Source organism: Peromyscus eremicus, chromosome X (genome assembly GCF_949786415.1).
Source record: "Peromyscus eremicus chromosome X, PerEre_H2_v1, whole genome shotgun sequence".
NCBI classification, from domain to species: Eukaryota; Metazoa; Chordata; class Mammalia; order Rodentia; family Cricetidae; genus Peromyscus; species Peromyscus eremicus.
Window position 1 is genome coordinate 4,987,655 of NC_081439.1, and position 144,179 is coordinate 5,131,833.

At 39.5% G+C, this 144,179-nt stretch overlaps 1 protein-coding gene across 1 annotated transcript; it reads left to right on the forward strand.

Moving 5' to 3' along the window:
* Positions 1 to 9,880: 9,880 nt before the first annotated feature.
* Positions 9,881 to 115,085, forward strand: Maob (monoamine oxidase B). Its single transcript, XM_059250538.1, has 15 exons — positions 9,881 to 10,040; positions 54,001 to 54,095; positions 55,565 to 55,702; positions 87,017 to 87,121; positions 87,989 to 88,080; positions 91,255 to 91,396; positions 92,885 to 93,034; positions 93,873 to 94,032; positions 97,123 to 97,219; positions 98,583 to 98,636; positions 103,740 to 103,797; positions 105,702 to 105,799; positions 111,956 to 112,067; positions 113,033 to 113,095; positions 114,186 to 115,085. Exons 1-15 carry the CDS (start codon positions 9,995 to 9,997, stop codon positions 114,336 to 114,338), a joined length of 1,563 nt encoding a protein of 520 aa, XP_059106521.1. The 5' UTR covers positions 9,881 to 9,994; the 3' UTR covers positions 114,339 to 115,085.
* The last annotated feature ends 29,094 nt before the right edge of the window (positions 115,086 to 144,179 follow it).

Sequence of the window (144,179 nt, forward strand, 5' to 3'; positions counted from 1 at the left end):
ATGGCCAGATGTCTATGAACAAGAGGATATAATATAAAGAACTTGTTTTGTCTTGTATTTCCCTTCTTTTCTCCTCCCCTTATTTCTTTTTTATTGTGTGTTTTGAGACAAGATCTTACACTCTAACTCAGGCTGGACTAGACCTCATGACCCTTATGATCCAGTTTTCTGAGTACTAGAATTTTAAACATGAGCCTCTATAGCTGACTTATTGTAATCTGACGTTTCTCTCCCACCCACCTGTTCTCAAATACCTGGCAGCCACTTCCCAAATTACCACACAGTGGCTTATATTAATTATACATACTCAACCAAAAGCTCAGGCTTATTATTTACTAGCTCTTACATTTTAAGTTAACCCATATTCCTTATTTATGCTCTGCCACGTAGTGGTACCTTTATTAGCACGACACCTTCATCTCTTGCTTCCTCTGCATCTGGCTGGTGATTCCTCTGACTCTGCCCTTTCCATCATCCTTAGTTTGGTCACCCTGCCTATACTTCCTGCCTGGCTACTGGCCAATCAGCATTTTATTAAACCAATTCAAGTGACAAATCTTTACAGTGTATAAGAGGTTTATTTCACAGCACTTATATAATTTTCTTTGTAAACAATAACACTTATTTTTAAATTAACAAATACTAGTTTTGTGTATTTATATATAGAGAACCATATGATATTTTTTGTTAGCTTAGCTTTGGTTTTGAAGTTTTTAAGAGACAAAGTCTCTCTTCCTAACCTGGGATGATCTTAATTTATTCTCCTGCTTCTGTTTCTCAACTGCTGGGGTCATGGGGTATGTACCACCATGCCTAGTTTAATGTGATGTTTTGGTCTATGTATATACTGGAGAAAAGTAAATATATTAGGATATTCATTAGGATATTCATTATTAGGATATTCATTATTTCATTACCTTATCTCTTTTGTGATGAGAATGTTAAAAATACAGTATTTTAGCAGTTTTCCAAGTGATAGGCAGCAAATCATGGGAGAAACATATTTACAAACTCAATGTGAGTTAACAACTAAATGTGTAAGGAACTCATATAACTAAAAAGTAAAAAAAAAAATGGGTAAAGGACTTGAATGTACATTTTTCTAAAAAATATACAAAATAGCAGCAAACACATAAAAAGGTGCACAGCATCAATAGTAATCAGAGAAATACACACCAAGGCTACAAGAAGGTATCATTTTATACTTCTGGCTATTAATTAAAAGGAAGTGAAATAAATATATCAAAGTGATGTCAGCACTCCTACATTGGTTGCAGCACTCTTTACAGTAGCCAGCTATGTAGTCCATCAATTGATGAATGAGTAAAGAAAATGTGTTATGTATCAACAAAGGAATACTATTCAATCACAAAAAGAAGAAACTGCTGTCATATGTGAAAAATAAGGATGAAACTGTTGGGCATTATGCTACATATATGGAAGAAACTGACCAGAGAAAAACAAACACTGTATGATCTCATTTATATGTGTAAACTAAAAATGTTGAATTTCTGCAAGCAGAGAGTGGAATGGCAATTACCAAGAATGAGGAGTTGGGAAGCAGGAGATGGTGACAAAACGGTACACACTTATAAGATGAATAGTTTTAAGGTAAATAATGTTAAGATAAATAAAATTATAAGACAAATAACTTCTAGGTATCTAAGGCACAGTATGGTGAGCATAATGAATAATATTGTATTGTTGTTGAGCCTGAGTGTCCTTATCAAGTACACACACAAAAAAAAAAATATGGTAACTTCATGCTGACTAATGTGCTAATTAAATTGTGGTGATTGTTTCACAATATATACCTCAAGCCTTATCACATCTTTGAATATATACAATATAATTTGTCAATATGCTTCAATAAGGATGAACACACACACACACACACACACACACACACACACACACACACACACACAGAGAGTTTTAATTAGGGCTTCTATTGCTGTGACAAAACACCATGACCAAAAAGCAAGTTGGGGAGGAAAGGGTTCATTTGGCTTACACTTCCAGATCATAGTCCTTCACTGGAAGAAATCAGGACAGGAACTCAAAGAAGATGGGAACCTGGAGGCAGGAGCTGATGCAGAGGCCACTGAAGGGTGCGGCCTACTAGCTTGTTTCCCATAGCTTCCTCAGCCTGCTTTCTTATAGAACCCAGGACCACCAGCCCAGGGGTGACCCACTCACCATGAGCTACACCTTCCTCCATTAATCACTAATTAATAAAACACCTTACAGCCTTATCTTATGGAGGCATTTTCTCAATTAAGATTCCCTCCTTTCAGAAAACTCTAGTCCATGTGTCAAATTGACGTAAGACTAACCAGCACACACATACACAAACACAAAAGTGTGTGTGTGTTTTATCTATACATATATAAGTTATATCTATACATATATACACACGTACACACACACATAACTTGAAGGCAGACTTTCACCTGCCTCTATTTTTGCTCCTCCTTTTTCAGAGTCTTTTTCAATATTTTAAGGTAAAGCTGTTCCTAGTTTTCAGAACTTCTGTGGAAAACCCATACAAAAAAAGTGGAAAAATTGTTGCAAGTAAGAAGAGATTTTAATAAATACACTTTAATAGAAAGAAATTAAAATGTCCCTTTCAAAGTAAAACAATATTACAAATTCCAAAAGAATATTCTATCAAGATTGACAGAAGGCCATATAAGATATTCAAGGACTCCAGGTTACTGTTTACTGCTTTTAATAACATAATCCAAAGGAAGGAGAGGGGTGGTTACTAAGGGGCATAATTTGTGTGTTACTATATTTTGAACACTAGATTAGATAATGCCATTTCTCTAATGTGCATGTTCCTTCCATAATACATCTGATTTTAATCATATGTATGCCAAATTATTCATAGGCATAAGATGTCAAATAGGGTATTCTCCCCCAAAGTTCACTTTGAGTACACAGTTTGATTATAACAAAGTCACCCAAAACTAGTTCAGGCCAGATTGACCTTTCTGATGTCTTTCTTACTGAAGTCAGAGGAGAATGTGATTGAATAAAATCTAAGTTTGATGTACATTAATAGGAGGAGAAAATTACTTCAATGTTTCAGACAGGAGTGTGATACAGCCTGATGCAGGTGTGTAAACTACAGGTTGCTAGGTACGTTGGTTGGAGAGAGGTGTGTATGCAGATGAGGGACCTAAGCTGCCAAGTGCATCATTAAAGAAGAGTGGTTTGCATAGAACAAGCCAAGTAGAGTTCTAGGTAGACAGACCGTTGGTTGCCTGCTTCAAAGTGCTCAGCCAATGCTGTCTTCTGAACATGATGTGGTTTGTACATTTGTGAAGTCACAATAGCTGTAGTTACCTGAACAAGATCAAACCAGTCAATATTCCAGCTCAGATGCGTGAGGACCTCAGGAGGCCCTACTCCTAGTTGAGGAGTTACTGAAGATGATGGCTGCCGAGGGACAGAGCATCTTTTTCATTAGGAATGTGGCTACTGGATGGTTACACACATCCTAGTGAATCGCCCCACACTCATGCACAAAAGGCAGCATTATGCACCATTTGGACTCATAAGTTTATAAAAATAAAGAGGATGTGAAGTTGGGAGAAGAATGTTTTGGGGTTGAAGGAGGGAGTGGGGGATGAGTCTGATCAGAATGAATTGTGTACATCTATGAAATTCTCAAATAATAAATAAATAAATAACCATGCTCACTCACTGAGCTCCTCCTGATTGTTTAATAACGTACTCTTCTCCTCTGTGCTCTATAGTTTTTGCCATGTCATCTGGTCTGATATCTCTCATTGTTTAGGACCCTATTTCTGATCTATAGAAATGTTCTTATTCTCAATATTAGTCATTGGAAAAAAGTTAACACTCATTTTGGACAATGATCAGCTGGCACTCGCAGTGCGCATGAGGTCTTGGTTTTCTTTCTTACCTTCTGTGACATGTCAGGGGCTGCCTTCTGGTTTTGTTGTTGTTGTTGTTGTTATTGTTGTTATTTGTTTGTTTGTTTGTCTTTGGAAGACTTGCAGCTTGGTGTCTCTACCCAACTGCATATATTCTGAGATTGGCCTTTCTGTGAAGTGTCCCTGAGTTCACATAGCCTGGGCTATGACAATAAAGTTGTAGGGGAAAGAGTTACAGTTGTGCTCTTCAGATAGAAAAAGTCATTTCCTATCCATTCTTAACATGTCTCAGTAAACCTATTCAATGCATCCAAAAGCTTTGGGCAGTTAAATCATCTGGCTTGTTCCCTGCTGACACCACCTTCACTCACTTCTTGACAAGTTTTCTGGCCCTGGTAGTTTTCCCTTTCTCATTTTTTGTTTGTTTGTATTTTGAGACAAGGTCTCATGTGGCCCAGGTTAGCCTTGAACCCCTTTTCCCTTTACCTCTACCTCCCAAATGCTAGGATTACAGGCCTATGCCACCATGTCCAAACTGCTTTGTCATCTTGAACCAGCCTATGGACTTTTGACTAAGGTCTAGCTTCTTGAGCCTTTCCTATTTATGAGCTCCATAATACATCATCCCATCTCATAAAAAATCCTTTGGAGCCCAAACAACACTCAGATTAGCATCCAAGATGAAGAGAGATACTCTATTAAATGCACTGAAGGTCTCACTACACTATACATTGAATATATTCAAGAAAGAGCCGCCCTGGCTGCAAGGGCTCGCTCCTTTCATCATTTTACCTTTCAATACATATTTGGAAAAAAAAAGATTATTGTAGTTGTTGGGGGAAAGAAACTGGTAAGCTCTAAAGAATCTAATTTTAAAATGAATTTTCTATCCCCTGTCAAGCTTCCAGCATTGGAAAAAAAGGGCAAAATGTACTACTTAGATAGTATCTGGTGCACTGTGTTCTACAGCGTCTGCCTCTTTATTGAAACCTCCTGTGGCATAAGAGACTCACTGAAATATCCCTTAATGAAAAGCTAGCCGGCAAGAAAGAAGTAATAACGACATTTTATCTCTTTGGCAGTCTTCTAATGAAAAAGAAATGAAAGCAAAGCGTGTTCATTTTAATTGATGAAAGAAACATGCATTTCATAAAGTTGAAAAGGCAAAGAAATCTTGCTAGGAGCAAACAGCACCCCTCTGCATGTCTTTGTGAGAGGTGTCAAGCATTGCTCAGATAGAACATAAATTAGCTTTCTGGTAATTATCCAGTTTTATATTTAGTCTTCCTAGGATTAGCATCATTTTTAATTTATGATGCTATATTCCTAATGATGGACACAATGTCTGATATCAAGTTGGTGTTCAATAAATTATTCTTGAATGGATGAATAAAAGATAACACCTCCTCTTCTGCGGTGATTTATTATCTAGCTGGGGACAGAAGACAGGAATACACACAGAAACAAATGATGCTTCCTATCATTTATTCTCTGTTAAATCGCTCACTGCTATGTTATTAATTTCATGCTGTTTGTGGATAGTCTTAAAGGTGGTAAGGATGTCTTTTGCATCAGCCTGTGTCCATTTCTTCAAATGCTTCATCGTTAGGCTTGTCTTCAAATTTAGAATTATTGTCTACTCTGCTGGGCATGCTTGTTATCTTCACCAGTTGGAGAACTTTTATTCATACCAGTAGGAATGTAATTTCCTCCTGCAGGGCCTCCATGATTGTCTGGCTAGGTTATCTTTCTGTGATGTGTGTCCTATAGTGACATTAGGAATGGCTTTGTGATGAGTGCCCCTGACTGTCTTTCCTGAGGAAAGCAAGAGAAAGCTTCTATCCTGTTTTCTTCCCTGGGGCTCAGCAGAGCAGGTATTCATTAAATGCTAACATAATAAATTGACACTATGTTAGCCTGACTTCTGTTGCTATAACAAAATAATCGAGGATGAGAAATTTGGAAAGGAAAAAACCATTGATTTTGGCTCACAGTCTGGAAGGCCAAGAACATGGAATTAGTAGATAGCTGGTTTCTGGTCAGGGCCCCAAGCATAGCAGAAAAGCAGATAGAGGCACATGATAAAGAGGAAGAGGAAGTGGCAGGCTCTCTTTATTTCTTTTTAACTTTCTTTTTATTTATTCTTTGTGTCTTTCACATCATGCACCTCCATTCCATTCATTTTCCTGTCCCTTTGTATATACTCTCTGCCCTTGCAACATCCCCACCCCCAAAATAAAATAAAATAAAATTTAAGAGAAAAAAGCCCAAAATACCAAAAGGAAAAATCAGTCTCATCATGGAAGCTGTAGTGTGACACAGTGAGTCACTCAGTAAACCTTTTGTCTATATATCTTTATTTGCAAGTGTTCATTGCAGAGTCATTATACTGGTTAGGGGCCTCTAGTTTCTGCTACACTATCAATGCTGGGCTCTCACTGGAACTCCTCTTGGATATTCTGTTGTTTTCCTGTGTCATGGAGATCCTGCAGCTTTGAGTCTGCAGGACCAAACCCTTCACTTGCTCTAACAGAACACAGATGGGGTGGATGTTGGGGTGCATCACCTTATGACCCTGGTTCTGGGCCTGGGTAGTTGCAGGGTTGGTCAGTCTGCCAGCTCTCCCCTGTCCTCAGCACCAGGGTGAGCTGTCCAACACTGCCCTGGCTAGTTCATCTCTTGCTTCGATGAGCAGGGGGTGGGACCAGCTCTCCTACTTTCAGATCCTCAGGGTCAGTTCTTCCACACCTACACCTTCAGAGTCAGCTCTACTTTGTTGTCCAGGTGTGGTGTAGGGGTGCTGCAGCTGATGAAGAGCAGGGACAGCTCTCCCGTTCTTATAACCTGAGGGCCAGCTCTCCCACCTGCCTCAGGTGTTGGTGGGAGGGGTGTGGTGGGGAGGGAATCTCTCCACCGCCGCCCATGCTGCCACATGACAAATGAGTAGTGGGGACAGCTCTCCTAGGCTCACAGCTTCAGGGATGGCTCACTCACACCTCTGCCAACAGGAATGGCTCTATTGTGGTGCTCAAGCAGAGTGCAGGGGGCAGGCTCTCTTTATACAACCTGTTTTTTATAATAACTTACTCTTCAGAACTATATTAATTTATTGATAAGGAGGAGTACCCATAGTTAGAGGTTTAAATGTCAAACCATCTCTCAATGACATCACCTTAGAGAATTAAGCTTCAATGTGTGGTCTAGTGGAAAGAAACCATGTTTAAACCATATCAGATACCTCCCATATGAATATTAAAGGTGCTCCTTGAGGTTGGTAAGGGGTTCTAGAGCCTTCGTCTAGAATTCATAGGGATGCAAAAGCCTTTATTAGTGCCCAAGAATATATATGATGGACCAGGAGCATAGTTATCATCTAGAGCTTGTTAGAAATGCACATCCTCTGATTTTCCCCACAATCCAGGATGTTCAGTGTGTGCATGTTCAAGTTTAGGAAGCACTGTTTTCATTGTCAATGAAGCAGAGAGAGAAGACAGACTAGAGGCATTATCTCACCCAGGGGACTGACGACTCTAAATAGTCCTGGATGACTTCTATGTGGGGACAAAAAGTAGCCTCAGAAACTCTTTAAGGACTACTGGTTCCCTGTTACCAAGGTCTGAGTGCTGATTCAACCCATTTATATCTTATAAAGTTCAAGGTGATGAGTTAGACTTGTTCAAAGGGAGCAGTTAGTTTCCTCCGGACACCATGGAACTCCTCTGGCTTTTCTTTTGGTCTCATTGTCAGGTGGATATAGGGAAGGTACAGTCTATCTTGGACTCAAAGCCTTAGCTGTTCAAGACTTTGCCTGAAACACTGCTGGAAAAAAGCAAAAGGAATTCCAGGCAGATCCTAGAAAGGTTTTCTCCATCTCCATCTGACATGTGACTCACTTGCAAGCTAAGGGGTACAGGTTATAAAAGCCCACAGCCTCAGGGCGCTATGAATAGAGGTGAATCCAGAAGGGAGTGATAAGGAAGAGGTCAGTGCAGGCTGGCTGCAAGATGAAACAAATCATCATTCTCTGTAGTAGAGCTATAGGTGAAGGTTCAGGGTTCAAGTGTCTGGAAACTTTAGAATCTAAGTATATTCTTTAGTTTCTCTTTGCTGTGGTGAGGTACCTGATAAGAAACAATACAGAGGAGCACAGGTTTATTTTGATTCACTGAGCAGATCCAGTCTATTATGGGAGAAGGCACGGTGGCAGGAGCTGCCATCTTGTGCATCTCGTCTAGTCAGGAAGCAGAGAGAGATGAATGCTGGTTGCTGCTCATCTATTTACTCTTATTTCCCTTTTTATTCAGCTTGGGTCCCGAGCCCATAGGACGGGTACCCATGTTAGGATTGGTCTTCCAATTAATCATCTTAGGAAACACTCTCACAGACACACCTGGAGATGTGTTTCCTGTATAACTCTAAAGCCTGTCAAGTTGACAATGAAAACGAACACACTAAGAACAAGACCTTTTCTGCCTCTAGTAAGTCTCAGCATCAGATGTGTTCAACTCTTTTCCTAGTCTGAGAGCAACTGAAGCACAACCCGCCTTAGTGACAAGTGAATTTGGGGAGTGAAGGAAGATGAAGTACAGGTTTGCCTTTGGTTCTTCTCAACTTGGCAGTTCACTAGAGCTAGCTCCTCTGAAGGGGGCAGTTCCACTACCTTGAACAGAAGCACATCACCCAAAAAGTTATCCATTTCTTCTTGCTTTTAGTTCTTAAGGGTGGCTTTTCTGCTGCTTAGGAGAAATATGGCCCTGTTTTGCCTAGGTCACCTCAGCTTAAGAATTTACAGCCCTGTTGAATGACTGCTGCATTTGCAAAGGCCAGAGTCCTCAGACACTCAACCTAAGGTCTCATAAAAATAACTCACCGTGCTCTACCGGGGAACCCTGAATCCCACTTGCCTATCCAAGGCCTCTCCCCTGCCATAAACAACTTTCTGGGAGCCAGCCTCTATGATTTACACCACAGATGCATTGCATTGTTCAATAAGCAGTTGGTTGCATTATTTCCCTAACGTAACCAGGAATTTTAGGGCTTTTCTGATGGTAGGCAAGGGCTTTACCCCTGACCTACCCTTCCCCTGACCTCCTGCAGATGACTTTTTCTATGCCTTGTAAAAGTAGGGAAAAAATCAGCGTCTTTAGGCTATGTGCCTCATCAAATGTTAGAGCAGCTTTTTGCAGTTAACTAAACAGTGGCACGGTGTGTGTGGTGGGGGGCGGGAGGAGGGAGGGACAGAGCAGATGATTGAAATGGAGATGGCTAGGGCTGGCAAAAATTCTATTTGGTCAGTAAGATGAGCCTTGGACTTTTCCTTCCTTTTATTGTTATTACTGGAAGTGGGCATATATTAATCAAACATATCTATGGGGTACGATGTGATTTTAATTTTTGTACATATATGGGTGTTTTGCTTGCGTGTATGAATACATCGTGCATGCCTGATGCCCACTGGAGACCAGAAAAGGGTGCGGGATCCCCTGGGACCGGGATTATAGATGGCTGTGGGTGTTGGGTATTGAACACGAGTCCTTTGTTAGAGTCATCTCTCGAGCCCTCCGAGGTGATATTTTAATACACAATTTTTCTTTCTAGAATATTACTTAGTATTTTGTCTGCTTTCTTCTTGTGTGAAATGGGTCATTGTGAATTTGAACGGGAATCTTGCACAATGAGTTTAATACAGTGCCTGGCACTTGAAAGGCTCTCAATCTTTGATTCTTCACCCTGATCAGAAGACATTCCAGCCCCTCAGTTGCATAGAGCAATCACGAGGCTGACTGGAAAACATTTGCAGAAGGCAACGGGGGTGTTGACTCAGGGGAAGGACTTTAAGGTTCCAGGTCACAGTCTCAGTAGAATTGTTGTCCCTCCTCAAGCCTGGGCTGTCCGGCAAGGGGCGGAGACGAGAGCTCCACCAGGCTTGCGCGTCCGCAGGCGGGCGGGGCTCAGAGTCCAGGCACCCAGCCAGCTTATAGCCCTTCTGCCCCGGCGCTAGTGTGAGGGGACAGTGCGCAGCGCAGCCGCAGGCAGAGATCCTGACACACTAGCAGCCTACGTGGGCGGCCCGGAACCTGGCGAGCACCATGAGCAACAAATGCGATGTGATCGTGGTGGGGGGCGGCATCTCAGGTCAGTCGCCGCCGCTGTGAACTCCTACTATGTTCTCAGACAAGTGGCTGGCTCAAGGGAGGCCAGCAAGGCAAAGGGGCGGGGGCTGACCCCAGAATCCCGACTGTTGGTGTACCTGAGGCTGGACCTGTAGGTGGAATTGAGCTACTGTCTGGCTGTGTCCTCCTTGGGGAATGGATTTAATGAATCTCTAGCCACAAGTGGGAGACTGGAAGCGTGCTGAGGGTTTGGTGTTAGACTTTGAACTTTTCCACCAAGAATGCTGCTAGACTTGCTGGAATTTTCCAACTGAGGGGAAAGGGGACTAGAAAGCTGGAGACACTTGTGGGTGTTGTGATACCCTCAAAGGTCAGAAATTGGTTCCAGACCTAGACATGTTACTTACTCAGAAAAAGGCAAGCAATGTGTTATTATCTTGTCATTGAGCAAGTGGTCTTGAAAAAGAAAAGGGGTTAGATCCTGTTGCCAAGCGTTTTTCAGACTTCCCTAATTCTCTGTGGTCCCCTGATTGCCATGAATCCAACAGAGCCAACAGTGTCTTCTTGGCAAATGCTTCTTTTAGCCCCACCCAACCTGGCATTCTCTCCTTGAGTATTGTAGGGTTACCAAGCTGCTACTAGGCTCAAGTCCAGCCCATATTTCATAAGAATGGGGACAAAGACTGCCCATCCATAGGGAGACTGTGCACAGCAAGGACAAGAAGCACAGAAGCCAGAGATGGCAATGGGGGGAGTGCTATGAGGAATGGGGCTCTCTAAGAAAGGCCAGGAAGACTCCATGGTATAAGGCCAGTGAAAATTAGCACTGTTCTCATCATGGGCAGTTTAACCCACACTTAGACTCCCAGAGGATCCTGTTATTGGAACAGTAATGACTGTGCTATCAAAATCTGTAGACAAATTGTTTAAAAATTTGCCTTTATTTGATCTTAAATGACCACACGGAGCAGGAGCTGGTCTTTCTTTCTGTCATGAGCATTGGACAGGGTGACCTGACTCTCTGGGAACCAGAGAGAGACCACAAGCATTAGATGTTGGGTGCTGATCTTGGCTCTGTGTTTTCATGGCAGCCCTCCTCACCTTTGGGTCAGAGCAGAGTGGTCTGTATAGCCAGCCATGTTGAACTTACCCATAGCAGGCAAAGCAGCCTGGAACTGCAGATGCATTGATGTGTGAGCACAATGTGCTGACGTGGCAAGAGTGGGCACACATTCAGCTTTCACGACAATGCTTTTAGTGTCTTCTCTCCAAGAGAAACTTGAACTTCAAAGCCTTTCTCATCTAGGTGCCGTAGAAAATGTTACTGCTCCAGACAGTCTTGCTCAACACTCTAGCTTGTGGGAAACTGAATCTTCTCTTTCCAGGCCACTAACTACAATCCTTTACTTAAAAAAAATGCCCTGGGAGATTTTCTATTTCTTCCCCATTGCTTTGGCCTTCCTGATTGATGCTTCAAACCTTCAACAGTATGCTTGGGTTGTAGTGATGCATACCTTTAATCTCAGAACTAGAGAGGCAGAGGCAAGCAGATCTCTGAGTTCGAGGCCTGGTCTGCAGAGCAAGTTCCAGGACGGCCAGAGCTACATACACAGAGAATCCCTGTCTCGAAAATCCAAGCAAACAAAAAACCAAAAGAACAGTATATTTATATTTTTAGTGTAGAGCAGAACCCACAGCTTTACCATACCATGCAAGGCCTCTTCCGTTGAGCTACATCCCCAGCCTCTCTGCTGCAAACCTTCAAACTCTCTGAAATTATTCATGTTAAACTTACATAGGAGAGGGGTATAAAGGTTTAACTGTTTTCACAAACCTTGATGAACCTCTGCATTAACTCTGATCAAAACAAAGGGATGATGAAAAATTTTTCCTTTGTCTGGAATTTTGTGTGGAATGGAGATTGTTCTGATGAAAGCAAGGGGTTCAAGGCCTAGACTTACCCAACTGCTATATGTGCTATTTGCAGATAACAGCTGCTGATCATAGTCAGATTACAAGACTATTGCAAAGGGCAAGTAAAAAATGTGGACAAGTAAAAAATGTGAGCTCTGGTCTTGAAACATCTAAAATATGGCACCCAGGCCACTGAAGGAGTCAAAATGGAAGACAGCTGCCCATGGTAGCACACATTCAAATTCTGTGTGATGGAAGGATGAAGCAAGAGGATAGGAGGACTGAAAGTTCAAGGCCAGCCTCCTGCAACATGACCCTTTCTTAAACAACAAACGATCTATCACTCTGAGAAGGGACTTGAGAGATCAAGAGAACAATCCAAGGAGACATGATTTCTTGTGGTCTGTGTTGCAGTAGGGTAACTGTAGAGACCAAAAAAATGCACCATATACTAAAACAAGAACTAGAAAGAAGAATTATTAATATTTTCATCAGAAAAATAATGAATGTTTGACCAGATAGAAATGCTTATCCTTATTTGAGTACTACACTGTGCAAAACTGTATCAAAACATCACCTAGTACCCCAGAAATATGTACCTTTGCTATGCTGGGAATGGAACACAGAACTCAAACATTTTAATTAAATGCTCTACCACTGAGTTACATCTCTAGTTCTGTATCATTTTTATCTATGAATTACATATTGATTTTGAAAAGACAGAGACTAGGAAGCTAGCTCAGTCAGTGTAGTATTTGCCGCACAAGCATGAGGACAGAGTTCAGTCCCCTCCCCCAGAAACCATGTAAAACACAGCTGACGAGAATGTGAGAGCTGGAAGATAGGGACTAGGTCTGTGGAATGTTATCTGTTGCAGAAGACACAGCAGTTGCAATCATGAACTCACAGCAGCTGCACGTGCACGCGCTGAGTTTGCAGAAGAATGGGCCCATCACCAGTCAGGTATGGATGGAGGAGAGGTTCATGGGGCCCACTGCTGGACTTTTTGCTATTGATAGATTCAGGGAGAGGTAAAACCATTAACTTCAGCTAAGTGCTCGCTGATAACCTCACCAGGCTCCAGTAGGTAGTTCAAATCCACTGGTCACACATAGAGCCCAGATTAAAATAAATGCATCTCGAAATAAAACCAAAGTCGTGAAAGGGACTGATATCAATGAACCAATGAGGTGGTGATTGATAGGAATAAGAGGGAGATAAGAGAGGATGGTGGTGAGAGAATGGTCAGAAAATTGCACGCGAGCACACGCGCGCATACACACACACACACACACACACACACACACACACACACACACACACACGAGACAAAATTTAGCAAGTAAAAAAAAAGCAGTAGATGGAGCTGGAGAGATTGTCTTTGCAGAGAACACAGGTTCTAGTCCCGGTATCTATATAGCCAATCACAACAGTCTATAAGTTCAATTTCAGGGGATCCAAAAACTTCTGGTCTGTGGGCTTCAGGTATGCACATGGTAGACATATATGCAGGCAAGCAGTCACACATAAAGTAAAAAAAATCTTTAAAATATTTATAAAAATCTAAACAGAACAGTTAGACATGAAGGTACATATTTGTAAGCCCAGGCCAGTGAGAAACCCTATCTTAAAAAAATACACAGACAGCACCTAAATGTTGACCTCTGGCTTACACACATACACACACACACACACACACACACACACACACACACACACACACGGGTGGGCGGGTACATGTACAATCACACATACATATACGTACACACACAACCACACACAGACATACGCATACCACACATACAGAGATACACACACATACAAACACACACACGAGGGAGCTGATGTCTGTGAAAGCAAGAGTCTGTTCTTTCATTTAAAAACATTTACTCTCATCTCACACAAAGGGAATTAATCTGAGTTCATTGATCCCAGAGCCTCACAAGTAAATGTGAAAGACAGCCATGAGCAATTAATAAAAATGACCTGTGGCAAGTGCTTTGGTAGACACACAAAATTCTAGAGAAGGTGATTGTAGAAAATATCAGAATCTGAGAGAATCTGTGAAAACTTCCCAAACAAGAGGAAAGAACTAGGCTTTAAAGAATGAAAATAAATTCATCAGTAGACTAGATGATAGCAGCATTTTAAACTAAAGGATAACTTGCATATGATCCTACATGTGAAAGGACCTGGTAGCATGTTCAGAAAACAGAATTTCAGAGGAGGCAGGAAGATTATAAGAGCTGAAGAGCCAGGAAATCTGCTGTAAGGTTGTGTCTCCTGGGAAGCTTCAGCCATGATTCCTCAACAATAAAGCTGCCTAATGAAGACCCGAACAACTACAACACCAATAGACATGCTAACACGAAAGGGGAAAATAATCTCATGGGGTCCCACCCCTTGACAAAAAAATATAAGCAACTAAGGAATGCTCATAGTGGGAGAAAATAGCCTTTCCCAGGGAAGAGCCTCCAAATGGGCTACCCACTACCAATTGGTCAGGCCTGAATAAACAAACTGAGCAAGTTGTGTTTATACATTTATGCATTTGAATGTATATGTATGTACATATATGTGTGTGCATATTATATATATATATATATATATATATATATATATATATATAGAGAGAGAGAGAGAGAGAGAGAGAGAGAGAGAGAGAGAGAGAGAGAGACATGGATTTGAAAAGGGATCAAGAAGGGATATGGGAGGTTTGGAGGGAAAGAGGAAGGGGGAAATGATGTAATTATATTTCAAAAATTAAAATTAAAACCTCCTAAGGAAAGAATTTCAGTGTGAAGAATGGGGAGAGGTCTGACAGAAACAAAACTAAAAAGGTCAGTTGGGGTCTTGACCCAGTGGCACAAGCCCATAATTCCAACGTTAAGTCGGGGTACACAGCAAAACTGATTTTAAATAAAATTTCCAAGCGGTTTTTTTTTTTTGTTTTTTTTTTTTTTTTTTTTTGGTTTTTCGAGACAGGATTTCTCTGTGTAGCTTTGCGCCTTTCCTGGAACTCACTTGGTAGCCCAGGCTGGTCTTGAACTCCAGAGAGAGATCTGCCTGGCTTTGCCTCCCGAGTGCTGGGATTAAAGGCGTGTGCCACCACCGCCCGGCTGCAAGCGGTTTTTTTAAAGATCATGAGATAAATTGTGGAGAGCCTTTTATGTTTTTATCGTCTTCTGTAGTGCACAGATGTGATCATTTTTAATTCCTACAAGATCTGTGTGAGATGCCTGGGAACGTGGAGAAAGTGCTGGCATAAAAAGAACTGAAAGGAACAGAAAGGCCGGCTTTGGGAGGAGAGTCAGGACAGCTGAAGAGGGAAGTGATAGCAATACATTTAGAAACAGAAATCCAGTAGCTGGAAACTGGAGGAGGAAATTGGTGCCACAGATGAGCATGACAGAGAGTTAAAGTCACTGCCATGGAAAAAATGACCCAAGCCAAGTGGAGACTAGACAATTTTAGACTCAGGAGGTGATTGACACAGTGGTTTATATTTCACAGTTTCCAAATTCCACTGTTTTTCACACTTTGCTAATGATTAAACTTGGGGCAATCTGATAATTCCCTGATAAGTTTTAAAGCTGTCAGCAAATTTTAATCACTTCCTTTAGGATAAACAGAGAGGCACACTGAGGGTATAGCTAGTTAATATATAACTTTCTTTTTGATGCTTAAAATTTTTTAATGTGTGATTGAGTAAACCTCTTTAGAAATGTCTGATTATAGGTGATTCCCTACCATAGAAGGAGCAGGTCATCCATTTCCCGAAATTTGACGGGGCAAACTGAATCTCCCACTTGGAGCTGGCAGGCAGCATAACAGTTTCAATTTTAATGTTTGGGTTGATGCAGCCATGGGAAATACCTTGCAAGTCTGGAGTGGATCCTACTCAGTCATCAAAATAAAAGCTAAGAAAGAGCAACTCAACACAGAAAAAAGAAACATTTTGCTAGGCTTGGGAAAGGAGAAGCAGGAAGCACATGCTTGAGATCCTTGGAGGAGCATGAACCAGCCTTATAAATCCAACATATGGAGGGTGAGTGATCTACATGGTTAGGAGAGTGAGCTGGCTACCTGCTGGTGAGACTAGCTTGGATAGGGAGTGTCGTTCATAGAGATCATGAGTTCAGGGACACTGTGGGTAGAGATGCCTTTGGGATTAACAGCCAAGCCACCCCTTCTTCTGTCGTGAAATGAAAAAAATGGCTAAATTCTCCTTAAGCCAAAATGTTCAAAAATATCTATAATTTCATAATGTGCTTGGAAATTTGTATATCCCAGTCAAGGAAAAACAGAAAGGCCATGGCAATATTCAGTATGCATCGATCATGTCGTACAAACCGCATGTGAGCCCTATTTCCTGCACTCACCTAAGTGATTTTGCATGATCTTCTCATCACTTGCTTCCACATTTCTTTATTTTTTCACTAGAAAAGAAGGCTTATCAATTGATAAAAATGAACAAAAATTTAAAAATAAATTAGAAATTATTCAGAATGTGTACTAGGAAATTAATCGTCAGTAAGCGGGGAAGGAAAAGACTGCTTCCATGAAAAACAAAGCAGGAGAAAGACTAGTTTTTTTTTTTTTATTAACAAAAATTCTTTTATTCGTTTTACATACCAAAGATCCCCCTCCTCCTTCCTCCCACCCCTCCAGCCTCCCCCTCCCAACCCACTCCCCCATTCCCTCCTGCAAGAAGGTAAGGTCTCCCATGGGGAGGTACATCCAGTAGAGGCAGGTACAAGCCCCTCCCCTGCCTCAAGGCTGTGTGAGGTGTCCCATCATAGGCACTGGGCTCCAAAAGCCTGCTCATGCACCAGGGATGGATTCTGATCCTACTGCCAGGGGGCCCCTTAAGCAGATCATGCTAAACAACTGTCTTGCTATGCAGAGGGCCTAGTCCAGTCCCATGCAGGCTCCACGGCTGTTGGTTTGGTCATCTCTATAGGTTTCCCCATCATGACCTTGATGCCCTTGCTCATAGAATCCCTCTTCCCTCTCTTCGACTGGACTCCCAGAGCTTGGCCTGGTATTTGTCTGTGGATCTCTGCATCTGGAGAAAGGCTATATGATGACATGGTATTCACCAATCAGATTACTGGGGTAAACCAGCTCAAGCACCCTCTCCACTCTCCCTAGTAGTCTAAGCTAGCGTCATCCTTGTGGATTCCTGGGAACTTCCCTAGCAACCGGTTTCTGTCTATCCCCATGATGTCACCCTCTATAATGGTATCTCTTTCATTGCTCTCCCACTCCATCCCTGTTCCAGGTCTACCATCCTGTTCCCTTATGTTCTCATCCTCCATCCCCTACCCTCCATTGCCCTAGTTTTAAAAGCAACCAAGAGTCCAAAGGGTCCAATTAGGGGAAAGGAAGGAAGCAGGGGAATGTGAGAGAAAGAATGGGATCAGGTATGCTTTATGCTGTATGCAGATGTCACAAGAACACACATTGCCTTTCCAGTTACTATTGTGAGTCACAACACCTTTTTTTTTTCTCTCTTTTTTTTTCTTTACCAATTTTTCAGAGGTTTAGAAAGAAGGTTTTTGATTTGCTTTGCTTTAATTTTGGGACAGAGAACCTTTTTCTTTTTCACTTTTCTAAAAACCACTGAATTCTATGTTATATACTCATCTGAGGGAAGGCAGCTAGAAGGAGCTGGAGGAAGGAAAGGAAGGGGGAAGTGATGTCATTCTATTTCAGTTAAAACATATTTTTAAAAGCACGTTCAACATGTAATTATTACAAAATAGAGCCCTCATCTTTGTACTGTAAAAATCATCACCACCATATGCAATGCAAATAGTGATATTCAAATACAACTTTTTTCTTTTACATACATATTTTTAATTTTGATTGTAATTTTAATCTTACAAATATATGGTGTGCTACATGATAATCTTTTAAATTTATACAGTCTGTAATGATCAAATCAGGGTACTTAATATTTTTTATCACCTTATTGAAATTTTTTCACTTACATGTGATAATTGAACATATTTATGGGGTACAGTGTGATATTTCAATAGATGTAGATAATATGTTATAATCAAATTGGAATAATTTGTGTCCCCACTTTCTGATCATTGTTTTTTGTTTGGAGACTTCTAGATGCTCTCTTCACAAGAAAGATAAATGGATTATAAAGTAGCTTCCGTTAGTGAGATGGCTGTACCTAATGTATCTGATATAAGCCAGAATTATCTTTTTTTTTAAGTTAATTGACATGTAACACCTGTACATATTTAGGAAATATTACCTGATAACTTCACACACACACACACACACACACACACACACACACACACACAATCAAATCAGAGTAACTAGCATTTTTTTTCTTTAAAATATGTATTGCTAGCCGGGCAATGGTGGCATGCGCCTTTAATCCCAGCACTCGGGAGGCAAAGTCAGGCGGATCTCTGTGTGTTTGAGGCCAATCTGGTCTATAGAGCGAGATCCAAGACAGGCACCAAAACTACACAGAGAAACCCTATCTCAAAAAATAAATAAATAAATAAATAAATAAATAAATAAATAAATAAATAAATAAATAAAATATGTATTGCTTTGCATTGGAGCCTTTGATTATCTCTTTTAGCACTTAGCAAAATATATAACAAATTGTGGCTGTGGATTGTAGCTCAGTAGTCGAGTGATTTCCCAACATGCACAGGGCCTTGAATACAATCCTCGGAACTTTAAAATAAAACAGTTTTAAAAACTACTGTATTCCATAGCCCACTGATAATGCTATAGAACATTTTAACTTACCTTGTATATGACTGTGTTCTGATACCTACTGTCTGACTGTATGACTTTACTCTGACCCTTCCCAGGCCCTAGTGATCACCATTTTACTCTCTTCTGTGAGATCAGCAGTTTGGCTTCCAAATATGAGTGAGGTCATGCACTGCTTATCTTTCTGTGCCTTGGTTATTTCTCTTCATGAAATCGCCAGTCCCTGAGAGCAGAAACGGGCACTTCTAAATGTAATAAGTACTTCTTTTTCAGGAGCCAGTCATTTTTCTGGAAGTGGCACACATAGGAAGTACCAATAGAATGTGTGCATAAATTCAAGCATTGGTAGAGACCTGCCCACTTCCAGCTTTATCCTGCCATAGCCCATCCTTCAACCTCCCCTCAAGGGGCTGGAGGAGCTCACTGGTTCCTCATCTGGAGAAAATTGTGAGGCCCTAGAAGCCTTCAGCATTGCCCCAGCCAGGCTGATGTTCTAACTCTGATGTAGTTCTTATTGTGACCCCTTGACTCCTGTCTTCATTATAATAAGAGGTAAATACATTAAGAACAAACAGTGTTATCCATTCAATACTCTTATTTAATAACAGTAAAAAGACGTGGTGTATTGAGCATTGTCTAAATGCTTGACTTTTCATGGCAGCTTCATTAGAACTCTAATGACAATACCTCCTTACACCTAGGGTATATTGGTAGGAGGAGCCTGTTAGTGGGCTATGTAGACAGAACCACATATCACTACAGACATAGTTTCTGGTCTTTGTACATCTTCAGAAGTCACCAGAATGGGCTTAAGACACAACTGAGCATTTGACAATGCCTGCAACATTCTCCCCCACTAGCTGGGCAATGAAGTCTGGGTTCCCTGCCATGCAGGGGCAGCAGCAGTGGCAGCAAGTTCAAGCATTGTGTCTTGCCTGGTCCTATCTAACAAGCTTTGCTACCTTTGGTAAAATAGTTAATCTTCCCCTGCCTTCATTTTCTCATCTGGAAAATGGAGAGAATAATAATATCTATATTATCTACTACATAAAGTAGTTGAGAAGAATAAAGAGAAAATGTATGTTAGGTGCTTGGAAAGGGGCTTAGCATCTGCAAAGTATACAATAGATGTTGACTATTCTTGTTAATCAGGCTCACAAGGTGACCACTTACTCAGTAGTAGATCAAGAAATTGGCTTGCAGTATTAGCTTGTGTCTACACACACACACACACACACACACACACACACACAGAGAGAGAGAGAGAGAGAGAGAGAGAGAGAGAGAGAGAGAGAGAGAGAGAGAGAGAGAGAGAGAGAGAGAGAGAAAGGACTATTATAAAGGGGAATTCTGCTTGCAAGCTTGCAAGCGCTGCTTATTTTGCTCACATATACAGATGGTATATGAAGCTAGTGATTGAATTTAAAGAAAAAGCTTAAACTCACTTTGAAAGACATATCTAAAACATAAATGTGTCCAATACTATAAACTCAAAACATAGTGCTATATGAAGACTTACGCTTGGTTTGATGCCTGCAGATATTGTTAGGATTGCCCCTGTTTTCTGTTGCAGTTCTACTCTCTGTGAACACCTCATTACCAGAGAGACAAAGTTCAGTCTTTTAACCTTTGTCCAGTGCAGCCATTTCTCTACAACAATCATTTTGTTGGACACGTGGTCTCACTTTGATGCTCAGGCTGTTCTTAATCTTGAGATGCTCTGGCCTCACCTTCCTGGACACTGGGATTACAGGTGTGTGTCACCATGTCCAGCTGTGGAATGATAATAATTAACTCTACTCTGGTATCATTCATTCACTCACATGGTTTCAAGTACACAAATTCTCAGAAGATTTTAATAGAGTGATTACCCTAATTACTTAATTACTTCAATTGTGTGATCTGCACACAATTTTTTTAAATATCACAGCATATAACTGAGGAACTCAGTTGTTCTAACAACTTCCATATTTTTGACAAAATAAAACTATAAGTGGACTCTGACTCTGATTTATCTGGTGAACTTGAAGAGATACTTTAGTTTCTAGATTCTTTCTCCAAGATGTTGGCCTCCAGTAGTGCTGACACAGTAAAGTACATATAATGACATTCCATTGTTGATAATATTGTCTCCAGATATCAATAGTGATAAATGATGTGTTACCACCCAAATTTAGTAAATTCATACATTCATTCCTATTAATATCCAAATTCACATATCTAGTGATTGATATGCCTTAAATTAGAATGTCTCCAACTGAAAAGAGTATATAAAATTGATGATATTAAATCATTACAGGTGACAAGATCAAAGTGAATGGTAGGTGCTAGCCAGGACCCAGGGTGAATGAAATGTATACAGTTGCATATGACCCTACGCACGAACCACCCAGAACTTCACCTTCAGCTTTAGGTTTGATGGACATGATACTTATAATCTTAGCAGTGTCCCATGTCTGTCTTTATTAATGTATCTCTTCTACTATGCTTTATTTAGATTATCTGTTCAGGGATGGGGTTGAAGCTCAGTCAGTAGAGTGCTTACCTATCATGAACAATACCCCCAGTTACATCCACAGTACTGCATTAACCAACCATGTTAATTCATGCCTTGTATTCTCAGTGCTCAGGACATGGAAACATAAAGATTGGAAGTTCAAAATCACTCTCAGTCACACAGTGAGTTTCAGGTCAGCCTGGGGTACATGAGACAATGTCTCAAAAGACAAAGATCTGATTAAGAAGTTGTGAATCTTCACCTGATTATGAACTGGTCAAAAGCAGGGACATGCTATGATTTGTCTTACCATTTCTAATCTTCCATAGCCCCCAGAAGTTGAGTTAAACCAATAGAATTCCTTGGAGAGGATTATGGGTCCTCCCAGGCTCTGAACATAGAGAAGGGTGAGAACCTGTGGAAGAAAGATGAGGACTAACCTAGATGTGAAGCCCAAGGGTTAGAGTAGTTTGAGACTTGACTTCAAATCCCAACTGGTTTTTTAAATATGCAACTTGGAAAAGCCAGTACTTGCTCAGTTTAAGGATCTTTCTCTGTAAGTGGGAGCTGGTCCATCAGTAAATATTGACTTTTCTGTTTTTACAAGTTACTGAGTAATACTTCACTGAAGGAACTCTGAAAACTTGAATGATTAAATATCTTGCTAGGTCCAAAATGCATGTCAGAACGAGCGTCTCTGTTTAGATGCACTGTGGACCTAAAGAACTGGTAGTATTGTCCCTCATCAGAATGCTTTGGAGATTTGTTCTGGTTATATGTGTGGCATCCCATTTTTCTTTTTAAGGGTTTGTTTAATTTTATTTTATGTGGATGAGTGTTTACTTACATGTATACATGTGCATCGTGTATGTGCCTGATATCTACAGATCCCAGAAGAGGGTATTGGATTTCCTAGACCTGGAGTTACAGATTGTTGTGAGGGGCCGTAAGGGTGCTGGGAATTGAACCTTGGACCTCTGCAAGAGCAGCAAATGCTCTTAACTGATGAGTTATCTCTCCAGCCCTGACTTTCCATTCTGTCGAGAGCTCACTAGGCTCTACATAAAACTAACTTATACTACAAGAGGAGTGTAAAGGGGTAAAATTTTTTCTTGATTTTGAACACCCAAGTGATAAACTTCCTTTGAGATAATGTTTTTTAGTGATTTCTGAATATAAAATCTTGAGATTTTTCCCTATTAGATAAGACCACCTCTCTCCCCGACACACACTTGTTTCATTTTGTGTTGTGTTAGGGATGAAACCTAAGTTCTTACATTTACTAAAAAAGTATTCCGCTGCAGAGCTACATCCCCAGCCTAAGAACACTAAATTTATTTATTTCTCTAAATGCTTTTTATTTTCATAAAATATTTTATTCATTTTAATAAATTTTTATTTTTTCACTTTTATTTATTTATTAGTAGCATGGTGTGTGTGTGTGTGTGTGTGTGTGTGTGTGTGTGTGTATGTGTGTGTAATGTATGGGTGGGTATTAGTGACATGGCGTGTGTGTAGGTCACAGGACAATTTTGTGGAGTGGTTCTTTCTTTCAACTGTTACATGAATGCAACTTACCAAATATTAGTCATCATACCATACACAGTGTCAATGGCATCTGCAGTGTTTAATGTTTAAGCCCTTGGTCTTGTGTCAATTTTTTCTCCCATCATTATTTTGCTCTGGCTTGCTCATCAGCAGCATTTCCCAGAATTGCACAATGACAAAGGTGTGCTGACAGGTCTTAGTTTTCTTTGCTCCTAGTCCCAACACCCTCACTCCTTTTCATTAATCTGTCCGACATTTCTAACAATTCTTTCATATTAAATGTCAAGTCATGGCTTCATCATTTGGAGGTGAGGCTGTTTTTTTTTCCTCCTAGGCTCTCAGTTGTGTTTCTATCTTAAATAGCATTTTGTTTTTAATTTTATCACACTTCTATCAGCTGTTCCCAGTTTTCTACATTACAGCAGCAAACCATTGAGAAGATTCTTAGTCATTTAACAAAAGTGTGAAATAAAATGTCAACAGCCAATTTAATGAATAACCAAAATACCCTCAGAAGTTTGAAGAAACAATGCCACTTAAATAAATGAAAGCTGCAGTTATCCCATCTTTGTGATTTATACTTTAACAAACATTTTTAGAGAGCTGGGAATATTTTTAATAATAGAAACTATAGAAATAATACATTTTTGTTGAAAAATCTGTAAATTTACAGAAAATTGCAAGAAGGAAATGAAAATCAGGTATAATTAAATCTCATAAAGCTACCTACTCTTACTATTTCAATTATATATGTTCTTCATGGAAACTATTTATTATATACTCATTATCCATTTTAAAACTAATAACATGTTATGAATGCTTATATATCTTTTTATTATTTATTTTATGCTTATTGAAAATTCATACAATAAAAATATACTGATTATAATTTTCCCTCCCCCTTTTCTTCCCACATCTTCCCTACCTCCCCACGCATCAAACTCCATGCCTTCTTTCTCTCTCTTTAGAGAAAACAAACAGAAAATAAAAACTAAAACAAACCACCATAACACAAACAAAACAAAACAAATCCAAAACAGCACACACACACACACACACACACACACACACACACACACACACACACACACACAGAGGCACATACAAACAAAACCCATAAAGACACAAAACTGGAAACCATAATATACAAGCAAAAGACCAGTATGATAAAAAGAAATGCCCAAATAAAACAGTATGACCAAAACTGTTATCTCCAAAAATACCATTTATTTCATTTTCTGTTGGCCATCTACTGCTGGGCATGGGGTTAACATACCCAGTGAGAGTCTGTTGGAGAAAACTAATTTTTCCTTTGAAACATTTTTTCTAATTGAAGTTGTCAATGAGAGATAGCTTAACTTCTGGGTTAGGGATGGGAGCTCCTGTCCACTTCCACTCTCAGTGCTGGGACCCCATCTGGCTTGAATGCTCCTCCTACCCAGCCCCAACACTCCAGCAGACTTGATTTCTTCTCTTTTCCTAAATCTTTCACAAGGAGAGAACTCCATAGACCATTTACATTGGCTTATCTACATCTTACATGTTCTTCCCTCAGATGCTAGTTTTTTTCTTATGTTTGTTTGTTTTTGTTGATACTGGACCTTACTATACAGCCCAGGGTTACCTGGAACTCACTTAGCCTAGGCTGGACTTGAGCTCATTAGGTAGTCCAAGATGGCCTCAAATTTGAGGTTTTCCTACCCTCCCACCTCTGAATTCTGGGATTCCATATGATCTTGATAACTTTATAAGAATATTTCATATTATTATATTATAACTTATTTAATGCACCATCTATTGAACACTAGTGGGTTTTTTCCAAATTTCTTCTCATTTAGACAAAGCTATCATATACACAAATTGTTGTGCATAATTCTATTTCTTTAGGAAATTCTCAGAAGTAAATTTTGGGAATCCTTTCAGTTCTTTTAGTATTTTTTAGTATTTCAAAACTCCCACTCCAGGCAAATTTCACCAATTTACTTTATTCATGAGCTTTTGTCAATTAAAAAGGGAGCCAACATTCTCCCTATTTGTGGTGCAGCACAAAGAAACCCATGATTCTTCATCAGTTCAGAACTGTAATGCATTGAAATTGTTGATAGTGGAAGTCATAAACAGATTTGTTTTTTTCAAATTTTAGTGAACTTTTCTGTCTATAAATGTTCAGTTAATACCTTATGTCTACAATGTCTTACTATGAAAATATATTTTTATATTTTTTTAAAATATCGGATACAGTTTATCCTGTTCTTCTAGAAGTCTGCCATCATTAATTAACTGATATGTTTTGTTATAGAAAAGAAAATAGCCTTATAAGCAATCATTTTCTGTGACTAATTATTTTGACACATCTAGATAAGATGGAAATACAGCTTTATCTACAGTCTGTTGTAACAGCTGATCAAACAGCTGTTTCATGGTTACATTTTAATTTCTTCTCCAGCTTACATTTGTATCCTATGATAGATTTTAGTTTACTTAAGAGAGATGTGAGATACAGCCAACTGAGAAATGACCCTTTTATGCTGTGCTAGGCAGTAACAATCAAACAGCCCTTGTTAAGCACCAATGATCAGCTCACATAAAGGTGTGCATTAAAATGAGTTGTTCTCATTTCACCAAATGTGTTTTCCTATGGTGTTGTTTCTGTGGGGGACAAAACTAAGCTTGCTCATTTGTTCATTGTTTGATTACTTTGTTTACTCAACAAACCTCTACTGAGTGCAGTATTTACCAAGCGTTGAGCTAGTGTAAGGAGATATGGATGGGCAATACCTTTGTGATGCACACTAAGCAGAGGGAGGCAAAGACACAGGGAAGTCCATGAAGGGTAGTGAGTTGAGAAAGACATGGTTATGTAGTTTAGAAGAGACATTGGCGGGGAAGAATGGCCTCTTTACTTTAAGGCCTCAGAGACACTGGAGGAAAAACTGTCAATATTTATTGAAGAGCTCCTCAGCTTATTCAAATATTGCTCTCTCATACATACCTTTAAGTAGCTAAAATGTAAATCTACAGTTATATACTTAGAATATTGGAATTTTTTTTTTTTTTTTTGGTTTTTCGAGACAGGGTTTCTCTGTGTAGCTTTGCGCCTTTCCTGGAACTCACTTGGTAGCCCAGGCTGGCCTCGAACTCACAGAGATCCTCCTGCCTCTGTTAAAATGACAGTGTAATGGATGCTTGTAGCGTGCTGTCAAAGATCCATACAGAACGGGCTGAGAATGTCAGCTGCTACTGGCCCACATTTGAAAATTTCTCTGGAAATTGCCCTTGGCTGGAGGAAATGGACTCTTGCATGAGTGAAGGCACCCTACAACCAATGTGGTGGTATAAAGGACTGGACTCCTTGTCTCAATCGAGGGGACTCTGAAGGGCCATTCAAGTACAGAGCTGCTCTCTGATTTCCCTGTTGTGATTATGTCTCAGTTGAATACTTCTCTCAGCAAAATGCCTCCTATCTTTGTACATGATGAGTTTTTGTAAGGCTTCTATATACAAACCCCTCTCTGAAGCTGTTTGTCCAGGGCCCTAATCTAGGCAGATAATGATTGAGAAGCATTCTTGATCTATACGTCATGAGACAGTCTTATCATGAAGCAGATTCAGCCAGTTTGAAGGTAGAGGCCATTAAATGATAAAGCCTTTTCTATAATGAATGAAAGAAGATGATAGGTCCCAGGGATAATACATAGCTTCTTTCTTTCTGGGTGACCTCTTTTTGACACCTTAGAATTCCCAGAGTAAGATGAAATGTGGATGCTGGTCCCTATACCATCTCAAATGTATTTCTGAGATTCTACTTCTCTCAGCATTTTGTGAGCTGTTTTAAAGTAGAGATTCAGGCCCTTTGTCATGGAAATGGTACAAATATGGATTTCTTCACTTATTAGAGAAATCTATGGTAGTGAGGTTAAGGAACAAATAATGAATCATACAATCATCATTTGTGAAGACTGGATACATAAGATCAAGGTCTGTCCATGTATCCTGGACCATGATATTGGGTCTAACTATGATCTTGGTTCCCGGGAAATAGTACTGTTGGTGCATATCTATTTCTTCCCCTTTTCCTACCACCATTTTCATGCAGCATCCTATCAGAATTCCCATGGGATCTGAAGGTACTGATTATAAAATGGATGGTATAATGAGAAGGAAGAAAATGAGGCTGTTAGAGAGATAGCTGGTTGAAATGGCAAGACTAACAGATTGCAGGTCTTTGGTTGAAGGAAGTTTATCTTTGAGGGATTTGAGCAAGTAAACTAGAAGAATGGAAAATCATTACTGTGTTGTAGGGTTTCCACAGACAACTTTTTAAATTTAATTTTTGAAAATGATTGTAACATTGGCAGACAGAGGGTGGGCTGGTGCTTGGGATTGAACCCAGGACCTCATATATTTTCTACCACTGAGCTACCCCCTCAGCCCTGTATTGTAACATTTTGAGACAGCATGCACTGAGACCAAGACACAGATCTCTGTTTGATTCAACAAATAATTTAAGAACCAGAAGAACAGTATCTTTAAAAAAATAAATTAGCTATTGGTTTTACAGCTGAACAGAGGAAAAGACTAACCAGTTATATGTTCACGGATGACTGCTGTTAGATTCAGAAATACAGCAATCATCCTCTTTTGTTTGGTAATTTTCTAAATAGTAGTGTGTATTTCAAGTGCCCATAGTCACTGGGAAGGATAACTCCTCTAATGGTAACACTGTGTAAATGATGAACAGTTAAGATGGAGAAGGGACCCAAAGCAAAGTGCTCAGAACTCTGAAGTATGGAGCAGCTGAGAGACAAGGACTTTACCTACAAGTTTGAAGATGATTAGAAAAAAATTCACCATTATTTAAAGTCCGTTAGAAAGAGCACTTGGTTCAACAAACTGTGCATGCATGCATGTGTACTTCTGAAGAGAGAGAGAGAGAGAGAGAGAGAGAGAGAGAGAGAGAGAGAGAGAGAGAGAACCAATCTTTTTCATGCCCCACCAAATGCAGCATCCTGGGACTAGACTATTAGCATTATACTGTCAAGTAATTTGAAGATTCTGATCTCAGATTGAAAACAAAAACTCAGACATTGCTTACATTGTTTATGGAGGTGTGAATAAAAGGAAATTGCAGAGTACTTTTTAATCCTATGCTTCAGACTCTTCAATTTATTCTACACTTAACCCTTAGGTAGCAATATGCTGTTCTCTCTATTTATCTGTCATTGTTCTTTAATTAGAAAACATTAGCTGAATGTCATCTTCATGATAGATGCCAGGAATGAACAACCAGGAAACAGTTCCAGCATAACACACACACACACACACACACACACACACACACACACACACACACACAATCATGTGAAATTGTGTTTCTTGTGCCTGTTATCACTGGTGCATGCACCAAAATGTTATTTTCAAATAGAAGACTCTTCTTGGTTCCATGAAGAATCTTACATCTGGACAAAGACAGCAGGCCGAAAATCACTTTGGTTTGGGAATCTGTCCTCTGCTAGCTTTTAATTTTTTTTATTTACCATGGGGTGATATTTCCAGCCTCAGATGGAGATAGACAGATTATCAAAGAAGTGGCCTTTGTGTTATGAGAAAGTGGCTGCACACAGGAGCAGTCAGCATTTGGTGGAGATCCTGTGGTCTTAATTGACGAACTGCCTGTTCCATTTTTCTCCCCTCATTCTCTTCTCTCTGATTTCATGGAAAATGTGTTCAAGGGGAAACTGAGCTGGGTGGAGATAAACCAGCTTGCTAACCCGCTATAGCTATATTGAACTTCTGTTGGACATGTCTGAGAAACAAAGGAAAGCACAAAACTATTGTAATGCCAGGTAGGTAAGTCAGGCAACAGCATTTTGTCTGCAGACAGAAAATTCCCTTGGACTCTGTGCTTTCTTTGTTCCTTTGTCTTAGTTTCTGAGGAAAAAATAATGAAAGGCTACTAAAACTGCCAAAGCCCTCCGTTTTTTCTCCTATTGTGCTCTTTGGAGGATATATTTCAGCCACAGATATCTCTTAAACCTGGCTTCCTTCCCTAAACCTGAATTCCTTTGAAATGGGCTTGTAGGCTTAAGATTGTTTGAGAGGAAATTTAAAACTAGTCTATAAAATGAAAAGCACTGGTGATTTTAAAATTTCCAGTGAATAGTTGTGTGCTTACAGATGCTTAAATACCTTTTATTATGATCTGAAAAAAGTAATGACTCAGACTTTAAACCAGTTTTCACAGTGTACTTTATACACAAAATAAGAGCACCTTTTTTTAACATTTTAAAAATAAAGTGGATGAAGACTTTAATGGCATTGAAAAATGATATTTGCAGGTAATTTTTAAAGTGAGAGTTTACTTAAGCTTGCTTCTAAAAAAAAATCACAGCTTCATGTAAAGAATAAACAAGATGCATGTGCAGGATGTAGTGTCACTGATGTCTGCATGGTATTTCTAAAGGACCTTAATCACATATAGTCTCTGTGTACATAAGAAAAGCAATATTAATTTCTCTCCACTAACAAATACATTTTTTGCTAGATGGTGGTATATGTTTTGTAAAAATAATTCATAAAGGAATTGTGGAAAGTCAGAAAAACATTCAGCGTGAAAACACAGATTGGGAACATCTATTTAGCTCACACAATTGTTGAGCTGAATATTGGTTTCTCTATCTTTGGTGTGTAAGGCCTGTGGCCCACACAATATAGGACTGTGTAGACTATATAAACTATTATTTAACTAATATTGTTTTCTAAACTGGTTCCCACAGTCTAAGAAAAAAACTTCCAGATTCTTATTCTCCATGTTCACTGCGCACTGAGAAATGATCACTTCTTGTCACCTCCATGATAACAGTTTCCTGCTTTCTTCTGTAATACCTAGATACCCTTTCATCTGCTTTGCCAGCTAGCTTTCTCGGCTTGCTCATTCCTACTTGCTTTGCTACTAGAATTTCCTGTTTAGGCATCAGGAATTACCTCCAGGCCAGTTTCCAAGCCAAGAACCTTGTTTTTTAGTTAATATCATAGGGCTGCCACAGCTCTGGGGAGAGCTGATTTCGCATTTGCATACACTGAAATACAGATTCTGGCTCTGTGGATCTGGTATTTGTCTGTGCCTGCTGGAACCTCTCTTAGCCATACTCAAAGTAGGCCAACAGATGGGCTTGATGCCCCCAGGGGCAGCTTGTTGCTTATGACTGACGTGATTGGATGTATAAGCAACACAGTGTGCCAGACTACAGATATTCCTCAGTAATAGAGTACTTGCCTAGCACACATGTGGCCCTCGGTTCCATCTTCAGCACCAAAACATCTAAACCTAGTATCCTTATCTCTTACACAGAATAACTCCGGCTTGTTTAACACTATCTTCCAGCTGCACACAGTAGCGACAAGCTCAATACTACCTCCTTTGTGGCTATTTTCCTTTGTTTCTCTTCCTCAGGCCCTTATTAAAGTTTCTGAAGGCCACCTTTCAAATTCATCAGTTCTTCTTAATCCCTTGTTTCAAGGTCTGTTTTGGTACTATCTCAGACAATTATTCTAGCTATGTTCTTCTCGTCTTCTTCTATTAGCTCTAAAGAGCACTTTTAATTTCACAGTATGCTTTAAACCTGTCAACTTCTTTCTCTCTCTCTAATGTCATTTTTGGATCTAGAGCTTCTGCTACATATTGCTGCGCTCCCCCCAGAGTCTTCTCATTGATGGACTATCAAAGTATACAGTGCAGTGGCCTCACATTTATATAAACCACCACCATCCATCTCCAGAACTCTTTCATCTTCTCAAACAGAAACTTGACCTATTAAACACAAACTTCTTATTACTTCCTCCAAACAGCCATTTACAACCATTATTCTTCATTTGATCTCTGAATCTGGCCATACATGGTCCTCATTAGGAGTAGAATTATACAGTATCTGTGTCTTTGTGTCCGGCTTTTTTCACTTAGCTCAGTGTCTTCAAGGTTCTTCCATCTAGTACATTATTACACTGAATAAGAACAATCTGTTTTTAATAGTAAAATGAGCAAACAAAAGAAACCCTGTTTAAGTTATGGAACCCAATTCTTTTCAGAAGAGAAGCAAACAAAATTATTCAAATAGGAATCTAATTACTTCACCTGTTGGTCCTTACCCCTTCCCAACCCACCTCAGCAGCTCACATTAACAAGGTAGCATGTAACCATCTACACTTTTCTTATTCTTTGGCTCTGAAATTATTCCATTCACCTCAAGTCCTTGAATAATACAGCTGTTCTCCTACATAGAATTCTTTGCTACCTTTATTCTTTCTCAAATAAAACTCAGATACCTTTTGATCATCCGTCTGAATTAAAGTCCACTTTGGGAGTCTCTTTATCTGACAGTTCTGTGCAAATTATATTGTGCCCCCAAAGTCCTGCTTTTCCATGACACCTTGTTCCACACATACTATTTTGTCTTCTCTATTGCAATTTTCAGGGGGAAGGGCAGTAGAGTGCCTGGTGCATAGCAGGTTACAAGTAAGTATCAGTTGGTTCATTGAGTCTTTTGTTTCTTGCAGTGCTGGACATGTAACCCAGAGTCTATGCGGGTTAGACAAACACTCTGTCACTGAGATACATCATGAGACTTTTTAAATCTGTTTTAGAGATAAAATTTAGCGCTTTGGTCTTTGAATTACATTTGAACTTTTTCTGTGCTTTCTTTTCTGAGTTACTTTAATATAGTAGAGTTACTAAAGATTAAAGAGTGTCTTCTAGTTTACAGTTGTTTTGCAACCACCAAGGGGGCTAAGAAGATTATATTTATAATCAAAGAAATATCCTCACTTTCCTCAGTCCTTTTGTCCCATTTTTAAAAACAAGGACATCCTCAGCGGTTGATGACAGTTATGGCTCCAAGATACCATAATAGAAGACATAACACCTTATCTGTATTTCTCAAACCCACAGAGCTCTAAACATTTAAAGTGTTCAGCAAAACCTGACCAGAATTGATGTGTCTTGTTTATGTAAGATTGAAGAGTGCAGGCTATTGCATGACGGCTGTCTCAGTTCTTGCTGAGACTATTTTATAGTAGGTATCTGTGTACTATGTTGTCTCTCAAATCTCAAATTCAGTTGTGAAATGCATTTAGCCCAAAAAGTTGTAGATCAAGGAAGTAATTTATATTATGTACTAAGAAGATGATGTACATTAGAAAATATGACACTAAACTCTAGAGGGTATACAGGGTTCTGTATGCACTAACCCTTGGCTGCATCTGTCAGCTCCAGTCCCTACTCTGTTTCCTTGAAGCCATCCACGGTGTTTCGGTTGGGGTGTTGTAGTTGCTCACTCATTACACTATGCTGGGAACTGGTAGGGCTGAGATCCCAGAATTTTCTGGTAAGAACCCTCGAGGATAGACAGTGGCTCCAGAAGTCCTGGTACCAAGGCCACCACATTTCTCATGAAGGCTAGTTAGTAGACTCGGTCATCTAGTAAAGCTATATTTCAGTTCTTCTGATGATTTAGGGATGCTCAGTGTTGTTAACCCAAACCAACAAAGTCTAACTTCGGTCTTTCTTTCTTTCTTTCTTTCTTTCTTTCTTTCTTTCTTTCTTTCTTTCTCTCTTTCTTTCTTTCTTTCTCTCTGATTTGGTTATACCCCAAACTACAGAACTATTCCTTTAGAGACTTGATGAACTATAATTTCATACTTCTTTGGTAAGGGAAGTTGTGGTTGTGAAAATTATTTGAGAAGAGAAAAAAAGAGGAACGCAAATCTTGGTTTGGGTTCTCCTAGAAGCAGACCCTGAGAAGGATCTGAGAGCCTTATTGGTGAACTGAATCCAACAGTACTAATAAGAAATGAAGCATGGAATAACTGTACAACAGGTGTGATTTCAAGCCTGGAGCTCAGTCCTGTCTGGGAGCTGGAGAGACTCTTTAGTTATCCCCACAGAGGTACTGAGGAGCTCCAGATTCAGTGGGTTCAGCAGTATGTATAGCCACCAAGAAAGCCCTCAAAGAGTAAGTAACAGTGACTCCAGGAAGTAGTGGTTGCCTATAAAAATGTATATTGAGGTAATTAAGAATGGGGCATCAAAACCTGCCACCACATCTTTTATTAAGATCTTCAAATGGTTGGATGTTAGGGATGCTCTACAACCCCAGCACTCAGGGAGTTGAGCAAGGATAGAGAGTTCAATACTACACAGTAAGTTCTGGGCCAGTCTGAAACCTGTGATCATTTTAACAAATAAAATAATAACCAATGCCAAATCAAAAAATAAATCATTGGATAACCTGAAAAATCAATGATAACAATAATAATCAACTATATTAAGTTCCAAAATTTCATCTTACTATTTTTCAATAATAGTTTTATTGAAGTTTGCCATACAGTTTACTCATCTAAAACATCAAATTAATTGGTGTTTAAACATGTTTCATAGGACTGTGTGATGATTGCAATCAATGTGAATTTTTTAAATATTTTTGTGTCTCAGAAGGTAACAAAAATGTTAGAAGTCATTTCCTCAACCTCTTACTTCTTACCCATCACTGCTACCCCCATCTCTAATAGCTAACTTATTTTCTGTCTCAATAGATTTGCCTATGCTGGGAATTTCATATGGATGGAAACATTCACTGCATGGTCTTTCATGCCTGGCTTCTTTCACTTTAGTAAAATGTTTTCAAAGTTAATCCATGTTTCAGTGTGTATCAATACTTTAGTCCACTTTAAGGATGAATGATATCCTATAGTATGACTAACCCATAATTTCTTTATTCATTAGTCAATGCACACCTAAGATCTTTCTACTTTCTGGCTATTACAGTGTTGCCATGAACATTTGTACACATTGAATGGACATGTTTTCATTTGTATTGGGTATGTGCCTAGGGTGAATTTCAAGGTCATTTGAAAACTTTCTATTTAAACTTTTGAAGGTCATTGTCATAAGATTAAACTGTGATCTATAATAGTTTACCAGATACCTTGCATTTGTAGGTATATTTATAAAGTAATTTGTATCAGCTGACTTCCAAAAGCTGGGTAGAGGTGCCTGGATTACTGGATTGTCTGTTTCTCCTGTATGTTTTTCTTAGATGGCTGGGGCTGAGGGAGTCTCACTAGGCAAGACTCTTAGGCATCTTGGCTTCCTCAGGCAGGATATTGCCCTGTGGTTGACCTTTTTCTGACCTTACTTAGCTTTCTAAAAGCTAAGTAGAGACACAGTGCCCATGAACCATGCCAAACCACACCTCTCCCATCCTTTTAAATCTGACTCTGGGACATCTTGAGTCTTGACCTAATAATCAAATTTAAACCTCCATTGTGTAGTTAAGCCCAAAATCCAAATAAAATCACACATTGGCAGAGGTAAACCCATTCATCAAAGCACTGTTTATCCATCTATTGTTTGAGGTGCTTATTTGCTGGATCATGCTCTGGGAAATAATGTGAAACAAGGTAAATTTCCAGGAATGAATTGCAAACTAAATAGAAAATTGGACATACTTTAGTTTTCCATTCATAATTGACATCCATGACACGAATGAAGGTAAAACATAATCATTACTAAAAATGATTATTCCCAGCAACATATTTATGGTGAATAATATTTTATGTCTATTTGTGCAAATACCATATATATGGATTTATATTTACAAAATAAATAGAATACCTCAACATTCACATGAAGACCAGGGTTAAAAATGTTCATAATTGCATGTATATTTAAGTGTATGCTTACAAATGCACAGAATGCATATATTTACATGAATAAATATTTACATTTTGGTTTTTTAATTTTTAATTTTATACACTGTATGAATATTTTATCTGCAAATATATATATACACCACAAATGGTGACCCTGGTATCTTCTGACACCAGAAGAGGACAACAGATCTCCCAGAACTGGAATTAGAGGTATGGTTGTGAGTTGTCATCTGGAAGATGGAAACCAAACCCAGGCTCTCTGCAAGCCAAGCCATCTCTCTAGCTCTCATATTACATGTTATATTTAACATACAGTAAACATTTTTCCTAGTCACGGCTTTCATGTGAATATTGAGACATTTCTGTCAGACCTTGAGCCCAGTTCAATCCCTTAACTAGTGAACAATACATTATATTCATCAGTTTAGAAAGCACAATGTAGATAGTGCTATTAGATTCCAAAGTTTACAGTGTAATCTAATAAAGACACATTGGTGGTATTAAACAAAAAGCAATTAAGGGAAATGACTTCCTGGCCTTGAAAAACCAATATGTATCTCTTTCTCCATTCTCTCACTGAAGTAAATTTCATAAAATAGCAAGTAGTTGAATGTATTTTAATTTAACTTGATATTCAGTTGACCTTTGGGGAAAATTGCTTTCAGTATACTTGCTTCCCTTTTCCTGAAAATATGGAAGGTTAATGTAAAGGAAGGTAGGCTGTGATTTATAGAGAAGTTTTGTAATTATGTGACTCTCAATGATTGATTTAGATCTCTAAAATGTATACATTTATAAAAGTTTTATTTATGTAAAAACATCCTGCTAAAAGTCTAGTAAATGAAGTTGTTCACATGGTATCATAACTACTGAGAGATTGGTGGACTGATGTTGTGTGTGTGTCGTGCTTATAATGGAACCCAGGACCTTACTTATCCTATGTTGATGCTCTACTACTGAGCCCCAGCCCCAGCTTTAGGGTGAATTACTTTTATGTGTTCATGTTAAATTTCTACTATTCAAAAACAACTAAATATACACATTTGGGTATATTTTCTCCTAGTCTTCATACATCTGTTTGCTTTGGCTTTCTATGTGTGTGTCACATGTTTATATTTATTTTAGACACAGTTTTCTATTTTTCCAGATAATACAAACTAAGCATAGTCTACATTATGAGAACCTTTACAAACATAATGTAAAGAACATCAAATAAAGCTTACCATGGCTTAATTACCTAATATTAAGCTATATGCCATTGTGCATTATTTGTGTATGTTTCTATTATAAATGACATTGTACTAAAGATATTCAGGAATAATTACTTTTGTATATTTGGTAGTCTTTCCTTAAATATTGAATCATAAAGTAATTATGTCTGGTGTTAAAATATTAAGAGTTTAAGACTTTTGACACATCCTGCTAAATTGCTTTTCTATGAGCTTTCCCATTTACTCCTCTGGCTTATTTGTTTCACTCTTAGGAGCTTTTAATATCATCTTTTTTATCTTTATCAAATTGAGAATGAAAGTGATATTCACAAATTGAGAGGTGAGAATGTTGCTTTTTCATTTTTAATTACTAGAAAACTCAAACATTTTTCTTGGCTCTATAAATAATTCAATTATATTTTCTGGGAGAATGACTTTTATTCACTCCTTTTCTTGACTTGTTTGCAATTGGAGCATGGGATAGAATCCATCCTTCATTTTGAATAAACCAGCTCTTATTTATCTTTCTGTACTAACAGGTAGCTAACATTCAAATTGTCTTAGTCAAGCCTTTGAGTTTCTTTTTCAACTTGCCAGAGCCTTAAACTTCATACACTTGTTTCTATGAGGCTTCTGACCACAGCTAATGTATTGCTTTCATATCCAGGTGTATGGACAATAGCCACAGGGTGATGCCTGATACTGCAATTAAAATGCCCTAATCTGATAAGTAGGATTCCTTGAATTTTTTGTGTAGTACTATTATATGTATAATTTATATTATGAGTCTACTACTTTTATATAATTTTGAAGGAAACTCAGTAGTTTCAAAAGCCACCTTTAGGACTAGTTACATGGGTCAATAGTTGACTTCTTGCCTAGCATATACGAAGCCCTGAGTCCCATCCCCAATGCTGCAGAAAGAAAAAGAACAAAACCTGACCTCACTAAGCTGATTTCCAATTCTCTGTATAGTTTTGCCAAGTCGACAAATGTGAAAATTGGTAAGTATTTATTGGTTTTGCAATTTTGTGTGGGAGTGGTGACACCACCATTTTCAGTTGGCAAAAGACTTGTTTCTTCATCTAGGAAGAATTTGTCAAGAACTGAAGGCTCCTGAGATCTGGATTACATCTGCCTTCAACAAGGTGGAATGGGGCTGCCTTCCCATTGTACATGCTTTCACATTTCAAGTTCCAATGCTAACTGATATGACAGTTTAGAACTGTGCCCAAAGCTTTAGAGTGCAAAGAGTTTGTTTAAAGTACTTAAAAATACAAGTATGTGCAGACATTTGTTTCTGTTCTTTGAGCAAGCAAAGGCTCTTCTCCTCCTAAAACCTTTGCAGTAATTGTTCCAACATGTTGTAACACACTTACCCTTGATATCATGTGTTGGGCATTAAAGACAAATCTTTCTTCTAAGGAAGAGTCATCCTTGACTCTGTACCAGTACTCCATTCTGTTTTATCCTTCACTAATTACTTATCTTTAGCAGTACTTCAAAGACAGGCATTCGTTTAGTTGGCTTATTGGTTATTAACTAAATAATTAGCTTATTAATTAGTCAACTTTTGTGTATATATGTGGTGTTTATATATGTTCATGTGGTTTGTGCATGTGTGTGGTTGTGCACGCATATATGTGTGCATGTCTTTGGAAGTCAGAGGTTGATGCCCAGTATCTTCCTTAGTTATGCTTCACTTTGTAGCTGGAGAGTTTTTTCTCCAGCTCCCGCCAAATCCCAGCAGTCCAACAGCCCACTTATAAAATAAACACATAGACACTTATATTATTTAAACTGTTTGGCCTAATGGCTCAGGCTTCTAGCTATCTAGTTTCCTCCTCAAGTCAACGCTTATCAAAGCAATAGAAAACAATCTAGGACAGCCAAACTGCCTCTCTGTAGTCCTCATTTTATAAATTTGAATTGGGAGAAGTAAATAAATTATTTGTTCAAGATTTCATAGTATGTAAGAGACAGGATGAATTTGAAACCTAATTCTTCCTATTTCCAAGTCAAGTGTTTTCTAAGGTATTAGACTCCTTGAAAATTCATAGGTATTTCTTGGGTATTTGCCATGCAATGATGCTAGGTTGTATATTGTGTCCTTTTCCACAACTACTTGATAAGTTAGGGGCAAACATTTTCACTCTTTAAATAGATCTGCAAGTTGAGGTCTAAAAATAGGTATTGACCCAAGTGCTGCCATGGCCTCAAGGCCCCAGGTGGACAGACACCACTATAATGAACAAATATGTGGTGGAGAGTTAGGAAAGATAGAAAAACAGACCGATGAATGTGCTAGGGAGAGAGGGGGAACTGGAGATATGATGGTGGTAATAAGTGTGAGAGAGGACTGAAGTCTACATGCTGTCATTGCTTAATAGGGTTGGCCGGATGGTGTGCAATAGCCTGGAGCTTAAGCAGGCACAAACTCAGTCCCTGAACCTGCCCCTGGCTGTAGGATCCCCCTGACTCTGGGTGACAACAGAGGATGTGGAAAGGTTCACTTTCTAGATTGGACCCCTTGAAGGACCACTGTGCCTGTCATGCTACAAGAGGCCATGTTGGTGGTGGTGGTCCATGTTGCTGCCCCAGGTCTAGACAAAGTCTGAGAACCATGTGGACATATGCAGTCTGTGCCACTGCCTGATGCCTTGGTGATACCCTCTGGCTTTGCTTCCTCAGGGAGCCATGCTGATGTGAGTGGCTTGTGTAACCACAGGAGGCCATGTTGAGGCTCATGGTCCAGGCAGACATTGAGGGCCATGAGTGGGTCAGTGATCTTGATCCAACCAAGGATCATGTTGATGTCCATGCCCCTGTTACCACCCAAGCCCACGCAGATGCCGGTGGTCAGGGCTGCCACCTGAAGGCCTGTTAATTACGATCAGGGTGCATGATATGACATTCCCAAATAATCAATAAAAATAATAGAAGAATAGATAATGATTTGATCACAAATCAGTAGAGGACACAGAATGTGAGATCTGTCTAATTTTTAAAAATATGCTAAAGTTTTCTTTTGGAAACAATGAGAAGTCACCTTAACATAATTAAGACCATTGGACTGGCAGGGGTTTGGGACCACCACTCAGAAGGACATCTAGATTTTCTGAGTGCACTTAGGGTTGTTTTGAATTTGAGCTAAGCAGATGTTCTAACATGAATGGCAAGTTGGATCTCAGCTCCAGACACCCCTGCAGTAATTTACCCAGACGGTCATGGATGTTTTCCCCTAGATCATTGTGGAAGTGTTCATTTTTGTCCCTCCTCTGATGCTGGGCCTGACAACTGAGAGTGAGAATTACCTTTTTTTCATAAAGCATACTAGTCTCTAAAAAAAAGAGTCAAACTTAATAAAAGCCCAATTAATTTCATCTGTGTTCCATTTGAGACCTTTTGTCTTCACAAACATTGCCAGATTGTTTTGGCTTTTTTTCTGTTAAATCTTTTATCAAACCACCAACTGGAAAGATTTCAACCTATCACCAGTCTGGTGGTATGAAATAACAGGAAATGCCTCTTTCCAAAACTAATTTTAGTTGAAAGTTTAAAATTTTACATCTCCCCCAGAGATACCTGTGAATTTAGAACATACACCACTTCAGCATGCCTCCTTTGGGGTCTGGTCTTTCTTCTTGCGGGTGAAGTACTCACTACTGCAGAAACACGGGGATCCAGAGACACTGTGCGCTGCTGAGAGCAAACTTAGGACTAGAGGAGGTGGCAGGTGAGCTGTGTTTGGGAGGTGAGGTGGGAATGCTAAACAGTACGTGGTATGGAAAGAAGCACACGTAGGTGGCTCAGTGTCACAAGACTACCAAGCATGAAAACCTGGTTTTCACTCAAGTACTACAGAAGAGACAAGAGAAGAGAGACATTGACAGGAGCTGGGTCATACTTTTTGGGTGCAATGGGATAAGGGTTACCAGCAAGACTCAACGATAAAGCCTGAGTTATAGGTTTGAACTCCTAAATAGATGACTGAGTCTATGTAAGAAATGAAGAAATTTGGAGAATATTGGATGCTATTTGATTGTTTACTGGTTTCAGCATATCTGTTGGTCCTTAACTTGTAAATATCCCCTAAACTAGACATTTTTTTAATGACTTGACAACGAGCTCCATGAAGGGACAGGAAGAATCATCATCTTTAAAGCCATGTAGGGAGTTGATTGGAATTAGTAAGGACTCTTGGAAATCATTTCCTCTGATGAAGCCACATTTCCAATAATGAGATGAGGCCCAGATGATAGCATAGAGCAATTCCAAAGCAGCACTCAGAAGGTCAAGTCTCTCACATGTTGGGGCTGCCTTTCCAGTGGCTGAGTAGTTCATTATAGCACTGTTGTTAAGGACACACCTTCTTAATCTTGCTTCATCTTCACGGCTGGTGTTTCACTGCTGTATCTTTCACACTTTACTTGCACTACCCTGCTACTCCTAAAACCTTTGTTATTTTCAAAACCTGACTTGGAATGCAAACTGAAGGAGCAGATCTCACCAGAACTTCTAATTTTATAACTTTGAGGCAAGGCCAGACAATTGGGGCTAGTACTTAGGAGTTGAGAAAATTGATGTGAAAGTAGCTTGCAAAGCACTGAGGGATGGGGAAGAAACTAGTCTTTGCACCCAGAGAGTATGTTTCCTTTCTCAAGAAGGCTGAGGACATTGTCAGGCAGGGAATCACTTCTGGGAAGTATTTTTAGACTGTTGCCTTGCTCAACTCTGAATTTATGTCAAGATATCCCAGAATGGGGAATGTTGAGGGACAGGGTAATCAGTGCTGACAGTGCATGCTGGTGACACTTTCTAGTTAGTGCTGACAGTGGATGCTGGTGACAGAGAAGGCCCTACATCCACTGGCCTAATTGCATTTTAAGACACTAGATCATGGGCATGTATGTTGCTCATAGTTGTAGAGTGTTCATACATTTAGTGCATACATGTGTACATACATGTACACACTAGTATGCAAGACACTGAGCATGAGTCTGTGCACTTTACAAGGTCTATACACTATTGTATTTTCCTTTTGTAGTTTTCTGAAATAGGGTCTCTTTCTGTAGCTGAGGCTGGCCTGCAACTCATTTTGTAGCCCAGGCCAGTCTCAAGTTTGTAGCTAAAATTTGTCTGTGTCCCACCTGGTCTGCAGCCACTCAGACCCAAGTAAACACACAGAGGCTTATATTAATTAAAACTGCTCAGCCTTTAGCTCAGGCCTACCACTGCCTGGCTCTTACACTTAAAACTCAGCCTATTTCTGTTAATCTATATGTCACCACATTTTCCGTGGCTTTACCTGTGTGCCATTACATGCTGTTTCCTGGATGATGGGCTGGTATCTCCTGACTCAGCCTTCCTCTTCCCAGAATTCTCCTTGTCTCTTTATCCCACCTATACTTCCTGCCTGGCTACTGGCCAATCAGTGTTTTATTAAATGCCAGCTCACCATCCAGGGAGCAGCATGTAATGGCACACAGGTAAAGCCATGGAAAACATGGTGACATACAGAAATGGGTTGAGTTTAAATGTAAGAGCTAGTCAGTAGTTAGCCTGAGCTAATGGCCAAGTAGTTATAATTAATACAAGCTTCTGAGTGATTATTTTATAAAAGGCTGTGGGACTGTGGGTGAGAGATTTGTCCCGACCATGGGCCAGGCGGGACACGGAAAAAAATTCCGCTACACAAATTCATAATCTGCCTGCCTCTGCCTCCTAAGGACTAGTATTACAGTTACCTTTTTTGAGTATACTGTGCTAATATGAGTCAATTTAAATTTCAAAAAGAAACCAGGCAGTGGTGATGCACACCTTTAATCTCAGTACTCGGGAGACAGAGGCAGGTGGATCTTTGTGAGTTTGAGGCCAGTCTGGTCTACAGAACAAGATCCAGGACAGGCACCAAAACTACACAGAGAAACTCTGTCTAGAAATAAATAAATAAATAAATAAATAAATAAATAAATAAATAAATAAATTTTAAAAAGGAAAAGGCTGGTAAAACGATTGAGCAGGTAAAGGTGCTTCCTGCCAAACCCCGAAGACAAGAGTTTAATCCCTAGAAAACCATATAATGGAAGGTGAGAACTGATTTCTGAAAGTTGTGCACACACACACACACACACACACACACACATTTTTTTAACCAAACAAAGAAGAACCTGAGCCAATGAGATGGTTCAGTGGGCAGAGGCACTTACCACCAAACGTGACTACCTGAGTTCAATCCCAGGGACCCACATGGCCGAGAAGGAGAGAACCCCCTTCTGTAGATTGTTCTTTGACACCCACACATGTGCTGTGGTAATCACATACCCACAAACTATACTACATAAACAGATGAATGAAAAAAAATTTTTGAAAAGAAGAAAATGCTTGGTATGTGATTCCTAGGCCCAGTGTTTTAGTGCTAGAATATATTCTCCTACTTCTTTTGATTTCTGTCTAAAAGTGATTGTTAAGGCCTCAAATGTCAGACTTTCCCATGCTTTCTTAATGGTTTATTCCCAGTCAAGTTCAAATTCTGGAGAGGTTTTCATTCCCCAGAGATCCAAAGTATTGGAGTTGGTATGATGGAGCCTCTTAGGTCGGAGTTTGTTATAGCTTTGTTAAGGCACTGAGGGGAGAAGAGGTTCTGACACCAGAGTGATTTGGGGTGAGTTAAACACTTACATAAATGTTTTTGAGAATTATTTAACTTGAGTAGAGTTTAATGAGAAATGCAGACCCAAGACATTCTACAAATGCCACAGAATTTGTAGCAAGCATAGAATGTATATAACCTTGGCCATAGCTCACTTGAAAATGTTTATTTCAAGAAGGCTCTAGTCCTCTCCTAGGTGCCAGATGGTTGTCTTGCCCTCATTACTATTTACTGACCTGTTCAGTGTTGAAGGGTAAAGCCCTCTCATTTTCTTATGTTCCTTATTAGGGATTCCAGTGCTAATCCTTAAACTTTGTTACTATGAGTCTCAACAGGTTTCTTATCTAACACTGGCACTGTTTAGGTCAGTGCTCCAAGCCATCCAAATCTTCCGAAACAGAACTTTTGCTAGGAATCCCCTCTGATCACCATCCCCTAACACCTCAACACTCCTGAAAACATAAAAAAAAAAAAGACAGCCTAGCCTGGCTAATTAGGACTTGCACCTTCGTGTTGTCCCGAAATAGGTAGTTATCAGTAAAGTTAACTTAATATGGATGATAAGGCTGCATGTGCACTTTAGTTTCCTAGCACTGCTGTACACAAAGGCACAAAAATGAGATGTCTTAAAAGAGCAGATTCAGATCAATGTGTTGACAGGGTTGGTTTCTCCTGAGACCTGTATTGGACTCTCTTTCCCTGTCCCTCCCTTACCTTCTGCTGTTTTTAAGACATTTTTGACACTTCTTGGCTTGCAGGGGCATCAGTCTGATCCTTGCCTTCATCTTTGTGTGGTATTCTTTGTACATGTCTTTGTGTGCAAATTTCCCATTTCAGTTTGCGTTAAAGTTTATCCTAATGACTTCAATTTAATTTGATAATTTCTATAAAGACTGCTTCAAATAAAGTTACATTTTGTGGTTCTAAGGGTACTGAATTTCAAGGTATGAGTTTGGGTGGAGAGGTGGAGGAAATACACCTGCTATTTGTAATTATTATTGTTGTTTTTACTCTTTGGCTCTTTGAGGGGCCCACCACCCACCTCCCAAATAAATTACACAGAGGCTTATTATTACTTGTAAATGCCTGGCCTTAGCTGGGTTTATTTCTAGCCGGCTTTTCTTAAATTATCCCATCTACCTTTTGCCTCTGGGCTTTTATCTTTCTCTTACTTCTGTATATCTTACTTTCACTCTTACTCCTTGCCTGGCTGTGTAGCTGGGTGGCTGGCCCCTGGAGTCCTCCTCTCCTCCTCCTCTTCTCATTCCTCAATCCTCTCTTCCAAGATTTCTCCTCCTATTTATTCTCTCTGCCTGTCAGCCCCGCCTATCCTTTCTCCTGTCTTGCTTTTGATCGTTCAGCTCTTTATTAGACCAATCACATATTTTAGACAGGCACAGTAACACAGCTTCACAGGGCTCTTTGAGGGTCTCACCACTCACCACTTCACAAATGCAACATAAAAGAATGCAACATATCTTTGCATCACTAAAACAAATGTTCCACAGCATAAACTAATGTAACGCATCTTAAAATAATATTCCACAACATGTAATGGTGTGCTACCCCAATTTACTCATCTGGTTGTCCTTTACCTAGCTCATGGCTCCTCAGGTGAGAGCAAATTTTCCTTTCCTGAGGGTTCCAGCAAAGGGTTTTGCCTCAAGCCTTCCAGAGTCCTGGACTCTCTGCTAACTGTGGCCAGCCTTTGTTGCATCATAAAGATGTAAAAGAAGGAAAAGGAACTCTTGCTCCTTTCTTCATAGGACACACTATTTTTCATTCCCATGTTACCATTTCTCATTTTTCCTGTAACTCAAGGTGCTTCTGTTTCCAAATATAAACATGCATTAGATAAAGATTGGAACATACTCTAAAATGTGTGTGCTTGGGCAATTTCTGTCTTCCTACACTCTGGCTCAGAAGCCCTCTCTCGTCTCCAGTGCCCAAGAGATGAGTACTGGAGAGAAAGAAAGTAGTTTTTATTCGGTCTGGAAAGAGAAAGATTAATGCCTTAATTACCATCTTCAATTTCTTTGAGGATGTGCTAAATATTTGTATGAGGATCAAGTTAAGGGCTAGCAACAAAGATCAGCATTTCCCCAGGATCCTGTGCTAGACTATTTGTCCTAGACATGAGATGGTGAACTCTTTACGACAGCATTATTTTATCTTGAGGTTGAAACATTTCAGTTTTAGATCAGTTTTACAGTCTCAGAACCAGATTATAAAAATAAGCAAGATCACACAAATACAATGTGAGCCAGGCGGTGGTGGTGCATGTATTTAATCCCAGCACTCGGGAGGCAGAGCCAGGAGGATCTTTGTGAGTTTGAAGCCAGCCTGGTCTACAGAGTGAGATCCAGGAAAGGCACAAAGCTACACAGAGAAACCCTGTCTCAAAAAACGAAAAAAAAAAAAATACAATGTGAAGGTCATTGTCTGAGAAGGGGGAAAGGAAGAGCAATAAAGATGGAGTCACTTACGGCAACTGTGAGAACATTATAAACCGTACTTGTGATGACCAATCTTCATTGTTAACTTGACTGCATTTAGAATTACCTAGGAGACTGGGTGTGTCTATGAAGCTATTTCCAGAGAAGAGTGACTGAGAGGAGAAAGACCCACTCTGAGTGCACATAGCACCATCCCATGAGTGCTAAAGACTAAATAAAGGGCAAAAACAATGAAAGTTAACAGAGCATGGCCAGTCTCCTTTTTGTACTCTAGTCAGCCAAGAAGTGAGCATCTCTCCTCTGCCACAAACTTCTATGATGTTCTGCCCAAAAACATGGGGCTCATTGACAGGTCCCTCTGAAACCATGAGCCAAAGCAAATATTTTTCTTGCCTAAGTTATTTCTGTTCAGTATTGTGGGCATTGTGACACAAAATTCTCTTTAATGTGATCTCGGGTAGTAACAGAATTACTAGGTAATCCAGTCTCAGGGACCCACCATCATATTATGTGGTTTGTCGTTAACTGAACGAGTATTATGTACCCTATAACTACACTTCATATTTACCCTTTCCCCTGCACTTTTACTTTTCCTGTTGAGTTTTGTCATTTTCTAGAGGCAAGACATGATTTAGACATGAACTCCTCCTCAGCATGTAGATGAAGGACAATGGTGTGGAGAGTATTTAGACTGTTGGAAGGAAGGAAGGAAGGAAGGAAGGAAGGAAGGAAGGAAGGAAGGAAGGAAGGAAGGGCTATTTTGTTACTGCAGTACTAGTGATGGAACCCAGGATGTCCTAAGTCCTAGGCAAGTGCTGTCTCATTGAAATACACCACAAATCAAGGAAGAAGATATTTGTCTTGACAGGAAGTTTTTTGACAAACGCATCACCAATTTTAGCCACATGATCCAAATGGACCAATTATTTTAGGTGTGTTTTCCAGAATATGTAATAAGAAATTTCTGTTCTTATAAAAACAGCATATACCCTCTATTCCCCCATATTATAAAGAAATGTTACATAAAAAGTACATAAATAGCAAATATGTATCCTAGTGGAGTTGCGTGATACATTAATTTAAGTCTCTGACAAATGCAGCTGAATAAAAGCTAATTTAAATTTTCCCCAGAATTTCCTTACTATGAAAAATTTTAAAGAATTATATAGCAAATGCTCATATGCCTAATGAACTAGATTCTGCAATGAATGTTTTTGCTGCATTTGCATTATGCATTGTGTCTATTCTGTTTCTCCATTCCTCTGTCCATATGAACCCCTCTTGTCTGTAGATGCATTTCAAAATAAATCATAGGTATGATATTTCACCCTTATTTTCATACATTTTTCCCTAAACAAAATTGTTTAAATCGTCCATTCTCATTCTCTAGGAGCACAAATATTATATGTTACATTCACATCTGTGGATGTCACCCAAATTTTAAGTTTTACAGAGCACATGCTTTGGGGTCATGGGGATACCACCTATATAATGAGATACCCTGTGTGATTGGATTTAATCACAGACAAGAAGGAGCCCCATCTAATCACATCATCCTGTGAGAAAATGAAGAGCTGTCCAAGAAGTAAGCACTTGCCCACGGTTATACAGTCAGAAAGTAGCCCATTGAGCCAAGAGCTTGTACTGCAGGAGAGTAGTAAGGTTTGCCTTCATTTCTAGTCAGTCCTCTTAAGCTTAATCCACAGGCAAAGGAACACAGTTATCCAGGCCCCTCAAAGTAGAGGGAGGGCCATGTGGCCCAAGAGTAACTTTGTTTCTTCCATTCACTCTTTATATCACACTCAGATTTCTTTCCTCTGGTCATGCTTATGTTTAATTATTTTCTAAAATTCTTAATTCATCATCTCATGTCTGATGAAGGGGAGAAGTAGACTTCTGACCTTCTTCATACCATTTGTGACAACCACTTATTTGAGAAATGATCTGAGTCTAAAAGTATGAGTATCAAGGAGTGTGACAGCTCTCCAGTATTGTATTCTGCCTTAAAGGTGCTTACAATTCTAAAAATTGTATTGGTAATCCATAGGAGGACCAGACTGTAGCCACAGAACTTTTGTCCTCAGGCCATCATCAAGGAAACTTCTTTTATGCTTAAAACTGTTTGAAGGCTAGGGATGCAGCCAGCATGTATGAGGCTTTGAGTCCCATCCTCAACACCACTACCTGAGTCACCACAATAATAAATAAAGCAAAAGGAGCCAAAAAGTGGTTCTCACTTTTTTGTTTGTGTGATATTGGGTCTTGCAAGCCTCAAACTCAAGATCCTCCTGCCTCAGTATCATGAGTGTTAGGATTGTGTGTGCCACCATACTCAGAGTAAAAACCAAACCAAACAAACAAACAAACAAACAAACAAACAAAAAGCCATAACTGTTTTCCAGAAGGATGTATTTATTCCTACACATTCTAATCTAATTCTGCAGAAGATTTGAAGCAGGTTAATTAAAAGCTATTGACTGGTTTTAAAGATAAATAATTCACATATACTTGAGAAAGAGAATCTGTAATTTCTGGGTGTGCTTCCTTTATTCTTGGAAGATAGTATGGAGGTAAAGTAGTAATACATTTTGTCTAGTGCAATTGTAAGGCACAAAAGATACTCAGCTGCTTTCAAACAACAAAGGGTAAAGACTAATGCTTCTTTATGAAACAAGACTCATTATGATGGCTGACATTTCCTAAAAATGCCATCATTTGCATATAAAATGTGATGAAGAAATCATTTTTATGGGTTTAGGTATATTCTGAAAGGTCTTTGCAGACAATCTCATTCGAGTATCTCGAAGCAGCTGCATCTGGAAAAAGGTTTCTATGGCAACTTGTGGGAGCTTGATGCTTTTTATCCCTTTCAAGGACATAAATCACTCCATGGCCTGAGGCTTCACTGAAGGTCTCCTGTATCATACCAGCCATTGCTCTTTGTTTTTGTGTTATGTATTTTGAATGTCTTGGAGAAAACAGGGCAAAGGTTGCTACCATTCCAAGAAGATTTAGAATCTGTCTTTTTATCTGTGTGTGAGCAGGGGGCGGGTAGAGAAGATGTGAATAACATCATTCTCGACTTTGTTTCTCAGTGGTAAACATATGTGTGTATGTATGGTCGGTGTTGTTTCAATATTGTCCCAAATTGTAATGGGTATCTTGCCAGGGAAGAGTCATTCTGAATAAAATACGAGGAACCATTTGGTCTAAGCTCTTCTCAATGTGTACTTCTTGCTCCAAATATATTTGGATCCCTCCCCAAGGAACATGTCCCAAAGCTTTGAATACTGGCAGACTACAGATGATTTTTTATCAAGATATTCTTTCCAAGATAGTTAATAAAAGAAACATTCTGATTTTAATTAAAATCTGCCTGTTTCAAGAATTCCACAGTGAAAGCCTTTTGTTATGGGAAGGACTATGGCTAATGGTGAACACATCGGACCTAGAAACAGAGCAATATTTCAGATCCAGCTCTGCCTTCACTGAGTGTTTAACTCGGAGCAAGTCTCCATTTCTTAATGTAAGAAATGGACACAATAATCCCGACCTTCTCGAAGGTCAAATGTGTGGGAGTGTTGGAAACTGCAGTACTGTACAAATATGAGGTGCTTATTATTATGATTTGACTGTCTCGTGTTCTTTTGCAAAAGGCCAGAGGTGTCTTACCATACTTGGTGTAACAAAAAGAAATGTTTCGATATATCTAAATATTTTAGTTTATTAGATCATGTGAAAAAGCTTAGATACTACAATACCCATTTATTACTGTATCTAAAAGTCATTTCTATTAAGAGTCATCTTTGTTTAAGGATATTAAATACAACCATTCAACAAACACATTTAAGCATCAACTGTGTCCTGGCACAGAGAGATAGCAACCATAGATAATCACCATCTTATCATCCTCCCGGAAATGAGCTTTCTAAGCTCCTGTGGTATCCTGGTGACACAGGGAAAGAGGAATGCTATCCAGCCCCCATTCTGTCAATCAAGCCATTTGCATCTTTGTGGATGTCATTCATTTCATAAAAGAAGAACTTTTAGAACTTTACCTGCCAGGAACATATACTTTTTAGTAATTTATTCAAAGGCAAGGAATAAGCTGTGCTCTTGCTTAGATGATGGGTGATATCAAAGGGACATTCACTGTGCTTCACTGTTAAATAACCTCTTCATGTTTCACTTTGTCGTGTGAGACTGGGACTTAAGAGTCAGCATGCTGAGATTGGAATGCCAGCTCCGCCACTTGCTAGCTGCATGAGCTCAGTGTGCTGCTCATCCTCTGTGTGCTTCACTTTCTACATTTGCCTACCATATTGGAGTAGAGAAGCTGGCTCTCAATCACTGCTTCAAATCTTACTTGTTTCAGCCATGGCTTCACCTACGTAGTGCCTTTATCTGACTTCTTCCTACACATGCCTCTTTCTCTTGAGGAATTTGACTTCTAATAGAGGATGTTTTTCTTCTTACTCCAGACCTTCTTTGGGGTATATTTGTGTTAAATAACTAAAAAACATTCTCTTTAGAGACATCAAAGAACTCCAGTTCTTTGATCAGGAGATTGTTTGGTTATTTCTAGAATTTCCTCATAAAACTATTGCTTTGCCCAGGCAGTGGTTGCATATGCCTTTAATCCCAACTCTCGGGAGGCAGAGTTCAAGGCCAGCCTGGTCTACAGACTGAGTTCCAGGACAGACAAGGCTACACAGAGGAACCCTATCTCGAACCACCTCACTTCCTCCAACCAGAGTCCCCCCCCCCAAAAAAAAAACCACACTGCTTTGTCAGAAGTGACTGAGGTGATGAGAGCTATTTGAATATTATTACTTTTATAAATCCTAAGGGAATGCCTATATCATGTGTCAGGGTTACAAGGTTAGAGGTACTTTGAGGCACTATGAATTTCATTGTCAATTTTGGTTACCAGGATTGTTGCACTCTCTCTCTTTTTTGGTAACTTTAGACTGGAAAAAGTCTTTATGTAATAATAAAGTACAGATGTTTTATATTACTTCCAAGTCAATTAATTTCCTATTTGAAGTGTAAAAGTTTGTTAAATATCACAGATTAATCTGAAAGGCATGAAACACATTGGCAAAACAAAGAACAAGGTAGATGGGGATTCTGATTTCACGATTCTTGCAGTTTCACAGTCTCCCTCAGAATCTAACTCAAGCTATTTTCTACAGCTTCAAACTGGAAACAGAAATGCTAATGATGCTGCATGCCACTGATTTGTAGGTCTTTAGAATAATTTCAGTATCTAATTATATCCACGATCATTGGTATGCTGAAAAATTTTTATCATAAGCTACTTGACCAGAGAAATGCAGTATTTTTTTATTTATTTGTTTTTAATTTTTTGAGACATGGTCTCACTGTGAGGTTGACCTTGAACTTGTGAACCTTCTGCCTCAGCCCTCAGATCACTGCGATTACAAGCCTGCCACTAGGCCTGGCAGAATGCAATCTTTCTGTAATTTCATAGCATTAGAAATATATTTCTATTATTTGTGTCTTAAGGGCCTGTGTAGACTACTTCTAAAAGAATCAAATATCTATTTTTGTGAAATATTAATTGACCCTGAATATTAAAGTCAAGTTTCATTAACCTTGTAGGAGTACACAGTGATGATAAGCTTGCTTTTGAATCCTTTTCAAAAGTCAAATATCTGTTAAGAAAGAAAACTTTTTTTGTGTGTGATTCTTAATATTTAGATAGAGAGCAGAATGTTTTCAGATAGTTTGTGAGGACTGGTATATCAAGTTATTATATTTTTAATTTTCCTTTTTTGGACCAAGAATGGTGGCTAAGAGGTGAGGTTTTGGTTTCAACTCTGCTTCTACAATTTACTAATTATGTAACCTGTCTGGCTGTTGAAATTGAGGATAAAAATATTTCTCAACCTTTGTGGAAAACATTGAACACAAAACTAAGTGCTCCATATTTTAGGTGGTAGCTGGTAATATGGATCCCTTAAAAATATTATTATATTATATTCAGAAGCTGCTTCATGTCTAATCAGGGCCAAGTATACTGTCTAGTGGTATCAGGACCAATATTGCTGCTAATTTATGAAAAGTTTTATCATACAATTTATTAAACATGGACATTTCCAGCCTTCTCAGAGAATGTACCATTTCTCATATTTTGTTTCAATGGCAAATGTTTGAAAGGTTCCAAACCCAACATGAAAAGGAACACATGAGAAATAATACATTTTGAGCCAGGAAACTCTGGAGAGCTAGCATTTGCTTATTGTTTGAGTAGTCAATCTCCTGGCTCTTTATCTGTCATCACTGTGTTATCCCTTGACAGGTACCTCTTCTTAACCATCTTAATCACATCCTGACTGGACTCTGACTGCTAAGTTTCCTAAGTACCCCCAATTCTCTCCTTCAAAAATTCAATGATCCCTTAAGCCATCCACTTTTGTGCTAGTTAAATAAACTTTTGTATTTTTAATTTTCTTTTTTTTTGTCAGTTGATGCTTAACAGACATTTTGAATGTTCCTCCCAAGAACTCTTAACATAAGTAAAATTAAATGCAAGGGATTTCCAAAAACATACTTACATGTTGTTTAAGAATGTTTTCGTCATTTTCTATTTATAATTATAATGCAGTACAGGTAGAGAGAACTCTATTGGTGGTTTGCTTTAATAATTTTAAGCTTTTCATCAGATACTATTGAGTAATTGTATTCACTAAAAGACAGTGGAATCTCATATGTGAGTGTCTGTGAGTAATGCTATATTTCCTTCTCTCTCTCTCTCTTTTTTTTTTTTTTTTTTTTTTTTGGTTTTTTCGAGACAGGGTTTCTCTGTGTAGCTTTGCGCCTTTCCTGGAACTCACTTGGTAGCCAAAGGCTGGCCTCGAACTCACGGAGATCTGCCTGTCTCTGCCTCCCGAGTGCTGGGATTAAAGGCGTGTGTCACCACCACCCGGCTATATTTCCTTCTCAATTCTTTTGTTTAAGCCTCGGCATGCTGCAGAGGTTTATGTGAACTCACTGAAAACAGCTGTTACTATGGCTGCATGTTGTTTGATGTCTTGGGCTGATGCTTGATAAGAAAAAGGTCTGCAATTCTGAATTTAAGTAGAAAGTGCTTATTTTTTTTTCCTGTTATGGGGGCAAAACTGGGAAATTGGAGTTAAAACTCCAAGCCCTGCATTCCTAAAACTGAGTCATGGGATGCTTCTGTGCTATAGGTTGGCTGCTTGTAGTATGGACTTTGGGACCTTACTCTGCCACCAACTGGAAGACTTGACCCTGCCTCTGGGGAAAGGGATGGAAAGATACATTAAGACAAACAATAAAATATTAATTCAGCGCCTCTGGAAAATGGGTTTCTTCTGTCAAAATCACTGCCAGATGCGGGCTGAAGCTTCGGCTAATTGTGATTCTTCATTCAGACTCAGATTATGTTCAATGAATTCTTAGCAAACCAAAACATTCAAGTGTGTCTTCAAAACATGTTGATCCTGATAAAGCAAAAACTATCCTTAAAAGTGGGGGATTCTCGCCGGGTGGTGGTGGTGCACGCCTTTAATCCCAGCACTCGGGAGGCAGAGCCAGGCGGATCTCTGTGAGTTCGAGGCCAGCCTGGGCTACCAAGTGAGTTCCAGGAAAGGCGCAAAGCTACACAGAGAAACCCTGTCTCGAAAAACCAAAAAAAAAAAAAAAAAAAAAAGTGGGGGATTCTCACTGTAACACACATTGAGAAATGTCATCAGAGGTGAGACTGGCCATGAGTCAAACACAGATGCTAGAAAGGAACTGGCTTTTTCATTTACTCTCTATGTATCTCAGACATAAAATGATGCTATCAAAGAACCTTAGCTCACTAGTTTGTTGGAATGCGCTTATTAAACCAATGTACTTTAAGTTCTCCCTTTTATCTTTTTAGCATTGCTGGGGATAGAACCTAGGGTTTCAGGTGAGCTAGGAAAGTACTCTACCACTAAACTACACTCCAGCATGAATCAATACAAGGAAACACAACAGTATTTAAATGTAGTGAGCATTAGGTGTGTTGCAGTAGTGGGGCCCAACATCACATAGTCATTATTTTTGGAAGGCAGTAAAGGAGGTGTGTACGGCACAGTAGCATTTTGACATTTCTTTGATTTTGTTTGGTCCCATGAAGCAAGTAAGTAAATTCAATTTACTGTAAGAGCATCTGTTCTTGGAGGCAGCTCTTGCTAAATTCTGTGAATGCTTTTATTTTGTATTTTTATATTCGGCAATGCTATGGATAGAAACCTTGGATTTCCCACATGCTAAGCAAATGACGTACCTCTGAATCGCAGCCATATCCCAAGAGTGATTTTAAAGATGCAGGGCCTTGTTTGTTTTCTACTGAGAGACAGAGCAGGGGTGGATTCAGATAGGAGGGGAGGTGGGGAGGAACTGGGAAGAGTAGAGGGAGAGGAAACCATAATCAGGATATAGTATGTGAAGAAAATCTATTTTCAGTAAAAGAAAAAACTTCTCTCTCAAAAGTCACCTCACAAAAAAGAGTGCAAGGATTTAAGAGCTAAAACATTAGACCATGTGTTAGACAAAAGACTATCCACAGGTACTCAATGAATAATTCTGACTAAATGAATAATTAAAGTACGTGGATGAGGTGATTTCATCCTTGATCAGGCATGATCAAGCATGTCCAATCAGGTATATCTGATCAGTGATCAGGTATATATGAAATTAAGATGTATAAAGGGTCAGTTTTTATGACCTTAGCTTTAAAATTTTTGTCAACTTCCAAAAGTCCATTTCCCAGTAAACCCAAGACCTGCTTATAGGTGCTGAAGACTGGCTCTCTCCCACATTGCTGCTTCTTAGAGTTAAACTTCCAATGGAGTATGTAGCTGCCATTGGACCTTTTTGGCTCCAGCATACGAATGTTCTTGATTGTGATCCTGTATTTGCATTAGCTTGTCTGACCTATAATTTAGTTGTTAAAATATGCATATTATTGATATAGTGACATGGAATGTTTATTTAGGTGAGATAGTCACTGCTAATGAAATTTATTTTATTCTTTCTAGAAGTACCACATGGTTTCCTAGATGGAGAATCTAAGCCACTATAGAAAATTCCTATCTATGCATTAGTTGTATTATAGTAAAGCTCATGTGAATGTGACTTTTCTTGTTGGTCAGTAGCATGAGAAGTGTGTCTGCAATCTTGTAGCAGATTTAATCATAATGCTTTCTTTTATATTTCTTCAGGTATGGCAGCAGCCAAATTTCTGCATGACTCTGGCCTCAGTGTGGTGGTTCTGGAGGCACGAGATCGTGTGGGAGGCAGGACTTACACAGTTAGGGTAAGACACTAATGATGGGGAAGAGAAACATGGGTCTGAAGCTGGGTTGTGTTTTTAGACTTTTATATTCCCTGAAAGTCTTCATTACTGATTTTCTAAGGGGGGAACACGATGCCAGAATTTTCCTTATAGCTCCTCTTTTTCTTTATCATCATCATCGTCATCATCATCATCATCATCATCATTATCATTTATGAGTGCTAAGGATGTTCCATCCAGGAACTTGCACATGCTAAGCACATGAGTAGCACTTCTAGCCCAAACTTCTTTTAATTTATCTCCTTTTCAACTCTTTCTTTCTTCTCTCTGCTTTAGTCTTCTCACTTCATATTTAACATCATAGAACTAGGAATGGGAAGGAGGAAAATGGAGAGGAAGATTGTTTTATAGTAGTAGCAAGAAAACTATCAGAAGTCTGGACTTCCCAACCCTAATTTGGAGGCTTCTCTAGAACTAACACAATCATTTCAATCATACAAACTAAATTTGGGGGTGCATGGGGAGACTCACTTTTAGTTAGTTATTTATTTATCTATTTTAATTTATTTTGTTTTTAAACATCAAATCAAAATTGTATTACACTTATGAAGTACAGTATGATACATATACAGTGTGGGTGATTAAATCAAGTTAATTAACTTATCTCACTCACTTGACATGTTTGTGACCACATACTCGAAATCTACTTTTAGTTCTTTTGAAATATACAGTGTATTATTAAGAACCAGTGTCATCCCACTACGCATTACAGCTCAAAACTTACTCATCCCATGCAACTGAAACTTGTATGCTTTGACCAGTAACTCCTCATTTCCTCTGTCCCTAACACCACACCCATAAAACCTCTAGTACCCACCATTTTATTCTTTACTTTTATGAGTTTAACTCATTTTAGATTCCACATATAAGTACGACTATATAAAACTTGCCTTTCTCTGATTTATTTCACTTAGCATAATGTCTTGCAGATGCATCTATGTTGTGCTAAATGACAGAATTTCTTTCTTTGTAAAATCTGAATAGTATTCCATTGTGTGTATCTATAGTATATTTTATTTGTCCACACAGAATAATATTCTTTTTAGCATGGCAAATGACTCCTTTGGGGGAAGGGGGCTAGACAGCAAATGATTAAATCAACACAGACAGTAATGCCATTTCTGGGGTCACTGATTTATAAATTCCTAGTTTGGCTGAGGTGTAGTCAGAGATATTGGGCTCTGTTGTGAGTGAGAGGTTCTGAAGTGTCTTGTCTTTTCAGTAGTCAATTTTCTTTTAAATTAAAGTTTGATTTAATGATTAAGTCACATGAATAAAGTAAAGAAGAGTTGAGAACAGATCTCAGTTTTCCACAACGCAACTCAAACGTATCTATAACCTGTTAAATGTTAATTACTTGTTTCAGAAATTTTTATTTTATAAATGTTTTTACAAACAGTCATCTTTATTTTTTTCTCATGGAAAAACAGAATAAAAATGTTAAATATGTGGACCTTGGAGGATCTTATGTTGGGCCAACCCAGAATCGTATCTTACGGTTGGCCAAAGAGCTAGGATTGGAGACCTACAAAGTGAATGAAGTTGAGCGTCTGATCCACCATGTGAAGGTAAGCCTAAAACATACATGGAAAGTTTTCAGTCACTCTGAGAATGGATTCATTATGATCAAAGATAAATTGGGTGGCAATTCTAAACTTATTTAGGAAAGCTGTTGACAAAGTCATACTTCCATTTGGTAAGCTATTTTATGAATTCAGTAGGGAAAAATAATTGTGATTAGCTTATTTAAAATCTCTATTTAAATACTGGTGGCACTTGCATGTTGTGTAAAAATCTGTTTATAGTTTTTCAAGTGCTTCCCTAGACTTTATATTACAAACACTATTTGTAATATGACTCATGGAATATTTTGATACTTTTACCTTTGCATCCTACATGTCAGTTGGTTATTCTCCTCTGGAAATTGATGTAAAAGTGGCTCAATAACCAAATCCCACCCATTTCATGGACTCTCCATTGATCCCCCTCCCCAAGATTTACCTTACAACATTGCATTGCTCTTTCCTAGGGTCATTTGCAACTCATGGTTTCCTCCTCCACACCTCTACTTATACACATCTCATGGCCTATGGGTCTTTTCTTCTTTTTCTCTGCGCTAACCAGGGTTAACACATACCTTGTCATCTTAATTTCCTTCAGTCCATCTGAACATCTGTGTGTAGCACACATTGCTGAGGGTTTGAGGAATGGACCAATGACATCCTACTAATCCACAGACAAAAGAGTCCCTGAGGATTTCACACTGACCACACCTCTCTGTGGATTCCAGTTCTCCCATCATGACTCTTCCTGTCTCACATCTCCCTGTTCTCCTGTTTTCCCAGAATCCTCACTTTATTCCCAAAGCCATTGATAATTTATACTAAGCAAAGAGTCATCTGTTCTAGATGTCACTGTGGAGTCCCATAGAAGAACTAGTAGGTTTTATTTGTGGCCTTTTTTTGTCATTTTGGTTTATTTGAGACAGGATGCAATTATGTAGCCAAGCCTTGCCTTGGACTCAAGATCCTTCTGTTTCTACATCTAGAGTTCAGAGATTAAAATTGTGAGCCACTCTGCCTGTTGTGGGAGAGGTTTTGAATTTCTTCCATTTCTCTTTTCCTCAGTTGCTCTCACAGGTGGAAGGAAGCAATAGAAACCTATTGCCACAGGGGAAAAAAGCCACTCCCTCAGAAAATGGAAGAAAGAGGAGCTTGGAAGTAGAGCACATGCTAAGCATGTATGAGAGGATAGGTGTGTAAGCACATGCTAAACACGTATGAGTGCCTAGGTTTGCAAGCACATGCTAAGCATTTATGAAGCCCTAGGTGCAAGAACACTAGCTAAGTGTGTATGAGGCCCTAGCTTTGGTCCCCAGGACCATCCAAAATTAAACCAAAACAAGAAGAAACTACTAACAGTTTTAATTTGTATAACATCGTAATGGCTTTATATTTGTGTGATATAATTAAAAAGCACAAATAACAGACTATACATTATGAATCATTTAGTAATATAGTAGTAAAGCAGCTACTTGATTTAGCATAATGCAATATGAAATGATTGACCTTCAAATTTTGTTTTATAAGCCTTTTCTTTTCTATATGAAAGTCACATGAATTGGAAATGAAAACACAACGTGGTGATAGTGTTCTTTGCTTTTTAAATGTGTTGTCAAATTGACCATTAAAAAATGTCTTCTTGCCGGGCGGTGGTGGCACATGCCTTTAATCCCAGCACTCGGGAGGCAGAGGCAGGCGGATGTCTGTGAGTTCGAGGCCTGGGTAGCCTGGGCTACCAAGTGAGTTCCAGGAAAGGCGCAAAGCTACACAGAGAAATCCTGTCTCGAAAAACCAAAAAAAAAAACAAACTTCTTTATTTTGCCTGCATGGCTTGCCGAAACTGACATATTGTGGCACCTAGATCTCTTAACTTTCTCCAGACAAAGGAGATGGTTAAAGCTTACATTTGCTGTTCTCTTTGCACGTTGCAGGTGCTCATTGCTTTAGAGCTGTGTCTAGGAGGCTTTGTTTAATTCTGGCAATCTTACAGCTGTATTAAGCCCCTAGGTTAAGAAAGAATGCTCCGAGTTCTCAATTGTGGACATGATGTTGCCCTTAAATCGTGGGGTTTTGTTTGTTTGTTTGTTTGTTTTTACAGTGGATGCTGAATGTGCTTCTTTCTTAGACTATTCTATTAACTTGTGCTCAGCCAAGAAAATATAAATAATGAAACAGTGTCCTTGACTTAAAACAGGGAAACACATACGCCAATGTGCTCTTTATAAAATTTAAAGTGACTGTTACTGTTTTTTTATTATTACAGAAGTAAAGCATGCCTGGTGTAAAAATATAATTAGAAAATATGAGTAGAGAAAAACACTTTTAAAAAAGAAATCCTCCATTATTTTTTCTTGAAAATAAAATCACTCTCAAATATTCTATTGCTTCCTAGATTTTCATAGTCCAGGATTGCTGTTTTCTGACCTCTGCTGGAGGAAATGGGAAATATCTGTGAATTTTTATAAAGTCAACATGCATATGCATAAATAGATGTTTGGTATACTAACTTAATTTCTAGTTAATTCTTACTAGTGTGAGAACAACTGAACCATTAATGACGCTGAAGCTCTGCAATGTGGGTAAGATGCCACATTGAACTCTCAGTGGTTATATCCCATGAAGAGCTACATGATGATAAAGTAACTAAGTAATTGGCCCCAAACTAAAACTTGTTTCCTACATTGCACCTTTCCTGTCCTTGGCCACATGACACTTTTCATACTTTTAACCTGTAAAAAAGTCTCTGATTGGCATGTCTATTTCTGAGATTCTTACCAGCACTTGATCTCCTCCTACATGCCAGCCAGTGGTTCAGAACCCTGTCTCTTCTCTTAGGAAAGGCAGCGCTTTGGAGTTTGAACATTTGCCTCTCTTACCTACTTTAATAATTATTGCCTCCAAGTGCAAACTGCAGCTTATGGGAATATATAGTATTTTCCATTTTTTTCCAGTGGACTTTCATGCGTTTCTTAGCTGGAACCCTAAGATTGTCAAATAGTATATGCTGTTTGCTATGTTGTCAGATCCTCTGTTTGAGTTAGCTTGTCAGAGGAGTATTTTGTTTGTTTGTTTTTAATTTCTTGCATGATTGTTAATGGAAGATTGTTTTATGTACAACCTTAATAATATTAGGCTAAAGAACCTGAATATGCCAACTGATAAATGTTTGTGTGCTTCCCATGCTTACATTGAATCCATGGCCTTATACATGTTAGATAAGTGTTGCAGTTTTGAGCTATATCCCAAGGTTTGCTGGCTGGCTGATACTGAAAATGATGAGATGGAACCACCTAGAAAAGATTGAAGTAGCTCACGATGGGCTGGCTATCCACATGAAAAGGTGTCTTTCCTCAAAAGAGGGTGACTCCTACAATCATGAATTACCTGGTAGTCAGAGGAGAAATGATCAGCTGATAGATGGGTCTCTTCTTGCTGTCTCCATAATAGGCACCCATAAACCCCTGGAGTGATGAATAGGCCTATGTACCATCTAGATCCATTCTCTCTAAACTGTATGTATCTATGGAGTGGCATTCTTTTATGAGATTTAATTATCAGTGAGAAAAGTGATTACTTCAGATCAAATTTATATAATTTATAAGGTGTTTTCACATATAGTATGTCATAATGAAACCCATTATTTGTACAATTAATATATGATAACAAAAATTAATGAAGTTAGTGATGCAGCCATTAGTTCTTAGCAATTATTGTTAAGAATCTACTGATATTATGATGCTAGTTTTTTTTTTTTTTGGCATAATCGCAGCATTTTAATCAAGACAGATCTCAACGCCGACAAATGGCATGTTGATGTTCTTGTTTTCTACCTAATGGAAATATTTTTTCTTTATTTTATTTTACATACCAATCACAGTTTCCCTTTCCTCCTCTCCTCCCATTCCCTCTCCCTACCTCCCTTCTACTGCCCCCCCCCCAATTACTCCTCCTCCCTCTCCATCCTAATGAGGTAAGGTCTCCCTTGGGAATCCACAAAGCATGGCATATCAAGTTGCAGCAGGACCAAACTATTCCCCCCTGCATCAAGGCTGAACAAGGCATCCCACCACCAGAGGGAACAGGTTCCAAAGAGCCAACTCATGCTGATGCTAATTTCTTATGGTATCATTTAGAAGATAGCAGACTAGAGATGGCTTAGAAATGACCATTTCCCTTTTAAAACATGATTTAAAAGAAAAATATAATTGAACTCTTTTTAGGGACACTTGCTTTGTTTTGTGCTTCTGCCCCATCCTCTATCATTGTGTATATGTTTTCACATGCACAAGCATAGACAGGTGATTGTTTTGTTGTTTGGTTATTGCTCTTTTGAATTTCTACTTTGAATATTTTGGAGACAATTCTGAGGCTATCAGTAAAGGAAATTTCTCTGCTTCAGAAGCTTCCATGTGTATGAGAATTGAAACTAAGTTTAAGTACCCAGGGAAACACCTTAGGACTGAAGGCTCATCTAACAAGTGATTGGTTGATGCAACGGTGTAATGTGACTTAACACTAAAAGCAAAACTTCATAGTGATGCTTGTTTCTAGCCTTCCACTACAGAGAGAAACTGAGCAAAAGGGCACTTTGGTCTTGACCAGCTTGCCTGTGGACAGAAGCAAAGTCCTTTTTGGGTCGTTCTGGTCAGCTTCAATTCTACAGAATCATGCGACTGAGGAGACCTCTCAGCTTTGGATTATCTGTTTGTTACTGTTATAACTACTGTTGCCTAAACAATCTGGGAGGACGGAACACTTGGCACAGCTCCTCAGTCTTGTTGACAACTCTGAAATCCATTTGAAAACCTGGTGCATGAAAATCACATAAAGACAGAAAGAGCAAAGTGTAGGTCTTCCCTTGTAGTAATTCCATTTCAGTGAACTCCCTCAACTGTCTCTTGGTACTGGAGAATAGCAAGAGAATTAGAATAGAAATGTTGAGAAGTAAAGTATGCAAATGATAGTTGCATTTAACTAATGAAAATTACCCTGTTGTGTAATAGGACCTCAGTATCACGCAGAAGTCAGTAGAGCAGAAGGGTCCTGTTTTCTCCGGGCCCTTAATTTCCTCCTCTTCATGAACATGTACCCAGTAACATTAAGCCTAGGAAACCTGGATCAAATACTAAAGTGAACATGGTTTTCTCCTGATGGCAGAAGTCTCCAGGAGCAAGTTAGATGTATCCTTTTATTTCACCCAGGAACAGCTTACCTTTTTTGTGAAATTTACACATGCCAAGTCAAGTCTATTGGCTCTAGTATTCTGTGTTGTTTGAGGTGGTCTTAATGAACCTTCTCTTTCTAGTCCAACCTGACTCCATTTAATGGCTTGTTCATGGAAACGAGTATGGCTTATCATCATGGGAGTTTTTTTTTCCCTAAGGAGAAAATGTGGGGAATAGTAATTTCCTCTGTAGCAAGTGGAACCCATTTGTCTATTGATCATTCTGAAGCATCTGCTGTTATTAATGGAAACTAAAAGGCTCATTTGTGTTTAGAAGAGAATACAGATCTTCAGCATGCATGAATTTGCTGATAATTATGTCTTTGGTGGTGGGAATTGGAGTAACACTGTGTTACATGAGATAAATTTCTTCTAGTCTCACAAGGTTCCCATTCAGAACTTAATCACAATTAGATCAATAAATATATTCTTTATGGACACACACATGTGTATAAGCTTAACAGTGACTATACTTGTGGAGAACACTGATTTACTTTTAAATTATGCTTGAGATGGAGTATAAATTATTTGAAGAAATTAGTGATGATAGTGCTGTTCCCTAAGGGAAGTAGAGGTGGAGCTTAAAGCTTGTGTAGAAGTTTACTCTATTTGTATCGGGTGATTGTGGAGTATGGACAAATGGTTCAGAGGAGTAGCACAGCTCTCTGAGAGACTGTGATTAATAAAGGCTTTGGCAGCCTGCAGTGCAAAGAAGTGACAGGAAGTATAAGATGGCCTCAAGTATGTTAACCTTTGCCAAGCACTTTGCACTAGCCGTCTATGGAAAGATTTAGAAATGGGTTCCCAGACCATCCACTATATGTATGACCTGTCTTTTTCATTTAGCTTTTGATGATACCATGTGAGGACCTAAAGGTTAAAGAGATTGGGTTCAACATACCAAAAAGTTTATTTTTTGCAGAATGGGAGAAAGGGATTTTTCTGCTATTTCCTTCTGATCCCTGGCACCCACTTTCTTTCCTACCAAACTTTTCATCCCACATACTGGAAAAATCATGTTCAATATCCTCCTTTCCAGTTATGCAAGAAGCCAAAGGAGAAAAGCAATCAGTAGTATTATCAATAGCTGTAATGCCTATGAACTATAACAATGACCAGAATGGCAAGATATCCCAAAAGGTACAGTAGTGACATTTATATTCTGAAGATAACCAACAGTTGTCTAATGGGACTTGAGGCCTGATCAATAAGGAATTAATGACTGATACTGTAAACTTAGCCCACTGCTCATGGTTGCTGATGCCATGGACATTAGAGGAGAACCTACTGCTGCCACTTTCCTAAATCTCTCTAATTTCTAAGTGTGTTCTAAATACTTATCCTTATACCCACAAATAAGTGGAGCTATCACCCCTCACCAAAGAAGCATCTTTTTGCAACAGATGGAGACGATTACAGAAAGCCACAGTTGGTCAAAATGCAGAGTTCAACCAGCTGGAAGTGCCCAGTCCCCATTGATACATCTACAATGAAATTCTTCTACTTACAACTCAGGAAACATCATGGAAGAGGGGACCAGGATGTCTGCCTTTAGATAGAATCTTCTACATATGACAGAGAAGCTGCATCCATGAAATCTCAACAATATGATTGTATAAACGAGATCTAAAAAATGACAGTACCAATTGACATGCTAATGTGGTTGGGGGAAATCTCGCAACTTGATGAAGAGCTATAGGCAGATAAAGCCTTCTGAGAAGGGGAGAAGCCGTTTTCTCTAGGGATAACCACCTGATAGGTTATCAAATCCCAACCAAGCCTTTCATTAAAACTTTCCACTAGAACTTTAGCTCATAATCTTTGAAACTTGATGGTGAGGTAATTTTAAGGTTCCTAAGCTTGGTTGTTTAATCTCTAAAGTTATACTACTGCCGGGAGCAAATGTACTCACTACCATTTAAGCTGATAATCCCTAACCATCTTTTCAGCTGTTTCTGTGAGGACTTCAAACATCACAAGTACTTGATCTGTTTTCCAAATTAGCCTAGCAACAGTTTTCTTCCTTATCTTCTTTTTTGTTTATATATTTTGTTTGAGACAAGTTCTCATTATGCATCACAGACTGACCTCAAACTCACCACCTTCCTGCCTCAACTACCTGGGGTGTTGGGATTATAGGCATGGGCCACCATGTCCACCTTCCAGTCAACAGTTCTCCCAGCGACTTTCTCTATCTTTCAATCAAGGGGCACCCTGTTTTCTTGCTGCTTGAAAGTTTTGTTCTAGTAGTGCTCCATTTCAAAACATTAGCAATTTGTCATTCAAAGTTTGCTCCAGAAATGGCTCAGCTGTGAAGAGATTGGTGTTAAGTACCTTAAATTAACTTAGATATGAAGAAAGAGAAGAATTGACTATGGTAACCCAGAATATAACTGGCATAAAAAGCCTTTATATTGCTAAAAATTGTGTGGTTAACAGTTAGAATGCAGGAAGGGGAGAAAGAAAGTGCCTTTAATCTTTCATAGGATGAAATCCATGGACACCAGCACTGAACTTATACTTCATAAAAACAAACACTGAAGTCTCTCAGTGAATTTCATGATGTTTTAACTTAATACTATAGACTCTCTCTGGCAATTACAAAATTCAAGTTCATCACTTCCTTTGTTCAGTTTTTGTCTCTTCCATTAAATTCAAAGGCATGTTTGTCATTTAAGGTTACAAATGAGGTTTAATTCTCAAGTTATTTCTCTGTCCTTTCCTGTCTTCTTCCTTTCTTCATTTTGTCTTTCATTTCTTTCCCTTAATCACCCATTTGTCTATCTATCTTGCTGTAGCAATCATCTACCTATTCCCCTACCCATCTTTCTGTCTTGTAGAGACTTGCTATAATCTTTATACGGCCTACAATGTCATACACTGAATTGCACGGTGTTTTGCAAACATAGATTTTTGTTATATGAGGGGATATATATGTTGCTTTCTTTATGTATCACTTTTCTTTTTAAAAAGACATCCAATCATGTTCATTTTAAAAAATGTTTTAGATACAGGCTTTGTGCCTCTCAACTATCTAGGCTGTATCCTTCTGGGTTACATATCCATTAACAATAACCAAGCTGCATCTAACCAGATTTAGTGTTTAGTGTTTACACAGTCTAGATCCCAAGGCTCTTATCTTGGTATTACTAGGCTACAGAACTTCTCTCTCTCTCTCTCTCTCTCTCTCTCTCTCTCTCTCTCTCTCTCTCTCTCTCTCTCTCTCTCTCATTTATGTCTCCCCCCATTGATATCATCACCGTAATAAATTACCACAAATAAACTTCTGGGTCATCTTGCCATGTCATTTCTGCCTTTGTGCCTTATTTCATCATGTGAAAAGATAACACTACTAGGTTCGAAAGAGAATGCATTTTGAGAGAAATCCCTGAGTAATACCGTCACAAGCAAAGCTACTGGGATACCCTGAAGAGTTTATGAACATTTTAATAAGGAGGATAATTGGTTTGATTTTCTTTGGAAAATGCACTTTTCCTTTCTTAAATATTTATTCTCTAAATGTGTGGTGTGCATGTACCTGTGTGTGCATATGTGAGTGCAGATGCCCACAGAATCCAGAAAAGGGTATCAGATCCTCTGGAGTTACCAGTGGTTGTCAGCTGCCTACTTAAGATGTTGGGAGCTAAACTACTCTGTAAGAGCAATATGTGATCTTAACCTCTGAAACATCTATCCAGCCTGGAAAACACATTTTTCTAATTCTTGCCATCAAGTATGAGACACCAGGTAGGATCAAGATTTCCAAATTCTCTTTACAAGTAAATCAGGTCAGTAAATTCATCCTAAAAATATTTTCCTGAGCTCCTTGGACACTGAACTGGAGGCTGATGCTTTAAATCCAGTCTCCCTTCCTCTGTTTGTTTCTTGGCTCGTGAGTAGTCTAGGAGATCAGGATTTGGCTGCAGCTAAACTCGTGTGTCCAGGCTCAACTGATCATAGAAAAGAAACAAAATGCCCATTTCTGGTTGTGTTAACTTCTCAATTTCTTTCCACTTTGCTCTAATTTATTTAGACTAGAATAGAATACGACTATGACTAGTTAGGTTGAGAACATTTCCTTAGGTTGCCAGGGGCAGTCATTGCTGATATTCTTATGGAGCTAAGCTCAGAGTACTAAAATACGTTCATTTTACTTTATTTTTGTCATATATAGAAAGATAGATAGAGATAGATATAAATATAGATAAATATTATATATAATGAGAAAACTCATAAAATAGTTCAAATCTGTCTTGTCCAGTCTAAATAAAATCTATTCATATAAATAATTTAAAATTTCCTAGAAATCATAATAACAGGTGAAAAGAAAAGATCACGTAGATTTTAATAATACATCTTAAATGGTGCTGGAGAGATTGTTCAGTGATTAAGAACACTGACTGACTTCCAGAGGAACCAGGTTCGATTCTCATCACCACACGATGGCTCAAAACTGTTTGTAACTCTCTTTCCACAAGATCTGAATTATTCTTCTGGCCTCTGTGGACACCAGGCAAGCATGTGGTACAAAGACATAAATGAAGGCAAAACACCAATACACATGTATTTTTTTTAATTTTTGAGATATAATTACAACATTTCTCCCTTCCCTTTCCTTCCTCAAACCCTCTCATAAATCCTCCCTACTCTTCTTCAAATTTATGGTCTCTTTTTTACTAATTGTTATTGTACTAAATATTAAAAAATAATAATACATCTTATTGCATCCAGTATATCTAAAATACATCAATTTATAATCTCAGCATTTTAATGTAATCAATATAAATCACCATTAATGCTATATTTTGCATTCTATTTTGTAACAACCTTTGTAAAAACTGATGTATAGTCAGTTTATTATATATACCCCTTGAATTAATCACATTTACATGCTCATCATATGGCTAGTGGCTACCGAATTAGAAAGCTGATACCTTAAGGGTTTAGTATAGCCCATGTGTTTTTTGAAAATATTCCTAATCCATCTTTAAAAATTAAAGCATCACTATAAATCCCAGTTCTCACAACATAGGCCTTATATTACATCACAAATTTACTTATGCTGCAGTTGCAAACATTGGGTATCACAGTGAACTTGGGAAGTAAAACAAAATGAAATGTCTTGTATGCCTGTTGCTTCTTCCTAAGAGCAAATTAGCATTGAATCACTCTGTGAAAACGCTCCTGCATGGACAGGTGATGGTATGTCCCTATGGTTTTGATGCATGTAAGCAACCTCGAATTTAATGAGGTTGAAGTAACCAGGAAGACAACTGTAAATTAAAGTTTTGAATGTTTCCCCAAACCTTGAAGGACTCAAGAAATTGAAGAGAAAAACTTTATGGTGAGCATAAGTAACTTTCACAAAAGGTCAATATCTTAATGAGTGTGATAGTTTGTCCCTGACTATGACCAACTGAGGAGAAAAGAGAACAGGCCCAAAGTGCTATCCATGGTGATTGTCTTAAATATGACCCTAGGAGAGGCCAATAAGTAAAGACTTTAGAGAAGGTGGGGCTTTGTCACCCATTTTCTCCTTCAGCATGCATGCTGCTTGCACAATCCTGAGTGAAAATGCTTCAGTGACATAGATCTCTGTACTGCTTGTACTGCTGACTTTTACTGTTTCCTCCTTTTTTAAGTTAGCAAGCGTTAAGGGCAGATGTCCAAGACACCTTCTTACCATGTGCAAACTAGAAAAAAATCACAGTCACTAACTACCTACAATATAGGCTACTGCGTAAAAACAAATGTATACTTAACAGTTGTTAAAGATTTGGTTCAAAATTAAATTTAATACATGCAATAACTGATGTCTTTTGAGGTTTTACTATTTTCAATGCACCACCTAAGCATTGTATATGCCTTAAATCACTAATATTTAAAGGTCTGATGGTTAGTATCAACCATCCTTTCCAATAAGGATGTTGAGGCACAAAGTATTTATGTGATCTAGTCCAGATCTCCAAGCTTAGGTAAGTGCTAGAATGGGGATTCAACCAAGATATTACAGCGCTCAGGGCCTTTGTCCCCTAAGGCTTCATGTATTAGAGACTTAGTCTTCAGTGCTGTGGTGTCAAGAGATGGAGGGATCTTTAAGGGATTATGCCTGGTAGCAGATTTATCATTACGTTATGTGAAAGCTGCTCTTTGAAGAGATTAAAGTAGTTCCCATGGGAACTTGATTAGTTCTCTTTGAGTACTGGTTGATCTAAAAAAGCAAGACTGGCACCCGAGAGTTTGCTCAACAGGTAATGCCAAGCCTGACGATCTGAGTTCCACCCCCCAAGAAAACATGGTAGAAGGAAGGAAATCACTTCTGCAAATTGACCTCCACACACTTGCCATTGCGGCACACACACATCACAAACACACAAACACACACACACACACACACACACACACACACACACACACACACACACGTAACAATGGACCCAAACTGGCTTCTCTTCTCTCTTTGCCCTCCTTTATCTCCCTGTGATAAGACCTTCTCACAGGCACTCTCGTCATGATGCCCTCTGTCATATGACGTGGTCATTTCAGGGGTCATGGCAGGTGCCTCAGTAGACCTGAGAAAATGTTTGCACAATATTCCTGAATATTCAAAACTATAAGATAAATCAACCTATTTTTCTTTGTAAAGTACCTTCAGGTGTTTCATTATAGCAACAGAAAACACACTAACACAATATTAAGCCATCACATTCCATACCTAATCCAGGAACTTAAAAAGTATCAAAGCTGCTCATTCCAGTGAGACTGATGGTACTGTGTGTCAAATGAGACAAACGCAGGAGTAGATAGATATACATGTATCTTATGTTTGTGTTGCTATTACATAGTATAAACATACTGTTGGAGGTTAGAGGAAGGATTGTTTTACGTATATTGTTCTTCAATAGAAGGGAGTTGATAAAACCATATATTTAAGAGCGATCTACGTGGAGTAGGTGTTTTGGTTGTTGAAGAATGCCACTGCGATACTGAATGGCATTGATGCTTTGGATTAGGGAGGATGTAAGTCCATCTAAAAACAACAGGTTGCTTTTAAGCTGCCTTTGCTCTTTTAAGGTCAGGATAGCTATGCTGCTTCTATTTTGAGGACCTCATATTTTTCCCTGCTTAGTTCCAGGCCTTTTTCCCAGAATCCTGTTGACATCTTCTCTATGTATCCAGGCTGGAGCTAAAGTTTCTTGACTACAGAACTCTGGGAGATAAACTAGTTGAAAAAAAAAGTTAGAAGTAGAATGATTAAATTCTATTTTTATCATAGCCTTAAAGAGCATAAATATTATGCCCCTATCAACCACCTGACTAGGCTCTATTGCAGCCACTCTTGCTAGTATTTTTTAAACAGACTTTTGCAGTGCAGTGCAGTCTGACCTCCAAATTCATAGTCCTCTTGCTTCAATCTGGAGGCTGATGTTGCAGGTGTAGATTACTGCATCCAGCTTGTCATTGTATTTAAGCTGTGACACTAAATTATATTCTGTTATTCACTCATTTTTAAAGATTAATATTTATTTCTCTATTTCTTTTGGATTTTTGTGACAGAGTCTCCTGGAATTCCCTATATAAACCAGGCTGGCCTCAAACTCATAGATATCTGCCTGTCAATGCTGGATTAAAGACATGTGTGCACCATCACACCCAGCACAAGATTAATATTTATTTTTAATTATGTGTGTGTGCCTGTACATGCGTATGTGTATATGCATGTGAGTACAGGTGCTCATGAAAGCCAGAAATGAGTGTTGGATCCCCTAGAGCTCGAATTGTAGACAGTTGAGTCATCCAATGTTGGTGCTGAAAACCAAACTTTGGTCTTTTGCAAGATCAGTGCACGCTCTTAACTGCTGAACCAAATCTCTGGCCCCTAGTTACTCCTTTTTAACACACAGTTTTACTAAATAGCCCAGGATGGCATTTAATTTGATATGTAGTCTGTATTGAGTGGTCTCAGATTTTTAATCTCTTGCTTCATCCTACCAAGTGTTGAGATTAAAGGTGCCCAGCTTCACTCTGCCTTCTTGTGTGCCAAGTTTATTCCATCTCCTGGATTTTGAACTCTGAAGCTACGTAAAGGTGGCTGCCCAGTCTTGCTCCTATGGAGAAGGAGATGACAGTCCCATGTCCCATTCCCTTTGAATCTGGGAGGACTCTGTTACTGTTTTGACCTGGAGGCCATGACAAAAGTCATACTGCTCCAATTTGGGCACGTCTTGGGAAACTGGCAGGTACACTTCTCTTGAGAGTACTTACTCTTAGAACCTTGAGTTATGGAAATCATGAGAAAAGTGCAAATAGTCTGAAAGTGCCAAGCTAGGGAGGCTACATGTGGGCATCCTAAGTACCTATTCCAGTTGAATACAGCCTTTGAGCCTTTTCTTTTATGGTACTAGAGTCAGGAATGAAGCTATCCTGTATGCCCAAGCTGAGCCAGCCTTCAAAAGACTCTAGCCACACCACTATCTGACACAGCTTCCTGAGCAACAACTAGACAGCTAGTCAACCCACATAGAAACTGTGAGAAATAATTAAATTGAGGTTGTAAAGCCAGTTAATTGTGGAGCTATTTCTCTACACAGAAATGAATTACCCAAACACAGTTGTTACTTCCTCCCCTTAGAAAGCCTTTCTCTGGTGATCCTAAGGAGGATCTTAATTGGTATTTTCTATCCTCAAGTTATCCCTTTTTTTGTTGTTTTTTTTCTTTTCTGTTTTTTTTTCTCTATGTAGTTTTGGTGCCTGTCCTAGATCTCACTCTGTAGACCAGGCTGGCCTTGAACTCACAGAGATCTGCCTGGCTCTACCTCCCAAGTGCTGAGATTAAAGGAGTGTGCCACCACCACCCAGCTATCCTTTGTTTTTTAATATAAATTTCCCCCACAGGTTCAGATGTTGAAAGTTTGCCCCCTAATTGATGATGCTATTTTGGCAAATAGTGGAAAACTTAGGAAGTTAAGTCAAAGTGAAGGAAGTAAGTTTCTAGGGGTGTACCATAGAAATCTAAACTTTGCTCCCTATCTTCCTGGACAATATGAGATGAACAGGTCACTTTTACAATGATGCTCTGTGTCACCACAGACCCAGTAGCAATGGAGCCAGCCAACCACAGACTAAAACCTCTGAAACTGTGAACCAAAACCACCTTCCCACCTTAAAACAGTTTCTGGTATTTGTCACAGTGACAAAATGCTGACTAATAGGTCCTCTCTCCTTAATTGTTTTGTCATTAAGTAACTTTTTAAAAGCTTGAGAAATGGCTCAGTTCTTAATAGCATTTGCTACTCTTGCAGAGGACTTGGTTAGGTGCTCCTTCATAACTACCTTTATTTCTACTTTCAAGGGATCTGTTGCCCTCTTCTGGCTTCTGTGGGCACTGCATGCACATGGTGCACATGCACATAAAAGTGGATAAAAACAACAGAAAAAGCTTAAAAGTTATACTATATACATATTTGTCTTTCACCTGCTCTCTCCTGGCACAAGTTCCAGTATGCATATAATGTGTGTGCATATGTCTGTATCCACATATATATTTTCTTTTATCCTTTTAGAAAAATATTAATTTATGTTTGTGTAGAGGGGTGTATATATGTTTATATGGGTGCACATGCCACAGTGTGCAGGTGGAGATAAGAGGGAGTTGCTGAAGTCAGTTCTTTCCTTCCATCAGTAGCCCCCAGAAATCAATTTCCAATCATCAGGCCTAATAAGGAAGTGCATTTACCCACTGAGCCTAACCTTCCCTTACATTTTTTAAACATTTATTTCATTATTATTTTTTGAGAATTTTATGCAAGAGTACTTTATTTACATAATTTCCAAACACACTCTCCCTCTCCAACTCTTCCTGTGCCCCACTACCCCTCTCAAATTCAGGATGTTTTCTTTAATTATTGTTGTTGTTGTTGTGTGTGTGTACATGTGTATCCATAAATAGAACCTGCTGATTTTGTTTAGCATTCCTCCTATGCACATATGTTTAGAGATGACCACTTGGAATTGGATAAATTATCAGAGGTCTTGTCCCTGGAAAGAATGATTCTCCCTCTTTTAGCAGCCATTAATTGTCTATAGCTCTTCATCTAGGAATGGGGCATTCTGAGATTTCTTCAATACATTTTGACATGTCAACTGATATTATCACTATGCAGGTTGTATTTAGGAAACTATGTTGTTAAGATTTCTTTATATATTTCTCCTTATATATGTTTTCATTTTATATATATATATATATATATATATATATCCTTTTGTATTTTCATGCAAATATTATCATTATTATTTTACCCATTGTTATACCTCCAGAACTTGTACCAGAAAATAATGCTTAGTAGGTTGAAATAATATGCATAAAACACAGAAGGCCTAAATTTAGATTTTGGGCTCACTACTTATTGGTTGTGTCATTTGAGGCAAAATTCTTTAAAATGAAGATAATAATAATACACTTCTGATAGAGTTATTAAGAGAGAGACAGAGAGATGAATTAAATGTAACAAACATCTTTGAGAAGGTTTCAGTACACAACATATGTTGAGCCAAGTATGATGATGTTGGCAGTAACACAAACGGTGAGGATGATGATATTGATAGCAATGGTGATGATGATATTAAGATGTTTGCTGCTATAGTTTGGATTTGAAGTGTTTACCAAAGGCATATATGCTAAAAACTAAGTCCTTAGCTTGGTGCTATTGGGAAGCGGTTGTGCTTATCAATTTCTCCTGTGACCAAATATCTGGAATAAAGCATAAACATAGGAAATATTTGTCTTGGCTCATGGCTTCAGTCCATGGCTGGCTGGCTGCATTGTTCTTAGGTTTTGATAAGGTAGAGTATCACTACAGAGAGCATGTGATACACTAAAGTGTTTCAATTCATGGTAGCCGGGAAACAGAGATAGTCAGAGAGGAAGAAGCTAGAGACAATATCTCCTCCTCTATCGTATATCCCAGTGAACTACTTCCTCCAACCAGCCTCACTCCCTAAGTTTCTGTGCAACCCAAGCAAGGCCATCAAATATCAGTGAATTAATCCATTGGTGAAGTGAGAGCTTTCATGTTCCAATAACTTTCCAAAGCCCCATCACTGAACATTGCTTCTTTGGAAACCAAGCCTTCAATGTATAAACATTGAGGAGTGGGCACTTCCTGTCCAAACCATACAGTAGGAGAGGCCTTAAGAGATTGGCATGTAGTAAGAGGTCTTTCAGACATTTGAGTGGGGCTTTGAAGGATATAGTTGGAGCCCAGCTTCTCCTTTTCTTTTCTTTCACTCCCCCTATAACCATTATGTGTTTGATTCTATTCTACCACACATTTCTGCCGTGATCGCTGTCTCAACACAGGTTTTATTGATCCTGGACTGAAATTTCCCAAACTATAATAAAAAGATTTTTTCTTTTTATAACTTGATTAACTTGGTGTTTTTTTTATAGTAAGATAGCACATTTACCTATCACAATCTTTGCTTCTCATACCCACTTTTTTCTTGCTGTGACCGCTCCTTTGAAACTGATATTTTAAAAGCATGAACATCAGTGAAAAGTGCTCCTTTAGCGAGTTTTTTAAACATCTTCCTGAAAATAATTTTTTCATATAAGCAAATATCTCTGAGATATTCTTTATATCAGTCCAGAGTTTCCCTCTAGGACACAGCATCATTTCTAGGCTTATCCAAGATAATTTCTCTGCAAATCTTCAGCATGATCTTTTAATCAGGACCTGTCCTGTGCTTTTCTTATTGTCTCAACAAATGACTGTCTCTTAAATAAACAAAATTTCCATACTAACAATGTGCATAGTAGCAAAGCTCCTATGGGTACCACACAGACAGACATTTCTTTTTGTGACCAATGCATACTTTAACATGTACATCTTATTTTCAGACATTAAGCTTCCTAGAGGGAATCTTATGACTCAGCAAAATGAATTGTCATTTTGGTTTGTACCTCTGCAGAAAGTCCACACTTCTCCTAAACAACTAACTTACGGATTCGAAAGTTTGTACAAGTATGAACTTTAATTAAAGACAGAATTTGGAGCTTGTAGAGCAATTCAGTGGAGAAGAAAATACATGTGGTACTTAGATAAATCTAATGATATGAATTTCTATCTCATGGGGATCTTTCTAGAGAGAAAGAAATGAATTGTGGAGTCACAGAACCATTAGACTCCCAGGGTTTCAGTAGATTCATCATGGACCCTAAAAATGTAATTTAATACTTCTTACAAGCTTCAACTCCAAGTCTATAAAGGATGATATCATGAAAATTAAATAGGACAACATATGAAATGACTGTAAATATCATGTATTTTCATATTTTTATCTTGTGTAGTAGACAAACTCATTAGGAAGTATTTCTGTTTGATAATGTACTCTTTAGATATACATTTTCCACTCTTAGAACATTACATATCCTCACACTTCAAAATGGTAGTCTGGTAACCCTAATGATTGACATCTGAAGAAAATTCTGTTTTAAGAAAACTCATTTTTCTGTCTCTCCCCGTTACTTCCTTTTTATTTTTATTGTACTAGGCTTTTTCCCAAGGTAAAGAAAGTGTTTCCATAGCCAGGCGGTGGTGGTGCACACCTTTAATCCCAGCACTTGGGAGGCAGAGGCAGGTGGATCTCTATGAGTTCGAGGCCTGCCTGGGCTACAGACTGAGTTCCAGGAAAGGGACAAAGCTACACGAAGAACCCTTGTCTCAAAAACAAAACAAAAAAAGCGTTTCCATTTTCTCATTACTCTATATATTTCAGGGACATCAAAAACATTTGGACAATGTCTTTTAAAGACACCCGTCACCCTGCACCTGCAAGCACAGTGAGGCTATAGTTAGACTAGGAACTGAAGCAGATTGTATGCTTTAGTTGAACTCTGCTGGTAGGCTGGAGTTGAGGGTTCAAGGCTGAAATTCCACAGAAAGTTGCTATTAATGCATCTGAGTGATCACTTACTCTGATGCAGGGTATTTAGTGAGCATTTGGTGATAGAGGTAATTATCAGCATGCTTAGTGGTGCTATAATGGTGGGAAGCTTTGAATTTTCTGCTACCAAATCATACGTGGGTTCATTTGATGGAATTGTTCTAGAGAGTCATGAAAGCTCAAGATGTGTATAGACAGGGATTTTGTGGTATTTGTTGAAGTCATAACTATAGTCTATATCTGTGGGAACCCGTTTTCAGATTCCTCGTGGCTTTACCCAGCAGGTCTGCATAGAGAGGATGATTTGGACCACAGGCATGAGTGCAGGTGTCTGAGATGGTCTGTACTTGGCTGTGCTGGGGGAGGAGGTCTTTTGCTCCACCCCTTGGCGTTTCTATAAATACCCTGAGGCAGAGACAGTCAGGGCTCATTGGAATAGGTTCCAGGCTCTCTCGAGGCTATCCTGTATTTTCTATCTGTTTGTCTCCACAATCTAAATCCTTCTATCTAATATTTCCTGCTGCTCCCACTCAAGAAAACTCTGGGGGAGCTGTGGGGTTGGTGGGTAAATGCCCCACATATATCCCTCTAAATATTTTATGTATATTAACTCATTAATCCAACTCCAGCCCTGGAGGTAGTTGTAATTATTTACATGTTACAGAATCCTCTATAAAGTGGAAAATGAGCAATGTAGAAAGTGTCAGGTATTTAACTTACCTAAATTTACAGAATTAGAGTTAATTGGTTTCTTGAACCAATATGCTCATACTCTAAATGGCAGTTTGAAAGAAAAGTGTAAGTGTAGTAATGTGGATATTGGTCAATATTTAAACGTTTGCTATGTATATACATCACTGTGCTAAAAGATGTGCTACTTTGTTAATTGTCCTCAGTAACATCATAATATAAATTCTATAGGCATCTACATTATGCAGAGAACCAGTTGTCTTATTGCATGCCAGTTTCACAGTTACCTACTGGAATGTTGACTGTCACAAGCTGTGCTCTGACCTCTGACAAAATGTATTCATAAGCCAAAATAGGTTGTTTATTTTAATTTTCAAAAATTGTGATGCTGGGGATGAAACAGAGGGCTTCACACATGCAATTCGAGTGCTTTACCATGGACCTACACAGCCCAGTCCCCCAGTTCATCTTTTTCAAGTGGCTTCTAGTGTTTGATTTTATAAAATAAAGATTTTTGGTGATTGTGATGAAGTTAAATCTCCCTTTATATGATAATGTTTTGTTTGATTTTTACTATCCTACAATAATATAATTGCCAGAAAAATCATTTCACACCTTAGTGAAAATTTCCAAACCAAAATATACATGTATGAGCCTGGAAGTTTATGTATTTAACAATGGCTATTTGAGTAAGCATTTTATTGATATTTTTGTCTGTGGAAACCCATATTAGGTTTATTAATTAAATTATAATATGAGCTGAGAAAAGTACCTTCTATGTAAATTATTTATGGGAAAAATCTTAAGAACTCCTTTACTAATACTAAAAGTTACTTTTCTTTAAACTTTGTACTTAAGCAAATGTAGCTAGTGGGGTATGCTTAAAAAATGCTTGAGGACCAGCAAGGTAGCTTAGTGGGTAAAAGTACTTGCTGCCAAGACCAAGGACCTGAGTTCTATTCCTGCAACCCACAAGTGATAAAATTGACTTTCAAAAGTTGTCCTCTGTCCTCTACATGTGCACTGTCACACACACACACACACACACACACACACACACACACACCACAATAAAAATATATGGAAGAAATTATTTCAGTATTTAAGCTTATTTATGCTTCATAGAAATTTGGAGATTGCAATTCTAAGGTCCTATCTCTAAACAAATAAAAATACTTATTAGTCATTATCACTTTTTAAAATTGTGTGTAAATTTGTGTGTGTGGATGTGGATATGTGCACATGAGTACAGGTACCTGCAGAAGCCATAGGAATCTGATGCCCGGGAGCTAGAGTGGCAAACTGTTGTGAGCAACCTGAGGTGGGTGCTGGGAACCAAACTCAGGCCCTTTTGAAGAGCAGTCAGTGCTCTTAACTCTGATCCATCACTCCAGATCCTGGAGACACATTTTAAAGATGATGAATGTACTCTTGCTTTTCCTGGCCAAACCTTTATTATATGAACATTAACGGCACTTTAAAATTATGATCTGTGATATTCAAATAAGCTTTGACTTGTAGGCTTTATATTTGATTATGGTCTGCAATCCTCCTTTTCAGTCTGTTCAGCTGTCTGAGTATGTTTGTCACAAATCTTGCCTTAGCTCCCGATTTTTAGCAAGTCTGGTGAGGATAACAGAGAAGAAACTGACATTTCCCCAACACTTGCTTTAAAGCATCCTTGTTCTCAAACAAGGTCCCATTAGGCCTGGTTCCAAAAGTATCTAATATGGTCTGAGCCACTCCACATCCATGGGAGGAGTCTTGTTAGGAAGGACTCTGGGGGGCAGCAGCTGCAAAGAGGAGGGAAAGCAAGCAGAAGTGGGTGGAAGAAGACGTCAGACTTGTGATGTGGCTGCAATGCAGACCTCAGCTGACCATGCAAGGAAGTCTGAGGATGGGAGGAGTCTTCAGAACTTTCCGGAGTGGTCCCAGAGGGAATGCCTTTGTACCTTCACATTCCCCAGTCATTGGAAGTGAGCTGCCCAAAGGATGCAACATTGCTTTGGGCAAAATGGATTTTCTGCAGCTGGGGAGAATCTCTGAAGGGAGATAAGGAGCAGGGTTGCCTACCAGATGCACTCCTGGAAGCTTCAGGAATGAGAGACACCCTGGACTAGCTCATTAAAGTAGCCTTGACTGAGCACTTGCAAAGTAAACTCCAATAGTTCCAGGCCAGATTTCATTTAGTAAGGACTTTGTCTACTCTGTTATCTGGCTTTGGAGTTAGAAGTGAAGGTGAATCCATGAAGCCTGACCAAGTATGTCATCATAATTGTCTTTCCATAAACCTGCCCTTCTGCCTAGACTTTAGAGCTCCTTGAGCCTATGGTACTATGTCCTACTTCATCTCCACATCTCCAGAATGTTGTGGTATGCTGATCTCAGTTGCCATTGATTGATTTTTGCCTGGTTCTTTGTTTTGTTTTGTTAGTTTTGATTCAATTTTAGAGACAGGGTTTCTCTGTGTAACAGCTCTGGCTGTCCTGGAACTCACTTGTAGACTAGGCTGGCCTCTAATTCACAGAGATCTGCCTGCCTCTGCCTCCCAAGTGCTGAAATTAAAAGCATGCACCACCACCACTCAGCAATTTTGCCTGTTTTTGAGTGTTATAAAAATGGAACTGTGTGTAATCTGTATTTCTGGTTTCCTTGTGACTTTTCTTATTTGCAGAAGTCCTGAGGATAGAACCTGGGGTTTCATGTGTGGTCCACAAGCCACAAGCACTCTCTCACAGTTATACATCTAGGCCATAGTAATGAATATGATCTGAACTCTAAGGGATCAAAAGTGAGGCTTAGTGGCCCACAGATGACCTTCAGGTATTAGATACAGAATAATCTCTCTCTCTCTCTCTCTCTCTCTCTCTCTCTCTCTCTCTCTCTCTCTCTCTCTCTCTCTCTTTTGTGTGTGTGTGTGTGTGTGTGTGTGTGTGTGTGTGTGTGTGTGTGTGTGTGTGTGTTCAGTGTCCTAGAGAGATTCCAAGGCCTTGAACAGACTTTCACTGGTACCCTTGTCGCAGAAAAGGCTAAGAGCCATTTCTGTAAGGTTTTATATTTCTTACTGTCTTTGATATTTTGATTGTACAGCCTTTTATTTGAGCCAAGACAGTCTAACACTGTTAATTTTCTGTCTCTGTTTTTGAAAAGTACATTATCCAGGGCTAGATTACTCTGCAAGATTGTTCATAATGGTGCATGTTGTGTAATATATTGGGGATACTAAAAACTACATGGTCTAAACAAAGGGATGATATTTATTAAAATATGTTAGATGCCTACGCCATCTGATCAAATAAACACTTAAGTCCCTACAAATAAAAAGAGTGAAAACGGTGCCACAGAAAAGTGGTTTGTAGCTGTGAATGTTATTCTGCTTTGAAACAGTCTCTCGGCATTGGCAATCTGTCCTGCTGGTTTGCTACGTGCTAGGATTGGAAGTGTCTGATTCAGGCATCAAAGGATGCAGAGTATCCTTGGGAACGCAATCTTATTCTCTGAAGTCAACAGTCTAATTTGAGACTCCTTCCTGTGGAGCTCAGACTTGCCTTCCTCAGCAGGTGTACTCAAAACAGACACTGAAGGCAAAGAAGACAAATGATAAGTTCTTTTGAGGGGTAGTTACAACTTGCAGCCTTCTGCTTTAAACATTGATTTTTTTTTTCAGAAGAAATTAAATTTGAGGGATGATGGTGTATGTCATAACCAAGAACTCCCACAGGGCAAGAAAGTACTTTTTCCATTGAGTCATACTCCCAGCCCTGATCAATTAATTGTGATTCTGTTTACAAAGCAGTCATGCTGCTGCCTTAGATGCTGCAGGATTCCTCACCTTCAGAATTACACTCAGCCAATCATTCATCTTCCACCCAACCATCCATTTCTTCAATACTTACCAATCATCAATTAAATCTATTATACTCTTGTGGGAGCATTATGGGAGGATACAGATTGTTAGTTCCTTTCCTTAAGTGACTGGAGACAGAAGAGAGACAACATCCAGACAATAGTATCAAAATACCATGAACAAGTACGGTAGGGACTTCAAATGAATATTCTGGGCAAATACTAGTTGGGGCAAGATGAGTTTTGGAGACTTCTTCATGAAACTGAATCTTAAGATCTGGGCCTGGCAAGTCTTTTGTATCTCCCACTGGATATTAGAACATACAGAATGTTAGCTGAAATGTGCCATGAAAGCATCCCACTAAGATCAGGGCAAATGCCTGACCAAGCACAAAGGCAGCCACTTTTTTTGAGAACCACCTTCTTCTGGCCACCTTGAAAATCAGTTTCATGAGCCTGGATTTGTTACAGAGAGCAAAGGGACATTTCTGTTGGAACAAAAGGAGAGAGTGGGGCTAGCTCCTTTCTGTGCCTTGACTACTTTACTCCATTCTTCCATCTCAGGATACGTGCGAAGACTCCGTCTGATTGGAGCACACTTCCTCAGTGTAGTCACAGAATTCCCCCATCTCAACATGCAAGTCTTAGCTCCCCTGGAAACAGCTTCTCTGACCACCTTATTTAAAATTGCAACCAACCCCAAGCTGCCAACACTTCCTGTTTGTCCTCTTTACTCTCTTTGTGTTTGTCGCATTTTCCCTTTCTAATCCACTACATGGTTTTCTTATTGTCCTTTAGTTCATTTATTTCCTTTGGACCTACTAGAATATAAACTTGTGAAAGAGAATAAATTTTTGTCTGCTGTATATCCAGTGCCTAGAACACTGCCAGGAACATGGGAAGTGCTTGTTGGATGAATAAAGAAGTTGGTGTGACAACCATTTGAGCATGAGCTGGACTAGACTTTTACTGGAAGAGGAAAAACAGCCATGGAAATGATCTGGCCAGTCATTCAACTGATCATTAGCTCCTGCCTGGCTTGCAAGAATCTGAAGTGATTCCTGGATTAAATGCCTCCAGAGACCTTCTATAAATCACCTGAGATGTTGCTCATAGAGCAGACACCTGAACTCTATAACTCTTATGAGCAATTTATCATATGTCAGTCATGCATCACGAAAACTTTTAAAATGAGTTTGAAGACTGGAGGTGCAGCTCAATGGTAGAGGTTTACCTGGCATGCCCTGGGCTCTGTCCACAGCACTAACATAGAAAAAGAACTCACAAATCATAGGTTAAATTCTGGTCCTACCACATCTAGACCATACACTCTTGGATGATTTACTAAGCCCATTCTTGGAACTGATCTCCGAAATGGAACATTCTATTTATATATTCTTATTTACTGAGTTGTTATAAAGATTAAACTAAATAATTTATTCAAAACTATTAGCTCATACCTATCAAGTTGTACTAAATAAGAGATTGAGAAGTTCATGATCAATCTCCTATTTAGTACATTGGTCTTTGAGTATGTGAATTAAAATCTTAGTTACGAGAACAACAAATAATTGTTTCATCTCTCTCTCTAGCTCAGTTTCCCTATCTCAAATGGGCAATATTTTGCCTGTCTCCTAAAGTCATTGTGAAGTATATAAAACTTGGGTAAAGTACAACCAAGAGGCCTGTACAGAGGAAGCCCTGTGTTAGCTATTGCCATGGTTATTCCTATAGTGCCTGACCTGCTTTTTGCAACTCCATCTTTCCCATCTCTCCCACTTGAGCAATGTCAGGCTTTTCATATGGTGGGATGCTGTTGGCAGATTTCAAAACCACATCGACCCCATGTGTTGATGCTATCAAAAGGGAATCTCAATGTCAGGTTGGGTGTTTATAAATATGAATGAGATCCACAAAGCCAGCATGTCGAGAGAGGAAGAAAAATATTTGTCCAAGTACAGTTTGCAGGTCTTACCCCGTGGGAAAGATTATATTTCTCTTCTCTCAACCTGAAACTATAGATCAAAAGGAAAGAAAGCTTAGTCCGATAAATGAGTATGTCCTAAGTATAGCCTAGTTGATATGTATAAAAGTAGCCACACTATAGAAAGACAAATAACCAACCTAGGCTCCCATGGCCAGGAAGGCAAGGTTCCCATGAGCATTTGAGGTGACATACTAAGAGAAAAAGGTCATCCTCCGGGAGATTGATCTAAGAACAAGGCCATCTATTCCTGCTGGTAGTGACTGACATTAGAATCAAGAACACGAAGGCAGTGGAAAGTCAATAGAAATGGGAGGCCTTGGTCTCCAGAACAAAGATAAGGGGAAAAAAGGACTGGTAGGGCCTTGATAGTGACACTACTGTTACCAAGCAAGCCTGCTTCTCTAAAGTAAAGGCTCCAGAAGGCAGAGTTCAGATGGTTTTCCAGAGCCTGGCAAATCTTTACAAGCTCCAAAATAAAGCTCATGAATATTAAATTGTTTTCTTGCTTTTATCAAGTTTGTCATAAAATTTGAACCTAAGTCTTCATGCCAGGAATTCAGACTCTCAGAATTAACACAAAGAATATTACTTTTAAAACATGGACATGGCTTTATGAGTAAGATAATGTTGCTTAAATGACAGTTTATCATGCTCACAAAACCCTTAGCCACAGCCGTTTAGTGTATACATATCCTTTGTACTGTGTAGAACCTTCAGTGCTCCCTGCCACCACAAGTGAAAGACAGATTGTGATTCTGATTCTAAAGTTAAGAGAACAAGAGTTTGGTATGTCTCCATGTACAACACTTGCCTAGTGTGCCTGAGGCTGGCAATTCCAACTCCAGCCCAACTACATACATACATACATACACACACACACACACACACACACACACACACACACACACACACACATCTATGCATACATACAATAAAATGAATGAACCTGGAGAGATACTTCAGCAGTTAAGAGCGCTTGCTGTTCTTGCAGAGGACACCCACATGGTGTCTCACAACTCTAAATCCACTTTCATGGGATCTGATGTCTTGTTCTGGCCTTTGTAGCCTTTCAGGCATGCACCTTGCATGCATACATACATACATACATACATACATACATACATACATACATACATACACACATAAAAACACTCATAAAATAAAAATAAGTAAGTCTTTACAAAAGAGAGAGAACTGAAGCTTGCAATTTTGACCCATTCGCCTTTAATTATAGAGCTATCACATTTCAGGGCTACTTTGAATCTGCTCTGTTAACCTCTTAAAAGCCATCTTGTATCTCTTCTCACACTTTTATATTTTTTTAAAAACTACTGAGAATCTCAACTAGTTTTTGTGGCTCTATCATTGCTATGTTAGAAATCAAAACAGAATTATCAATTTACTTATTAATCCACTTAAAGTCACCACAATAACTCTATTACAAACTATCATAGTTTATATATGTATATATATTTGTGTATACATACATATATGTATATATTTATGTATGTATACATATGTACATGTGGATTACATTGTGATAGGACTGGGTTACATCTTGATCAGTCATTGGCCAAAGGGGTTGCATGGACCCCCAAAACATCACAGGCTATTGACAAGGAAACTAGTTACTTTCCAAAACCTTATGCTGAAGACACCACTGATTTTTGTCATTCAACATGGAGATATTAAGCTGGTACCCAACCAGAAGCTTCTTCACTACTGAATAGGACCTATGGTGCTGTTATATACTGTTCACACTACCAGAATAGGAAAGTAATCATCATTATCACCAGCTACAAACCCTGAGACCTATAACAATGGCACAATGGCCTGCCTACAAGAAATATTGGTGTAAAAGTGTCACAAATAGGGGAGTAATAAGCTACTTTCTAAAATTATACTTCAGGAGTACTCCATGAGATGTAGCCCATACATGACCCTGCTGAAGTGGCCAAGAACCTGAGACTAGATAGGTCATGGGCCTTAGAGGAAAGCCTACTATTATTATTCTGCTAAGGGAAAATAACAATAAAATGACTCTTAATGACATATTGCTATCTACATATATCAATGCCTCGCTCAACCATCATGAGAGAAGCTTCTTGCAGAGGATTGTAATTAGTACAGAGACCTAGAATTCAACAGTGTGCAGAGAATGAGAGACTTTGTAGCACTCAGCCCTAAATGGGATGTTTTTAGTCAAAACCCTTCCCTCAAGGCTCAGGGATCTATGCAGAAGAGTATGAAGAACGAGTGTAAGACCTGGAGGTGATGGAGGACTCAGAGGAAACAGGGTCTTCCAGAAACAACAGGACTGATGCACTCAGCAAGACAGTGGGAACACACATAAGACCTGCACAGGTTCGAGCTAAGGAGATCTCAGTACTGACTGAGAGGGGAGAGTGGACACAGGTTCCCACCCCTAACCAAGAAACTATCTCCAATTAACATCTGCTTGCAAAGGAAAAAAAATCTGTTTTCTACAGTGGAGTGTCACTGGGATATCAACCACACTCCAGGGTAGGCCCTCAAATCTGTGTGGTTTTGGGTGGGTTTGGTTAGGTAATTTTTTGTCCTTTTCTGAGCTTTTTGTTTGCTTGTTTTTCGGTTTTGGTTTAGGGAATTTTATTGATAGAGAAAGAGATGGAGAGAGAAATAAAGTTGCGCAGTTAGGGAGGTTGGGAGGATCTAGAAGGAGTTGGAGGAGGGGATATAATATACTCTATATTGTATGAGAAAAAGTTAATAAGAATTTTTTAAAATGGAAAAATATAAGTGGATGGCATTTATTTACATTTTTACATAGCTTGTTTGCATCCAGCTCCAAGGAAAACAGCTGGATTCTTGTATCTGCACTAACATTTAATTCACTGAAACGTGTTGTTTGGGAAGAAATATATGAAGAAAAATTTCCCTCATGTGGATGTATGGTTGGAAAATGGAGACTCCCAATTACATCCTGCCTGTTTCAGGAACCCCGTGGGATCCTTTAAGCCCACTTTGACAATGGTTATTCTCCAAATATCATGAAAATTATCAAGAAAAGTATGATTGACAAAGTTTAATAAATGACATACAACATGTTTAGAATGTAAAATAGGCTGAAAACCATCAAGAAAGTAATTACTTAGATGCCTATCCTTCAACCATCAAATGTATAAGTGAATAAATAGATGAAATAAACATGTTGAAGTATCGATAAGCATGATTGGTTTTTGCTTGATGAAAATATAAATTATTACTTTGTTTTAACTTTACATCCTGTAATTCTAGGGTTCAAACCCAGTACATGATAGGCAAATATTCTACTACAGAGTTATACTGTGCACCATAAATATTTAATCTTCAAATTTTTCCTTGTCATCTAGAATTTTTACAATAGTGTGCATGTGTGTGTGTGTGTGTGTGTGTGTTAACTGTGCATGACATTTAAATCACATAGCTAATAATCTTTGCTATTCAGCCTTGCCTACTTCCTCACAATTTCCCACCTTCGCTGAAGTATCTTTGAAAGAACTTGGGGTGATTTTGGACTCCTACCATCTATTTTCCCACAAGTCTACTTCACTATTCTCCTTGGGGAGCCCAGAGGACAATGCACCTTTCTCTCAAATACCCTAATCCCTCAGGTACTCTGTGTCATAGTGCTTAATGTAGGGCACTTATTTAACTTTAATCATAGTGATTTTCGTATTAGTCAGCAGTCTATATATTGGCTCATTATTATTTCCTGACAATTGCCAGATAGTCCCCATTCTCTTTTCACATATACACATGCACATTGGTACACATGAGTATACACATGTACACACTTTTGACCTACACAACTACTATAAATTAAATTGAAAGTCCAGTAGCTTCCACATGTGACTTGTAATATTCCAAAGTAGTCATTTAAACTTATTTGTTCTTTGTTTTCTTAACCTATGATAGTTAAAAAAAAATTTACCATGCTACATCACAGGGCTATTTTGAGGATAAAATAAAAATGCTCTATGGAATTACACTTTGTAACTTGGGGCTTTGTGAGCTAGGACTTATTCTGATGTCTTTTCATGAATTCTTCAGAAGGACAGGCTGCCTTGTACAACGTTCAAAATAGTAACAATCGCAGAACTGTTTATACCATAGCCAAACCTGAGGTCCAAACTTCTTTCAGTGCCTCTGGTTGAGTGATTTTTATAAACTTCCATTTCCTCCCTCTCTTTCTTATTCCTTGAAGCTTAAAGCTTTGAGATTTTTTTAATGAGTCCAACAATAGCTCTTTCCTGTTTTTATAAGAAACTTTCCCTCATCTTACAAAAGCATACTTGCTTTTATGAATCCAGCTAAGCTAAATCATTATCTACTTAGATGTAAGACACTGAGGACTGGAAGCAAATTCTTGCATAAGAAAAGCATCTGTATTCTTCAGGGTGGTGTTCTTGGTATGTTGTTTCTTTGACAATTTGTTCACACAGTTGTTACTACTCTGGCCCTTTATAAGAATGTCCTTGTACTGGGATCACTTTGGCGCTTGGCCTCTGCCACCATCACTCACCCTTGCTGAAATCTTGTGGTCTGGGAAGCCCCATACCTTATCTTGGCTTATATTTCACCTGAACCTCCAAGCTACAGTATGTCAAACAGAATCTTGTAAGGGACCTACTAGTACCCCTATATTTCACTTTTACCTAAAACATTCTATAAAAAAGGTATTGTCCTTGGACAAAGGAGGAAAGGGTTGCAGAGAAGTACCTGTCTCACAAGGTATCCTGGTTAGAAGATGAATATAGGAGGAGCAGGCTGCAGTCATTGTGTGAAGTCCTAACTGAAGGTCATAGTTGTCAGTTGACTCTGCTCTGTCATAAAATTTGTCCATCCCCCTTTTCCAGGTCAAGTTCAAGAGTCAGACTGGGGATCTCCCTTTCTGAAATAATTATCTCATGCTCCCTGGAACTTAAAAAAAAAGAATTTGACTTTGAAGAAGAGGGAATTCTACTAATGTACTGCCTTTGAATTTGAAACCTGTCTCTTTGTCAAGTAGGCTTTGGTCATGTCAGTGTCCTTCTCGCATGACTACCCTCTCTTTCTCTATCTGCCTGTTTCTCTTTCTGACTCTTATAGTCTATGGACTGATGGGTGTTGACATTCTGTATGCTGTGAATATGTATTGCTCTGATTGGTTGATAAATAAAGCTGTTTGGCCAATGGTGAGTCAGAATAAGGTTAGGCAGGACATTCTAACTAGAGAGAGAAAAGAAGGAGAAAGACAGAGCAGAGGAGATGCTGCTAGCCCCCACCAGGAGAAGCAAGATGTAAAGATATTGGTAAGCCACAAGCCATGTGGCAAAGTATACGTTTATAGAAATGGGTTAATTTTTTTTTTTTTTTTTTTTTGGTTTTTCGAGACAAGGTTTCTCTGTGTAGCTTTGCGCCTTTCCTGGAACTCACTTGGTAGCCCAGGCTGGCCTCGAACTCACAGAGATCCGCCTGGCTCTGCCTCCCGAGTGCTGGGATTAAAGGCGTGCGCCACCACCACCCGGCAGAAATGGGTTAATTTAAGATATAAAAGCCAGCTAGCAAGAAGCCTGCCATGGCCATAGTTTAAAAATAATATAAGCCTGTGTGTTTATTTGGATCTGAGCGACTGCAGACCAGGTGGGACACAGGAAAACTTTCACCTACAATGGACAAAAAAAAAGACCAAGATGGTCACAGAATTAATACAAGAATTAGCATGAAACCTCTTCCCATTTAGCTTCTCAGTTGCCCTGGCTACAAAATCAATACAAGATGCATCATTGCTGAATAACTTAGAGTTACTGGAGAGCTTATCCTGATTCACTTGAAAGATACTGTCATATTGCACAGCCTGACTTCTGACCCAACATTTTAAATAGACCCAAAGTGGGTTTGTATGTATCCTTTAACTGTCATCAGCAAGTTAAGCCTCCAAGGTGTGATTTGTATGTTGTCTTATTGTCAATATTTTATGGAGCTGTGTCTATATATCTCTATGTCAAAGTGTTGTCCTAGTTGGGAGAACTAGCTAGTGTCAAAATCCTTTCATGGGAGGCCTGAGGTTGTTTCATTTCCCTGCTTTAATTTCCCTGACCTCTGAAAACTCTTGTGTATATCTAGACTTCTGACTCCCTAGAAGAGCAAGCCAGATCCTGTTTTGTGACTCTTCCTTCCCATAACTGCACACATGTGATTTCATACCCCTTCTAACTTGTATTGTGTTTATAAGTGTAATTCTCTGATTCTCTGTGTACACAATGGCTCCTTATTCTAAGTATTTACAAATATTATTGACAACAGAGATACCTTTTGGGAGCTATTCTGTACTAGCATTTAGATTTTATATGGTACGGATCTCAATTTCAGACACAATCCTATTTACTCTGCTTAATATGCCACCAAACTTATTTGTTTGAAAGAAGACTTCACTGGAGATTTCTATGCCAAAAAGCTGAACAGGGTTCTGTGGATACAGGTGCCAAAATACCTGAGTGTTTATTACATATTGGTTAGTCACATATTAGTAGCTAACATGATTTGCTCTTAAAAGTTGCCAACTTAGCAGGTTTAACAATATTTACGCTGTTATAAATGTTTTCTCCTAAATATCTGTATCTCACAGGGAAAATCATACCCCTTCAGGGGCCCGTTCCCACCAGCATGGAATCCAATCGCCTACCTAGATAATAACAACCTCTGGAGGACAATGGATGAGATGGGTGAAGAGGTAACACTTCTTAAAGCTTTTTTGACTATATATATATTTTTCATTAGTCCTCAGAAGAAAGAAGGTACAAAGTATCAGTCATCCCACATGCATAACATACTGCCCGGCACACACTAACAATCACTAAACATCAGTGAAATGAATGAATTTGTTTCTAACTTCTAAAAGAATGAGCTATCAAAAAGACTGTTGTTTGTATACACTAGATGAGCAAGTTGAGAAGTATGAATCCTGTAGCATTTCTGGGATGATATTTCTAATTTACAAACCCCCCAGGACATAGATGTTCTTTGATTCTCCAGCACACCCAGACTTGCAGCTCATAAGTAAACATGGAAGGTTTAACTGAAAACTGATTTTGAGATGATTAGCTGCAGTTATTTGATCCTAAAGAGTTGAGTTTGTGAGTGACCTCTGTAAGTTATTAACTTAATTCCCCTTACCTGTAGCTTCAGTTTCCATGACTGTAATTATCTATGGCCAACTGCAGTTAGAAAATATTGAATAGAAAATTCCAGAGAGACAACATTCACATAATTTATTACAATACATTGTTATAAACATTCTGTTTTGTTATTGTCAATATATTTCTCTACACAGTATAATAATTAAATTTTATTGTAGGTATATTTGTATAGGATAATATCTTTATTCTAAAGGAGAGTTATTATAAACTGAGTGTTATAGATCTGTAACAAAAGAGTTGCACAGACAGTGAGATTTATGATATTTGAGAAACTATTAGGGGTACTTGGAAAAATGAAATTTTAATTTTTTTTCTTTGAGTTAGAGCTTTTAATATTTTTCAAATAGTTAGTTGAATGGGAAATTATCTTTTTCATTCTTCTTTAATGAATCTCAATGTAGATTCCCAGTGATGCTCCATGGAAGGCACCCCTTGCAGAAGAGTGGGACTACATGACAATGAAAGAGTTGCTGGATAAGATCTGCTGGACCAAGTAAGAGCTTCCACTGGGCAAAAGCATTTATTGTGACAATTCTTGGGGTTATTTGGGTATGCCATTAAACAGGTATGAGGCAAGCAAGTAGCTGCTTTATGTCTAAAACAATCCCATTGACTAAGTGAATAGTTGAAAGATACTGAAACTAAATCTTCCCCTAAAGATAGGTATAGGTGTAGTGCTGTACCACCAAGGTGCTATTTCCCCCATAAAGTCCTCAGAACAAACTAGAATGAGCTGTATTTTTTTCTTAGAACATTTTAAAGTCCAGTGGTTTAACAGTCTAACTTACCAGGTTGTTGATGTAGGACTAGTTTTGTATTCCTCACTGGTGGTCAAGTGTAGATAGCATAAGCATTTGAAATACCTTCTATGATACAGTGCAACTCTTCAATTTTTTAAAGGGCAACTTCTAGGTAATTCACACCTGTAGAGGACACCTATGAGTGAACCTACTCATCCCAATTACTGAAAAGCCTGTAGTATCTAAAGAAAACACTTGAGTCAAGGCTGAAGTTCCTGTTGGTAGCACTAGGACATGTATGAAGTTTTCATAATCCTCACTCCTTCTGGGCAGCAGGGAAAGTGGAAAGGATTATAAGGCTTCAAGTTCAAGTCAATTTCAAGTTCATAAGTAATAGAACTGAGATCCAAGATCAAGAATACTGTCCTGCCATGCTAAATAGAATTTCTTGAAAATCTATTTGGCTCAGAAGTTGATATTTTCATGCTCTGGATGTTAAGGAAGTGATGGCACTGACCACTCAAAGTAAAAACAAAGTTTTAGACGTGTCTGAATCTAAGATGTAGAAATAATCAAGATATGTGCAATGGACAGACTTCTTGTTATAGAAATTCAGCTTCTTAAAATTCATCTTAAAGAGAGCAGGAGAGAGAGAGAGAGAGAGAGAGAGAGAGAGAGAGAGAGAGAGAGAGAGAGAGAGAGAGAGAGATTATCTGATTATTTCCAGTATTATTTTTAAAGGGGAAAATCTGAAGCTCTAATAACAGAAGACTGGTTAGATTAATTAAAGGGTATCCAAAAGATGGGATAGATTAGAAAGTTTTAAAATCATGTAGAAGAATACTTTAGCAGTTTGAAAAATAATATTAAACACATAGAAAAGTGGATTTTCATAGAATATGAATGGTGGAATATACAATGCCAACTCTGAAAACCAAATTATTTATAATATGGATTGTAAAAAACAATGAACATTCACTGCCATATATTTCATGATAGTGAATGGCACAATGTATTTACCTATTACTGTTCTGTTGAACATGTTGACTACCTCAAACCTTTTATTATTATTATTATTATTATTATTATTATTATTATTATTACTATTATTATTATATATGATACATATTATATAGTATGCCTTTGAAAGCAATCCATTATGAGATGATCATTTAAGTCATAAAATTGATGCCTATTGTGAATTGTATCATTTAAGACCACTTTTCTATGCTATTTAAAGCTTCATATGAGAACACGGTTTATAATAGAACTTATTTTTGCTGTAATAGAATTATATTCATTTACAAATTTTATAGATTTCCAATAAGATAATCTATATATATTCTAGAACTTCTGTTATAGAAAGCTTTTAATAAATTCAATTTGATCTTTTGTCCTCAAAGAACTTTTAGGCACCTGCAGAATGAAATCAGTTATGTTTCTTTGAGGTCATAAAGACCAGAGATTCTTACCACAGCCTTGACCTCAGTCTCCAGTTAGCGAATACCCTTGGCTGTCAACTCACAAAAACAATGTTGGGAATTTATGTAAACAAGAACCAGGGCATTTTCTAATTATTCCTATGTAAGATGCACATGAGATCATTTGCTGACTTTAAAGAAAACAACACCCAGAACAACTAATCTATTCTGATTCAAAGTAAATCACAAACATGCATTCAAAGACTACTGCTGGACCATTTCCTTAGTTGTAATTTATAAAATGTTGCTCAGAAGAACAAAGTGTATTTTCAGTGTGATAGTAGACACACAATTGTGTTTTAGAAAAACTATATCTAGAAAAAAATACATCAAAATGAGACTTGTAATTACCATTTGGGTGACAGAAATATGGAAAATACTCATTGCCTCATATTTTTATCTTATGAATTTCCAAAGCTCATCTAATGTGTATATTTTTAGGTAAAAAATTAGTATAACTTTTATCTCTTTAAAAGTCAACAGGGCAAAAATTACAAAATATTATTACTCTAGACTGCTTGACATTTCCTCCCTTAAATGCTGTAAAGCTCATTTTTTTCCTATTGAAATTCCCAGAGTAAATCAAACAAAAGACCTGCTCAACATAGAGAAATGCAGTTGTCCTCCTTTATCTACAGCTATAATTAATCATCATTACTCTTTGTCCAGAAAGAACAGTTTTCTTCATGAGAGAGATAGACTACATTCACATAAATTTTATTTTATAATTTTATGATTATTCATTTTATTATTAGCTATTGATGATTTCTTTAATTAGGAAATTAAAGAGTTCTGTGATGCTTAGGACTGAACCCAAGTCTTCACACATAATGGGCAAGCTAAATGCCTAGATCTATAAATTAAAATTTATCATAGGTTTTTAAGTAAAAAAGAATAGATATGTGGTTGGAGAGACAGCTCAGAAGTTAAGAGCAATTGCCTTTCTGGTAGATGACTTGGTTTCAGTTCCCAGCACCTACATCAAGTGGCCCACAACCACCTGTAACTCCACTTCCAAGAGATCTAACACTCTCTTCTGGCCTTTTTGGGCAACTGGACATATGTGTTGCACATAAATATACTCAGGACTTCTGGGAGGAAGAGAGACAGAGATTCAAGTTGCTTTTGAGAATCTGATTTTAACCACTTAGTGAGTGGGAATGCCTTTTACCAAAATAAGGATTTTGGGAAGACTAGAGGGTGTGTAGAAACAACTATAACACAGACTATGATACCAAAGTCAATTCTGAACAAGATGTTTTGTTTTAGGGGGCATAAATATCATATTTCCCAAATCCATGTTCTCGTGTTTTATGATACTGAATTCCAGAAGTTTGCTAAAGTGTGCTAAACATAGCCAAGGAAACAAGAAACTTGACTACTCTAGACTCTTAAGAAAACTCTGTCCTGCATTTGCAAATCATACTCTTGTTTCTTTCTGAGCAGATCTGCAAAGCAGCTTGCTACTCTCTTTGTGAACCTATGTGTCACTGCAGAGACCCATGAGGTCTCTGCTTTGTGGTTCCTGTGGTATGTAAAGCAGTGTGGGGGCACAACCAGAATCATCTCAACCACCAACGGAGGGCAGGTACTGTACCAACACAAAACCACTACTACAGAAATGGGTGTCATTCTGCAATCATTAGATGTTGGTGCTTGAGACAGGCTTGTGGTTTTCAGAAGGAGCCATATGTTGTCAGGTATCCAAGTGGTCAGCATAGTTTTAAGACTAGGCTCCTCAGAAATTCCAAACAGTACAACAGAAGTGCACTTAAATTTAAAGAATATACTGTCTTCTGGGCTGTAGCTAAATCATAGAGCACTTCCCTACCATGAACCAGGCTATGGATCCTTCCCCAATACTAAAAAAAAAAGGAAATAAAGAAAATAATAAATGAAGGAAGGAAGGAGCAAATAATGTTCTGAAAAGCAGCACCACATATGAGAATTCATTCTTGGTTTTATTTATTCAATGCCTGTTCTCTGAGCATTGTGTAAGGCCCCCTGTTTGGCAGAGTATAAAGTGGTTTACGTTTTTAATCAGTTGGGTAATTATGTTCCTTTCCTTCTTGTCACCTCCCATCCTCTCTTCTTTCTCCTCCTCTTTTTCCTCCTTCTTTGTGAACCTATTTGAAATAGTCTTTAAAAAGTTAATCGAGGAATAATGAGATATTCAGCAGGTAAAGGCGCTTACTATAAAAGTTTAACAGCTAAGTTCAATCCCAAGAACTTCAGCAAGGGTAGGTAGAAGGATAAAACTGGCTCCACAAAATTGCTCTCTGACCTTCACACTTGCACTCACATATACATATCATGCATACAGACAAACACACTTACTACTAATAATAACAGAATAATTTTTAAATTAACTGATCTGAAAATTGAGGATGAGGAGGCAGTCTAGTTAAACTATATGGATAGCCAGGTAGAGCATCCAGAAACTCTGGAATGTTTAGAAGCAGGGCTAAAGGCAGGTAGATCCAGCAAGATAAAATGACCTTGGTGGCCATAGGAGCAGCAGGCATCTGACCCTAGATAAGAGGGGCCTACCTACAATAGGAGGAAGCTGACTTGGGGCTAGAGGGAAGTGTAGTGTAGGGAAGGCAGAGATGAGATGAGTCTGAGCCTAAGTCACAGGACAAGTGTTAGTAATACTCAGGAAAATGATGGCCAAGCTGTAGGTAGAGTTTCACTAGGTCCAATGAATCAGCCAAAGAATGTAGATGGGGCTCAGAGCAATGTTTTTCCCCAGGCAAAAGAGAAATCAGAATTATTCTGAGAATGTTCAGCTCAGTTTGGAGCCCTGGAATCCACAGTAATATAACTGTAAGGTGAGTTAGTAAGTCAAGCCTATAATTTTGTCAAAAGACAATAACCTCTAATTGGAAAATATCCAAATAACAATAATAATGTAAGTAAAAATACCAACAACAAGGTATAGGAAATTATTCATAATAATAAAATGAAATTTTATATACATTAGAGGAAGGATAGCCAGGGGGGAAATGGCCACTTAGCTGTTTATATCAGCTCCTGTATTGACAATCCACCTTTAGTCCAGTTTTCTTCTTTCCAGGAGAGGAAATTTGTTGGTGGGTCTGGTCAAGTGACTGAGCGGATAATGGATCTCCTTGGGGACCGAGTGAAGCTTGAGAGACCCGTGACTCACATTGACCAGAATGGGGAAAATGTTGTTGTGGAAACTTTAAACCACGAAACCTATGAGGTAAGTAAGACTCTCAAAGTGAGGGAAAGAGATCAGAGTCCCATGGAGAACTGAAGCATATATAAGGTCAAAAATAGCTCAGACTTCATAAAGTCTATTGGCCAGGGCTACATCTACCTGAAAGAAAGCAAAAAGAGTGCAACTATTTGAGAGGAGAGAAGATTGAAAATGTACTCTCTGTAATCGGCCCTTGAGTAATTATAAAATCAAAGGAAATAATTGATAAGTATCAAGCATGGCTTATGGACCTGGCATTATTCTGAGAGTTGGAAATTTTCTGATTTCATGAGGTTTTACATTTTAGTAAAAGATTAAAGCTGTAGCCAAGTAGATAGTTGAAATCTAAAATATGTCAAATAGTGATAAGTAGTGTGGAAGAAATCAAGCAGGGAGAGGAGAAGGCATCCCATAAGGCTGACTGGGCTGGCTGATCATGTCACTTTAAATAAGGTTGTTAGCAAAGGCCTCAGCAGGACAGGTGAACCCAGAGCTGAAGGAGATGGCTCTGTGGAAAGAGAATTACTGATACATGGAACAACAGCCAGGACCAGGGCCTAAACTGGAAGCATGTCTGTACTGACCAAGGGGTGTAAGGTGATCAAAATGGCAAACAAAGGAAGGCTGGAACAAAGCATGAGAAGTGGGATGGAGGGGCAATGGGGAAGGCATAGGAGATTTAGAACTAGGGAGCAGTAAAGGCTGCTTTAGTTTTTAACTGGGTCCTTCTGGCTTCACTGTTAAGGGATGGAAAGGGAACAAAGGTAGACAGAGAGAGAGGATTAAGAAAAACTTTTGCAGCAGGCCAATGGTTATTTAACCATGTTTACTTTTCTTTCAGGCTAAATATGTGATTAGTGCCATTCCACCTGTTCTGAGCATGAAGATTCACTATAGTCCTCCCCTGCCAATGCTAAGAAACCAGCTGATCACTCGTGTGCCCTTGGGTTCAGTCATTAAGTGTATAGTTTATTATAAAGAGCCCTTCTGGAGGAAGAAGGGTAAGTGCATTTTTGACATAAAAACCTACCAGAGAAGGTCCAAGAAGCTTTATATCAAGATACATATTTGGATATAACTATTTTTATTAGAATTCTGGACAGAAAACTCATGATCCTCCAGTCTCATACTTCTGAGTGCTGGGATTACAGGTGTGTGCCACCACCTCTGGCTAGTTCAGGTTCTACAAACAATTCTTGCAAATAAAATATATTGACACAAACTTTTGAATTATTTTTCCTTGGAATGTGACCATTTCTTTGAATAATTTGATATAATGTTTATTCAGTCCTCTCCCAATCTCCATGAGAACATGTGATTTTATTTTCTTATATACCAAAAGCATGGATTTATAAAGACATGGATTCATGAATGGAGATGTAGCTCAATAGTTGAATGCTTGCACAGCACATGCAAGACTTGGTGTTTTATCCCCAACTCCACACACCCAAAAAGTGGCAGTTGTGAAATTTTTCAGGCCATCTCTTATTATTGTCAAGATCCTTCTAAATGAAATAAAAATCAATTTCTTCATCCATGTACACTTACGCTACTACACCAGGTAGGACAGTGCACGGGGATGCTCACAAAAGTGCTGCATCCTACATTGTTTGAAATGCTCCTGAAGGGTTGTATCTAATACTCACTCCATATGTGGGTACCAAACACCTGAAATGTGGCTAATGACACTAAATCAACTATTTTGTTGCATTTTATTCCTTTAAATGAATCACCACATGCAGCTAGTATCTGCTGCCTTGGACAACATGTACAAGCATTCCTTTTTTTCCCCTCTGATCATGTCTAATTAACTACCAAATGAAGAACAGGAAAGAATAGCAATGCCTGAGGCTGAGGATAAAGGGGAGGGTGGACTAGAATGGGAGGAAGACTATAGAAACGATACTGTGCTGGAGACAATTAGGAATAGTGTCACAGTTGGATGTGAGGATAGCGTTTCCTGTACCCAGTCAGCTCTCTGTATTCATGGGTTCTGTTCCTGCACATCAAGTCAGCTACAGATGAAGAATATTTAGAAGAGAATTATACCTGCCCTGAATATGTGTAGGCTTTTTTCCTTGTTATTTTCTAAATCATTCAGTATAACAATTTATGTAACATTTATATTCTGTTAGGTATTTTTAGTAATCTCAAAATGATTTATGCTATATAAGAGAATGTGCTTAGGTTCTCATCTTATGTAAGGGTCTTGTACACCCAAGGATTTGGGTTCTCCTGGGGGTTCTTGGGGTGAATCTTCCCAGATATGGAGGGACAGACAATTGTAACCTTATTCAGCCACACCTCAGTCTCTTAACTCACCACCCTGCAGTAATCCTGGTTAGTGCTCTTATTGGATTGAAACATCCACTGAGCAAGTATTCTACCCTTTGTAAAGGACTCACCTCGAAGAGCTCTGTCCTTTTGCCCTTTGAATCCAATGGCAGCAGCATAATGGGGCTGAGTTTCTGCCCCCTGAGACTCAGGTCATGAATTTTAGGTAGCTGGCTAGGGGCAGGTAGATAACATTTAGGACAAGGAATATAGACTGGCTTAGGGTTTTTGCTTACTTCTTTCTTTGTTTGTTTGATGTAATTAGTTAGCTTTTCATTATTTTTAATAAACTATATTTTGATCATATTATTTCACTCCTCCTTCCAGATCCTCCCCACCTCCCTACCACATGTTCTTCAATATACCCTAAATAATCTCTAATTAAAATACTTAATATAATGTGTTGCCATGTAATAGCAATTATACTACATGTGTGTATACTATGTATATGTGTGTATAACATATATGTGTGTATAAACTATATAAATACTGCAATATAAACACTATACTTAAGGAATCATAAAAAGAAAAATTGTATGTATTCAGTTAGTACAGATGTAATCAAAAAATGTTTTTGGTTCTTTGAGACAGGATCTCTTTATGTACCCCTGGCTGTCCTAGAACTCACTATGTTCTAGGACAAGCTAGCTAGTCTTGAACTCCCAGAGATTCTCCTGTCTCTGTCTAGAACATGCTTGGATTAAAGATGTGTGCCACTATGCCTGTCCTTAAAATGTTTTTGATAGTAAGTTTGAATTGACAGGTACAGAACCCATAGTTAGAGAGGTCCAACTATATTTTGTTCCAGATGGTGATGATGAGAGTACTTTTATTCAGAAGGGATTGAGATTCTTACCCAAGTTGCTATGCTTGAAAGGAAAGAGCTCTGGTTTGAAATGGGACTCTGTGGTTCATTTTAGCTTCACATGTTCTGTCTGCCCTGTGTTCTAAAAGTCAAGGACAGCTTCAACTGGCATTAAGTGACCAGACACAGCGGCACACATCTGTAGTCCCAGCTACTCAAGAGGCTGACATAGGAAGGCCACATGAGACCAGGAACCAGTTCATGGCTGGCTTGAACAATATAGTGAGACCTCAACTCTAAAAGAAAAGTTGGAAGAGGAGTGACTCCTCATGAAATAGGAGCATTCAGCCTCTTATATTTCCCAGTTTCCATTGGCCACTTTTTTTTTTTTCGAGACAGGGTTTCTCTGTGTAGTTTTGCGCCTTTCCTGGAACTCACTTGGTAGCCCAGGCTGGCCTCGAACTCACAAAGATCCACCTGCCTCTGCCTCCCGAGTGCTGGGATTAAAGGCGTGTGCCACCACCACCCGGCATCCATTGGCCACTTTGATCTTGTTCTTTTTGTCCAAGACAGTGTCATACATAGTTTGTCTCAAAATCACTATGTAGCTAAGGTTCCTACTTCTACCTCCCAGGTATGGGGATTATAGGTATGCTCCACCACACCCAGTTTGTTCAATGCCTGGGAAAAACTCTAAGGCTTTGTGCATGCTAGGCAGGCACTGTACCAACTGTGCTACAATGTCTGGACCTACTCTGATTTCTTTTCACAGAACCTTGATTACCTAGCCCTCTCCTTGACATCAGTTTAATTTGCTTTCATACACTTAGAGTATAATGTGTTATGTTTGGCCTCTAAATTTCTCAAATTGAAAACTGTGTGTTTATTTGCATTTGCTATGGGTGAAATGATAGGATAATTGATATGTTCATCCACTTCACTATTTTCTAAGATTTCTGTGGATCCATGGTTATTGAAGGAGAGGAAGCTCCAATCGCATACACATTGGATGATACCAAACCAGATGGCAGTTATGCTGCTATAATAGGGTAAGGCACAATTATAGTATTGTAGTTGTATTTGCTATTGACAAGATAATAAAATACTATTGATTAAGGAATATAAAGCTTCATTAAAACAATTTTTACTTGATAATACTACTCTCCAAATCCAGTGATAGAAGTATTATTCTTGCTTCTTTTTAATTAATAAATATCTAGATGCAAATACCAATAACATTTAAATTTTGTTATATCAATTTCTACTCCATATTTAATGTATTAAGAGGTATATTGGGGGTCATCTTTACATGACAGACTGATGTTACTTCAATGTTTTGCTAAGAGGTGTGCTTCACTAAAGAGTTCTTATGGAGACTGTGTGGGCACCCATGTGGTTTACTATGTTTTCTGTTGCTAAAGCAAAGTTCTTAAGACCAGTTAAATTATGAAGAAGAGAAGGTCATTGTAGCTCTCAGTTTTGGAAGTCCAAGAGCATGGTATCAATATTTACTAGATTTATGATGAGGGCCTTGTGCTCCTCCATACATGGCAGAAAAGTGGAAGGGAGGAAACATTTGTCACAAAATCACATGGCAAGAGTGGAAGCAAGGAAGCAAGTAGAGAAGCCAAACTTGCTGTATAAAATAGCCCACTCTCCTAAGAAGCAGTCCACTGTCATGGAAACCATATTCATCTTTTGAATTCCTCACAATTCAAAATGTTCTGAAAGGCCCTACCGCCTCTCAATGCCACTACATTGTAAATGGAATTTCATCATGAGTTTGGGTGATGGCCACTCTATCTAAATCACAGTAAATGTTACTTATATGGGTTATTGAGATTTTTCTGAGTCCCATGACAAAGAAGGGGAGGCCAGCCCTGTCTTCAACTTGCCAGCTGAAGAGTGTTTGGGGGCCAGTACTGGATACAAAGTTGTGTTTACCTGGAGTAAAAATTGAGATGGCCACCAGAAAGCCAAGGCAAGAACAAGGAGGGCAGAGCAAGTTGTTAAGCAGAAAGCAGTTGTAGGGCTGGAAATGAGACAGTATCTAAAAGGCTGAGTGTCTCAGAGGCATCATGCATGAGACAGAACCAAAGGGCAAGGGAAGACTGGACAGTTCAGACACAGCCTTAAGTGAACATTTGAGGTCCAAGTCCTTTCCTTTTGATCACCAGCATGCTGGAGGGCAGTGGATTAGTCATCATATTAACCTAGGCATTTTGGCCCCCTGATCCCCCAAAGCCAGAACGTGTTCCTCAGTGTCAAGAATGCAATGTAGAAGCAGGGACACTATGAACATTGTTAACATATAGATGGCTTCTGCGTAGTGCGCAGGGCATGTGTAGCTATAGAAATGAAGTTAAGATTTAAAATATTAAATTGCCCACTTTTTGTTGTTTGTGTTTTTAGATTTATTCTTTCTCACAAAGCTAGGAAACTGACACGCCTTACCAAAGAAGAAAGGTAACAAAATGTTCTTTCCTTCTTTCTCTTTCTTCTTTCCCTCCCCCTTCCTTCCTCCCCCTCCTTCACTTTCTCCCTCCTTCCTTCTCTCTCCCCTTCCTTCCCCCATTCCCTGCCAACTTCCTTCCTTTCCTCCCTCATTTTCCCCTCTCCATCCCTCCTATCTGCCTTCCTTCCTTTCATTCCTCCCCTCCACTCTTTCTTCCTTCTTTCCTTACTTCCTTCTTTTCTTTTTTAAGTTGATAGGAAAATAATTGTTTAGAGCAAGAGCACATACTCAATAGGGAGTGTGGGATTTTCAAGTAAGTTGCCTCTTTCTTTCCTCTGCCATCTTCTCTCCCTCCTTCCTTCTTTCTTTTTTGACTCTTTGCTTACCTTTCAATGTTTATTAGCTTTTTAACTTCTAGAATACATTATAATATGTGTATTGCTAATGTGACATGCCTGTTATGTTAATCATAAAGGCCTTATATGATACAATGCTTATTACATAAGAACCAAATATTCAGATTAATAATTAAGTTATTGCATACAAGACATTATGCTAAGAACTATGAAAAAGGACATAATGAAAGCATTGAACATGTACTTATGGAGAAGATAACTGAGTATACAAATTGCTAGATTAGGCAGCACTACATAAGTGATGAATAGCAATTGCAGATTATAGGTATAGAGACTAATTTCTCTGGAGGCTATTTCTTCTGGCAATTTGTATTCACCACTAACAAATATGTATACCTGCACCACAACTGATAGCATATTTAATGACTCAAAGCCCAAATGACTTTACAGTGCATTCTTCCAGTCGGCATCAACTTGTTCCACCATAACCAGTGCCACCTTCGTTGGCCAGAGCTGTGGTAGTCTGACTGGGCCACAGATTTTAAAATGTCCACATTGGAGTATAAGATCCATGAAGGTTACTAAATGTTATCTGATTGACTCACTGCTGAATCTTCAATGTCTTGAACAAATCTTTTCCCAATTTGTCTTTTTTTTTTATCATGTTCATAAATTAGTCATCATATACTGTGACAACTATGTCTCTTATGTGGTCAAGGTTATTCATTATTCATTTTAATAGTTTAATAAATGATCTCTTATAGACAAAAATGATCCTGTTCCAATATACTATTTTGGCTTTATCTTTTGTTTAGATTTTATTTTTTAATTTAATTCTTTTTTTCTCTTTTATTCCCTCTTTTTTTATTAAGAAAATTTTTTCATTCATTTTACACACCAATCAAAGATCCCCCTCTCCTCACCTCCTGGCCCCACCAGCCTCCCCCTCCCAACCCACCCCTTTCCCACCCACAAGAAGGCAAGGCCTCCCATGGGGAGGAACATCCAATAGAGGCAATTCCAAGCCATTCTCCCTGCCTCAAGACTGCACAAGGTGTCCCATCATAGGTAGTAGGCTCCAAAAAGCCTACTCATGCACCACAGATGGATTCTGATCCTACTACCAGGGGCCCTCCCAAGCAGATCAAGCTACACAACTGTCTTGCCATACAGAGGGCATTGTCCAGTCCCATGTAGGCTCCACAGCCATTGATCCAACTTTCATGAGTTCCCTCTAGTTTGGTTTGGTCATCCCTGCATGTTTCCCCATCATGATCCTGATGCACTTGCTCATAGAATCCCTCTTCTTTTTCTTTGACTGGACTCCTGGAGCTCTGTTTGGTGATTGGTTGTGGATCTCTGCATCTGCTTCCATCTGTCATTGGAGAAAAGTTCTGTGATGACAGTTAGGGTATTCACCGGTCTGATCTCTGGGGCAAACCAGTTCAGTTCAGGCACCCTCTCCACTATTGCTAGTAGTCCAGGCTGGGATCATCCTTGGGGATTCCTGGCAATTTCTCTAGCACCAGGTTTCTCTCATCCCTATGATATCTCTCTCTATCATGGTATCTCTTTCATTGCTTTCTCCCTTCCTCCCTCCCTGTTCCAGCTAAACCATCCCATTCCCTTATGTTCTCATCCCCTATCCCCTACCCTCCATTGCCCACCCTTCATCCCCAGTTTACTCATGGACATCTCATCTATTTCCCCTTCCCAGAAAGATTGATGTGTCCCTTTTTGGGTCTTCCCTGTTAGTTAGCTTCTCTGCAGTTGTGGGTTGTTGCCTAATTACCCTTTGTTTTATATTTAGTATGCACTTATGAGTGAGCACACAGCATGTTTGTCTTTCTGAGTCTTGGTTACCTCACTCAAGATGGTATTTTCTAGTTCCATCCATTTGCCTGCAAATTTCATGATGTCATTGTTTTTCTCTGCTGAGTAGTACTCCATTGTGTATATGTACCACATTTTCTTAATCCATTCTTCAGTTGAAGGACATCTAGGTTGTTTCAAGGTTCTGGCTATTATGAATAATACTGCTATGAACATAGTTGAATATGTGTCCTTGTGATATGATTGAGCATTCCTCGGGTATATGCCCAAGAGTGGTATAGCTGGGTCTTGAGGTAGATTGATTTCCAATTTTCTGAGAAACCACCATACTGATTTCCAAAGTGGCACTCCCACCAACAGTGGAGAAGTGTTCCCTTTGCTCCACATTCTCTCCAACACAAGCTGTCTGCAGCATTTTTGATCTTAGCCATTCTGACAGGTATAAGATGGTATCTCAGAGTCATTTTGATTTGCATCTTCCTGATAATTAAGGATGCTGAGCAATTCCTTAAATATCTTTTGGCCATTTGAAATTTTTCCTCTGAGAAGTCTCTGTTCAGCTCTATGGCCCATTTTTTAATTGGATTGTTTGTTATTTTGATGTCTAGTTTCTTGAGTTCTTTATATATTCTGAAGATCAGCCCTCTGTCAAATGTGGGGTTGGTGAAGATCTTTTCCCATTCTGTAGGCTGTTGTTTTGTCTTATTTACTGTGTCCTTTGCCTTACAGAAGCTTCTCAGTTTCAGGAGGTCCCATTTATTAACTGTTGTTCTCAGTGTCTGTGCTACTGGTGTTTAGATTTTATTTTTAAGTGTGTGTGACATTTGGATGCATGTGTGTATGTGTGTAATGTGTGTGTGTGTGCATGTGGGCATGTATGTGCATATGTGTGTGTGTGCATGTGAGTGCAGGTGCCATTGGAGGCCAGAGGTATTGGATGCCCTAGAGCTAAAGTTATAGGCAACTGAGAACTGTCCAGTGTGGATGCTGGGAACTGAACATGGGTCCTCCAATGAACAATACACACTCTTAACCACTGACCCATCTCTCCAGCCCTCCAAGATATATATTTTTAATTATCCATTCTTCTACTACTTTGGGGAGTTTATAATGAGAAAGGAGTGGGGTAATTTGCTGCCTAGTCAGGATGCCCTCTGACTCACTACATACCCCAGACTTGCCTTGAACTCACAATCTTCCTGCCTTCATGTATAAAGTGCTGAAATTACGGGCATGCATCACCATATCCATCTCTGAACTCATCTACTATCTGAAAATCTTTTATTTTTCTGAAGTATATTTTGATGTAAGAGTTAATGATGTGGAGAGTGGAGATACCCATGAGGACTTATTCATAGCCAAAGAGCTATTGATGCCTTCTAGGGGAGAGAAAGTCAGTTTTCTTTAAGGATGTAGACTCTGGTAAATAGATCATGGTCTGATGGCTGACCCCACACCCATGAATATAGATAGCACAAATTGGACTTGGTGAGTTATTAGAAACAAAAAAAGGGGACAGGCAGTAGATATGGGAGAAGTTAAGGGGAAGATTGGGGGATGGACATGATCAAAATATATTGTATATATGTACAAAATTCTCAAATAATTAATAAGAAATATATTTTTAAAAAGAAGTGAAGGTTCAACTTCATTTCTTTGCTGGACAGCCATATTTTTGGATTGTCAGTCTCTTCTCTGAGGGCTTAAATGCCCACCTTTATGAATTCTAAACCTCCTCATAGATTTCATTCTGTTTTTGAAGTGAACTGCACATCCATCACCATTCCTCTGTTCATGCCAAGCTATTTCAGAGAAAGAGAAAGAAGGGCAGATGAAATTGAGAATTTTTATTTTTTTGCTTATAGAAAGAGTTCCTAGAATGAAAACAAAATTACGTTTTAGAAAGATATTTAATTTTATTTGTATGGGTGTTTTGCCTGCGTGTATGTCTGTGCACCATATGTGTGCCATGCTTGGTGCCCGATGATGATGCCAGAATATTCTGTTGGATGCCCTGGGACAGGAGTTACAACCCACTTTGAGCTGCTACATGGATGCTGAGGATTGAACTCAGGTCCTCTGGAAGAGCAGCAGCTCTCTTAACTCCTGAACCAACTCTCCAGTCCACAATAATACTACTTTTAAAACTCATTGGCCAAGCTCTAAATCATGTTTAAGATCCCCTTGTACATTACTATTCTATAAAAACAAGTATTGAAACAGCTATGCTTATTTATAGAAATATAAATACATCATTGGTTAGATTTATGTTAATTAATTACTTGATTCATCTTAATTGGCCAATTATAATCGTTGGCTTGCTTCCAATTCCCCCACTAGACTTAAAAGCTAGTATTTGCTGAGCATTTATTTATTAGAAACCATTATTGGGCTAGGAACCTTACACTGGTAGTTTTTAAATTTGAGAATCACTTGAAAGGCTTGTAAAATGCAAATCACTGTCACTTTCCTTTCTGAGTCAAGAAATCAGGAATGGAACCTGAGACTTGTCCTTTCTAAGTTTATATACCCAGTAATTCACTTAACTTTCTTTCTTAAACATTTAGCACTAGTCTCACTATGTTCCTATTTGTGAGCTCATGGTTTTAAGACATTAGAAATGGGGCAAATTCCTTGTTTTTAAAAGTTAAACTGAAGCTGGATATGCTCACACTTGCCTGTAATCATGTCACATGAGAGGCCAGGGCAGGAAGATTGAGAATGCTGAGCAAGCCTGGGTTACATAGTAGGACAGTATCTCAAGCAAAAGAAAACAGCAATTAGTTAACATGAAATGGCGAAGTGGAAATAATGGCACCCAGAGACTTTGACATAAAGGAATAGGTGCCTTTATGTCACTTGTCTTTGACTTAGTTCCTTTAGCTTTCACTTTCATCATTAAAATGTGGTTTTTCTGTTGTACAGGCTAAAGAAACTTTGTGAGCTATATGCCAAAGTTCTGAACTCTCAAGAAGCTCTGGAGGTAAGGCTGTTTCCTAGCCTGTTTTCAATGGGGAGAGGCCTGTTCTTTTCCTGAAAGCATTTTTGGGAACAGGTTTGTGTCAGTCAGACCCTCCAGCTCATCTTTTCCCGGTAGACTCACAGAAGGATCTGTACATGTAGAGCTGGTATATAAATGGTTCCATAAAATGTGAGCGAGCCCTGGCTGTGTGGGTGATGAGGCAAGGAACCTGTGACATCCTCTGGGTTTAGGTAGGGCTTCTTTTGTCTCTAAATTCAGAGCTGTTCCCAGAGCAGGCTTTTGGAACTAAAGTTCTCCAGCATTGTATGAAGTAGCTAAATGGAGAACCTTAATGAGAAAAGCAGTTGATTTTGTATTTTCTAAAAGGTGATCAATTTTCATTTAAGAAAGTCTCTTCTAAAAAGGATATTCTAAAAAGGATAATTTCTGATGCTTCTGTCCTCGTGTGTTTTTAAAGAAAGTACTTGCTTCACTGTGGCTTTGATATTTGTTATGTGGGAGGAAGAAATTCCTTGGAGGAAGGTGAAGTAAATGAGAAAGCCCAACATTTCTTCTGATCAGCTACAAAGAGCCAGAGAAGGATGGTTAGGAAGCAACAACCACCCTCAGATGTCAGAACACGGCATGGTAGTGATAATACCAAAAGAGGCTTAGGACCATTCACTACTTAGGCAGGACCTCACGCTTTGTAAATCGGATGCCTTAAATGACTATGCAAAGTCAACTACATGATTTCATTTAAAAAACAAAAAACAGTTTTCAAAGTCTAGTTTTAAGTATTTTGCTATATCAGTTTTCTATTTTCAAAGTGATACTTTATAATAAACTTTCTGTTTAGGTTATTCATTGTTAGTTTCTCCCACTCCTGGGTAGAATTGAACTTAGAGTGTTGACATGCTAGGCATGCAATCTATCACTGAGCTCTATCTCTGGCCTCTATTTTTATAAGGAGTTCAAATTTTGCAAAACTCTCAGCTAATATATATATATATATATATATATATATATATATATAGCCTGTTAATGGCTATATATAGCCATTTTGGACATTTTGCAGACCAATGGCTGTTTTACAAGTTCCACCATTCCACCATAATGAATACATACTATGAAAATTGTTCTGCCTTCAGCAAAGATCACTGCTACCAAAACATGAAACTCACTATTGTCTATTTTTCATAAATACACACTTCTGCTTTTTTTCTTGGTCAACCATCCTTGTAAACTATATCATTTTAAAACTTTCTCAAAACCATTAAACACAAAAAGCTTTCGGATAGGTAAAAAGAAAGTGAAAATTGAAGTAGATAATTATTGTTTATGAGCCGTGTACAGGAATAGTGGTAAATTTCCGTAATCCCAGTACTTGGAAGGTGGAGGCAGAAGAGGAGGATCAAGAATCTTAGGACAGCTTATACCACATGACAAGACTTTATCTCAAAAACTAAAATAAAATTTAAGACATGCATGTGCCAAATGGGAACATTTTCTAAGGTCTGAAATTATCACAACTTTATTATTTGAAAACATTTATCTACCCAAAGACCAGTATTTCAAAACATCAGAGTAATATGACCTTATTTCAGAAGTACAGTCAGCCCTCTATATGTATAGGTTCTGCAAAATATTTGAAAAAAAAATCGCCCATGTGCTAAAAATTCAGTGTGATAAGTATTTGTATGGCTTTTATATTGTGCACAGGTTACATGCAAACACTACAGCACTTTCTACAGAAGGCTTGAGTATATCTAGGAAGCAGGGAGGCTTGAAAGATCAGCCCTTCAGATTCTAAGAGACAGCTGCAAATTGTTCTGTACAATGAAGTCTACTAGCATGTGCTTGATAAACAATAGACAAGACCTGTTTTTGCCCCTCTTTCAAGCTTTTGTCCCTCTTCCTTACAGCCAGTCCATTACGAAGAGAAGAACTGGTGTGAGGAACAGTACTCCGGGGGCTGCTACACAACCTACTTCCCTCCTGGCATCATGACCCAGTACGGAAGGTACTACCCAATCACTGCACCAACTCATACAGGCTGGCACACATTCAAACAAGCCAGGCTTAATAAATAAAAGTGTACTGAGCTGTAACTGAAAGCCCTGCAGTTGAAGCCAAGCTCCAACTAAATTACCATGTTTCTTCCTGGTTTTTGCTTTCTTGTCAATACCAGAAAGAATATCCCCAATTTCCTTTGAAGCTCATGAATCTCACAAAGGAAGCCACTGTACTGCACCATTTTTGCTGTTTCCATTCTTCACTCCTCTAGAGATGCGAATTCAATCAATATAACCAGAGAAAGTTGACACATAAGGAGCACTTTAGATAGCCAAAGGGTTTGTTCAGACTGGCAGTACAATGTCCTAATACTGAGTCTAGAACTCAGTAAACTTCCCCCAAGCACCCTTCTGTTGTTGGTTGTTTTACTCTTTACTCTTTTACTCTTTGCTCTTTTAGGGGGCCAACCACCCAGCTCCCAAACAAATCACACACGGAGTCTTATTATTACGTATAAATGTCCAGCCTTGGCTTGGCTTGTTTCTAAACATCTTTTCTTAACTTAAATTATCCTATCTACTTTTTGCCTCTGGGGTTTTTCTTTGTCTTACTTCTGTAAATCTTACTTTCACTCTTACTCCATGGCTGGCTCTGTGGCTATGTGGCTGTGTGGCTGGCCCCTTCTTTTCTCACTCCTTCTCTCCCTGTTCTCTTGCTCCCCCTTGATCTCCTCCCAGATTTCTCCTTCTATTTATTCTTTCTGCCTGGCAGCCCTGCCTATCCTCTCTCCTGCCTCACTATTATTAGACCATCAGATGTTTCAGACAGGCAAAGTAACACAGCTTCACAGAGTTAAACAAATGCAACATAAAAGAATGCAACATATCTTTGCATCATTAAACAAATGTTTCATAGCTTAAACAAATGTAACACATCTTAAAATAATATTCTACAACACCCTTCTGTGTCAACATGGGCATGGTTCTGTAAACTCAATCAATTCTAGACCAGGCAGGAAAGGGCTTGGGTTCCTACTCTCTTCCTACCAATCACCTATTTAGTCATTTATTGTTGTTGGAGTTTACTTTCCTTAGCACATGGATGAAAAACATAAGATAATGTGATCATTACCTCAGTTATTCTTTTTTTTAAGATTTATTTGTTTATTATATATACAGTGTTCTGCCTGTATGTATGCCTGCAGGCCAGAAGAGGGAACTAGATCTCATTGCAGATGGTTGTGAGCCACCATGTGGTTGCTGGGAATTGAACTCAGGACCTCTGAAAGAACAGCCAGTGCTCTTAACCTCTGAGCCATCTCTGAGTTATTCTTTAGCAACGTTATTCTGCTTATAACATATGATATAACTCACCCACTCAGAGTTCACAGGCTTTTAGCAGTCACAGCATTGTGCATCTGAGTATGAGTAACTGGTGCTGAGTTCAACGCATTTGACGACAATAACAAAGTGTGAATTAATGACCATTACTCTAACTCTCCTAGTAACTCTAAACTAAATCAGGAAAGAGAATGAAAGGGTGTTAAGAATACAGCACAGAGTGTTAGTGAATGAAAGCAACTGATCAAATTCTCCATGAGAACCAGTGGAAGAAGTGTTAAAACTCGCTTAGCAGAAGATGATTAATGACTCTGGAGATCATGTTCCTTATCTGCCTGTAGATGCCAAAATAGAATTCAGAGAAAATTTCCAGGAAAAAGGGTACTGCCAATAAACTTCTGAGTCATTGGGTTACTTTTCAGATATGCTAAGTGTAGACTAAGTCACAAGTAATTGTTTCATTCAGTGTATACTGGATAAGTGCTAACCATTTGCTGACCACTTCTAAAAGTGTCAGTATCACTACTTCCTTGCTAAGGAGTTGATAGTGTTGGAGGCAGTGGTGGGGAGCAGAGGAAGGATAGAACATAAGAAATTAAAGTACTAAAGTACTCGTGCCAGTGCTTTAAGATATTCTAGGGACTCATGGAATTGCAATTTTACCTTACCTAGTGAAATGTGCAGTGGCTTCATGTCAGGCTATCAGGGGCAGAAGAAGCCTCCTGGGGAGTGCAAGTCTAGGTAGAATGTTATAGAAATAGTGATGTTTAGAATCCTGCTAGTTCTTATGAGGTCTTGGACAAAGCTAGGTGTGACAGGGCTGTAGGTGATATTGATGACAGAATGATAAGAATCAGGGACGGAGAAGTGGCTCAACAGTTAAGAGCACTTACTGCTTTTGCAGAGGTCTTGAGTTCCGTTGCCAGCACCTAGATCAGGTGTCTCACAACACCCTGTAACTCTAGCTCCAGGGATCTTCGGACGTCTGTGTGCACCTCCATTCACATACACATAATTAAAATTTTTTAAATCAAACAAAATGTCAAGGATCAAACTAGAAAGATTTGTAGGATCCTTTGTGTCCTGTCACATTTTAGAGGTTATAAAACTTCATCTTTTAACTACTACATTTATTTGGGTTTGAGGTTTGTTTTAAATCCAAAGTGTAGTGTAATTTGATATCTGACCACTGAATGCTGAGCTGTATGCTCAGTTCCATAGAATACCAGGAGATGCCTGTGGGAGTGAGGAGAGTGAAGAATGCTTAATTTATCAGGCCTTGTACTGAATGTGAGAAGCAAGATAAATCCCACCACATTAGATACTAGTGATAACATAGTAAGGCCTTTCATCTTTGTCCTTTCTCATGGATGTGTATCAAGTTTCATATCATAATGCAGAAACTAAGGCACAGCACAGCTTAAGAACATAACGCCCAGCTCAAGAAGAGACTGTATCACAGGGTATCCCTGACCCTGCAGGGCCATGACACCTGGATCAGTGCAATTAATATTGTTTTTAGGGCCCTAGATGCATTCAACAAGTGCTCTGCTTCCAGCTAGAAGTGAGAGGACAAAATTTGGCAGACCAACTTTAGTAAAGAACTGAAGACATGTTTTGTAAGAAACTTCTGTTGTAGATATTATACATGAAAAGTGGATTGGAGCAAATATTCAGTAAGACACATAATTCATGAAGAATGTATGTGGAGGTCTCCTTTATAATACTCTCTCCTGTTGTTGGTTGTTTTTATTTTCACTCTTTGACTCTTTTGGGGGCCTGCCACACAGCTCCCAAATAAAACACACAGAGACTTATTCTTTCTTATGAATGCCTGGCCTTAGCTTGGCTTGTTTCTAGCCAGATTTTCTTACCTTATCCCATCTACCTTTTTCCTCTGGGCTTTTACCTTTCTCTTACTTCTGTATATCTTACTTTCACTCTTATCCCATGGCTGGCTGGGTGGCTGGGTGGCTGGCCCCTAGCATCCTCCTTTCCTTGTTCTTGCTCCCTCTTTTCTCCCTACTCCCTTCTCTCAGATTTCTCCTTGCTGCCTGCCAGCCCTGCCTACCCTTTCTCCTGCCTTGCTATTGGCCATTCAGCTCTTTATTAGACCATCTTATGTTTTAGGCAGACAAAGTAGCACAGCTTCACAGACTTAAACAAATGCAACATAAAAGAATGCAACACATCTTTGCATCATTAAACAAATGTTCCACATCATAAAAAATTTAACCCATCTTAAAACAATATTCCACAACATCTCTCCTCCATCCTTATTTAATACACTATCTGCTCACTTACCTTCTCATCTAGAGGAAGGATGACACCCCACCCCCCACAAAGGAAGACAATTTCCACACAGCCACTGGGCAGAAACTGTCTCTCTCTTTAATCCTTGCTTTTTACATTTTCACATGCTGTTGTTAGATTGACTAGTTCTCTACATTTTAGTCTTCCAATCTTTAACTAAAGATTTGGCCATAGCACTCCCTACCAGTTCTCCAACTGGCAGTTCCTTCTGTTATAAAAGATGAGCATCTGCTGAAATGCCTCATAACTTAAACAACATGGAGAGGGTAAATTTATCATTCAGTTATGAAACCCTAACTGAATGCCCCTAGGATCCCAATAATTACAGATGACTCCACGTGTTTTAATAATTTTATAATATCTTTCCTTAGATTTCCCTGCCTTTTGCATGGCTATGATAAATGCTGGTAAAGGGAAACATAACAGTTCAAGTAAAACTATTAAATTTTCCGATAAGAGGCCCAGCAACATACTATATTATATGGGTTAGCTTTTTTCAGGGGGACCAAATACTTGACAAAATAACTTGTTTTTTCTCATGATTTAGAGGTATCAATCTATCATGGTATGGACAGCATGTTAGAACAGCTCACATTGTAACAGGAAGGATACAGAGCAGAACAGTAATAAGAAGGGGACAGAGTGATATATATCCCCCAATGACATACTCTCAGTGATGTATTTTCTCTAATAGGCCCCATCTTCCAAAGTTCTACCACCTTGCAATAGTCTGTTCTCTTTGTGAATCCGTCAATGGAGATCAAATCGTCCATGGAAACTCTTGTAGACATGCCAAAAAGGGACAAGTGTTAATGAACATAAGCATTGTTCTGAACTTTGGATATCCCTTTTCTGATCATGGAAGCCTGAGACAGGATGAAAATGGCTCTGGATGGTACTTCTTTTATGGTGTCTTTGTAAGCATGATAATGGACTTTTCTTCTTATAGCCTCAGTGCTTGTGACCTTTCCATATCTTTGCTTAGGATGTGAGCACACTGGAAGCTGTGATAGTGATATATTAGGTAACACAGAGATGATATAAATAGAGAGGATGACATCTGCTAGATACGTTTCAAATGCTGGTTCTGCTGTTTTCTAGCACTGTATCTCTTGCTGAGTCACTGCACATTTCTCCAAGCCTGTTTATTTACATGTAATGTGAGATGTTAACTAATAGTCTGTCATGGAGTTCTTGAAAAGATTAGAAAGAAAATAGAATATAGTACAGAGATGACGTGTAGCAAAGTAACCAAGACTATGTTACAGTTGTTCGATCACTTGGCTTCAAGTACTATGTCTGCGCCTTTTTGTCTGTAGTCTAGAGAAAAGCACTTCATCATTGTTGTTGGTTAGGGTCTAGGAAGCAGACACTGCAGCAAGCAGTAGACAGGCTAGATATCAGACTGTGTCCTTAGGATTGACACCTATGGAAGGGAGAGGAAGGAAGCAAGAGTGGGTGAAAGAACAAGCCTGCTGATGATGCAGTTTCAACAAAGGTGCCATCTGACCCTGTGAAGCATTCTGGAAGTGGAGTGGTCCTTCCAAGTGGTCTCAGGTTAGAGTCTGGGGCTTGCATCTTTAAAGGCTTATTTATATGTCAGTCACTGAAGGTAGTTGGTGTTGGAAGGAGTCATGAGGTAGTTTTCTCAGTGGAAATAGTCACCTTCAATGCCAATACCAGAATACCACCTTCTGGAAGAACTTCCACCAACCAATAAGTCCTTCATTCTTGGTGGTGCATCACAGTGTCTACCACTGTCTACCTCTGCATCCTCCTCTGGGAAATGTGGATAATAATAGTATTGGGGTTGTGGTAAGGAGTAATGAACTTTGAAGAGCCAGTGTCCAACAAATTTTAATTTGAAGTTTGATGCACTAGTTCCGAAACCTAGTAAATAGTAGTTAATGAATCCATAAGATTCATTTATTTCTTCAGTTTCATTATTGGATGCCATCTTAAAAATCACTAGACTATCCTTTTAAGAGATAGATACCAGCTAGGGATGTGGTCCAGTAGTGGAGCACATGCAGAGCATACATAAGGCCTTGGGCTCCATCCTGTATCGTACAAAAACAAAACTAGTTACTATGAAAACAGATGAGGAGGGCAAAGCTTGGTGAGAAGAAACTGTCAAGTTTAATGGTAGAATAACTAGGTAAGAAAATAGAAACATGTGTCACCTTCCTCATGTAAAGGGAACCATATGTGACTGGACTTATTCGGTCTCTCACTCTATAAAGATAATCAAATACATATTTAGTTCCCATTGATGTCAGATCCTTTCCCTGTTATCTCTTGGTACAGGAGTGTGTGAACTTCAGCTTTTGTTCCACTTTGCCCATGACAGAGATAATACAATCGCCAGAGGCACCTGAGGAACCTTATTCCACATTGCCAGTGTTCTCCTCGAAGTTTCTAACCTGAAGAAGCCAACTGGCCTTGGTCCTCATGAGAGAACTCATTTCTGGCTGCATGCAATGACATTTACCGCTTTGATTTTGTTCCAGGGTTCTACGTCAGCCAGTGGGCAGGATTTTCTTCGCAGGCACTGAGACTGCCACCCACTGGAGCGGCTACATGGAAGGGGCTGTGGAGGCTGGGGAGAGAGCTGCCAGAGAGGTAGGGCCCAGGATCGCTGGCAGTGGGGGAGGAATACAAAAGCTTGATAAAAAGTTCAAAGACGCCTGAGATCTTGGCAGTATCCCCACACACACCATATTCCCCATCTAAAGACCCAGAAAACCATTATAAATCAGTTTTAGGGAAAAGAAACACCTTAACCAAACAAAATGATGAAAGCATCTAATTTTTTACTTGAAGTAGGAGTCAGAACTCAGCTGTACTTAAGAGATATGGGGATGAGAGATGGTTCAGCAGTTAAGAGTGCTTCCTAGTCTTCAAGATGACCTGAGTTTGATTCCCAACATCCATGTCAGGAGGCTCACAACCACCTGTAACTTCATTTCCAATGGATATAATACCATCTTCAGAACTCAGAGGACATCTGCACATCAGAACCACACGTACACATAATTACAAATACAAAGGGTCTTTCAAAATAGAAGATGTGGAAAGGTGGCTCCACAGTTCAGAGCACTCACTGCTCTTGCAGAGGCTTTTCCCAGCACTCACATTAGTTCTAGGGGATCTGGTGCCCTCTTTTGATCTTCAAAGCTTCCTTCAAACACCTGACACACTTACATACACTCAGCAAGCACACGTGCAGATACATTTTTAAAAAATATTAAATAAAAACTATCACCTAAGTCTGATGTTATAGAATCCAAAATATTTCTATTAGGATTCAAAATTCATGTTTATTCCTTTTTGGCAAGTCTTCTAGTCTCATTCCCATTAAGACATGTTCATAAGTACTAAAAGTTATGGTGAAACTAATGGTTGAGACCTTTTATACCGTAAACAAAAGATCTTTGGGAGCCTTTCTAAAGGTCAAGTGGATTGCTCTGCCCTTTGCCTTGATATTGTTGATGGATATCCCAAGAGGCATCCACTTGCTTCTTTTTAAAGAATAAAAGAAAGATACTGTCTGCTTTGCTATTTGCCAAGGTAATCTTTCATTTCAGATTCTGCATGCCATTGGGAAGATTCCAGAAGATGAAATTTGGCAGCCAGAACCAGAGTCTGTGGTAAGCTATATTTCACAAATTTATATGTCTTTACTCTAAGAATGATTGTTCCCATGAACACACTTGCATATATGCACATTCCTTTTCCTAATGATTCAATGTATGGATATCTAAGTAAATCACATGACTTAGGAGGTCACAGATTTAGATTAACTTTGACAATTTTTTAGTGCTACATCTCTTGCAGATTAAGAGGAAAAACGTGATTTTTGTGGTAAGGAACTATTTCCCAGAAAGCTCTAGACACATTAAGAAGTAAATGGGGGCTGGGGCATCGCACAGAGGCAGAATGTTGGCTTAGCAGGTGTAAGATCCTGGGTTTGATCTCTAGCAAGACAAGAAACAAAGAAAAAAATAGAAGGGAAGAAAAGACAAAAAACCCTCAAAATAAGAACTCAATCATAAGAACTTCAATGTCTATTGAATGATCTGACTTAATGAGTCTCAACAAGAGGTAGGAAAAGAACGTAGAAAAAAAGAGGTAGGAAAAAAGTTTATTATCCTCTCCAGAGGTAAAGGGGTGGAACAAAATGGAGCACATTTGAACTCATTTCAATTACAATTTCTTTTGTAATAAAACCATAGAAATTTTTTTTGACTCACAGGAAATATACATAGAGTTGTAGAGAATGGGAATCCATAAGGTCAGTTATTCTTCTATCCTTTTAAGCCTGACGCCATAGAGCATAGCCCCAACATTCCAAAATTATTGTCCTAGTGCTTCTGCTAGAAGGGAAAAACTCATTCATCCTCCTCCACAAATATTTATGATGTCCATGGGCTACTGGGGACTGAGAATGACAGTGCTTAAAGATGGGAAGATGGGAAATAACTCCAAAGTACAACTCTGACAGAGGATATGCTGAGAGAAAATATGAAAAGTAGATCCATCTCAGCCTGGGGGTGCAGAAAGACTAGCAAAGTAACATAAAGGGCCAGATGAAGAAGAGGGGGTGAGCCACAAGGGATTGCCATGGTTTATACTTCAGAAGTTGGAATAAGAGGGTTACTCTAAAAAAAACTCTGAAAGAAAGAGTTTCTGGAATGACATGCATAACCCTGTACTGACACAAATGTTCTCTGAACCCAGGATGTCCCTGCACGACCCATTACCAGCACCTTCCTGGAGAGACATTTGCCTTCTGTGCCGGGCCTGCTAAAGCTGCTTGGATTTACCACCATCTTTTCAGCAACAGCTCTTGGTTTCCTGGCTTACAAAAGGGGCCTGCTTGTACGTTTCTAAAGATGGCCCTTACACATCCACAGTCTTCTCATTCTGTATGGCATAATGGCTTTGGGAAAGGGTTATTATAAAATCTCACAAAGACACAGAGAATATGGAGTGAGAAAGCACAGTAACTTGTTTTCCATTTTGTCTGCTTGTTAGCACCCCATTTCCAACTTTTCTGCCCTCTGAATTTTTAGAGCAGACAGGCTTGCTCAAGCTCCTTGCTTACAATTTAACTGGCCATGCACACAGTTTTTTCAAAACCCTGTGGCTTTGTGCTTTTCTTTCTGTTATGTCCTCACCTGTTCAAGTTCTTTGCAGTTGTACTTACAATCCTGTCTTGTTATAATTGGAAGACATTAAATACCATCTGGAGCTCATTTTCTCCTTTAGAGTTGAAGAAACCAAATGCAACAGAGGTGAAACTTAATCACACAAGGCCTACGGTAAACCCCTGGTATTTGGGTGACTGGAATGCAAGTTGATGCTTTTCCCACCTCCCAAGATGTATTCCCTAATCATCCTCCACCTTATGCCATAGTCACTGGTGGTTGTTCCTATGTGAATTTACTCTGTATTAATTGGTATTGTGCTACTCGTAGATATCCTTTAGTCTTGCTGTTTTGTGAAGTATTGCCAACTGATTTTTATTTTTCTTGAGAGTGGAAGTCTTATCTTGGTTGTTCTTTTGTATCTTCCATTATTCTCCATTCATAGATTAAGACACACTTAGGTAATTAAAAATAAAGCTGCTTGACCATATGTTTGCTGTTTCTTCTTTTGGGGCAATGACTTTCAAGGTTTTGATAAGGCAAATCAAGAGTCAGTATTATACATATAATTGTGGCATGAAAGCATTTAGTGAGAACTTTCTGAGAGCCTAGATGTTACATGCATTCTGATGGTGAGATCCATCGTGGACTCACATGTATGGTAAATGATTTAAAATTGTTCAGTAAGGATTCTGTAAGACACATCTTCTTGCTTTTATCTCCAGCCAAAGTCTGTCAAAATAATAAACACTAACATAAAATGCATAACCTATTAAAATAATTATAATACTTCAGTTGACCTTTCATATTTCATGTCAGTGTGGTGCTCTTTAATAGGTAAACTCATTAATTGCAAACTATAATGTCACAGACCATTAAGTCCTATATAAACTACTTTTTAAATGAGATCATTTTGAATAGCTCATCCTTCTCGACTCCCAAGATTAATAAATGTTACTAGAGTTTCTGAACCTACAGTGACATTCATGTGCATGGATTTATGGGAACTTTAGAAATTAAATGAGGAAAATAAAGAACCTATTAAGAATTTGTATCTCTTTTGGGTTTTCTAAATCTGTGTAAAATGTACTGCTAGGGTTAGAGTAGTTGCTCGGTGGTGGGACACTCAAGCAGCATACCACAGCCCTGGGTTTCATCCTAAGCACAAACAAAACAAACTACTAGAGGGAGGACAGAAATCAGAGGCTTAGTGAAAACCAGAGATTTTATTAGTCCTCAGTACTCATTAGTCATTTCAATTACTGCAGTTGCACTATGCTTTGTGACTTAAACTGTAGGATTATTTTCTTATTTAAGAAAAATGGTTAGCTGGCCTTGGTGGCTTACACCTAAGATCCCAGAACTTGGAAAGATTTAAGATTCAAGGCCTGCCTAGGTGTAGAGAAAACCTATCTTAAAATAAATAATAGAGGGCTGGGGTGTATCCTAGTTGGTAGAGTGCTTGATTAGCATATGCAAAGCTCTGGGTAGGATCTCTAATATTTCACAAAACTAGGCGTTATAGTACATGTCTATAAACCCAGCACTTGAGAAAGGGAGGCAGGACAATTGGGAGTTGAAGGTCATTATCAGGTGTATAGCAAGCCTGGGATGCAAAAGACACAACTGAAGCAGCCATAATGTAAACCAGTATGGAGAACTCTCAGAAATCTAAATGTAGACCTATCACATGACCCAATTATACCACTCCTTACCATATGTGCAAAGGACTCAGCATCATATTCCACAGACACTTGCTCAGCCATGTACATTGCTGCCTTATTTCACAATGGCTAATAATGGAAACAACCTAAAAGTCCTTCAACTAATGAAAGGATAGTAATGAAAGATAGATTCTATTGTATACTACTCAGCTATAAAAATATGAATGAGATAACCCAGATGCAGAAAGATGAATAGCACATGTTCTATATTATTTGTGGATCCTATCTCTTAATCTTTAGATTGGGAATCTATAACTTGAAGTAACTACAGGAAAGTAAAGGGGATCACGTGATAATAAGGAGCTTTAGAGAGGAATAGCAGGACACAGAGGGAAATAGGAAAAATGAGGAGATGTAACTAAGAATGGTGGATGGAGGGTACTATAGAGGGAGAGGAAGGGGTGAGGGATTAATAACACTAAGGATGTTTGGAAAAGCCATAAGGAAACATTTTATATTTATCTAAAATTATATTGAATATCTATATAAGTGTATGTGTCTATATATGTAAATAATTTATAATTTATACCCCACAGGGTGGTGGTGCTCTCCCCAAGAACCATAGTATCTAACAAAACCTCAGTGCCAGACATGAGGAACCTCCTTTTGAATTTTTGATCATGGGAATACAAGAGAATTCCCCCCAAATATAGGGTATTGCCGTTGTCCTTTGTTGTCTTAACAGAACTTGAAGGTAAAATCCTATTGCCAAAGAAACCACACACTTTGGACACAAGACTTGAAGGAATTAAGCTGGAAATGTAACATAAGTGAAAATACAGTACACAAGAAGTTTATGCCTAGGAGAGATTGTAGGAAATAGGGAGGTCAGAAACATCACAGGAAAACCCACAGAAACCACTAACCTGGCTCATGGAAACTCACAGAGTCTGAACCAACAACCAGGGAGCCTACAAGGGATTGACCTAGGCCCTCTGCAGATATGTGACAGTTGTGCAGCTTGGTCTATATGTGGGACTCCTGGCAATAGAAGCAGGGGCTGTCCCTGGTGCTTTGGCTGGCTCTTGGGAACCTATTCCTCCTGCTGGATTGCCTTGCCCAGCCTGAACAAAGGGAGAGGTGCTTGGTCTTAGGGCAGCTTGATATGCCATGCTCTGCTGAAGTCCATGGGAGGCCTGCCCCTTTCTGAGTGATTACAGAGGAAAGGTAGATTGAGGGGAGATGGAGGGGAGGAGGAGGGAGAGAGGGCAAGGAGAGGAGGGAGGGGAGAATTCGGTTGGGGTGTAAAAATAAATAAATTAACTAAAAATAAAAAAGAATAAATAAATGTTTTTTGTAAACATATATTCACAAAAAATACAAGGGAAAGAAGTCACTCAAATGTAAAATAATTCTGAGAGTAATTTTTACTTTCTTTTTGGAATTTTCTAAAATGTCTGCCTTAGCCAGGCGGTGGTGGCGCACGCCTTTAATCCCAGCACTCAGGAGGCAGAGCCAGGTGGATCTCCGTGAGTTCAAGGCCAGCCTGGGCTACCAAGTGAGTTCCAGGAAAGGCACAAAGCTACACAGGGAAACCCTGTCTCGAAAAAACCAAAAAAAAAAAAAAAAATGTCTGCCTTGACTATTTTAAGTAAGTAAAAGACATCAAATAAAATAAATAAATGTAATTTATCGAGTTCCAGATTTGCCAGAATTTCCAAACAGAAGAAAAGGAGAAAATTTCCTCAACAGGTGCAAGTGAACAGTAGAAAATAAAAAATAGAGTCCCTATTGCTTTATTTCTCATTCAAAACATTAGCGTTATTATAGTTTGTTATTGAGAGCAGAAACTCTTTTCTAGTCACCTTTTCATCTTCTGTACCCCCTATAATGCTTATGCCATTAAAGGTCTCAAATCAATAGAGGAACAGATTGCCATCATTTTCACTTTGATTCTGTATTAGCAGTCCTGCTGTACTCACTGAGTCTCTACAATGTCTCTGCATCAAATGAGCCAAATATCATTTTCCTTCAACCTCATTTTGAGATTATCAGTTGTCTTTTTAACTATTTTAGTTGAGGTAGCTGTTGGTTAAACGGCGCTGCTCTTGGCTGGCCGCCACCTGCAGCAGCCATGCCGGCAGAGGAGAGTGCTGGAAGAGAGTCAGGAGCAATAGTTACCTTTTTAGAGCTTTATTGGGGGGAAGAGAGGGAGAGAGAGAGAGAGAGGGAGAGAGAGGGGGGGAAGAGAAGGGGGGAGAGAGAGAAGGAGAGAAGATGGACGGAAGGAAAGAGCGGAAAGGAAAGAGAGCGACGCACAGAGGGCCCACCCACTTTTAGGCTGGGCCCCCGTTGCAGGCTGATGACGTAATTAAGGACCGAATCCTTACAGTAGCACTAATAGCTGCTTAAGTAGTTTCCATGCTGGATATATTGATTGGTCTATGCTCTCAATTGGGAGTGTATATGAGTGATTTGGGGGATTTAGATAGGCCAAATGCTTAAGCACATGGGGAATTTAGCACAGCAGGCTGGTAGGGATTGGACGTTTCCCCAGCCCTTCTCTGTGAAGTTCTAGCCAAAAGCTGAGCATATTGGTTTGAATATACATGAAGGCTTAGAAATATGGCACCAAACCTCTGCCTCCATCCTCTTTCAGCTGCCCAGGTAGAAAGAAGATGCAGAAAATGATCTGGAATAGAAAAACAGTTTGCTATGCTAAGCATTGATTAAATAACATAAAGATGAGAGGAGGGAGGGGAAACTGTGGTCAGGACATAAGATAAATAAATGAATGAATAAACAAACAAACAAACATAAAAAAGGAGACATGTTTCCTTAATCACAGAATCTCCATGACTGAAGAAAAGTATCATGAAAGAATGGTTGTGGTGATATTTTATTTGTGCTGAAATATGGTGATATTTTATTTGTATGTTAATAAATAAAATTTGCCTGGAGAACAGAGGAAATAGCAAGCCATTTTAAGTAAACACAAAAGTCAGGCAGTAGTAACACACACCCTTAATCCTGTCACTTAGCAGGCAGGGTCTCTGTGTTTTCAGAGCCAAGTGTGCTGACACATGCCTTTAATCCCAGTACCAACCATAGAAACCTGGAGGTCTGTGCAGACAGACAGAAAGTGACAGAGCTGTGTAGGAAGAAGAATTGAGGTAGCTGGGCTAAGACAGCCAATGAGAGGGCAGAACAGCAAGACAATAAAAGCCTGGGTAGACCGGAAGTTGTGGCATTTGGAAGCTGCAGAGTCGGTGAGGTAGGTTGGCTGGTGGCTCTCACTATTTCCCCAATCTAAGGCTTTCCCTCCTATATTTGGCTTGGTGGTTTTATTTAATAAGACCATTTAGAAATTTGTCTATAAATGGTTGCCTTCCTTTGCCTCCCCTGGCCCCACCAACCCTCTAACAAGAACTTTTATGCAGATAATTCACACTGGAAGTGATGCAGGGAGCAAGAGTGGTACACCAAAGAGAAAGAAAGAACTATTCCAAGGCTATGATGTTCAACTAGTTGCTGCTGTGAGTTGCTGGGGACCCTTTGAAGAGCTGTGCAAAAAGTACTTCTGAAAAAATCAATTGATGGATGAAAGAAGGTAGTATTGATTGTCCACTGATCAAACTCTTCCCAGTAATATTAATTTCTTTGAAATTCCAGGTTTGCCGATAGACCAAAATGGTCACTAAAGCTGCTGATGGCATCTTGTTCATTTGGTTGTCATAGCAACAGCTGGAATGAAAACATGGATTGACACAGTGCTCAAGAATTGTCACATTGGGAGAAGCACATTTTTATTTTCTTTCTTTGGCCAAGGAAGAAAGATACTGAACTTTAGAACAACAATCTGTTTATGTAATAGTACCATGGATATTTTAGATAGACACCATCCCAATTTGGTATTGTCAAGACTGTACAACTGTGGTAGATTATAAATATGATCTGTTAGCAAAGTCTCACACTAACAAAGTGTCTTGAGCAGATGTTTCAGGAACGTGACTAACTTGGTCTTTTCATTTTGTTAGCATGGCCACTGCTACCCACAGAATTTGGGTAGTTTAAGATTGATGGGTAGCCTTGCATAGTGATTCATACCTCTCTGGCTGATATCCTATAACTACTTCTTCTGGGTTGAACCATCCCTAGTGGAGAGAGGGAGAGGTTCATGAAATTCCTAAGAAATGCATAAGTTTCACAAAGCTCATGAAGCTTCCAAGACACAGGAGGCCCCTTTCTGACAATATATAAGCCATAAACAATTGCTAGGGGTGAGGAAACTCCATAGTTTCCTAAGTTAGGCAGGGGATTGCAGTGATGCATCTCTCATGAATCATGAATCCATGCGGAAGTGGGACACTCCTGGTGATACAGCTGCCTGAATCACCCATGCTCTTGTAGTCCCAATAAACTCATTGTTTCACTAAGCTTGGACTCAAGATCGAATTGTTTCTTTGGTTGTCATTGATGTCTCTTTCTGGAGTGAATACAAATGGTCTATCCAGGAAAATAATGCAACACTGGCCAGAGGGCTATCAGTTGGTTTGTGTCAAACACTTTCTGTCATAATGATGAAAGACATTTGGAAACAGAAGAGACCAGGTTAGTTCTTAGAAACTAAATGAATCCTGATACCTAAATCAGAAGAAGTGACAGTAAAATGGCTTTTTCATTTGACCTATAGAGACATCTCAACTGCAAAGGCCAGTACTCAAGATATCCTGAGCCTTGACTGTACTGTATTGAGGATGCTCTGTGTAGGATATGGCATGAAAGCCTTGGCAGGTTGGACCAAGGTGCCCCATAACAGGTGAGGCAGACATTTCATGCAGATGCAGCAGTGGGTGGCATGGCACATTGGAAAGTCACTCACACCCCAGGCACAGGATCCACATGGAAAGAGGGAGGAAGAGAGGAAAAGAGGGAGAGAGGAAGAAAGAGAAAGGGAGGGAAAGCAGAGATGTGTATACCTCATGGTGGAGAAGGGAGGAAGGGGAAGAGGAAGAAGAAGGGAGGGTTTTTTCCTTTTTTTTTAATTTTTTTATTTTTATTTTGCAATACAATTCAGTTCTACATATCAGCCATGGATTCCCTTGTTCTCCCCCCTCCAGTCCCCCTCACCTTCCCCCAGCCCACCCCCCATTCCCACCTCCTCCAGGGCAAAGCCTCCCCCTCGGACTGAGATCAACCTGGTAGATTCAGTCCAGGTAGGTCCAGTCCCCTCCTCCCAGGCCGAACCAAGCGATCCTGCATAGGCTCCAGGTTTCAAACAGCCGACTCATGCAATGAGCACAGGACCCGGTCCCACTGCCTGGATGCCTCCCAAACAAATCAAGCCAATCAACTGTCTCACCCATTCAGAGGGCCTGATCCAGTTGGTGACCCCTCAGCCATTGGTTCATAGTTCATGTGTTTCCATTCGTTTGGCTATTTGTCCCTGTGCTTTATCCAACCTTGGTCTCAACAATTCTCGCTCATATAAACCCTCCTCATTCTCGCTAATTGGACTCCCAGAGATCCACCCAGGGCCTAACCATGGATCTCTGCATCCAGATCCCTCAGTAGTTGGATGGGGTTTCTAGCACGACAATTAGAGTGTTTGGCCATCCCATTACCAGAGTAGGTCAGTTCGGGCTGTCTCTCGACCACTGCCAGCAGTCTGTTGTGGGGGTATCTTTGTGGATTTCTGTGGGCCTCTCTAGCACTTTGCTTCTTCCTATTCTCATGTGGTCTTCATTTACCATGGTCTCCTATTCCTTGTTCTCCCTCTCTGTTGTTGATCCAGCTGGGATCTCCCGCTCCCCCAAGCTCTCTTTACCTCGACCCTCGCCCTTCATTACCCCCACTCATGTCCAGGCTGTTCATGTAGATCTCTTCCATTTCTCTGTCATTGGGCGATCCCTGTGTCTTTCTTGGGGTCCTGTTTTCCAGGTAGCCTCCCTGGTGATGTGAGTAGCAGTCCAGTCATCCTTGTTCCACATCTACTATCCTCCTATGAGTGAGTACATACCATGTTTGTCTTTCTGAGTCTGGGTTACCTCACTCAGGATGATTTTTTCTAGATCCATCCATTTGTCTGCAAACCTCATGATGTCATTGTTTTTCTCTGCTGAGTAGTATTCCATTGTGTGTATGTACCACATTTTGTTTATCCATTCTTCAGCTGAAGGGCATCTAGGTTGTTTCCAGGTTCTGGCTATTACAAACAATGCTGATATGAACATAGCTGAGCAAGTGCTGTTGTGGTATAATTGAGAAGGCAGGTTGCTAGGAGAAAAAAGAAAGATTGTTATCATTGGCCTCATGAGTGGGGCTAGCCATGGGAAGAGTGATAACTGCCAGAAAGAATGGAACACAAAAGTGCTGTGGGATGTTCTGTATGGCAAATGTGTTGCTGATTGGTCAATAAATAAAACACTGATTGGCCATTGGCTAGGCAGGAAGTGTAGGCGGGACAAGGAGGAGAATAAAGCTGGGAAGTGGAAGGCTGAGTCAGAGAGACACTGCCAGCTGCCACCATGACAAACAGCATGTGAAGATGCCGGTAAGCCACGAGCCATGTGGCAAGGTAGGAATTTATGGAAATGGATTAATTTAAGCTGTAAGAACAGTTAGCAAGAAGCCTGCCACGGCCATACAGTTTGTAACCAATATAAGTCTCTGTGTTTACTTGATCTGGTCTGAGCGGCTGTGGGACTGGCAGGTGAGAGAGATTTGTCCTGAGGTGGGCCAGGCAGGAAAACTCTAGCTACATAGAAGTGCCCTGGTTGTATAGAAGATATGCCCTTTTATTGGGACATCTTGGAAAATAGGTTATAGTTGCCAGGTAGATGCCTGCTTGAGCCTGGAGAGGTGATACCAGCAGTGAATTGAGGGATGATATGTTCTTTAGGAGTACATGAGCCATCACATCTGTTGTTTCTCTGGAGGTGGGGGTGCATCCATCCCATTTGGCATCCTCAGTTGGAAGTTGGCATCCTCAGAGCTGGTGCAGGGGCTGCCATATCTGGAGGACCCCCTATGGGTTGGCCTTGGCCCAGGCAGGAGGAGTGAAACTGCAAAATACGCTCGAAAATGGGTGGGGTCAAAATGGGTTCTAGAGACTGTTAAATTTTTAATCAGACCAGATTTCTTGATACAGTAGCAGAACTTTTCCCAGGAGCCTGCAGGCATCCTAGCAGTAGCCCTAGGAGAGGGAGATCTGTAAATTTTATGTAGAGAACTGAGAAGGCACCTGAAGCAAAACCTGGTCATCAAATGGAATCAGAGATCTGAGAAGGATAAATCATATCTGAGTGCAGACCAAGAAGCTTTTGAATCTATTAAAAATGACAAGTATCAGTCCATACCCAGGAGGCAGAAGTATTAGAACAGCATCAATCTTTGGCTACCAGGTACATAAGGTGGGAGTTTTCCCATGGAAGAGGGACATAGAGAAGACTGATCTTACTTTGTCTAGGCAAAAGGGGTGCAATCAATTCTCCGATGTCCTGCTGTTTGTCCACAGTCTGGGCCATGCCCTGATGGCAGGTATTGCATTGGGCATCTTTCCCAAAGGTCAGCATGGCCATCATCCATGTGGGGGACATTGTGGTGCCTCATAATCTTCTTTGGAGACCTTGGGTCACTGTTAGGATCAGGGAGTCTCTGTCTGATATAATAAGCTTTTTGACCAGCAATTTTTTTTTTTTTTTGGTTTTTTGAGACGGGGTTTCTCTGTGTAGCTTTGTGCCTTTCCTGAATCTCGCTCTGTAGACCAGGCTGGCCTCGAACTCACAAAGATCCACCTGCCTCTGCCTCCCGAGAGCTGGGATTAAAGGCGTGTGCCACCACCGCCCGGCTTGACCATCATTTTAAATGCCATATTCTGTAGATCTCTGAGCATTTGAGGGCTGCCTGCCTATTAGATATGAACAGCTAACTATCAACTAGTATTCCCTAAGTCTCCCATATCTTAGCAGCTTCCATAAGGCTAGGACTTACTGTCTCCTGAGAAGGCAAAGAAGAGTGACAGGGGAAAGATCCCAGGGCTGAATGAGAATAGGAGAAAAGGGGCTTGTGAATCAGGATATGGCCCAACTCTGAGAAAAGGACCCTCTCAGGGGGCCAGAAACTATATAAATATATATATATATATATATATATATATATATATATAGAGAGAGAGAGAGAGAGAGAGAGAGAGAGAGAGAGTTTATTAAATATCTTATTTATCAGACATATGCCATCATTTATTTAAATTTTCTATAGGTGTAAATCTCTAAGTTAGCTTTTGTTAATCTGAAAAGATAAATTTAGCAAGGACAAGGAAGCTTACATGTCTAAACTTGAATAGACCCTGAATAAGGAGAGACACTTTTTAAGCCATTGGCAGCAATATCTGCATCTATTAACATTTTTAAGGCCCTGTAGTTCTGGTCTTTGAGTACAGCCAGATTATAATCCTGAATGATTTATATAGAAATAGTTATTTCTTAAGGTCATATAATACCTCTTTGGTTCTGCTTAAAAAAGGTTAAGTGTCTTACCCTATTGTAAAACCATTTTTAGTTAATAAATTATCAATTGACAATATTGGGTTCAGTTTCCTGGTATTATCAATGGACATTAGGTAGCCAATTTGTCCCCTATGCCAGGGGTATTTTGTTTGACTTAGCCATTTAGCATGTTTTGGGAGGGAGCAGGGACGATGCTCTTCCATAACTGCTTCAAGCTGAAACAGCGTGCAGGTGGTCAGAGCCCAGGGAGGCTGAAAGGCCAGTCAAAGGTAAAGAGGGAACCCAGGGAAAGGCATATTAATCAGATGTATTGCTCATCTGACCTGGCTGTAGAGACAGGAAACAATTACATTTGGTTGGACTGGTCCACATCGTATCAGCCTTCAGCAAGTCTAGAGCTCGTGGTCCTTTGGAGCAAATTGCAGTCAGCAACTGCTGCTTGGATGTGTCTGCCAGCCAAGTGGAAACCTGCTGAAGCAGATAGACTAGAGACAAAAGTTAAAATTTATGAACTTATTTGGAACCTTTAGGTCCATGGTCTTAGTAATTGAGAGAGACCAGGAGAGAGAGAGAAAAAAAAAACATCCTCAGAAATAGACAGGTGAGGGTAACTCCTTTATCTGGAGCAGGGGTGAGACATCTGAAAAAACAGCAATAGACTTATACCTATAAGTTTATATTTGGAAGACAACCAAAGAAAATCCAAAATCCTGAGTTTGTGACCCAAACTGCATCAGAACTCTATTAATGTTAAAATCTGAAAATATATAGAAGGGGAAGGTAATCTGAAGCATTTAAATCATTTTAGTTTATTTATTTTTTCCAAGACAGGGTTTCTCTGTGTAGTTTTGGTGCCTGTCCTGGATCTCACTCAAACTCACAGAGATCTGCCTGGCTCTGGCTCCCAAGTGCTGGGATTAAAGGCATGTGCCGCCACCACCCAGCCTTAAATCATTTATTTATGTGAAGAGACCTAGTAGCTTTAGGAAAAGTAAGGTTTGATTTCTTTTTTTAAATCTATAAAATGAGCTGGCAAGTTGGCCATATCACTAGTGTGTGCCTCTGCTGATTCCTGAGAGCCCCAGAGGGGAGCGGTGTCCTCGGCAGAACAAACATCAGGCCACAAGTGGACTTCTGCCCTTCACAGACAGCCCAAGTGCTGAGCACCCCTCCCATGCTTAAGCCAGTGACTAGAAGTGACTTTTTGTTGCCCATAGTAAAAATGGTGGTGAGGACATATGACTTGTCCCTCTTTGACCTTAGCCAAGATGGCACCTGCTTGACCACATGATTGCCCTTATCAAATATAATGATGAGCCACATGACCTGTCTATCCTTAACCTTAGTCAAGATGGTGCCTGCCTGACCACATGATGGCTCTCTGGTGCCTGACCATGTGTTTACATATTTTTTTCTTTTAAATAGGTAAATCTAAGTCATAAGGAAGGAAGAAGGAAGAAAGTGAAGAATTTTTCCTTGGTTTTCCCAGTTGTCTGGCCTAAGAAATACTGAGGCCAGTCTCACATCCAGCGGGGTAGTCAGAGGTAGGTAGCTCTGCCAGAGACCAGAGTGGTGGTATTGAATGGAAGGCAAAGCAGCCAGTAAAAGACAAATCAGGCTTGTTACAGGCAGAAGGGAGCAGATCTGCTGCGGGTGGATACAAGTAAGTAGGTACCTTTTGGTGGGCCCTGCCAAGGTATGCCACCAAGCAGATAGGCCATAGGCAGCAGCTAGTGGAAAAGGTTTGAGGGAGGAAAGGAAAAGACTGAAAGACCACGTTGGAGTGGGGGCAGTTTTAAAGGATGCACATGTAAATGGATCTGGCAACAGGTGATGATGTAACTGCTGGAGGAGCATGAGGAAGTGGGAAATAAGGAAGAAGCTGGGATAGGAGAGAGTACGCACATTTTTCCACAGTGAAGTAGAAGGTATAACAGACTGACCTCCAGCATCCCAGAGGGTCAGTGAGGAACTATGGTTCAAGATTGCCAGTAGATCGTCATCTAAAGGCTATGGGCCATGGAGTGAGTTGGGCGCAAGCTATGCCATATGCAGTCACATAGGAACAGGGACGGGAGGGCTGAAAGCCCAAGACACGTGGTTACCAGTACCAAAACTTCAAGAGACCATAGTCGAGAGACTAGATGAATTTTTTTTTTTTATGTATACAATGGTCTGCCTGTATATTTGCCTGCAGAGCACCAGATCTCATTATGGATGATTGTGAGCCACCATATGGTTGCTGGGAATTGAACTCAGGACCTCTGGAAGACCAGCCAGTGCTCTTAATTACTGATCCATCTCACCAGCCCCCTACATGAATCTTTACTCACGGAAAATGGCCAGAAGGGAAGGGAGAAATCTTACCCTTACCAATGGGGTGAGAAGTCTCACGGGTTCTCCAATTGGAAGTTGGAAAAGTGATGGTGTTAGATGGTACAGGGTCCCAGAGTTTCTCAGACCACCAGCAGGTAGGAGAAAACACCAGGGGAACCTGCCAAGTCACAAAGCACCAATGTCATGATACGGTGCGCCGGCCTTGGTGGGTTGGACCAAAGTGCCCCACAGTGGGTGAGGCAGACACACCATGCTGACACAGCAATGGGTGCTGTGGCATGTTGGAAAGTCACTCACACCCCAGGCACAACATCCACGTGGAAAGAATTTATTATAATAGAGAGATAGAGACAGAGAGAGGAAGAGAGGAAGAGAAGAAAAGAGGGAGAGAGGAAGAAAGAGAAAGGGAGGGAAAGAGGGAAAGCGGAAATGTACATTTGTTCATACTGCATTTGTTAACTGTGTAAAGATGTGTTTCAATTGTGCTAATTAAATAAAATTAACCTGGACTCAGAGAGTGGGGTTAGCAACTGGTTGACAGGAAGTAGCAGGGAAGAGCTTAGTGTGGGTTTTTTAGTTGGGGCATTGTGGAAGGCAGAACACCAACAAAGAGAAAAAGTAAGCCAGTTGTTACTCTATCTCTCTAAGCTCACAGGTTTTCACCCTAGCCTTTGAATTTTATTAGAGCAATAGAGATTCAGTTAAACTACCTTTAGTGGCAGCAACAGAGCCATTGTCTGGGGAATGGAATTCCACCCAGGCTAAGGCATTCATAGCCAGGCAGCAAGTGGTTTAAAGCATAGCCACTATAATGAAAGTAAAACAACAAATCCTTGTATTTTTTTCACTCCTCATTTAAATAAAGAAGTGAATCTTACTACCTAATCAAATAATAAAGACACTTCTGCACTCCAAGGAAGTGGTAGATTATTCACTGAAGTATGTTTGGCATGGCTCTTTGTTGTTTGTTTCCAATTAATTTAAGAGCCAGGGAGGTCTCATTAAGTTGCAAATTTTCCTGGTGAGTGATCTTAATGACATTTTCCCTATGGAAACCAGAAACCAGGTCCTTGCACTCAATTAAAAACAATACAAAATAGGGTCTCACTAGATAGGCCAAGATGACCTTGAACTCATTATCCTCTCACCTTGCCTCTGGAGTAATGGGATTACAGGTACACACCACTCCCAGAAGAACTGCTGCTTTCTGGTGTGATTGCTTTTGTCATCTCATCTGAGCTCATGTGATTAGTCATTGAGAAACCATATACCACTCAAGTAGAGTGACAGTTCAGCCTCTGGCCCCCAGCACTGATCACACTGTCCCCTTCTTTCACCTTTCTTTATATCTCTGATCCTTAGCCATCTCTTCCTTAAGCATTCTGATTCAGTTTACTCTAGATGAAATTTCATTTCCCCATGAGGCAAAATGCTGAGTGGTATTTAGCCATTGGCCTTGAGTTTGACACCTTTGCCTGTCTTAACTCTAGGCTATTTCATTGCATTATATTTTCTTTCCCTTAACCTGCTATCAAAACCAATTTACATGTCAGAAAAGTTCCTGGCTTATGGAAAATCTAGCCTAAAATTTTGGAATTGTGTGTGGGCTATGAGGAGAACAGGACCAAGTGTCTCAGAAGAAGGTAAAGACAGAGGGACATAATGGTGCTTCCCTCAACACTGAAAAGGCTAAGGCAAAAAAGACAAGGAATTCAGGGCAAGCTGAGATACATAGTGAAATTCTGTCTCAAAAATAGTAATAATAATAGAGACAATAAAGATGTCTCAGCAGTTTAAGAGAGATCACTGCTCTTGGAGATGTCTAGAGTTCAGTTCTCAGCACTCACATCAAGTGGCTCACAATCACCTGCAACTCCAGCTCCAAGGGATTTGATATCTCCTTCTTGTCTCTATGGATACACACACACACACACACACACACACACACACACACACACTTACTTTAAAATAATATAATATGATTAAATACATTACATGAAATTCTCAAAGAATTAATAAAATATAAATAAATTTGAAAATTAATAAAACGGACATTTGAGTGGAGGTGTCTGGGTAGACACATTGGAGTTTGAAGAACCAAAGCACCCCCATTTCAAGCAAACCCCTCACCCCAGCTTGAAACAGGCCTGAGTTTCAAAATTCTCAGAGCTGCTGACATAGGTCTCAGGAACCAAAAAGTACAAAGTCAGGATGTTTGAAGGACTATCTGGTAGCAACTGATTAACCACAGAATGCCCCAATGCCGGAGATAGTCTATAAAGTTTGATAAACAACCGGTCAAAACTGCAAAGTAAGATAACACAGAAATTTTGGAAAGCCCCTAAAACTTGAGCCAATCAGAATTGTACCCGTACTAGCACCCCTAACTGATGTAACCTTGTGATTTTTGCCTTTAAAAACTGAGCTTGCAGATGGGCAGGCACTTCCTCTAGCCTCTGCTACATCGGGGTGTAGACGAGGTCCCTGCTGCGTGGCTTGAATTGCCCCAATAAACCTTGCTTTTGCATTTCGGTGAGTTCGTGTCTCTGGTGGTCTCTTCGGGGGTCTCGTGCCCAGGGCACAACAGAGTTCAGGGAAAAGTTGAGGCTAGTGATACAGTTTGGTGAGCCATGGGACTAAGTACAGAGAGAGAAAGGTCTGAGAATTAAGCACAAGAAATCAAAACATCATGAATGTTCAGTATTTACAGTTTTCCCTCTATGTCCACAGGTTCTATATTCCATAAGTTAACCCAATCTAAGATCAAACATATTTTTCAAAATTGTGTCTAGGGGAACAAGGGGAACTAATAGTAAGGTGAGTATGGAGAAAATAAAGAGCATGGAGGGGAATACTCTCAACATACAATGTATACTTGTATCAAAATGTCTTCATGTGATGCAATACCATGTACCATGATTATAGACAATGAAAAAGTGTAATAAAAAGGCAAAAGATTAAAAGAAAAAATATTTCATTAAACTTATTGCACTTGTGGTAGGTTGAAGAGGAAGATAGTGGATACTTTACAAAGACTTCACTTTCATTTCAAATGTTCATTTAAAATTATCCATTAAACTGCATGAGTAACAGTATCAAAAGAGTTGCATCTTCATTTAATAGGTACAGATTCTTTTTGTCATTTCCTTCCAAATAGTACAGTATAGCAACTGTTTACAAAGTGTGTGCCTTGTATTGTATTATTAGTAATCTACAGATGATTTTAAAGTATATGAGAGGATGCGAATAGGTTATAAGCAAATAATATAACATTTTATGTAAGAAACTTGATCATCCATGAACTTGGTGTCCCATAGGGTCCTAAAACTAGTCTGCCCTGGGTAACAGGAGATAATTGCATTTGTTCAATTAAAGATAAGTGTAACCCTTGAACAGAAATCTAAAAACTGTCACAGCTTATGTACCCAGACTGAGGCAATTTGGGTGTAATCATTCATTATAATCTCCATTTTTTCAGTCTTTCCAGTTTAAATGTGAATAAAGATTCTTTTTAGCCTTTTAAGAATATGTCTATTGTGTATTGCTGTTGTTTGTGAAGCTGGCTAAACAAAGTGCTGCTGTATGGATTTTCTTATTGTTTCCTACTTCTCAGAATGTCTGAGCAACATTCAGTGATATGTGTAAATATAAATTTATCAAAAGAACACAAAAGGAGATAGTGATGAACACCCACTGAGTAAGGAGAAGCTGGACAAGCAGATGGGTACACAGAAGGACAATTACAGTCTGGGTAGGGTACTTTAACTCCAGCAAGAACACACTGACCAAAGCCTAGAATTTTCCTGTTCTATTTTGTCACTTTCTCTGAAATATGACATCAGAAAGTCTCTTGGATATATACCTAAATGTCTCACCTCAGTGTGAGTGAACTCTGTCAAAATAAGGTCAACCTAGAGAGAACTAGTACTCTGAAGACTGGATCCTGGAACACAGCAATGGAAGATGACTATAGTTCATTGGGAGACACAATGATTCTTTGTTTCACATCACTATTGGTTTCCTTTTTCTGCCTATGTCCTCAACAACAGCTTTTTCTCAGGTCTCCCCTTGGCCTCTGTCTGGATCAGTGTCCTGCAGTGGATGACCTTCCCCATTTTCAGTATCCTACTCAGGGAGGTAAAGGTGTCTCACTATGTCCAGTGTATTCAAGGCTTAGCAGGAGCATGCTCACAAAACACTTTTCATGGTTTGTCCTAAGAAGTGTGGGTTCCCTGCTTGAAAGGTAAATGGGAAAGAAAACTAGACTAGGTATGTGGGATTCAGTGTTACAGTTTGAAAATGAAATATCCACCCAAAAGCTCATGTTTCAAATGCTTGTTCCATATGTGATGGAATTATTTCAGGACATTGCAAAACCTTTAGGAGTTCAAACCTAGTTGATAAACGTAGACAGCTAATGATAGGCCTTTGATAATCATAGCTCAGCCTCTAGCTCTAGCACTTTCTCTACTTCTTGATCTGCTATGACACGAGGAACCTCCACCACACATTCTCATCACCAGGAACTCAGACATGCCTTCTCTGCCATGATGGACTAAAGTCCACTAAAACCCTGAGCCAAAAGAAATCTTTACATTCTTAAGTTATTTCTGTTAGGTATTTTGTAATAGACATTAGAAGAGAAACTGAATTCTCCCATGAATTCTGTTGTCCTCTTGAACACCCAACCTATCATGGTGTTCACCCTTGTTATTAACCTAGAGAATGGCTGCATTTTGTATTTAGAACTCTGTTGTGTGATATTTTGATTGTGTTCTAACAAATAAAGTTTGCTTGGAGTCAGAGGTCGGAGCTAACCACTAGCTGACCAAAATTAACCATAGAGGTTTGGAGGACTGTAGACAGGAGACAGGAAGTAGTAAGGCAGGGTTGAGAGAGGATCTTGGCCCTTTTGGAGGAAATTACAGAAGAGATAGGAAATCACTGGTGGCTGTTCCCCTGCTTCTCTGATCTTTCAGTTTCTTACCCCAGTATCTGACCTCCAATTTTTTTTTGGTAAAGAATAATTAGATAAGGCTTCAGAACTCAGCTCCAGAATTCTCCTCTTCAAAAAGCTAAGGAGGTTTGTCTACATCCAGTGAGACTCCTCTTCTGCCCCAGTGAACTGTGGCTGCAGTACAAATCACAACAGATATTCTACTTGGTATGGAATCCAGATGGATGGGCAGAACAGAATCCAATCTGCAGGGATATAAGGATGGAGCCCTCCACAGGCATATGAGAAGTAATATTCAGCCAGTAGGGGAGGAGATTAGTAGCAGAAGGAGCTGTGGGGAGAACAAAGGAGTTAAAGTAGGTGCCCAGTGGCCATTCTCCCTTTAAAGGCATACTTGCCTTAGAGAACAGAATTCTTGCCCAGTAGGCTGAACTGCCCCCTATCCTATGCTTCCTGGGGCAGGATTTCCTTCCTGAACTTGAAATTGTATCTCACCACAAATTTCCTCTTGTTACCCTCTGTCAATCCCTTGAGAGTCCCTGGACCTACTTGCCTGAACCCAAAATGGCTGGGCTCTAGTGTGACAAATCCGCCTCCCCTTATAACACTTCCTGACTACAGAGGTTTTTGTTCACCCTGGGCACCCCATCATGTTACCTCCTAGCTAAGAGAAAGCCTTGTGCCAGGTATGGGTCCCCTCTCCCTGTAGCAGGGCAACTGGCCCTGCAGAATCAGTTTCCCTGGACACTGATCCATGGTGGATGATGCTATCTGTCATGTACTTGACAGCATCCAAAAGCCGAAAGAATGCTCATGTCAAGTTCTTTCTTTCTTTTTTTTTTTTAACTTAAGCACAAATTTTGGTCATGGATTCGTATGTGAGGGTGGAGGTAGGAATGCAAGGAGTAGAGGAGGTTGGCCTAATTCTGAGAAACCAGGGGCCACCATATCTAGGATTGCCTAATATCCATTACCTTGAAGTAAGCTGGGGCAAAACTGAATTTCTTTCTTCTCTGTATTTATTAATTTTAATTTGTTAATTTTGTATTTCAGCCAGATTCTCAACCTTCCCTAGAGACTGGGCATGTCATGAATGATCTAATGAAATAAATAATGAATAAATGTTTCTCTCTTGGATTCCAATTTAAGTCCAAGGAGCCTGCTGAGATATGAGGTCTATTCTTGTCAATTATTTCTTCAGACTGACCTCTGGTTACTAATTGGCTCATTTAAATTCCTTCTTTTGAGGGCATGTTACAATGGAAATAAAAAAAATAAAGAGCAGCAAACTTGAGTTTGTTGTTGGATGCATTTGAAACTATGTCATTGCCATTACAATATAGGGTACCATACAAAATTGTGATCCTTGGAAATGATAATAGCTTTTCATTTTTTTTGCATATAAGTAATGCTCCATAGTAAGCCCTGAATATTAATTCTAATTCTTGATTTTTGCTTGCTTATAATTTTGTCTGTACTAAAAATCCCGGCTTCAGGCAGAATTTGCCAGCATCCTTTCCTATACAAAAACAAAGAAATGCATTTGTATGGCACATTCGGTAGATGGATAAGGTTGTTGCATGTCTGGAAGTGGACAATCCAGGGCTATAGCCACCAGAGATCCTATCTCTCTGTCCGAAGGGATGAAAATCTCTAAATAGCTACACACATATAACATATTATGATTGGGTCTATCATTTGGGAAGATATAAAGCAATCAGATAAACTGAAAGCAACATGTTCTTTTTGATTATAGCTATTCTAACTAGAATGAAGTGATGTTTTATTATGGTTTTGATTTTCATTTCCTCCAAAACAGCTATCCTCATGCCTGGACCTCCAGAATGTGGTATTCCATATGTAAACCATTAAACCTAATTAAAGAACTTCAAATAGTGATGAATCAGGCATGGAAGCAGTGCTTAATGATCATGATGGAGAAATAGCTGTGAAGGAGGCATTGTCAGAAATGTATCTCTCTGGAAGTAATATTTCATCAGTGACCTAAAGGATTACCTCAGGCATAAATGGAGAAAAGAATCTTCCAGAGATAGAAAATAGACTGGTCCTGTCAGAGGATTTATGAGAATTGGCAGTTTGGAAGGCTCTGAAGGGGAGGAGAAAGGTTCAAGGCAAGTCTGGGGAAGCAAATGGGAATAGAGCAGGTACAGCTTTGGAAGCCATGGTGTATTATAGCCAAAGTGCAAAAGAGCAGCTACTGAAGATAATTGAGCCTGGATTGACAGGCCATTTGGAGCTGTACATGGTGACACATGCCTATCATCTCAGATACTCAGAAAACTAACAAAAGCAGTTTGAGGACAACCTGCAATCTCAAAATATTTTTTAAATTTTACTACATTTATTTACCTATGGGGGGCACATATGTGCTATTTACAAGAGTTGATTCTTTCCTTCCCCTGTGTAGATCCAAAAGATCAAGTTCAGGTCATCATGCTTAGAGGCAAGTGCCTCTGCTCACTGAGCCATCTTGTCAGTCTTCAAAACTGGGGGAGTGGGAGATAAAGGGATGGGGAAATAGCTCAGTTTGGAGCACTTACTTAGCATGCATGATGCCCTGGAGTCAGTCTCCAATACCAAGAATAAAAAAAGGTAAAGGGATCAATTGGACTGCTTGATTAAAGACCATCTAGGACACATTTTAGCTAGCAATGACTCATCAAAGAGGTTTTAATTGATGAGAAGTAATTCAAGATGTGCTATTCAAATAGGAATAATGGTGGACCACAAACTTAATTTTTGTGGTCAAAATTTATTGTTAATAATAGCTCTATCTTCATTATCTTATTAAATTCACATAAGAAAAACATATACTCAAAATCAAGATTGAAAACCAGGTCTAGTTGTCTCTGGAAATGTGAGCTCTTAACATTTGTATTCTTTTTGAAAGTAGGGCAATTTAACCAGCGATCTATTTCTAAAGAAAATGCTTTGGAGGAGGGGGGTAACTGGAAGCTGACTCAGTAGTTCAGAGCAGGGGACCCAGGTCAGTTCCCAGAACCCATATGGTATTCACTACCATTTGTAACTCCAGTTACAGGAAATACGACATCTCCTTCTAGCCTTCATGGGCATCAGGTACTCATAAATACACACACACACACACACACACACACACACACACAAAATATTAAAAAATAAACAAAAGAAAGAAGATATTTGGGACTACTAAACCCAAATTTGCATCTAATAATAATAAGTAGCTCCAGTTTGGTGTTGAATGTAAGAAACAAACCAGCATAATTACTGTTTTAATTATTTTATGTGTATGGGTGTTTTGCCTGCATGTATGTCTATGTACCACATTTACGTATTGCCTATGGAGGCAAGATGAGGACATCAGATCCCCTGGGGCTGCAGTTTCAGATGTTTGTGAGTTTTCTTGTGGGTGCTGAGGATCTCTGTTTTGTTGATAGCTATTTTATTTGGAATGAGGTGGTACCTGGCCATGGTTTTCATTTGCATTTCTCTGCTGGTGAGTGATGTCAAGCACTCTGTTTTACATAATTGGCCACTTGTAGCTCTTCTTTTGAGAAATGTCTGTTTCAGACTATTGTCCAATTTCCACCAGATTATGGTTTTTTTTTTCTTTTTGCCATTATCCTGAGTTCCTTATCTATTCTGGATGCTAACCCTTTGTCAGATAGAGTATGCTAAGAGTTTCCTCATTCTGCTGGTTTTTCCTTGTTGCTCTGTAGCTTTTTAGGGTGTTACAGCCCATTTGTGTATTTTTGCATTTGTTTCAGTTCTTTTGAGCTCCTATCCAAACAATTCTTGCTCATACCAATGTCTCTGTATATTTTCATTACACTTAGACCTCATATTTGTCTTTAATCCATCTTGAGATGAATTTTTTATATGGTGAGAGATAACTGTCTAAAGGAAATGAAATTATTATGTCAAAGCTACATGCATATGCCCATGTTTATTACATCCCTGTTCGTAATAGACAAGAAATGGAAAGAACCTATGTGTCTATTGACTGCTAAATAGATAAAGAAAATGTATTACATATCACACCATGGGCTACTATTCAGTCATAAAAAGGATGAAATTCTGATTTTGGGCAGCATTCATAGAACTAGAGGTGATTACATTAAGCAAAATAACATATTTACTTTTACATGAAATCTAAAAGTACTGATCTCATAGAAGTTGAAGGTAGAAACTGGAGAGAGCAGAAGGGAAGGAATAAATAGGTGAGATTGATTAATGGGCACTACGTCACAGTTAGGCAAAGTAATTCTGGTACTGTATTTCACAGTATGATGATGATTGGTGATGATAAAATATGTATTTCAAAAACAGGCAGGAAGATTTTGAATGCTTCACTACAAGAAAATGATAAATGTGAAGAGGTAGGTATGTTTACTCTGAGTTGAACATTATACAAAGTATATATGTGTAGTTACAATCATTTATGGTACTCCCCCAAAATACCTGAATTAGAAAAATCAAACAAAACCATACTTTTCTGTTGCTGAGCTAAGCCATAGGGAGACCAGTTAAAATAATCTGGCTGCTTATCTCAGGAAATGCAGCTTCTTGTAATACCAAATTCTAAAATAAAAAATGAGTTCTTTAAAAACTATCCTGAAACTCATATGGAATCACAAAGATTCTGCATAGCCAAGACAATCCTGAGCAAAAACAAACAAACAGAACTAAAAAACAATGCTGGTGGGGATCACCATTCTGGATTTTAAAGTATATTACAGGCCCATAATAGTAAAAACAATATGGTACAGGCATAAAAAACAGATATGCACACCAATGAGACAAAATCAAAGACTCAAACATGTAGCCCTGGCAATTTTATTTGACAAAGGTAGCAAAAACATAAGCTGGAGAAAAGAAGGCATCTTCAACAAATGGTGCTGGGAAAACTGGAGATCCATATGTAGAATAATGAAATTAGATAGTTATTGTAGCATGAATCTTAAAAGGTCTTATTAATAAAATCAAACCTGAGGCCAATTATTGGGGTGAATGCTGGAAGATCAGAGAAGCAGAACCAGCCACAGCCACCTCACCTTGCCAATTCCTCAGCTGATCCTGTTTCCTCAGACTGGAAGCTTCTGAGTCCTCATCCAAATGGATCTCAGCTGAACTGCTACTAAAAGCTAAAAGCTTAAAAAAGGCTCTAGTTCCTAGTCCTCATGCCTTATATACCTTACTGCTTCCTGCCATCACTTCCTGGGATGAAAGGCATGTGCCACCATGCCTGACTGTTTCCAGTGTGGATCTCTGCCTCCTGAATGCTAGGATTAAAAGCATGTGCTACCACTGCCTAAACCTATGTTTAATATAGTGGCTGTTCTGTTTTCTGACCCCCAGATAATTTTATTGGGAGTGCACAAAATATCAACCACAAGTTATCTCTCATCTTGCACAAAAAACTAATTCCAAATACATCAAAGACTTAAGTATGAAAACTGAGACACTAGAACTGCTGAAAGAAAACAAGCAGTATCCTACATAATATAGGTGCAGTAAAGGACTTTCTGAACAGAACTCCATTTGCCTAAGAATTAAGGCCAATGATTGACAAGTGGGAGTTCATAAAACTAGAAAGCTTCTGCACAGCTAAAGAAATAATCAACCGGGTGAAGAGGAAGTCCATACAAAGGGGAGAATTATACATTATGACAATTATACATATGACAAAGGATTAATGTCCAGAATATGTAAAGAACCAAACAACAAACAAAATAGTCAAAGGATTCAGCCATGCTCATTACTGCTCTATCCACAATAGCTAGGAAACTGAAGAAACATGCATGTCCTTCAACTGACCAATGGATAATGAAAATGTGGCATGTATACACTATGAAATACTATTCAACTGTAAAGAAAAAATGAAATCATGAATTTTGCAGGTAAATGGATAGAACTAGAAAAGATTATATTGAATGATGTAAAACCCAAACCCAGAAAGACAAATGTCACATGTTCTTTCTTACTGGAAGTTCCTATCTCCAAATCTTCAGATGTGAGTATATATCCTGGAGTAGCCATAGAAACCAGGAAAGTAGAAAGGATCATTGCTGGAGTTGGGGTATGGGAGCACAATAGAGAAATAGCAGGCTACAAGTGACCTGATGGGGAAAACAGGGGCTCTAATTAGGAAAAGGAGGGAGATAAACACAGAAGGAGAGAGGAGGCTAAAATAACAGTAAAGATGTCTAAAGTCATAAAGTATGCTATTAACTATTTACTAAAAATACCTGTAACACATGAAAGTCATTGTATAAATATAGTTCAAACAAAATTTCCCTATCTGAGCTAAAAATGCTCCCTCCAAGAGCCAAACACCATCTAACAAAACCCCAACACCAGGTAGAAGAAACCCTCTTTTGAGTTGTTGGTCAGGGCTGCCCAAGAGACTCCCAAAACATTACAGGCTATTGCTATTTCCCCCCAGATGTGGAAAGTAAGTCCCTACTGCTGAAGACACCATGCACTTCAGACACAGAACCCAGAGACCCCTGAGCTGGAACTGACCTGAAAGTGCCCTTCCTGAGGACTAGCTTCCATGGTTCCAGAAGGCACCATGAAAGCTTCCAAAGGAGGTAAATAACCAAGAGTCATATTCAGCTATGGTGCCTATGAACACCATCAATGACCAGCATGGAAGGATAATTCTAAGGGTGCAATAGTGTCACACATAACTTAGTGGTAACTAATAACTCTCTAATTGGACTTAGGACCCACTCAATAAAATGGAAATCATGCCTGGTACTGGAGATCTAGCTAACTACTCAGTGCTAGTAAAGTCATGGTTATTACAATCACTAATTTACTAAACAGGCATAATTACTAACAATAATCTATAAACACTTGCCCTCATACTTGTTAGTTATTTTGCGGTGCTGTGCTCTTACCCTGCAAGAAAATGTCACAAAACATGACAGAATCCGCTAATAAGAGTTTTATTAAGATGAAAGGGACAGAGAGTGCCCAGGCCTGTGGAAGACACGTGTGTGAAGAAGAACCAGGAACATGGCACCAGCTTTTAAAGGCTGGGCAGTCACAGGTCAACGTCACTACTCCACACATGCGCGTAGATCACATGGTTACGTTGCACACTTACGTAAACATGCAAAGTCACGGATCCTGGTCACGTGAGATGCCCTGACCCGGAAATGGCTATCCTGACCTGGAACTGGCTAGGCGGAAGTGTCCGCCGGGCATATGTAAACACGCCCAACCGTGGGGGCATGTTATGAACCCTTCATCCCTGACTCTTTCCTTTTAAAAAAGAAAAAAATTGTGGTTTACTGGGTATAGGGGCGACGTTTCTCTCAAAGACTGCTTCCAGCTGAATAGTGGGCGTCGGTTGGCTCTTGGGGGGAATGGGAGGGTATCTTGTGAAGTCCTGGGATGAAGGTGAAGAGGTCCTGGAATGACGTTCTGCCGTCCCCTTGTTTTGCAGCTGTCCATCTGTGCTGTGGCTGGGAACCTTCTATTTGACAAGATACTGTTGACATAGAAGAAGCTTAGAGAAAAAGAATCATTATTATTTTGGAGTTGGCATTTATCTGAGGTAGATCTGACCTTAGTACTCTGCTTAATTTTATCTGAGACAAGCCTTATTAGAGGTAGTTTATTTAAGGCACCTGTTTTCCTTATTAAGTTAGCATTTAGGAAATACAGGTGATCAGTTGCTGAGTATTGAACAATGATAGATTGTTGTATTACATTATTCCTTACCGCCTGGATATTTTTGATGGTCCTTTTTGCCTCCGGCTCTGTGTGGCCCTGGTTGGGAAATGAAGGGGTGATGCCTTATTCCTCTGGAATTGGTGACAAGGAAGTGGATCCTGGTGTCCTCTGGAGCTTGAGAGTGAGAGGCCCTGTTTGTTTCACTGTATATGAGGAGAGATTTTTCTGAGATGGAGGTGAGATAAAAGGTTTTAGATGAGACAGGTGGACCCAGTGAGGAAAGCCCTTGAGTTTAGCAGCTGTAGGAGTCACAAGAATTACCTTGAAGGGTCCCTGCCACTTAGGGGAAAGGGGTGAAGGGTGCTGGCCTGGAGGGAAGAGAAGAACCTGATCCCCAATGTGGATTGGAGGTGGACAATTATTGTCACACGGCTGAGGTAATGAACAGTCTGCATAGCTCCATAGAATAGACCTTAGGTGACATAAAAGAGGAGTTAACAGGCTATCTGGAACAGTTGAAGGGTTGGATAAAAAACCTGGTGTTAGAACTGGCCTTCCATACATTAATTCAAATGGAGAGATTGAAAGAGGCTTTTTAGGGAGAGCCCTGAGCCTGAGAAGAGCTAGAGGCCATAATCTTACCCAGTCGAGATGAAGTTCCTGTGACATCTTAGTAAGAATAATTTTTAAAGACTGGTTGGTATGCTCCACCTTTCCTGAGGATTGAGGATGGTATGGGATATGAAAATGTCAAGGAATGTTAAGGGCCTTGGCTAGTGTCTGAGAAATCTGGGAGGTGAACTCTGGGCCATTGTCAGACTGGAGAGAAGCAGGAACCCCAATCTGAGGAATAATTTCTCATAGAAGGAGGTCTGCAACTGTCTGAGCCCGCTTGTTAGAAACCGGATATGTCTCCACCCAATTTGAAAATGAGTCTACCATCACGAGGAGATATTTAACTTTCCTGACGGTGGGCATATGGGTAAAATCGAGCTGCCAGTCAGCCCCTGGAAGGGAACCTCTAGCCTGGTGGGTGGGAAAAGGCTGACTCCTGTACTTGGTATTGGGATCTGTTTTTTGGCAGATCTCACAAGAGGCAGTAATAGTTCTTAAGAACTGTAAGTCCTCAGAGGTGGGCTGCAGGTAAGCTTTTACAAATTAAAACAGAGCAAGATTATTAGGATGAAAGAGCTGGTGTAGATAGGAAAGAATTTGTCTAGTGTCTGGAGCTCCCTGTGAGGGTGTAGGCTGTACTGTATGGATTCCCTGTGGTGGGTGAGGTGAGACTCGGCCCTGGAGGGCCGCTGTCCTGGCTGCCTGGTCAGCCCGGTTGTTTCCCCTAGAGATGATGGAGCTATTGGTCTGATGAGACCGGCAGTGGACAATTCCTATAGCCCTGGGGAGGTGGAAAGCCTCCAGCATGGTCATTATTTGGCCTGAGTTAGATATGGATCCCCCTTTTGCTGTGAGAAGGCCATGCTCCCTCCAAATAGCAGCGTGGAACAGGAGGATATGAAAATCATATTTGGAGTCTGTGTAAATGTTTACAGATTGTCCCTGTGCCAATTGGAAGGCACGGGTGAGAGCTATCAGCTCAGCCTGTTGGTTAGTGGTGTGTGTGGGTAATGCCTGTGCCTCTATTATCTCAGTATCTGACACTATGGCATAACCCGCTTTACGGGTCCCCTCATGTAAAAAGGAGCTGCCATCTGTGTACCAGGTTATAAGTAGCCTGAGGCAATGTGCCTTCCTGTAAGTGTGAAGGGTGAGGTAACAGCTCTTCTAAGGTTTCAGTGCTAGAATGAAAAGGAGAATAGTCAGCGTTAGGTTGAGGGAGGAGGCTTGAAACATTAAGAGGCGGACAAGTCTGGAAAGTAAGTGTGGCATCCTCTAGTAATGCCACCTGGAGAGAAAGAACTCGGGAAGGAGGTAAAGTTTGTAAGCCTTTATAAGTTAAAAGATGGGACAGATTATGGTGAGAGAAAACAGTAATTGATGACCCAAAACTTAGCTTCTTTGATTCCGGAATAAGGAGCTCTGCAGCTGCTAAGGCACGGATGCAAGGTGCCCAGCCCTGGCTGGTAAGGTCTAGCTTCTTTGACAGATAGGCTACAAGTGCAAAGGAGGGTCCCAGCTGATGCCCTAGAGTTCCCAGGGCAAATCCCTCTTTCTCTGCTACATAGAGGGAAAAGGGACGGGTTAAGTCTGGGAGATGGAGCGCTGGAGCCTGAAGAAGAGCCTGCTGGAGCTTTTGGAAAGGTTTAGTGACAGGATGAAGGAGGGGCTCATGTGGAGAGCCCTGAGCTGCCTCGTATAAGGGGGGAGCAAGGAGAGAAAAAGATGGAACCCAAGACCATACAAAGCCAGCTCTTCCTAGGAAAGACAGAATCTCCTGTTTAGTAGAACGGACTGTGAGGGACTGGATTAGATACTTTCTGTCTACAGTAATAGCCTTGTGAGTTGGAGTAATGGATAAACCTAAATAGGTGACCTGGGGAGTTGACAGCTGAACTTTAGAAGGAGATACCCTGTAACCTAGGCTGGATAAGAAATTTAGGAGTGCAGAGGTGTTAGTTTGGCTAACCTGTAAGGATGGGCTACAGAGTAAAATATCATCTACATACTGTATTAGTTTAGAGCCAGGGAGAGACAGAGAAAGCAGGCCAGAGGCCAGAGCCTGACCAAATAGGTGTGGGCTGTCTCTGAATCCCTGTGGCAGAACAGTCCAGGTCAGCTGTGTGGACCGGTGAGTGTCAGGGTCAGTCCAGGTGAAGGCAAAGATATTTTGAGACTGAGGACTGAGAGGAATAGAAAAGAAGGCATCTTTGAGATCTAGAACTGAAAAGTGAGAGGTTCTCGAAGGGATAGTGGATAGGAGAGTATAAGGGTTAGGCACTACAGGATGGAGAGGGACCACTGCAGAGTTAATGAGCCGGAGGTCTTGAACCAGGCAGTAGGTTCCATTAGACTTTTTAACTGCAAGTATGGGAGTGTTAAAAGGTGAAGAGGTTAGGCGGAGCAGCTTTTTCCTGAGAAGGTCAGAAATGATAGGCTTAAGTCCTCTCAGGCTCTGGAGTGAGAGAGGATACTGAGCTTGGGTGATATACCTGGCAGGATCTTGTAGCTGGATAATAACAGGCTGATGGTGCCTAGCAATAGAAGGGTTCTGGGTATCCCAGCCTTTTGGGTCTACCTGAGAAGCTGGCAGGGGAAAAGAATTGTTAGAGTCAGAAGAGTGAGTGGCTAGGAGGAGGAGTAGAGGAGCTGCTGGCGCATCTGGGATGAGGCGAATATGTGGAGCGAAAGAAATGGACGCTCCTACCTTAGCTAGAAGGTCTCTCCCCATTAAAGGTACAGGGCAGCTTGGCACCACTAAGAATGTGTGTGTGAGAGGGATGCCTCAGAAAATGCAATTAAGTGGTGGTGTCTGATGAGGTAGGTAAGGCTGTCCCCCAACCCAGACAATAGAGAGATGAGGAGAGGTGAGCCCCCAAAACTCTCTCAGGACAGAGTAGGTAGCTCTGGTGTCCAAAAGGAATGAGATGGGGTGCCCATTCACTTTTATTATTACCCTTGGTTCCCTGTGTGAGAAGGGAGTGGCTGGGGCGGAAATCGGGCAGGGTCAGTCCTCGCTGTAGGCCAAGCCTAGAAAGTCAGCTGGAGGGTGGTCTTCATCTGACATTCCTATGTCGCTTGGGACATTAGGACAGTCAGTTGACCAGTGACCCTTTTGGCAACACTTTGGATAAGGCCTTGTCGGTGCCCTTCGTGGGCCGGTGGTGCAAGCCCGGGCCCAATGGCCTTCTTTCCCACACTTGAAACAGGGACCAGACGGCTTTCAGGGAGCCGGTCGGGCAGTGCTTGCCAGCATCTGGCAGCTCCTTCTATGGGCTTTTTTATCTCTACCATGGTACACCTTAAATGCTGTCGCCAGCATATCTGCCTGTGGAGTTAGAGGGCCGTTCTCCAAACGTTTAAGTTTATCCCTAATGTCAGGGAAGCTCTGTGAGACAAAGTGGGTCATTAGCAGCTGCCTGCCCTCAGGGCTCTCCGGGTCTAAGCTGGTGAACTGAAGTAGAGCCTTGGTAAGCCGCTCTAAGAAGTGAGACAGATTTTCGTCCTTATCCTGAATTACCATTTTTAGTTTTTCATAGTTTACTGGTTTTAGGGCAGCCTTACAGAGACCTTGTAGATGTAATTCAGTGTAGATGTAGCCAACGGTTTTATCAGACAGAAAACACAGAGCCGATTCAGAGAAGAAAGCCAAGAGGTCAGAGCCAAGAGCCTCACCCTTCCTGATTCAGGGATCCTCCTCAGCCAAGAGAGCTCTCCGAAAGAGGAGCCCTCCTTCCTGTGTGTCTGTCTCTATAGTCTCTCTGTTCTCGCTTCTGATTGGTTGTAAACCCAATCATGTGACTGCCTCGTCACTGCCT

Coding starts and splice junctions, on each gene's coding strand:
- Maob (XM_059250538.1), top strand. CDS start 9,995: ATGAGCAACAAATGCGATGTGATCGTGGTGGGGGGCGGCATCTCAG. Junction 87,122..87,988: donor TGGATGAGATGGGTGAAGAG/GTAACACTTCTT, acceptor ATCTCAATGTAG/ATTCCCAGTGATGCTCCATG. Junction 97,220..98,582: donor AGTTATGCTGCTATAATAGG/GTAAGGCACAAT, acceptor TTGTGTTTTTAG/ATTTATTCTTTCTCACAAAG.